The sequence below is a fragment of the Equus przewalskii genome, chromosome 32, assembly GCF_037783145.1.
Source record: "Equus przewalskii isolate Varuska chromosome 32, EquPr2, whole genome shotgun sequence".
NCBI lineage: Eukaryota > Metazoa > Chordata > Mammalia > Perissodactyla > Equidae > Equus > Equus przewalskii.
This window is the reverse complement of record NC_091862.1, coordinates 24,372,891-24,517,069: the sequence shown is the minus strand read 5'-3', so window position 1 is coordinate 24,517,069 and position 144,179 is coordinate 24,372,891.

The window sequence follows — 144,179 nt, the reverse complement described above, 5'->3', positions numbered from 1 at the left end:
CAGTGTATTTACCACATGAACAGAATGGAAGCAGAAGAACACAGGACTTTATCAATAGATGCAGAAAATTTACTTGACAGAATTCATTGACAATTCCTAACGAAAACTGTCAGCAAACTAGGAATAGAAGAGAACTCCCTGAATTTGATGAAGGGCATCTATAAAAAACTCTAATGCTAACATCATACTTAATTGTAAAGTATCGAATGATTTCCTTCAAAGATTGGGAGCAAGGCAAGGATATCCTCTCTATTTTTATTCAACAGGAAACTAGAATTTCTAGCCTGTACCACAGGGCAAGGAATAAATATTAAACACATAGAAGCTAAAAAGACAAAATAGGACCATCATTATTTGTAGATGGCATGATATTATACATAGAAAATCATAAGGAATCTTCAAAAAATTACTAGAACTAATAAATGAGTTAATCAAAGTTGCAGGATGCAAAGTAATTACACAAAAATCAGTTTTATTTCTATACGCAAACATCAAATAAATGGAAAATAAATTTTTACATAAATACTCCCATTTGCAGTGGCATTAACAAACATAATATTTAGGGTTTAATTTAATAAATAAAAGTGCAAGCCTTATACATTAAAGACTACAGTATGTTTCTAAAGGAATTAAATACTTAATCTCACGGTGAGATAGTAACAAGTGTGTTGCCCACAAACAATATTGTGAAAATGTCAATTTTCACCAAATTAATCTATGGGTTCAGTGTAATCTCAAAGTTGTAATAGGTCTGCTTGTTGAAATCAACAAGCTGAATTTGGAATTATAGAATTACGGAATCGAAAAGAATCTTGAAGACAGGTGGAAGATTTACTCTGCCTGACATTGAGGTTCACGATAGAGCTATTTTAGTCCAGACAGTGTGACACTAAGGATAGAGATGTGGAACAGAACATGGACTGATGTATACGCTGTCAACTGAGTTTTGACAAAACTGCAAAGACTATTCATGGGAAAAGGAAAGTCTTTTAAACAAATGGTGTGGGGAAAACAGGGTAAGTGTATGAGGGGGGAAAACGTTGGGCCTGCTACTTCATATCAGTAACAACTTTTAATCTGAGACAGATGATAGATTCCAACAAAAAAGCAAAAACTCCAAAGTTTCTGAAATAGAAAATCTTTATGACCTTGGGTTAGGTAACTATAAAAATATTGAAAATTTGGATTTCATCAAATTTAATAACTTCTATTTACATAAAGTTACTACTAAGAAAACAAAACAGCAAGCCACAGACAGGGAAAACATATTCACAAGCCATATTTATCACAAAGACTGCTATCAAACATATAGAAAGAACCCTCACAAATCAATAAAAAAAGGCAAACAACTCGATAGTGAATGGTCAAAAGTCTAAAATAGTCACTTCACAAAAGAATGTGTGTGTGCCTGTGTGTGTGTCCCTGTGTGTTCACCAACAAGCACATCAAAAGATGCTCACATCATTATAAGGAAAATGCACATTAAAAATGAAATACAATTTCACATCCAGAGGGATAGCTAGAATTTGAAAAACTGACATTATATTTTGGCTATGTTATAGAACTCTTATCCATTGATGTGGGGACACAAAATTTCACACCCACTTTGGAAACAGTTTGGTGATTTCCTATAAAGTTAAGCATCCACCGACCATATGGCCCAGCAACTTCACTCCTAGTATTTACCAAAAAGAAATTAAGCACATGTCCACAACAAAGATCTACCAAACCATGCCTGTAGAAGCTTTGTACATAATAGCCCTCAACCGGCAACAGCCCCTTGTTGTTCATTAACAGGAGAATAGATGAAAAATGTATCATATTTATAGCAAGGAAAAATACCTAGGGGGAAAAAAAACCCCACGAAGTACTGATTTATATAAAACATGGATGACTCTCAGAGACATTTTGCTGAGAAAAAGAAACCACACACAAAATAGTATGCAATGTATGATCCCATTAATATGACGTTAAGGAGCAGAGAAAATTCATCTGTGTGATGGACAATAAAACAGTAGTTGTTGGGGCTGGCCCGGTGGCACAACGGTTAAGTTTGTACGTTCTACTTCTCGGAGGCCCCGGGGTTCACCGGTTCCGATCCCGGGTGCGGACATGGCACCATTTGACAAGCCATGCTGTGGTAGGTGTCCCACATATAAAGTAGAGGAAGATGGGCATGGATGTTAGCTCAGGGCCAGTCTTCCTCAGCAAAAAGAGAACTGGCAGTAGTTAGCTCAGGGCTAATCTTCCTCAAAAAAAACCCATATATATATATATATATATATATATATATATACACACACATCTCTCTCTCTCTATATATATATAGATCTTTCATGTCTCTACTTGTCATCTTCCATTTTCCTCTAAATTCTTGAACGTATCAAATAGTTATGATAATTGCTTTAATGTTCTCATGTACTAATTCTATCATCTGCGCTAATTCATGGATAACTCATGGATTTACTTTTCTTCTTCTTATGCATCACATTTCCCTCCTTTGCCTTGTTGAGTGCTGGATATCTTTTGTATTTCTATAAAGATTCTTGAGCTCTGTTATACGTGCTAACTCAGTTTTATTATTTTGGGGATTGCTTTTAGTGTTTGTTATGCAATACTACAGCATTATCAAGTCTAGGGCTAATTTTCCTTGTGACTGAGGCAAAACTCTTCTGACTATTCTACCAAATGGCCTGTGAATTGTGAAGTAGTCTACTCTGGCCATGGGAATGGATCTTGCGTGGGCCTTGAGCGTTCTTTTCCACTTTGATTCTTTTGGTTGGTTCTGTCCTAGACTCAGGTAGTTTCTTCATACATGTGTACTGGCTGACTAATACACAGCTGTATACTAGCGTGGGACTGTATGAAGACCTCTGGAATGCTCTCCCTCTCCAGTTCTCTATGAACTCTAGCTGGCTTGGTCTTCCCAGAACCTCAGCTCTGTCTACTTGTCTCAGGGGGCCGCAGAGCACTGGAAATTTTATCCAGGCCATAAGCTGGGACAATTGTAGGGCTTATAACATTTGTTTTCTATCTTTCCAGGATCACTGTCTTTGGTTGTCTGATACCCGAGGTGTTGACAATGGTTGGTTCATATATTTTGCGTTATTTTAGTCCTTTCACATGTGAGGAGTAAGTCCAGTGTCTGCTATTCCCTTTTGCTCTGAAGAGCAGAAATTCAGGATGGTTCTCTAGTCTAACTCTTTTTCCATCATTAAAAATGGAACGTTCTTACAGAATTGGGGCTACATTACTCCCATTCTCAAGACAAGGGCTGTAACAACATCTATAAATAATACTATACTATTTACTATTATTCTTAATCATTAGGCAGGATTGAGATTGCCATGGGCCACATTAAATGTCTTAGAAAGTCTATATTGAAGTTTTATTTTCTGTAAACACTAATCTCTGTTCATGTATGATCAATCAGCAGAGATCATTGCTCCAGAGTATAATTATTTGTTCACAGTGTAAAATACGCTGGAGGGAACTATCATATCAGCTGGTGTCATCAAACTGATTTGACAACTTAATTGACATCCATGGTCTCCTAAGGAGCATAAATGGTTTACCAGTTTCTGAGCTTTGTTTTAGGCCAATTGAATTCAAATCTCTAGAACTATGGTCTGGAATCTTATTAGAGCAAAATCAAATTAGAAACAGAAAAAAAAGAGAGGCGATATTACCTCTCCCAGGTCGCATGGTTCTCAGTCAGCTGTGGGAAGCACTGAACGAGCCACCCTGGCCGTAATCATAGGTGTTTTGCACAGCGGACAGCAGATCCATTGACCGTGTTGTGCATTTTGACAGCATTCAAATACGGCTACTGAGGCTCTGACTCTCCCAGTTAACAGAGCTTTACTTGGCTACGTTTGCTTTTAAAATGTGTAGAATAACTTGTAAATATAGAAATGCGAGTATAGTAACAGGCAGGTAACTTCTTATACGCAGGTAACTTTTATTGCTGTTAGGGATAAATGAAACTATCAAGAATCAATTGTTTTAACATTAGCTTCAAAAATATAATATCAAAAATAATAGACTTTTCTGCCATTGACTAATGAATTTTATAAAATCTCACTGTTTAGATTTTCCTCAAATAATCTATTGCATCTGCAGCACCATATTTACATAACCATAGAATTTTGAGGAGAAGAAACAGGCCAAAGATAAAACAAAAAAAGATGAAGGCCTGAGTTTTGTAATTTGGACTACTCAGATCCAAATTACTCAATTTTGCAAGCCTAAATTTATTTTCTAATCTAAAAAATAGGAAGTAATACCTACCATGGGTTATTGTGAGAGAGCATGTGCAAAAGTGCCCAAAATAATACCTACTAGAAAGCATGTGTTCAATAAGTGTAAATTTGCATTTTCTTTCCTTTATAGCCCCAAATTATTTAAAGATAATGAAAAGTATATGTGTTTCCAAGTTAAGCGTAAAATATTTACTGTAACACTGTCTCAGAAGATGTCAAAGAAGCGGATGGTTTTATGGGTAAGTATATTCTGAAAGCGTATTTCTAAATAAAGAGGGATTAATAAAAATAAGATTAAAAAATCTCTCTTAATTGCCAACTTTTCTGAACTTACCATTATAGTACTCATTTTGATAAAAAGATATGTGTTTTGTACAGAATAGGAGAAACTATTTAACTATTTTACAGAGTAGTTGAAACGCCTAATTGTGTACACTAACGTCATCATATAGATGATGGTGGTGATAGAAATACTCTAATCTAAAACCTGTTTTATTTATAGAAGATGGTGTCACCAAACTAGTTTGGCATCTGGGTTTCCCACTATTATCCATGGAAAATTATCTTAATTTATTTACCATTTTTGAATTACAACAGATTTAAATGTTCTTGAAAGTATTTGCAAATTTACTGTGGCACCTGATATAGTACTCTTCTCACAAAAGTACTGATGAACAGAAATAAAATTTCAAGTCATGTGTAAACTAGATTTTCTCTTTCATTCAAGCCTTATTGCATTCAATGTAGTCTATACAGAAGTTGAAACATAATGATGGGCACCTGAAATTATATAATGTTATAAACCAGTGTTGCTTCAATTAAAAAATAGATGTATTAAAAGTGGCTTCGGGTCTATTTAAGCTCAGATTATAATAAATATAAGCTCTAAAATAGCAAGAACGTCTACCCTGTTATTTACTACTACACCCAAAGCATATAGAATACTTGACATGTAATAACACATATTTGAAAATTAATGTTGAATAAATGATTTTGGTTTAAAAATATTCCAGATATTGCATAACTATCACATTCAGTAGAGTTACATTTAGTCTTAGTTCTAGCTTGATGATGTTTTTAGAAAATATCTTTTTTTCTCAATAACATTTCAGAAACTTCAGAATTCACTTAGTGCAATTTTTGCTCCAGCTTCTCTCTTCCACTAAATCTATCAAAAACAGAAAGGATCAGGGCTGGCCCCATGGCTGGGTGGTTAAGTTCATGTGCTCTGCTTCGGTGGCCCAGGGTTTTGCTGGTTTGGATCCTGGGCGTGGACATGGCATCACTCATCAGGCCATGCTGAGGTGGCCTCCCAAATGGCACAGCGAAGAGGACCCACAAGTAGAATATACAGCTATGCACTGGGGCAGCTTTGGGGAGAAGAAGAAGGAAAAAAAATAAAAAAAGATTGGCAGCAGATGTTAGCTCAGATGCCAATCTTTAAAAAAAGAAAACACAGAAAAGAAAGGATCCAGGAGATGAAACATCCTTGTATATGTGGGCGTTGAGTAACGAAGACTGAGAATGGTAAGTTAAAAATTTTGGAAAAACTCTTAAAATTAGACTCTAACAAAGCTTTTAGTAATCTAGGAAATTTATCAGCAATATTTGCAATTTGCATTTGTCAGTACTAATTTAGTTGCAAGTGACAAATACAAATTGAGTAAGTTTGAGGAAAAGAATGAGAGGGATGCAGTAGAGAATCAAGTCCAAGGTGTGATATTTAAATGAGCCATACAAACTTGCTCTCCTTGCCCGTTCCTGCCTATCAGCTATGTTTGCAATTCATTGTATTAGTAAGCACTCTTTTAGTTGGAGGTGGAAGTGTCATCTGCATCAGTTTTCTTTTGATCCCTTGGCAAGAATTCTGGATAGCTCCTGAGGTTTACCATCGCAACTTCACTTAATAAACAGAGTAGCTGAATGTTTGGAGTCCCAAGTCTAACAAACCCAGGTGGGGCTCTCTTTGAACCAGGTTAAATTACATTTATCTCTCATTGTCAAACCTGACAAAAGTCTAGGGTCTGCAGAAGTGGCTGGGCTGCACCACCTTCAGTGATGGGCCTCCCATCACTCACCTGTGGACACTGGCTTGGTCTCAGTCAGAAGGCCAACAGAAGGACTGTGTTTATGGTAACAGCATGGATAGAAGTGGGCCAGCCCATACATAAATGGATATGCTGGAAAACACCACCATGGAGATCAACTATATTTTTTTGGAAAATTTCTTTCTTTCTTTACCTACAGTTACATTGAATGTTCTGAATCCATAAATACCTCTAATAATTGAGAGTTTAAAAAATAGAGTGATGGTTTTGTGAAGAGGACAGAAAATATTTTTTTCTCCAATCTTTTTCTTCCTGTCAGGGCATTTTGCTTTTCCACCTGAAAATAATCTTTATTTTTCCCTTTAACTGTGGAACATGAAGTTTTCTCACATCATAACTGGATCTCCACCCTTGCCCAACCAGAATGCTTTTACTGAAAGTTATTATATTCAGTGGTGGAGAAAGTAAAAGAAGAATACTTCTCTTTTCCTCAAGCAAAGAAAACTGTTACATTTTTGACATTCATTCTATATGTCTATGTTAAAGGGTAAAGTCCCTTATTCACTGATCACAAACAGCATCTGTTGAAACATATTATTTATGTTGGTTGGCAATGCCTATAAAAATATTTATGAATACTAATCACTTCTACCTGCTGAGATATTTTAATTCATAGAAAAAATATCATTTTATTCACATATTTGGCATAGGAAATATGTCAAGTGTTTGCAACTTCAGTTTGCAACTCATCAATCAGACACACTAGAAAACAGGTTAGCAACATTTTGGAAATGACATATATCCAGTTTTTATAAATTGCCATCCCCTTATGGACAGAGGCATAGGAAAGAAGCTGTATTCTGCATGCTTACAAAACCCACTGTAACCTTCTGAAGAAAACTTGAAACAATGTATACAAAGTAGTACAACCAGCGCACAGATGGCAAATACATCACCTGCAGAGCAGAAGGTGAGGATGGGAAAACTCTAGGGATGTGCTCATAAACCCTTTGACTCTGGAAGTGATATAAATAAATTTTAAGCCCCTAGAGGAACAGCTGTGGGCTTGGCAGATTAATAAGGAAAGCTCCTGTTTCTCAGAAACGTTCAGACCTGCCTCTTCCCTGAATCATACTTATGGCCTTCCTCGACTTCTCACTACAGAAGAGGGAATCCCGTCCTACGCACTGCAGCTGACCTCTAGCCCACTGTTTCCTGAGAATTCACCCAGCTACATGACTACAAATTTCTTGCCTACACATCTCTTCCCTTTGTACCTCCCAGGCCTTTACATAGGCTTTTAAAAGGGTGATTTCTTCCTTTATAATAATGAAGATTATTTAAATCCTACCCATGTTAGGAACTAAAGTTTTCATCTTACTTCCCTGCCAGACATCTCCCATATTCCTGCTATAAATTTAAAATGTGGTATGTTTTATTACTAAAACTAATCTTGAATACTGTGGAAATTTTCTTTCTTTTAAGTGAGCACAGAGTGGTGGGAAAATAATAAGTTTAGATATCAACAGATAATACATTTTATTGTTAAAGAATACAGATTTTCATGTCTTTACACTTTATTAAAAGGAGTTTTTTTAGTTTCAGTATAAACGTCAGATGACTTGCAAGTTTAGATGGAAGCAAACTCTCTCAAAAAGACAATTAATTACTAAAATGAACAATAATTATACAAAATCACAATAGGAAACACAAAATGAATATAATGCTACCTAATACAGGTTAAATACTGTTAAATAGTTTAATCAACTGATTGGGAAGTAGAGAGAAACATATGCTGATTACCTTAGCAGGTGGGGAAATTGTAAATTCTTGGGTGGGTAGGATTATGATACCATGCTCTCTTGAAATTGAAATTAGAGCTATCCTTTCATGCATAAAATGAAATTTTTCTAAAGGAAAGAAAAAGTGAAAAAAATGACAAGCAAATATATGATTTAAAAATAACTATTTCTTTTCTCCCATGTGCATGTCTATGCTCTTTCTAGCTATAACACATCTGAAATAAAGTATTGAATTTCATTTCATAAATACTAGTTGGGAAAAACCCTAAAATGATGAAATATTTAGGAAAATGCTTACAGGAAATATGTAAAAGGCATAATATCTTACAAAAATAAAGGCTATGAAATATAATTTTAGAACTAGATTTTCCTTAGAAAAATAAAACTTAAGTCTGTCTTCTTAATTAGAAATTAGTATTGAAAGTTTTGAAAGACTTATCAAGATTACAATAAAGAAGAAAAAGAACAAAGTTTGAAGCTAAGAGCATTACACGATTTTATCTCAGCCTGCTGCAGTTTTGCTCAAAATAAAGACTGAGGAGAGGTAACAGTAATGGAAAATCCTTCTGAGAATATACGCCTTTTGTGTCATAAAGTAGAATTTGTATTTTCATAAGATTTATAATGCTTTGTTAACTAGACCTAGAGAATCAGACTATTTAAATTGTTTTAAAAAATAAGAAAATGTCACACATGTTGTTTTGTGATGTACTTGAAACATGTTTGGAAATAAAAATATACTACAGTAGAGTAAAATACCATTATGTATTTTTTTTTCTAGAATCCTAGTTGATAGCACAAGTGGTGTGATGATAGGAAAATACCAAAACATATTAATTAGTGGTATTCTTATAAGTTTACATTTGTTTAAGAGGACACTATTTAGACACTAGAAGAACTTGATTCATTTCCTTTAATTCTTCCATATTGTGTGTCTGTCAAGAAGACATATAACTCTTGAGGGAAGTCAAAAGACTGGAGAATAGAAGGAACTGGAGGATTATCAAAATCTCATCCAGCATAAACATTCAATAGGTTCTGCTACCTAAAATCTTATGACCTTCTCAAAGCAAAAGTGTTGATATTTTAAAAATATATAACTCCTACCAAAGTGTTTAACATGTAATCATGCACACATTTATGGTATTTAACACATTGATTATCATAAGGATAAACAAGAGGAAGAATAAATGGCGGTTCACAAATTATACCACTTTTAAATTAATGTGTACTTAAATGGTTAGACAGATTGATAGATTAATCTTGGCAAGATGGAATAATACCCCAAAAACAAGACTATATGAATGAGTGTCCATCCTCTTATAGCCGTCTTCTTTGAGCTTCCTTTTATCGTGTGCTGTATATAAAGAGAGGTGTATAGTTACTGATTTCTGTTATGATAAAAACTGTTGGGATTCCTCTCCTTAGGAAAAAAGATAGAGCAAAATCGTAACAAAGATCTAGCATCATGGGTTATTCATTATGAATTTTTCTTCCTTTTATTCAACAAAACTGAAATTACTTAAAATTTGCGCAAATGTAAGTACCCACAATAAAAGAAATCTAAACTCCTGAATGTATTAAATTTTTCATGTATTAAAGTTTTGGATTTTTATCACTCAATGAACTACAAAATATGATAAAAATCACCTAAAAATATATCCAAAGGTATTTTAAAATTTCTAAATGTCATTGCCACTTGTACAATCCTGTTTGTGAGAGGAAGACCATGTTTTAATTTTATGATAGAATTCTGCATATGAAAAATGTGTACACAGATTTAGTATGCACACTAAGAAAGTATATAAAAATAAAACAAAGTAAGGGATTATTCTCTGCTAAAGTAAAACAGCAATTATATTTTTCAAATACTGAAATTTCTATTTAAAAGCAATTAGCAAACTAGAGGTTAATTAGTTTATCCACTAGTTCTCTTCAGGAGTAAGACTGCCTAGGTAGAGAGAGCTACTGGAAAGGCATCTGCACTCATCGCTGAAATTGTCAAACAAATGAATATATATATATATAATATGCTGAAACAACATAGTAAAATTCAAGGAAACAAGATGAGAATTACCCCTGACTTGGGACAATAAAAATTAGGATGTGGATCATCTCATTAAAGAAAACACTATATTCTTTAGATGATGATTTCAACAGGATTGGTGTAGGAAAGGACAGTAAGAATGGTAGCAAAATCATTAATAAACAACTAAGACGTCCTTCAGTAGGTGAGTGGATAAATAAACTGTGGTACATCTACACAATGGAATATTATTCAGCACTAAACAGAAATGTGCTATCAAGCCATGCAAACACTTAGAGGAAACTTACATGCATATTACTAAGTGAAAGAAGCCCGTTGAAAGGCGACCTACTTTCTGATTTCAACTATGCTACATTCTAGAAGAGGCAAAACTATGGAGACAGTAAGAAGATTGCTTGTTGTCAGGGGTTAGGGAGGAAAGAGGGATAAATAGGAAGAGCACAGACGATATTCGGGGCTGTGACACTATTTTGTATGATACCATAGTGGTAAATTCATGTCATTACACATTTATCAAAACCAGAGAATGTACACCACCAAGAGTGAACACTCACGGAGACTATGGGCTTTGGTTGATGATGATGTTTCAATGTAGGTTCATTGACTGTACCACTCTGGTGCAAGAGGTTGATACTGGGTGAGGATGAGGGCGTAGGGGCAGTGGGTATATGGCAGCTCTGTGTACTTTCTGCTCCATTTTTCTGTGAACGGTTTTAGGTTCAAAAAACTCTCTACGTTAAAAATAGACACGCACACATATATTTACATATCTCTGTGTGTAAATGTACATATATACATTTCACGATCATAGTGTTAGAATCTTTTTGGGTAGCAGACAGGATCGCATGTGATGAGACACTTGTTGATTTTTTCTTTTTCATTTCATTCATTTTTATTCTTTTTTCATCTGAAGTTAGTTAACTAGGAACACCTACAATAATCTTCAAATGCTTCTTACCAAAAGTAATATCTTCTTTGCTCTGAGATGCAAGACTAGTTTTTAATGGAGGACTTGAAAACTTGAGCTAAATGAAAGTGGCTTTTGGAGCAACCCAAATAATTCATCTTAATATTTTAAAATATACTTTTCTAAGATCAAACAATGTGTATTAATAGTCTAATAAATGTTGACATATGTAATATGAACAATTTATCATTTGATTTTCAAATCTTAAAATTGAGTGACCTTAGAATAATATAATTAGATATCAGTGACCAAATTGGTATGTTTTAACTCTATATTTAGTGTAATAGTCCTCAGTTGAAAGTTAGTTCAATTTCCGATCAACAACAGAATGGATAGCTAAAATGTGGAATATTATACACTAATGAGAATGGACAGTCTAAAACTACATGAAACAATGTAGATAATTTTTGCAAGCACAATTAGAGAAAGCAGACCAAAGGACTGTATATTGTATGATTCCACTTTTAAAAGGAACAAAAACACTTAATTAGATGTCAGGATATTGGTTTCCCTAGAGAATGGGGTTTTGACTTGAAAGGGGTATGAAGAAGTTTCTGAGGGTGCTGATAAGGTTCTGTTTCTTGCCCTGGGAACATGTTACAGGAGTGAGTCCAATTTGTGAAGGTGAATGAAGCTGTATAGTAATAATATATGCCCATTTCTTTAAGTGTACTATTGTGTCATATTTGCTATATGCCCAGCAATGAACTGAAACTGGCAGAGGGGACAAAAGAAGCATAATATGGTGTTTACTCTGGATCCTTCCAGCCTGGATAAAGAGAGGAGCCTAACGTGTATGGAAATATTAAAGTTTTCAACTGGGAAGTATATGATTAAAGGTCAACTGTTATAAATTTATTATCTATCTAGATCAAAGGAAGAAAGGAAGACACCACTGGGATTTCACATAGACAGATAAGGAACGTTGGAGAATGATGGACTTGAAATATTCATTAAAGTATAACTTTGGACAATTCTAGTCTCAGCCTAAAGAGGTGACAATTTAAAGATCTTCATTATAGTCCCTCTGGGGTATTAAAAGCAAGAGCATCAACAATTAGCCTGGAAGACAGTTCTCACTTGTAAGACATACTACTTACTAAGTTTTCAATTGTTATCCCGTATCTTTCCCATTCTGTAGTTCAGCTGGTTTGTGTGATATTCATGAAGCCAAGGTTTAATAGTGATGGAATCATTGACACTTTTTATGTCAAACACATGAGCTATGCTCCTGGCAGCTAAGTAGATTCTTCATTTCAGGGGCCAACAAGGGCAAACAATGACTTGGGGTGAAGTTGTGAGGTACTATCTATATGTTCCTCCGAAAATTAACTTGAGACGAGAGGAAGTAGTGTCATTTCATGCATAAATAAAAGTATTTGTAAGCACTTTTCCACATCTGTGGCTGTCTTCCATTTTACATTCTTGCAGTTTTACAATATTATCTGTACAATCAAGTCATTACTAACAAGAAACAGCTAGCAAAGGTGACATTGTCTGCATTCATTTAATATGCAAGCCCCAACCAACAGTTCAGGTCTGCTTTCGTGCTTCTCTGGCTTACCCGAACAAGAGACGATCTGGGACACTTTAACTGTCCATCTCTGGTGACTTTGGCTGGGCCATCGTATCCACCTGACCCTGTAGTCCTCCAGAGCTTTCTTTAGTCACTTTGATCATCCATCACCCTCTGCTCTTCTCCCCTCATCAACTAGAATGATATTCAGATAAACACCCCACCCAGCTCATCTCCTGATTTGCACAGTTGCACATGGTGATTTTCAAAATCAGAACAAAGCTGCTTCATACCTCCACGCAGATGAACATATTCTATGTAAATAAGCTAAAGAAAATCAGATTTGTATGTAGTGAAATTGCTTAGCTAAATAAACAAATTAAAGTAACTAAGCATCTAAGTATGTAGTTCAGAGTAAGCAATAGCAATTATAAGAAACTACTATTGAAGTGTTAATCTTGTATTTTAGAGCTATGTGCAAAAATGTGAATTAGAAAAATGGATAATAGCATCTGGAGTTCTTCCGGTAACTCAAACATGCATGAAATTATATGACCCATGTTCTTGTGAAGTCATCACCAAACTTTTTAGTCAGTAAATTGAAACTTGTGAAATGGATCCGATTGGAAAATTATTCCAAATGACATCAGAGTTGGTTATTTTTCCACAGACATATTAATGCTAATGATATGGGAAAAAAGACTGAAATAAAACCCATTTTGGAAAGGGGAGGATTGGATCTTTTAAAAGAATCCACAATTCAAGGCAAACAATGTTTCTATGAGAGAACAATATTATTCAAGATATAGTATAAGCTACATATTTATTTTTATTTTTAAAATAAAATTTTTCTCCCTTAAAGAGGTTTAAGGGTTCACTAAGTTTTGTATACATACCCAAGGCCCGGTCCTTGGCAAACTCCCGGAAGACCTCTGATGTCAGCGCACATTGTTCGCAGCACAACTTCGTGAGTCCCTGTGTCAGTTTTCTAGAGCTGCTGTAACAAAGCTGCACAAACTGGGTGGAACAGAAATTTATTTCCTCACAGTTCTGGAAGCCAGAAGTCCAAGATGGAGGTGCAGCAGGGTGGGTCCCTTCTGAGGGCTGTGATGTGAGTGAGAACCTGCCCATTAAGGTATGGAGTCTATATGTGTAAAGATGTTTATTTCCCTTAAGATATTTTTGGTGCTTTTTTTCATTAGGATCAAGTCTCCTTAGATTTCCTCAAAATTAACTGACCTTTATTGTTCAAATCATTTAGAAAGGCCTTTAAGGAATATTATTGTAAATATTTTTCTTTATCTAAACTTCAAAAGTTCATTAAGAAACGATGATTCTGGAAAGATTGGTATTATAATAAAGCACGAAGAACTTAATCTAATATTCTAACTGTTATATCTCCTCTAAGTTATGGAACCGTTATAGCATATTTATAAATATGGATATAAATATTATGTTCCACAAAGTTCTTTAGTTCTTCCATTTTTCTTACGTGGACTAATGGAATTAACTCAAAACATAAGTCTTCTCCCTTTCTAAAACAGGAGTTAAAGCAATGTTCTTTAGTAGAATAAACATATAAGCAAGACAGTGGTTATTTTAGAATTGGGCTGGAAGACATCTAGTAAGATTCATGTGAATAAAATGTGCTTTTAACAAGGAATGTCACTGGTCTGTTTCCAAAAATAGAGTAGAATATTTTATGAATAATTTTTTACTCTAAAAACATTTTGCATGTTCTCTGTCAGACAAAATAAAGAAGAAAGAAAAAGACAGTGTTTTTATTGGTATTATTTTCTTATTTAATTAGTTTGAGGAAACATGTTGCAATAAAAATACCTTTAGCATTGTAGATATTATCAACCGCTTTTCAACAGCTTCTTATTTTCTCAGAAATGAGGCTTTGATTGTCTCCCAAAAAGTTCCTCTCCTTCATGCTACTTAAGTCAATACATATCACAGGCAGTAGAACAGTAACAAATATGGCACTTTTGAATGGCATTTTCAAAATCAGCAGGTTCAGGCATGTGTTCATATGCTTTGAAAGATTTTGTTGTGGAAGCAAATGTCATTCAAGGACAAAGACAGCTGCTGCAGGTAAACCTAACACAGTGTAATCGACACCTACTGTTTCTCCACAGCTCATTAAAGTCTTATGTAACTGGAAAACGAACGCAATAAAATATTTGTGTGGGTGTTGCCACGGTCAGCAATCTCTTTCCTGTGAGTCTTGTCTTTCTAATCTTCTGATGTTAGAAACAATTCCTTTTTTATTTGACAGCTTCGCATTTGATTGACTGTTACTGTTCCTGTGTGTCAATCTTTCCACATGCTATGCTTGCTGAGTGTAGCTGAGCCACTGGTGTCAAGAGAAGCAACTCAGTGATTACAGTGTTGAAACCAACTCAGATAAGAGCTGAATGGGCTCAATATATTTTGTTTACAGAGCTAACATGGCAGCCCTTAACTATAATTATATTATAACTATACCATTATATTATTATAACTATGCCGTTATAGTTTTTATAGATTATAGATTATAACTACACCACTGCATTTTTTCTCTAGTGTCTCTAGAGTCAACTGATAGTCTCATATACCCTTCCTCTTCCAGCTGCCCCTTTACCTTTTTGAATTTGATATGACGTATTCTGGAGTTTCACCATAAATTTGTTCTCAATGGTATAGTAATGTTGAATGAGTACCAGGCTCCATGTTCCTCTCACTTGCTTTGTGATAATAATTAATGCCTTACTCCCATTAAGCCAAATTTCATCAACTGCACATTGGTAACAATCATACTAATGAAATAATATATATAAAACACTTCACATGTTAGGTGGTGCGAACTGTTACAATTTAGCGTGGAGGCTCATTTGGTTTAGATCATCACTGGCAAAAATGAGGAATATTTTGAACCTTTAAAACAATAGCTTCTGAAGTGTAAAATTGTTTTTAAAATATAATTTTGCATAGATTTATAATGCCTGTAATTTCTAGAATAATGGAACTCAAATATCTAATACTCAGTTATAAGGGAGATAAATAAGGTGGAAAAAAATAAAGTTGCTTGTCTTAAACCTTAAAGGCCTTTCTTCCTTTACTTGAAAAAAATCATTCAGCAAATTGGAAACTTATCTTTTGATATTTAATTCCAGAGGTCTGGCTCATTGAAATTAAAGCTGATTTCATTTCCCATTTTATCTTTTTCCATATGCCCTACCACTCATCACAAGCCATCATCAATATTTATGCTGGAATACAAAAGAATCTCGACTGTCCCTTATTTTCTTGTTTACGTAACAGCATCTCATTAGAACAGACTGTAGAGGCTCTGAATAGTTTTGTGGTGTTTTTTTCTTTTCCCATTGTAATGCTTTCTTCCAATGTCACTGCCACAGCAGGCAATGTCATTGCCACTGCACTTGTCCTACATAAACAGTAGGACTTGCTCTCTCTTTTTATTGTAACAAATCATACTCTATGTTTTATCACCCTACTTAGCTATAAATACAATGGTTATATAAAATTATGTAAGCGTTCATGGCAGGAAAAGAGGTCAACCAAATTTTCAGAATAGAAATACTGATTTTAAAATAGCTGTGCGTCCTTCCCTTCCCTGCCACTGGATCTTTCTAGCAGCATCCATCGAAGGGTGGTTATAAAATTTACAAAGAGTTCACCACAAATGTGTAAGTTGCCCCCAATGGGTAAAGAGGAAAACTACCTGGTAAGGGTGTTCATGATTAAATCAAATGCCTTATCTCCTCCTCTCTCCCCCAAATTCAAACAGTGTTTCCTTTTTCCCAGATATATGTACCATCTGATTTGACAAACTTGCTCATTTTTGTTTTCTTTGTCCTTTAATTTCTGTGCCTTTGGCTGTGATATTCCACTCATCTCTCTAACTAAATTATCTGTGTTTATTTTGGGCAATTATCAAACATCACTCAATAAGTAGAGGCCTCTCCAGAGTAGGTAGAGATTTCACTCACATAGCTGACTCTGATGCATCCCTAAAGAATAGATATTTACATCTATTTAGGACATAAGCAATTTCTACCACAATGATCAAGATTCTGGAAGAGTATAACGAGAATGAATCTGAGGAAAATCTAATGCTATCAATATAGCCCACTGGTCCTCGACAGAGGGTTATTAGATTTATGATGTCATGTTCAAAATCTAGAGACAGTTGCTAAAAGGTAAATGTTACCCATCCCATAAATATAATATAGACCTTGCAGGCCTTTACCATCCTTTAAAAATTATGTAGAACTTAGAGTAAGAGTGTTGGACACAACTTGTTTCTTTTTGTGTCCAGGAGAGAAGAAGAAGAGGTGGATAGACAGGGGTCTATCTTCGATATGCCTACACATATGCTTAGCCAGGTAACCTGGGTGTGCCAAGTAGTTTGATAAGGCAGAAATGCGAGACAGTCATCAGAAGGACATGGGGCACCAACGTGATGGAGAAGGTGCAGGGGCACATAGGGAGTGATAATGAAATTATTCTTCACTCATTCAAGTCCGGAATAATTTTTGCTGGAAATTACTCTACATATGCATTTACTACTGAAGATATAACTCAGACAATCTGGAATAAAAGTATTACACATGAACAATGTATTAAGAGATCTTACAGATAAGAAAGCAAAGATTAGATTTCACATCGTGAATTTAATTAGTTTACTGAGAGTGAGTAGTGCTGTCACTGATGTTAGCAAGGTTAAGAATTCATGGAAGAAAGCATTCATTCCTAGGCTGCTTTCTGAGGAGAGGATAACTCTAAATTTGAATATCAATTCTCAAAAAGCCCCAGCTCCTTCAAAGTACAGCCAGAGAGCACAAAACTTCTATTCCTGAACATACTACCCTGAATACTTGAGCGCCAAAGATAAGCCATTTTGAAATAGCACACATGATCTGTATTTTTATACCAATATTCAATCCAGAATTTCCCATTGTTAGTACTGAGCTAGAAACGGGATACACGAAGCTTTAGAAGGTTGCTGGTGATGAATTCATTTATTGGCTAAAGTCCATGCACCATCTTATACCTACTTTAAATGGGCAACAATCTTCGGGTTAGTTAGATAAGCAAAGGCTAAATCTTATCAAGAAAAGAGCCCATTAGTTAGAGGATTTTAGAGCTCATCCCTGCAACCTAGTGTTAGCCATGTTATAAATTAAATTCTCTGTACAAACACAATGTAAAACAAATCTAAAAGAGGAAGGAGCAGCTACTGATTCCCAGCAGAAGGAACACAACAACTTACCCTGTAGACTAGAGCGGTTGTTTCTCCATCGCGTTTATTAGCTCTCTCATTCTCTCTCTCACTTTTCTTTCGTCTCTTCCTCTCTCAAGGAACCCTTACGCCCTCCTCTCAGATCCTCTGAGTCCAGGTACACAGCTGTGCATATCTTCACTAAAAGTACGTCTATGTCCAGAGACAAAGTCTGCCGTCTCCTCTCGTCATCTGTATATTTCACCTCAGCTCAAGTGCCTTCTATATATGACAATTTTTGCCTAACAATTTCTACTTAACTATATGTATCACTGCTTTAATTTTGCTGCCCATCTCCTGAAATACTGAATATGTTTGTTTTTCTTGTAAATCTAATCCTTTCTCATCTCTTTTTTCCTATTTATTTTTCTTGACATTGACAAAATCACTAAAAAAAAAACTTGGAAAAATGGGAACATAAGGAGAAAAACCAAGAAGTCTAGTCAATGAAATGCTTTAAAATATTCTAGGAAAATTGCTCTGATATTTTGAAAGAATTTTTTTCTTTCTTAAAATGGAGATGAGTGAAGCTTACAGCAGAACTCTCTTCCGGTCCTATCAGGAAACTTATGGTATATTTCATGCCTGTCTCCATTGTCAGTCCTGTTCCCGTTGCTAAGCATTGTTCATCTGGAATGCTTCAACAGCCTTCAATGCCACCACTGTGCTAAGATCCTAAATAAGTTTAGTTTTAAAGACTTGTGGCATCCTTGTGATCATTTTATGTTGCAGCAACAGTGGGAAAACAACATAAGTGCACTAGACCAATGTAGGCGATATGACATGGAAAACAGTGGAAGTGTCCATAAAATGCCTTGACCGTGAGTAAAATAGTCCCTGAGCTCATTTGGGCATATGCCAAGCAACCTGCAGAACTGGACAGGGTTTATTTTCATAAAGGGAGAGATAGTTACATTATTTATCAGAAAATCAAATTCAGAAACAAAAAAATCGAATCCTTCCACATGCTAAGAAAAATAATAAAAAATTAATCAATGTTGGGATTGAGGCCCTTTAGCCTCTAATTATTAGATACCACTGATTTCTATTTAGCTAAAGTGTGTAGGATTGAAAACGGGGCATAACTATCTGGGAAATGAAGCCGTAATCTACGGGGGGCTATAATGATGAAGGCAGAAGGACTGAGCTGAAAAATTGTGTGTGAGAGGGGCGGTGGGGATGCACACAGTACAGATATGCAATTTGAAAGAGACGATCTAGCTGAATCATATTTTAATTTTGTAAAATATTCCTGACTAACAAACATCTAGATAAATCTATAGATGTAACTGATTAGAAAATATTCAGAGACATGGTCTAAGATAAGGCAATCAGACCAGTTGAATGATTATACAAAAAAGCTGTCTGAAGTAGTCACATGGCACAATTTATCTATCTCTTTCTCGAGTAGAGGGGGGAAAAAGCACAGAATGGAAAAGAATAAGAGAATTTGGCAAGCTGGCATTCCTCTTGCCTTTAATGAGAATATTTAAAAAGGTAAAAAAGGGAGCTCTTTCTATTTCTGTCATAAAAGAATAAAGTTGGCAAAATGACATTATGAAGCTTAAAGGCCTTGTTAGAATTGTATCAAAAAGAAGGAGCTTTAAGGATTTTAGAGGGCGGATTTAAAATAATTGTTTGCAATGAATTCTCTTAAGGTATGTTCCTCAGACAAGGGAAGGATAGGAAACCTTCCCAAGTTGTCTGTAGACACTGTGTCAGTAAGGAGTGGCCTGCAGCCTAGCCTGAAATGATGCTGGGTCAGATGACAGAGAAGTGACCCATGCCTTCCTTAGGCCCCCTGCAACTTACTTTTTTCTCCTTTTTTGGAGAAAATTTATTCATAATTGAAAAACAATGTGAACAAATTTAAAAAAGGACGACAGGGCAATCTATTGATTTAGGCAGCAGCTCCTAGTAGAAAGAAGAATGACATTTAGATCAAGATCCTTACATTCCATCAACTCCAGGCTGAGCTAGGAACTTCTAGTTAAATTTTTTTCTGCATTGAGGTCCTCTTCAAAATTGGAGATAATAATACTTACTCAAAGCATAGCTGAAGGATTAAATATTAAAGTGTCAGCCACAGTTAATCGACAGAGTAACTTACCTATTTATTCTTTCAATAAGCATTTAGCGAGTGCCTACTCTGAAGGAGGAATTATGCCAAGTACTGGAAAAACAAAGACTAATAAAATATAGACCCTCCCTTCAAACAGCTAATAGAAGGCGAGAGGCATGTGGAAAAATAAGTGCACTGAATGCTCACAGAGTTTAGGAGAGGATTTGGTACCCCTGAGGGGCAGAGGTCAGTTCTTGTAGGGATGAGCAGATTTCTCATTGGAAAGAATGAAGTCAGATGTCAGTGATGCAATGTCTGTAGAGCACAGAAAGAAAAAACAATTGTCAATAATTTTTCACTCAATGATAATATCTTTCAAAATGAAGGTGAAATAAAGACTAATCAGACATAAAATCCTAAGGAATTTATGACTATCAAGCCTACACTACCAAAAATATTACAGGAAGACCTTCAAGAATAAGGAAAATGATACCAGAAGATATCTGGTCTACACACAGGAAGGAAGAGCATTAGAAATGGTAACTACGTGACTAAATAGATAAGCTTTTTTGGCTTATTTTTAGATATCTTTATATCTAGATAGTCAAGATAATTGACCATTTAAACATAATTAAAGACAATACAGTATGAAGTTTATTACATATGTAGAAGTAAAATGCAAAAGGATAACAGCAGAAAGTCCAGGAAAGAAATAGAATTACTCTGTTGTGAAGTATAACATCATTGAAGGTAGACTGTGATAAAGATCAATACTGTACACACTAACGTAACCACTAATAACACGAGGAAGAGTTAGAGATAAAAAGTCAGCAGCAGAAATAAAATGTAGTCAGAATAACATTGAATCTGAAAGAAAGCTTGGATGAAAAAGAGCTAGTACAGACTGAACAAATTAAAAACAAAGACAAGACAGGAGACTTAGACCCAATCATATTCACATTAAATTCACAAAATTCACATTAAATGTAAAGGTACAAGCCCCCAAATTAAAAGGCAGAGATTGTCAGATTGTAAAACAAAGAATGCCACACCTACATGCTGCATACTAAGAATGTCAACTTCAAATATAAAAACAGACTCTGAGTACAAGGATGGAACCAGACAATGTTAGCACTACAGGAAACAAAGCAGGAGTGGCTGTATTACTGTGAGACAAACTAGTTTTCAAAGTGAAGAAATTATCAGAGATAAAGAGGTCATTTCAAAAGGATAAAGGGGCCAATTTATCTAGAGGATGTAATCCTAAACTTTACATCACCTGACACGGTTCCAAAATGTTTAAAGCCAAAAATCACAGAATAACAGGAGAAAGAAAAAAATTCACAATTTCAGTTGGAGATCTCATCATCCTGTTTTCAATAATGGATAGAAAACCAGTAGGGTTGGGCCAGCCAGGTGGCACGGTGGTTCATTTCATATGCTCCACTTGGGCAGACCGGGGTTCACTGGTTCAGATCCTGGGCACAGACTTGGCACCACTCATCAAGCCACACTATGGCAACATCCCACACACAAAATAGAGGAAGATTCACACAGATGTTAGCTCAGGGTCAATCTTCCTCAAGAAAGAAAGAAAGAAAGAAAATCAGTAAGTCTATAGATGACTTGAACAATATTTTAAAAAATCAAATTATTGATAGTATTGTTCTCAACAACAGAACACTTTACTTTCAAATGTGCATAGAACCTTTATGAGGAATAAAATTCAGCTATTAAGAGAATAAAAAAATAAACCACAGACCAAAAGAAAATATTCATTAAGTCATGTATCTGATAAAAGAATGCTATCCAAAAGATATTCTATGGCGACACAAAGCAGATCAGTGATTGTCTGAAGACTGGGGGTGCATTTTTGGGAGGAGGATGAATGGATGGGTTACAATGCAGCACGAGGAAACCTCTGTGGAGGTGGATATGTTCACTGTCTTGATTATGGTGATGATTTCACACGTGTGTACATGTCAAAGTCTGTCAAACTGTAGACTTTAAAAGTATGTGATTTATTGTATGTCACTATACCTAAAGAAAGCTGTTTATAACAACAACAAAAAAGGCTTGGAAAACTCAGGACTTAAAATCAACACACTAAGCAAGAAAATCTCTTCCAAACTCTCTTTTACCCCTTCCTTCTTAGAGGACTCCTAGCCCATCAGTGTAACAAATACCGGGACTTTAAGATAGCTCTGAGCAGTTCTATGCTCTGAACAATTTTTCCCAACCAGCTTTCCAGCTACAAAGGACCTGCTGCCCTGAAAACCTACCTTTGCTGGTCCTTTCTCCCCCTAAGGATGTCTTCATGAACAGGAAGATTAAATTTGATAGAAAGTATTATCCTGATATATCTAACAGGAAGCTTTGACTTTTAGAAGAAACACAACTTTTAATAAATGCTTTGCACTCATTAAAATTCTTTGACTATAAATCTGTGGTTAATAGTAACCTTTAGCTATGCATGAATGATTAGGTTTCATGATCATTTGCTGTCCCTTTGTCTTTATCACTGGTCCTGTTCCAGAGTACCCTTGTAGTAAGCAAGCTACCCATCTCTTGAAACCTTTGTTTATACAGCCACATTCACAGCAAATTAGCAAAGACGGAATGTCCACCAGAAAACATTGCTCATGTTCTACCAAAAAATATAAAAATAATCACATAGTGTTATAAATGACTTCCATTTTTAAGTACTTAATTTTAGATTGAATAGCAGTTTTAAATTTTCTACTTAAGATTCCAGAACTTACTAGAAATAGACTGGTTATCAATTTAAGATCACATTTAATACATTGGTTTCATTAAAAGAAAAATATCACCATTAAATTAGTTTTGACTCTATCTAAAAAATGATTATGTAATTTCATGCCTGTTGTGTAATATATACATGTATGCCTATCTGTATGTTCCTTTTACAAATATTATTTTTCTGTTATTTTTTTCCATAGTTTCACTCTCAAGTCATTTTCTAGTTTACCTGCCATTGGCAGAATGAAATAGAGCTGATTTTCTTTTCCTGCACTTTCGGAGAAATAGCCTCTGCTTCCAAAACTTCCCATGTAACAGAAAAACCCACTTATATTGTAAACAGAATTTTGAAACTATGGACAGAAGACAAGTTAAAATTAATATAGTACAGTAACTCTGATTATGATCAAATGTTTAATATATGAATTTAGACCTTGTTGAACAGGGTCACTGCCCATGAGCCTGTGGTATTTTAAGTCCTTCTTGGGCACCAAAGGGAAGATTGCCGAGGTAAGTCTCCTCTTCAATTTCCTGCCCTTCGATAATCTTTGCTAAAGATGCTTTTCTTGTGCCTGGAGATCAGAGGAGAGTTTTACATTACCTTATTTTTTAACCTTTTAATAACAATTGGACATAAAACACAATATACCTTAATCCATATCTTAGTGGATTATCACAAAACAGTCATGTAATTAGCACTGTATTTTAAAAAAACCCATTACCCCTAGAAGCCCCTACTCTGGAGCTTCCATCTTACTCTCTTAACGGTATCTTTCATCGATCAGAGTTCTTGATTTTCATGTACTCCAGTGAATCTATCTTTCCTTAGGATTGTGACTTTTGTATCCTCTAAAAGAAATATTTTCCTACTCCCCAAAAATGGATCTATTCTCCTATCTTTATAATATTTCACAGTTCAGTAAAATATTTACTACGGGTTTTTCATAGATATGTTTAATCAGATTAAAGCTGTTTCCTATCATTCCTAACATTCTAATTAGATTTTATTATGAATGCCTACTTATAATACATAATGACCAATTTGGGTTTATTTCAGGATTACAGATTGCTTTAACATTATAAAATCAACATGTAATTCATCAAATTAAAGTACGTTTCTAAAAAGTTATAATCATCTCAAATAGTATCAAAAGAGGGATAAAATTCAAAAATTTATATTTTTTATATAGTACTGGGTTTGATAAGCTAAGAGTTTAGGATTTCTGATCCTATAGATATGAGTGATATTGGCCTAATTTTCACTTCTCTTATCATCCGTCTTAGATATTGATTTCTAAGTTGTGAAAAGCTCACCAAATAACTAAACCCAGATGATTCCTATTCTGAAAATAAAAAACAATGGGTTATCATGAGAGCAGAGAAACTGAATGAAAATCACATTTCGATGGGATAGATATTACTGGAATTATGGTGTTCAAATATGGGATATTTCTCATATCTATTTATAAAAACAAACTTCAGATAATAATGGTTATAATTTATTGAAATCTTAGAATCTGTGAGGCTGTATTCTTGTCACATAAAATGCACTTTAACACATTTAATCATTACAAACACCCTATGAGGAAATGCTATTTATACCTATTTGCAGATGAAGAAAATGAGGCATAGAGACATTTAAAAGCAAGCAAAATATCTCCCAGCTGGAGATAGATGATGTTGGTTTTTGGAAACTTATTTACTAAGTATAAAAAGCTCTAGTTTTGTCTCCACCTCCCAACCACTCCCCACACATCCCAGGAATGATCTATGCTGTTAGTTTTGATGTATCAGTCAGGCGTCAATCAGGAAATGAAATTAAACCAATTGTATTACAGAGAGAAGTGAATATGAAAATGTTAACTAGGTGTAAAGTATTGTTAACTAAGTAACAGAAAAGGCAAAAAGAGCATCCTAAGTTATCACAGAGATACCCAATGAAGGGCACAGCTGGGGAAACAAATGAAAAAGATTGAAATGAATGAAACACAAACACGTGGAGGAGACACCTTCAGAACCGAACCTTAGACATCTGAGAAGAACTATTGAGCTGGTTCAGGGTCTCAAAGCTTGTAGAAATTCTCTGCTAGGTGTGTTTGGAAGGGATGCTGGTGCTGCCGAATTGATTCACCTGTTGCTACTGGAACAACTAGCTACTGATTGGGGTAAGGTAGCTAGGTTTGGGTGATGCTAGTAGGAATAGGGAGCAAGAAGGAAGCAGACAGGACATACTCTCTCTCTCCTTCCCTCCTCCAGCTGCACAGTGCCCCGTCAGACCTTCTACTGGCAGAGCTGAACAGGAAGCCAGCTGGTAAAGGACAAATGCAGTTTACAAATTCCCAGAGCCAACCTCACAGAGTAGAATATAGAGGGGTAGATTGTGTGTTGGGAGATACTAGCCTAATAACAGTTACACATACTGATATTCTTCCACATCTTTTTAAATATATGCAAAATGACACACACTTAGGGCAAGAGTTGAACCAAACCTATAGGAGCCTTTGGTACCAGACCTACACACTTAATGTCTGCACCATACATAGTCCTCCAATAGGGACTTTTATTCCAGAATGTAAAGTATATTTTCTGTGAAGTTATTCAAAAGAATTTATTTTACTCATTAATTTATGAATTGGATATGGGAGGAGAGAAGCAAAGATGATTAAAATTTTGGGCTCAGCAATGATGATGTAACAATGTGCAGGGTGCACCTTGGTAGAAGAAGATTAAGTAGTGCCCCAAAAGATCTCTATGGTTGTTTGCAGTCACTTGTTTCCAATTCCAGCCCAATCAACCACTAATCTACTTTCTTCTCTATAAATTTGGCTTTTCTGGAAGTTTTATAAGTGGAATTATACAATATATTGTCTTTTGCGTCTGGAATCTCTTACTTAACATGTTTTTGAGATTTTTCCATGTTATAGCATGTGTTAGTAGTTCACTACAGAATAGTATTTCATTGTTTACCCTTTCATCAGTTGATGGACATTTAGATTTTCACTTTTTGGCTATTCATAATGTCATGAACATTTGTGTAGAACACTCTGAGTGGACATATTTCATTTCTCTTGTGTAAATTACTGGGTTGTATGATAAGTTTAAGTTCTCAAGAAATTGCCAGATTGTACTTTTACGTTCCCACCAGCAGTCGTGGAGAAGTCCAGTTTCTCCATATCCTCTCCAACACTTGATATGGTCATTTTTACTGTAGCCTTTCTACTGGGTGTGTAGTGGAATCTCATTGTGGTTTTACTTTGCATTTCTCTAAGTACTATGACTTAAGCTTCTTTTTATGAGTGTATTATTCATTTGTATATCTTTGACAAAATAGCTATTGAGAGCTTTTCCTATATTTAACTGGTTTGTCTTCTGAGTTTCAAGAATTCTTTATATTTTCCAGATACAAGTCTTTATAACAGGATTTGCTAATATTTTTTCCCATCCTGTGGTCTTTTAATTATCAATGGTCCTTGACATAACAATGTGTTTAATTTTGATCAAGTCTAAGTTATTAACTTTTCCTTTATGGATCCTGTTTTTTGGTGTTGCAACTAAGAAATCTTTGCCTAACCTAAGGTCATGAATACTTTTTGCCTGTTTTCTTCTAAAATTTTCATAGGTTTAATTCTTATATGTAAGTCTATAATCCATATTAATTTTTCTTTATGATGTAAGTTAGGCTATAATTCCTCCTTTTGCAAGTGGATACCCAATTGTTCTAATATGGTTTCTTGAAAAGTCTATTCTTTCGCCCAATGAATTGTCTTAACACCTCTGTTGAAATTCAACTGACTATAAAACTAAGTGTTTACATCTGGACTCTCAATTCTTTTCCATTGATATATATGCCTACCGTTATGCATATACCACCTATCTTGATTACTGGAACTTTATAGTCAGTTTTCAAATTGGGAAGTAAAAGTCATCCAATTTTGTTCCTGATTTTTAGGATTGTTTTGGCTATTCAGGTTCATTTGCATCTCCAAAGCCTGCTGAAATTAGTGATTGTGCTAAATCTATAGACAAATTTGGGGGAAAAAACGGTATTTTGCTACTCAGAGTAATTGCACACATTCAGTTATGGTTCCTGGTAAGTTGTTAAGACCTGAGTTCATATATATATGGGGAGAGGGAAGGAGAGAAGAGGGGAGAGGGAGAGGGAGAGGGAGAGAGGGAGAGGGAGGGAGAGGGAGAGGGAGGGAGAGGGAGGGAGAGGGAGGGAGAGGGAGAGAGAGGGAGAGACAGGGAGAGAGAGGGAGAGACAGGGAGAGAGAGGGAGAGACAGGGAGAGAGAGGGAGAGAGAGGGAGAGAGAGGGAGAGAGAGAGATTCCTGACTGTGTGGGTCAGGCTCATTCCAGAAACTGAACTCTAACAACAGCTGCTTCTTCTAGAGAGAATATTCCTTCTTGTCCTACAGAATTCTCCAGTTTCACGGTTATCTGAATTTATTCATGGTCTTCCTGAGGGCTGGAACATCTCCTTCATACATCCAAAGGTGGATAGCTTGATACTGCTCACCATATCAACTGGTGTTTCAAGGTCCCACCAAAGTGTAAGGGTAATGTTAACCTTCATAAATCCCTGGAAACACTGCTTGAGAAATTGTTATATGGATCCAGGCATTCCAGTTTAACATCATGAAGCTGTAGTTTGTACAGATTGCTTATTTTCCTTTTTAGGCTAGGAGATAGTTGTGAATATTTCTTCTTGGATCAACATTGCAGACAAATATGGATTTTTTTTTAAATATTTTATTCCTTTGCACGTGTGTTTTTTGTTTGTTTTCTTTTGCTGGGAAAGATTTTTCCTGACCTAACATCTGTTACATCTGTTGCCAATCTTCCTTTTTTTTTCCCCCTCCCCAAAGCCCCAGTATATAGTTGTTTATTCTACTTGTACGTCCTTCTAGTTCTTCTCTTTGAGCCACCACCACTGCATGGCTATGACAGACAAGTGGTGTGGTTTCGCTCCTTGGAACCAATCCCAGGCCACCAAAGTGGACAATGCCAAACTTTAATCACTAGGCCATCAGGGACGGCTCACAAATAAGGATATTAATCAGATATATTCTCAAATTCTGTAGTCTGAAGATGATATTCCTGAACTGGAGGCTGAAGGGAAGGACGAGGCCAGGAGGCTGCTCCGTGTGCTGCATCCCACCACCATCTCACTATGGAGTGTTGGCTTCTGCCCCTGAAGGACGTTTGGTATGATGTAAGTCACAGCAGCATGTTTATAAACTGATGAAAATAAGCTATGAAGTGCCACACACGTGGATGATATAAGAGAGTGAGGAAAATTGCTGGAGATATATCACTGATTAGGCAAGAAAAAAGATTACATGCACACGTGAAATTTTTAAATGGGGGTATAATAGTACATCTATGGAAATATGATGGAAGATACACATATTTGTGGGTAAAAATGGCTCATCTACTTTTTGTAGATGCCGTTTTCAAAATTTTCATTTAATTGTTTTAATTTTCTGTGAATTAGAAACTCTCTCATTAGCTGAGGGAGAGGATTAGAAATGAGAGAAGAGAGGTCTGAGATAGTCATCTTGACTGAGAGAATGAATGGACCAGGGAAACATAGCATGATTGCCCAGACTCATTACCAACCCACTTTGGATTCCCGGTCATTAATTTAATATGAAACCAGTCAGTATGGTTGTGTAAGTATGTGTATGTGTTTGTGTTTGTGTTTGTGGGTGTGGGTGTGGGTGTGCTCCAGTCACAGCATCTGAATATGTGGAAAAGGCAGACAGTTGGATTAAACGGGGTTTTCTTTTGCAAAGGAAGTATAAAAACAGGAAAATAAGTGGGTTGGTACATACTGATAAACCTTTATCTTTGAGATTTGCTATAAGATTAAAAAGACAGAATTGTACAGTATAATCCAATTTGTGTGGATGCAAAGTGAATGCTAAAAAAACTGAAATCGCAGCTTTAGACAGCTGAGATGTTGCCAGTGTTGGCTACTGTTCTGGTAATGCTCTAAGTGGATCCCCCACCCCAACTGAGCTCCCCGTCAAATCAAATTATCACCACACCCTGAGAACAGAGATTTCTGGAGACCTGTGAGTTCAAACAAAATATTTACTGTGCTGTGGGGATGATGCTTCTGATGGAATTCTGAAAGAGGTTTGCTGTCTTCTTTGTGTGCAATGCTGTCACAGCTTCTAGCTACTGCATTACTGAACTGGAGAGGGAGGGTTAGCAGAATAGCCTCATGTCAAAACATCACAGACTCCATCGTCTTATTGACGTCCAGTGGTTTCTCCTAGATAGACAACATCTTAGTTTATTCTGTGGCTTTGGTGAATTGCCTGAGTTCTGAAATGGTCGGTTTTAGTTTTGTTCTTCACACTTTCATTGTGTTAGAGGAAGAGTGAGTTCAGCAGGTTGTCATTCTGCCATTCCAGAAGTCAATCAGGAGATGATTGGATTTTTAAGACATTATGGTCCTGTGAATATAGTAATGAACTTGGAAAGCTTTAGTCCAGAATGTGCTGCTACTTCCCTAACTGCTCTGGAGTGGGATCCTCAACCTCATCAGACCTTTGTTTCCTTGACCCATTTCCAATATTTTGATACTAAGATGTCTCTAATTCTAACATTAGACGATGACTTTTAATTATTATTTAAAGCACTAACAGATTTCTTGGAAGTTGAAAGGATTTGATTTCCCTCTCCCTTTCTTCTGTTGTCTAACTATTTAGGAATCAGATATTTAAACAACGAGTTTTTCTCCTATGACTCTGCTTCTCTAGTTTTTAATATATCTCCTTCCTCAGCAATGACTTTTTCCACAAGAAATTATCTGTTTACACATTCAGGCAGTGAAATCTTTCCCACTTCTATATCATTTGTATGTTCAAGACAGGAGAGAATGAATCAACTCAAATCATTTAAAATTAACTTTTATGGAATCAAACATCAGAATGGAAATAAAAGATTATTCATTTCATCTTCCTGTTTGTAGACTAAAACAACGTAGACAGGTAAGGATTCCACTTTTAAAGGCTTCCAGAGAAGACAATTCTATTATCTTGTTAAAAGAAGAACAGATGTTATCTTGGGAAGAAAAGAAAAGTAAAAATAGTTGTCTTGGGACACAGTGTGGATTTTTTTTGTTTTATTTCTACACTGCAAAATATTTGCTAATTTTATTTAAAAGCTGACATTTGGGTCAGGACCAAAATTTCCTTTCAAAAAAATTGGCCAGAGTCAAAAAGTTCAAAGAAAAAAAGCAAGCAAGCAATCTGCTCCAGGTCCAAAAAGGCTTTTACTGGACAGTTAAGTAGAGAAGCTCTGTTTTCTAACAATTTCATCTTGCCAACCATATGGACAGAATAATGAGGGAGATGCTATTTCAATTTCTCTACCTCCTTTGGAAGTGATTCTTGAGTGGAAAAACAATGGAAGAGTGAAGATATTTACTAACTATTGAGCTTTTTTTTCTGAGGAATGTCAGACATTACTCTGTTTCTTCAGAGTGATTTCTTATAAATTCCATTTGAGAGTTATTCAAAAACAAAATAGATTGCTGGGTGCCAGGTTCTTCTAGAAAATTCTTTGTTCCAGTTACTCTACTTGACAAGCAACTTCATGAAGTTTATTCCAATCATCAAAATTTTTAATACTGCATCCGAAAATTCCTAATTTTTCATCAAAGCAATTGCTTGATGGTAAGAAATATAATTCAGACTGTTTCCTAAAGTAATAATATAATTAACAGTAACAAGAATAACTGATAATTTTTATAATTATATATAGGAAAGTCATATTTTTATATATTGGAGGGTTGTATTTTATAGTTAGGCAAGTGCCTGATGGTATTATTTGGTTCATGTTCTGAAGTATTGATTTCTCTATGGTCAGTTGTCCAAATATTTTGGCTTTGGCACACCATGATGCACCATCTGAAAGGCCCATATTCATCATAGAACCAAATAATAATGAATCCAAGGCTTACTTAGATCCTGCATTATATCCATCACATTTCCTACTAAAAGTTGTTTTCTGAAGTATCCAACTGTGAATGACTTGAAGAATGTATATTTCAGAAAGGGATTATCTCATAAGTAATGCTTACATGTTCTTCAGTAATATTTCTAAGAATAGACCCCTCTGAATATATTGGTATGATTTGGCTATTGAGGTTTAGGCAGCCTTTTTCTCCTCTACATTTCATCTTCAAGAACACATACAACTGACTACTGTACCTGTAAAAGCCACACTTCCCTAAAAAAAAAGAGAATGCTGTCTTATCAATTTTAGGCTTCTTTTCACAATGGAGCAAAAACCTGTAAATTGCAAAATAAGGCCCTTTTTCTCTTAGGGAGAATTAGGTCCTCGGCAAAATAAATAAAATAATAAAATTCTCAAATTTAAAATATTTAAATACCCATTTGACCTTATTGGAAAATTTTCTTAATCTAAAATAAGAGACCATGTGGCCGGCCTGGTGGTGCAGCGGTTAAGTGTACACGTTCTGCTTTGGTGGCCCAGGGTTTGCTGGTTTGGATCCCGGGTGCGGACATGGCACCACTTTGCACACCATGCTGTGGTAGGCGTCCCACATATAAAGTAGAGGAAGATGGGCACGGATGCTAGTTCAGGACCAGTCTTCCTCGGCAACAAGAGGAGGATTGGCAGCAGTTAGCTCAGGGTGAAACTTCCTCAAAAAAAAAATAAATAAATAAAATAAAACAAGAGACAAGTAGGAAGAGGTGTCAAGAGAAGTTACAATCTCTGCTCTGTATCATAATGAGCAATAATGATGCATTTTTTGGACTGAGACTCTTGCCAAATTAGGTAGAATTTTAAACCAACATGAAAATGAAGTCTTGTCTTTGGACAACATATAATCTTGGCAACTAGGACTCACAGAAAGAGGATTCACAATGGGAGAACGTACCTTCCTGCTGAAGATTCGGACCAGTGTGGGGATGGCAAAGGAACCTAGAACCACATTATGATTCCAGGACTGAACTTCTGCTTCTGTGCCATCTAAACTGCTAACGTTTAGTGAACTTCAGCGATGCAAGCGTCATCATCAACCATCAGGTTGATGCTATCCGAGAGCATTGAAATTCTAGGCAAAATTACTTAGATTTGGGGAGATATACTGCTGGTAGAAGTGAGTAGGGTGAATTCAAACCCTGTACATAGAGGAGATTCTAAAAGGTGAGGGAGATGGAAAGATGAGGGGAGCAGGCGAGAAAGGAATTGCAGGGAAAGGACTCAGGTTAAGATTAGGGATATTTATAGAAAATGAATCCATTGTAAAGATCTTGACTTTCTAAAGATATTTCCTTTGGACCTAGAAAATGTGATATTTTACATTTGAATTTAAATTTCTCACTATGTTTTTGTCAATCAATGTAATAAAGGACATTGCATATGCCAGCATTGCCCTTTGTGAAAATTTAAATAATTGGGATAGTGACCTGCCCCATTTCCTTCTCTGCTGTCATCTGTGAATAGAGAGTAGCTTCCTTTTATGTGATGTATCCAGAAGTTCTAGGTAGTAGCCAGAGCAAAGCAAGTGGCGATCCACGGCAGAATGGGCAGAAAAGGTAATGAAGCAGTCTTTACCTTTTGCATCCTTTTATGTCATTTTTCAGGATGACTTTGGGCTGTGGATGGAAAGACTAAAGCAGGCACTTGGTGGCAGCTTGAAACCAAGCCTCTTACACAATCTATAAAATTCTAAAGTGTCCATCTATGGATGAATGGATAAATAAAATGTGATAGAAATATAAATACACCCACATATATACAACACAATGGAATATTATTCAGCCATTAAAAAGAAGGAAATCTTGCCATTTGCAACAACATGGATTGACCTTGATGGCATTATGCTAAGTAAAATAAGTCAGGCATAGAAAGACAAATACTGTATGATATCACTTATATGAGAAGCTTTTGGGGGCCAGGCAATAAATGGAGTCCTGTCTAAGGTCCAGATCATAGTGGGTTCACTGTATTTACAGAACCAGCGAGTGGTCCCAGAATTTATAACAAGATAGACACACTTGATAGTTAGTATGATTCTCACACTGTCTCAATAACCTGTGAAATAGAAAGCTATTAAAGTGAGTAAGGACAAGTTGAATCTCTGAAAGTGCCCCACCTCCCCCCAAAACACACACAGAACCAAGTTAGTAAATCAGAAACAATATCATATCCAACATCACATCCAGAAGTTATAGTCTTCAGAAAGCCATGAAGGCATAGATGAAATGCCAGCTTGGAGCAAATACTTTACAATGTCAGGTGCCATCCTCCAAGACACAGTGTATAGCTCTAATCCATGACATTTATCTTTTTCTTCCTCATAAGAAGAATACATAGATCTGAAAACTAAAGCTTGGAAGTAAGAGTGGCCAATTACCATCACTGCCAATGACTTCCTTATGGAATATCTTCTTTCTGTCACCACAATTCTATGTTCTGCATGGTTAGAGCTCCTGGACCCCAGTGGGGGAATACTTCCACCAGGAGATACAAAAAGGTCCCATTGCATTTTACACTTTGGCTATCTCCTGGGCACTTTGGGTTTCTCATGCTGAGGGACCAACATGCGAGTTTAGGAATAACCATCTTGGCAGTGGTAATTGACTCTGATCATCAGGAGACTATAGGGGTTCTGTTACACAATGAGGGCAGGTAGGGCTAGGTTTGGTACATAGGTAATCCAATTGGATGCCTCTTGTTAATACCTTGCCCAATTGTGATGAGAAGATTTTAGTGACTAGGACTTACTGACCACGGATGAGGATATGAGCCACAGTACCAGATAAGCCAATGAAACCAGTAGAAGTGTTAGCTAAGGAATAAGGGACTCTAGGACTGATAGTGTAGACGAGAAGTAATAAGTACTAACTGTTGTACCAAGATCAGCTGTAACAGGAAGGGCTGTAATTTGTCCCATGCAGCTTTTGCTCCCATGTTTCCCCTAGAATGAGAGGCCCACATGAACTACAGAAGGAGCTACCAACAAGGATACATGAAGATCTGAATCTGAATGGTACAAGGATGGACCATGGTAGACACAAATGCACCACGCATTCAAGTAACTACTTAGGGCCCCTTGCGTTGGGATGACTTTCAATAGACATTTTCTGAGGGCTCTGAGGGCTTCAGGGATTTCCTCAACTGTAGAAATCTACCTTGCCCAAGGTTATACCTTCCTAGGGAAAGCCCAATCCAATACCTGCTTCAGGTAAGTTTATTCAAAGGTCTTGTTATTTGGGCTCAATGTGACACCAGTCTGAAGAGCCCTTTTAACTCCAGAGTTACCCATGGTTATTGCTGAGACAGATAGGCCTGTACTGCAGCCCAACCTTATCCCTCTGTCCAGCCATGCATTCCTCCCTTCCTTTCCTCAAGTGTGATGCTATGGCCACACCTTAATAATCCTCCTAAGCATTTCGCTTTGTCTCATGGTCTGCTTCCTGGAGAATCCAACCTGTGACTGTCATTTAAAGAATGCTTTTTTCAAGTTATATCAAAAAAATCTAGTAAAAGCAGTTAGCATTCCAGAGTACGTGAATATTGTTGTTCATTGAACAGGTATTTTACATGCCTGCTACATGCAGGAACTGGTACGGAGGACACAGCAGTGAAGACAACAGACAAGGGCTTTGCTCTTGCTTAGCCCAGAGTCTAGTGGAATATATAGAAACTATACAATAATCACACAAATAATTATAATTGTGGTAAGAGGGAAAAGTATCGAACATCTATCAGTTCCCTGAGTTTAGGTTAGATTCTTGAAAGAGTAACACTATTAAAAGAATTAAAAGAATAATGCGAAGGAAAAAGTGTAACAGAGTCAACAAATATGTAACAATGACAATCTCTGTTATAAATGACAATAACAGCAACAACCATCGACAAACCTATGATATCAACAAAGGAGGAACTAATCTTTTAAAAGTTGTCTTCCATCAGTTTCTGCCATAAAGTGAAGCCTAGCTCGAGAAAAATCTGAGAGATCCCAATTCCGCTTACTCCTGAAAACCTGGTCAGGTGATGCTGATTACTCAAGCTGCAGATGGAAGCAAACATTTTTTTGGTAATATGTCTTCTCTCTCCATCTTTACCCTGTCCTTCTGACAGCATTTTTTTTTTTACACATTCTGAAGCTATTTTTTGTGGTTTTATGTTTAATCATTTATTACTCACATCAAGGCAATACCTTTTTATGCCAGTGAAAATATCAACCACAGTATTTGTGGGGCTTTGCATGGACTACATCAGGAGAATGAGAGGAAAATTTACCAGAGGGAATAAAATGCTCCAAATAAAGCTAATCCATTGAAACTAAACATTTATGTAACAAGCCTTAATTTCATTTCCAACAAAAAATATGGCCATGTATAAACAAAGAATATGAAAGAGAGAAGACAGAAACACATTTTCTCCAAACTCAGTTATTTAGCTTTCTGTAATTTAAAAAGGTTATTGATTTTTGGTAGGATTTTTCATGACCACTGATCTGAGGTTCCCTTGTGGAAAAAAAGAGGCAATTAAATCTTAAAAATAAATGGCAAAAGCAAGGCAAAACATATTCTATTTTAAATATAAAAAAGCATTTTATACAATTCTTATGTTGAAAACCTACAATATATTGTTTTAAAATTTTCAGTTTGGAGGAAAATTTAAGACACCAAAATAAAGCTTTTCAGCTCTGAGTTACACAATATCAGCTTTTCTAATAAATCAAAATTTCATTTGATTGAATGTTTCTTGAATACCATTTTAAAATACTTAGGCCAAAATATGAGTGTTTCCACTGTGAAGGAAATTCAAAAGATTCACATATTCTAGGGAAAGCTTCGAGTTTTAGATTGGCGCTCTTGACAATTTAATGACTCTTGTTTTTTTTCCATTGTCTCCGGCAACGTAATTATCTTACTCACATATTTAGTCCAACTCTCTTGTCAAAACCAGCCCAATAAAATGCCTCCTGGTAATTCTGAGTCTATTTGCTTTCTGTCCAGTCCAATTTATTTTATTTTTCCCCCAGCAATTGATTTAAATGCTCTAGCCAATTGCAATAAACTGCTCTCTTTCTTTGAAGACTGCTACAAGCTACCGTTATTTACAGCATTCGTCCTTGATAACTGCTTAAAAGCTTTTGGATCTCGCTTTTATTTTATCAGAACTCTCCATTTCTGCTTCTCATTCTTGTGTTTTTGTGTTTCGATTACTCTATGATTTAAACTAAATTACTTGTTCAATTTCAAAGACCACTTTAAATTTTTTTAAAATTCTAAGGTTAAGGGCGAAGAAAGGCTTTTATACAAAAATGATTTGGGAGAAAGGATAAAAATTATTCCTTTATGCATTTTATGATAAATATATACATTTTTCATTATGATATTAGTTTCTATAGAACTTATAGCAAGAAATTTAGAGTGGAGACGCTGGACAAGGAAATTAATTTTCTCTTTAGAAGTTATAAGAACTGAACAATTTATATAAAGAGCAAAGTAATTATCTTTTAGTAGTTATCATCACATAGTTTTTATGAGGTGAAAATTATTAGAAGATAAAAATTTATTTTTCAAAGGAACATCTGTTCATAAAGTTCAATTGTAAATATTTAATTGCTTTTCTGAAAGACCTGGAAGAATGTATATTCTCTTAAATTAGAAAATTTTTCAACATGGTGTAATGGAATCTCATTTTGAAAATAAAATCAAATGAGCTTATTCAAGACCAGTTTTGTTCAGAATGAAAATATGTGGAAAGGGCACAAACAATAGGAAATAGCCAAAGGTAATTAGAGTGTATTTCTCCAAGGCCAACATTTGATGAAATTATATTATAGAAATTATGAATTCTAATACCATTAACCTCATCAGTAATATTGTGGATGTGAGGGATATACATCAGGAAATTATGTAAAATTCAAGTAGAAATTAAATCAAAATTAAGGAAAAAATCTCCTGTAGAAATCTTTGGAAGGAACATGATTATCACTGTTGGATAATTTTCTAAAAGAATGCTCTTTTTCTCTTCCTCGAAGCAGAGCAACACTGGGGCTGGCCCGGTGGTGCAGCGGTTGGGTTTGCGCCCTCCACTTTGGTGGCCCAAGGTTCGCTGTTTTGGATCCCAGGTGTAGACCTACGCACTGTTGGTTGAGCCATGCTGTGGCAGGCGTCCCACATATGAAGTAGAGGAAGATGGGCACAGATGCTAGCTCAGGGCCAGTCTTCCTCAGCAAAAAGAGGATTGGCGGCAGATGTTAGCTCAGGGCCAATCTTCCTCAAAATAAATAAATAAATAACAAAAACAGAAGAACACTGTCAAATCTAAAGAAATGGTAGGTAAAATAGCAAAACAGATCTATGTGTCATACATCATATAACACACAAAATCACACTGCAAATGTTAGACAAGCAGGAATAGGATTTATTAGATGGCAAAAATCTCATGTGTAGATTTTAGAGTGGCCTACGATAGCTTCTGACATTTGACAGTAAAGGCAATTCACATATATGAACCATTTATATCAAATATTTACTAAATGTATACCAAAGGTGGAAATCATCACTCACTCTCTTACTCCACAACCTACAAAAATCCCTAATTTTTTATACCATTCAATCAATCTTTATTGTGTGACTTGTTCTTTAACTAGACACATAAACATATTTTATATTCTTTGCTAAATTGATGACAGAGATCATCTTGTCTACTTTATACCAGTCTCAGTTACTATCTTTGTATCCATCATACACATATATTTCCTTCACCCATTTGTCTTCCCTGTTTGGTTTACACGAGGAAGACCAGAGAATATGGGACTTTACCTTTGTGGACAACGTATATTGAAAGATTTAATATCAAGAAACTTTCCCTAACAACAAATGATTGCCAAAAGGAGAACAGAAAACAAAAGAAAAATTGAAGAGGATTCTGATTCAGAATGACTGACATAATTTTTTCTTTAAGAGCTCTGAGTTTTTGGTAAAAACAAACAAGCAAACAAACAACTAAGGCAAGCCAGCAAGCAAAACAACTTTTACAAAGTGTTAACCTTTTATGCCCGGTCTCTAACTTTTAGGTTTTCCCTTAGCTTTGTCCTGTTGCTAGCATGCCTTGTTTCTATATTTGGGAGTTTTATGGATAGCGTGGAACTTTGAAATCAAGACTAGTTTTCAATCCTTCTTTTTCCTATATAGAGTAAAAGTTATTCTTAGTAAAAAAATTAAAATAAATGGAAGAGGTCAGAAAGAGGTAATTGCTGGCGATCATAGAGTCAAAGACATTCAAGATTACTGTGTTGAGCTTATTGCTGTCTTTCTATATCTACTGTAACGGCTAATGTTAACTGAGTACTTACTTAGTACCAGGCAATTGTGACACTACTATTACATGTATCACCCCACTTACTCTCATGCTTATTTTATGAATGAGGAAAGAGTCTTACAGAAACGTTAAGCATGTTGCCCAAAGTGGAGCCAGGAAGTGACTCTACACTAACTAGATTATTGCAAACTGTCTCAAATTGTCGATTGAAATAAAAAATAATCCAATTAAATGAGCTCATACTTATCACATCAAAAGTGGGTTTTATGTTATGCACCAATAACGTAATTGGAAGAATTTTCAGATCAAGAACACGTCAAGAACTCAGCATATTGATACTCAATATCCCCATTCTCTCCTTTGAAAGTGAACATTAGGAATGTTGAGCACATGGACCAGTGGATTTCTTCTGTGCCAATGATTAGGGAGAGTAGAAAATACTGTTTCTGAATGTAGTTTTAGGAACTCATGAAGGCTAAATTAGTACTATCATTAATATAAAGATTTAAGAAAACATTTCTATGGGTAGACCAAAGACAGGATGATAATAGGCCTCGTAGCAGATTATGTCAGATCCCCATGAATCTCAATTATTACCACAAACTTAAATATAGAAAAATAAACTTTTTCATCCAACAAAAATGTTTTACCTTCAGATCAAAGCAAGAATATATCAGGTGTCTTGGGCATTATGCTTAAATTCCTACAATTGCACCTTTGTGCATTTTGCGTGTAATGATTGAGAGATTCAAATGTTGTTATTACACGTAGTACTAAAATTTACTAACTTGCTAAAAGGAAAAGAAAATGGGGAGAAGAGGAAGGAAAGATTTTTCTACCAACTGAAAACAAAATGCATTGTAATGATGATGAAATCTCATTCTTCAAGATCCCTGGCAACCACACCTATTGCTCTTCACCTCCTGTGATCCTAAGAAGAATAAAAGACTGATGTTTCTATATAATCATAAAGATGAGTGTTTCACAAAGAACTTACTCACTCATGCTTATTTGCTTTCTTTTCTAGTTAAAGTGAAAAAATACTTTTTGTCAGTTATTTTTATACATAAAAATTTCTAGCAATGTTTATCTGAGGATTATAGGTGACAATTTTCATAAATTCTGGTAGGTGCATACACTAAATTTCCCCATGACAAGCCTTTCAAAATGAAATTATGTGATTTATATCCATTTCTTTTTGGCTGAACCTTAAAGTTATAAAAAGAGACTGACATTTTTGTGCTTACTTAAACATTATAAACGTACAGATTTGTTACTGCACAGCTATGATTGGTCAGTAGTGTAAACTGAAGTCAATAATTCTTATTTGTATTGGATTATGTTGCTTAACACAGATTTATACATTACAAAATGCAATTAAAATATAGCAGAGTCAATTCCATTAAGGAATATTTATAACAGATAAAAGGACAATACTTAACTGTTACTGTTTTGAAAATTTGTCTTCAAATTGTGTATGAAAAGTGTAGTCTATGTATTCTAATTAGAATGCGCTGGCTTATATTGTAAAATATTGTAACAGGAATATCATAGCCTCCTGAAGAAGTGTTATATTTATCTACACTTTAAAAAGCATCTTTAACAAAATATTTTCCTAGAATATCTAATTATCTTATAATTTATATTTTAATGGAGGATTTAGAAATATAGAGTATTACTTACATATCCTTATTTTAAGTCATGAAAAGCCTTAATATAATGGCTAATGGTTTAAAATATATGATGACAGTGCACTTCTTTAAACATTTCCTGTTTGTTATTTCAAAAAGTTAATACATACATGTGACCAGGCAGCTTACCTAACTCAATTTGATAATTAGAAAAAATGTTCAATTAACCTTCCAGTTTTCTCGTTAAATATGTTTTAATCCTGAAATCATATAAAAATTAAATATTAAAAGATTACGATAATAAATTAAGCTGTATTTAATTGTGTTACTTATAAAAGAGTTTAATTGAAAACCAATGTATGCTTTTTTTAAAGATAAATTTCCATAGCTATGCACAATTTTATTTAGGGCATTATTTCTCTCATCATGTCCCTTCTTTTACGGTGGAAACATTAATTTCCTTCATGATGAAATATGAGCCATTCTTGTCCAAATGTAATAAATGTCCATATCTTGCCATAATGATAAGGTGGAAATATGAGGAGTGTCAAAAGCAGATCCTAAGCAAAACACTGTCAGTTAAAGAGATAAGATAAACAGTCATATAGTCAGTCAGTGAGCCACAGACAAATATGTGCTTCAATGGGAACACAGAAGAAAGAGTGTGCTATTTCAGCCTTGCCTACACCAGTAGGAGATTAAAAATTCTTGAACTAACTATTTCTCAGGTATCTCTTTTCTTTCCTGAAATCTCTACTAAGGAAATCATAGATAAAGTTATAAACCATTTGATAAATTTCAGGACATTATATTTGACAATTGGTGATGTCTATAATTGCTGTTGGAAAAATGATAAAAGAGAAGAGAAGCAAACAAACAAAAGCAAAGTAGCATAAAGGTCACAGATATTAACAGAGATACCAGAGATCAAACCCAAGCTATCACAGCAGTTAGAGCATACTGTTTTCTTCTCAGGAGGTCAGAACCTTGTTCTTGAAAGAAAAACAAATTTGCTTTCTATATAAATATACAATAATGACCTTTCTGAAAAAAATCAAAGTTCGCTTGAACGGGGGGGATAGTATTGCCAGAAAGAAAATGTCATTATAACAGTAAAATCCCATGCTTAGCACATTGACCATTACTTTGTATAGTTCTGTTTTCAGGCTTTCTAAACTCTAGGTTAATACACTAAAATCTTGAAAACATAGCAATTTACCACACAATATATTGCTTTGGGCAAACATCCATTGCCAAGGCACTGACTTTTATTTTCTTTTTGCCGTGGTAACTTCTCACTGTCTCACTCCACTCAGAATGAAGGTGAATGACCGACTATGGACTTCCAAACGTAGGAGGGGAATGGTCCAGGCAGGTTTCTTTAGGACTGCATGTTGAACTGCCTTCAGCCGAGCTTTGGATGGCTGAGAATGTTGTACGTCCTGCCACAGCGCACTGTACAACTCATCGCCGCTCCAGCTGCCAGGGCTCGTAGCTTTCTATGCCAACAAGTCTCACAACTGCCCAGTCTCTATTGGTGAGAAAAGCACGGACAGTTCGTGACAATGGGCTAAATTCCTTACATCTAGCTTTGAATTTAACCATCAGGACCCTTTGAGGAAGATGTAGTCGGCCCCATTTTACACAAGATATCAAATATCATTCTCAAGTTTACACAGTATTAGGTGACTGAGCTAGGATTTGACATTAAATCTCCCTGACACCAAAGCCAAGACCGTGTCACCACGTATACTGATTTTCCACAGGTGCTATTATTTCTCTGCTACATGATGATCTTCTAGATTGGGGCTTGGAAACTGTTTTTTTTTTTCTATAAAGAACTGGATAGTAAGAATTTTAGGCTTTCCAGACTACTTATGACTCTGTTATACATTCTTAATATTTTGTTGTTTTATAGAAGCCTGTTAGGATGGCTATTATCAAAAAGATAAAAGATAAGTGTTGGCAAAGGATGTACAGAAAAGGGAACCCATGTACACTGTTGGTTGGGAATGTAAATTAATATAGACATTACAGAAAACAGTATGTAAGGTCCTCAAAAAATTAGAACTACCATATAATCCAGTAATCTCATGTTCGTTGCCGTATTATTCACAATAGGAAAGATATGGAAACAACCCAGACAAGGAAATTGTGAGATCTACCTATCTATATATGAATGAATATTATTCAGCCTTAAAAAAGGATATCCTGCCATTTTTGACAACATGGATGAACCTAGAGAACATTATGCTAAGTAAAATAAGCCAGACACAGATAGAAGAACACTACATGATCTCATTTATATGTGGAATCTGAAAAAGACTAATAGGTAGAAACAGAGAGGAGAACAGTGGTTACCAGAGTGGGACGGCAGCAGAAACAGGCAGATGTTGGTCAACAGGTACAAAATTGTAGTTAAGTAGGATGAATAAGTCCAGAGATCTAGCATATAGCATGATGATTATAGTTCATTCTGTATTATCTGCTGGAAATTTGCTGACAGAGTAGATTTCAGGTGCTCTCACCACGAAAAGAGAAAAAAATGTAAAAAGCTGTTTTGAGACCATGCAAAAACAGGCTACAGGTTATATTTGGCCAGCAAACTATAATTTTGCAAGCCCTGATCTAGAGGGCACACACACATAATCGCTGTCCTGGATCTGGCACTCTGCCTAGTATACGCTTAACAAACATATATAGAAAATACAACGATTCCGGAAACAGTGCTTCCCATTCTCCATTTTGAGACTAGGTTTTGAAGAGTGGGAACCACTGTTTCTGGAATATATACCAAATCTCCTAGGAATCTACAACATTCCTTCAAAACAACTCCATTCTTCCAGGTCACTCTTTCCTCTTTCTTCTCTTCCATTCTTTTTGCCATGTGAATTTGTGTTCCTACCGGATAATTCTTTGAGATACAATAAGACTTTGTCAAATGTATTTATACTCTAACAGAATGCTAGGGATTTACTCCCGTGGGCTGTGTCACCGCGCACACATACAGACAAACACACACACACAGCATAGTCTCAAAATCCACCAACAGATAGTGAGTTTGTCTTTTCATTTTTCTGAAATTGCATCTTGCTCTTTGAATCTCTGGATGCATTTGGAGATTTTATTATAATCTCAAGAGCTGGTTCTATTTTGTTCTGTGGAGTTCAGAAATATCCTGTCTAATCTCATCAATTACTAGAATATAAAACTTTGCATACTATTATGCCACTTAGTTTTCATGCTATTCTTTTACATTTTTTAGTGGAAAATTTATGCTGTATATAGATAATTCATATTGGATTAAGTTTCTTAGTATGCTCTTCACTACTTCTTTTTATGCTCTTTTGTCATATTTACAAATTATTCATTACTCATTTTCTGACTATAATAGTAATATTTGATTATTATATAAAGTATTTAAAATAAGTAAAAAAAATACTGCACATAATATTATCAAACACAGATAATGACTGAAATACTTGATGTAATTTTACTGTCGCTGTTTTTTTCTATAGTTATCACATAAGTGTTTTGGGTACTGTATACATTCACACACATATAAAGAGGTAACTGAGGTTTATAATGTGCTTACACATGTATAATGCATGAGGTTTTGTTTACCAAATTGAGATTATACAGCATGTAGGATTTGTTATCTGTTTTAATTAATAAAGGTATAAAATTTCCTATTGTATTAAGATCATTTGAAAACCTCATTTGCTATATAATAGCTATATATATAATAGTCCATACTTGAGCTATGTGGCAATTATTGTTCCATTTCCATAATTATTAAATCATTTTCCTATTTGGAGACACTTACTTTAATACCAATTTTCTCTATTTTAAATGTTTCTGCAATAAGTATTTCTTACATAATTCTTTGAACATGTTTTTGTTTCTTTCAACTGAAGTTTTAAAAGGGCAATAGCTTGCTGAAAAGGAGAAACATTTTCAAACCTTTTTTTAACATTCTTGATATAATATTCAAGATGCTTGCAAGAAACGATACATTGTTTACTCTAGAGTGCTAAAACCCTCAAGTCTCCCCCCAGAAAGATGGAGAGAAAATCAACGTTTGCTCCACGTGCCATCGTGAACCACTTTTTAAAAGATCCTGCTATGTTGTTTCAGTTTTTCAAGTGTCTGTTAGATTTTTTAGCTGTTGTTGAATTTTTTATGGTGGATGATTGATTATTGAACGTGCGTGTCTCTCAATCAGAGACTCCGTACATTTGCACTGGTTGCCGTGAACGCTCTGTAATAAAGCCCCCTTTACAGGTTCCTGTACTTTTCCATTTTCCTTTATTCATTTATATATTTCTTTAAAAACAACTTTCATTCTTTTAATTCTAGTGATTTGGAAACAAACCTTTAATATTTAAATGTAACAGACTTTTAATTATAATGAATAAAAATTATTCATTGAATAACCTCTACCTTATTTGAAATAAAAGTTGTACATACTTGTATATCTTATTACCCCCATAATGCAGGGTCTTTATTGGCATTTTCTGGTGTTTAAATCTAATTTATTAATAATAGGGTCTAATTTTGTTTTAGAGACTAGATATATTTTTCAATAATTATTTTTGTATTTACTGTATTTCATAGCTTAAGGATCAATGATCTAAAATATTCTTTTTGTTAAACTGACTTTATTTCTCATCACACTTCCTTGATACTACCAATCAATCATGGTATTTGAAATTTTTCAACCTACAGAAAAGTTCTAAGGATAGTACAATCATTTGTGAATCACCGAGATTCACTAACATTTTGTTATATTTGCGCTCTCTCCTTCTTTGCCTTCTTGAACTATTTGGCCGTAAAACACTGCTCCTCCTCTGAATGTTTTGGCATATATTTTCTAAGAAAAGTGATACTATCTGGTATTACTGTAATAATATTATCAGACTCAGTAAATTTAATATTCTTGTATAGTATAATATGATAACCAATATTTAAATTTTCCTAATAATGTCTTTCATAGTTTGATGTTTCTTCTTGTTTGTTGTTGTTCAATCCAGGAAAAAATTAAGAATTATGCACTGCATTTAGTGGCTAGAAGGGTTTACCAACTCTTATTCTTTTATTTAATTATTTATTTTTGTCTTTCATGACATTGATAATTTTAAATATCTAGGCAAATTGTTTTGTAGACTACCCGACAACTTGCATTTGTCTAGTTCTAGTCTCATGATTAGATTTAGGTTGAAGAGTTTTGGAGTGACTATTATACTGTTGATCTACATGCCCATTATGTCTTATCCTGAGTTGCAATGTCAACTATGGTAAGATGTAAGTTATGGTAAATATTAAGCTTAACCACTTGGTTAAGGTAGTTTCACCAGATTTATCCATTATGACAGACCTTTTCTCTACATTATTATTAAGAACTAATTTGTGGTTTGATCATTTGAAATACTGTGAGTATCCATTCCCCAACAAATTTTCACCAATATTTTAGCATATATTGATGATTCTTGACTTAATCAGTTAATGCTAGCATGGTAACAAACGGTGAGTTTCTAATTATTTTATTTATTCTACATTTATTAGTGGCATTTTTCTGTAACCAAGTGCTTTCATCACCACCCTACCTACACATTTGATTTTTATGATTTTTATTGTCAGTTTAGAGTCATTTTTATATTTCTATAATGTATTCATTGTGTTACTCAAAGTATCCCTATATAGGCCAATAAGAAACCCTTCCACTGGATCCTAAGATCTTTGCAAAAGTACTCATATGCTCCTATGTTCTTCTTTCCTTCCTGGAATAAAAGGTATTGCAGACTCTCCTGTACTTCTCTGCCCGTGTCATGGAATCAGCCATTTCTCCAAGGAGCCTAGGTTCCTTTAAGTCATCAGAGGGCACTTGTACTCTTAATTTTAGTCCCTTTCTCAGGGCATAGCTATTGATGTATTGTTTTAAGTGATTTTATTTTGATACCTCAAATTTCAACCAAATAAGGAAAAAGTAGGAAAAGGGCATTTCATCATTAGAATCAAAGTACACAAAATCCTTGTACTTAGCAGAAAGTAAGAGTGGCAGCCAATGAGTCCTGACATGAAGAGAGATATGGAGATGGTCAATAGAATATGGTGTCCCCAGAGGCAAAGAGATCATCAGGCAGGAACGGTATCAATCTATACAACCAATACCAAACAAAGGATGAATGTTTAGGAGGTTAAAGGCATCATCTCCAACCAAACACACTACCCATTACCCAATTTCTGAACCTAAGCCAGTTTTTGATCCAGAACACTTTTTCTAAAGGTGAGATCATGACTGCAGGATCAAGAATTTTGTAGCACTATGAAAATGGTATATAATAATGATTCCCAATTTCTTCCCCAAAGGGACCTTTGACAATTTACTTGTGTAATTACTTGCTGGGGAAAGAGGAACACTCAAAAGTTTCTAGAATTATTGCTCACAGGATTTGAATTGACCTTGATATCCAAGGATCTGAGCATCCTAAAGCCTTTAATTTAAAGTGGGAAGATATGTGAACCAGATAACTAATGGACTATCAATATAGCTTATAGCATCCCACTGTGTCCAGGGGCTGTCATTCCTCACTCTGTTTGAATAAAATGAATATATTTGGTGGGTAAGACTCACACTTTCATTGATTTTGTGATCTTTAGTATAAAAATTATAATAATGGAAAAGGTCTAAGGGAGAGATCTGAATCTGCTCCCCATTTATGGCCAAGATCAAAATCTACTGTTTACATCATATTCCAGAGAAATGGTACAAATAAGTACTGCCCTTAAAGACCTTTCAGAAGTGGTGGTCCCCATTACTTGTCCATTTAATTCACAATTTTACACCTACAAGTGACAGTAACATTATGAAGAAAGAAAGTACACTATTGCATACTCCGCTGCATAACGGAAGCTGTTTGCCAGATGTGGCATTTTTGCTAGTGCAGATTAAGACATCCTGAGGTGCATGGTATGTGCTCATTAATCTGATGAGTGAATTCTTGTCTATCCCAATCAAAGAGGACAATCAGAAAGAGTTTGTATTCACTTGGAATGGACCAAAGTCTCCATTTTCAGTCTTGCCCTAGAACTATAGCACTGCCATCTAGTCACTATATACTCTGAATAAACCTGGACAACTGTACATGTCCCAGAACAGCACACTAGTCCACTACATTGATGAACTCATGCTAATAGGAGTAGTTGGGCAAGAAGTGGCTATTGCATTGAATGCCTTGGTAAGTCACATACACTTCAGAGGGCAGGAGTGAAATCCTATGAAGTTACAAATATTCACTGACATTTTTAGCTGTCCATTGGTGTAGGACATGCTGAACTATTACCATCACTTCCCTCTCCCAAAATACATGATATTTCACACACTGCACCAGGGAGAAGAAAGTGTAGTATCTATTAGATCTCTTTGGTTCTTGTAGAAAGCGTATTCCATACCTAGGTATTATTCTAGCCCTATGCTAGGTGACATGAATGGCTGACAGCTTTGATTAGAGCCCACAGTAGGAAAGAGCTCTGCAGTAGGTCCAAGATGTGGTTTCCTGTCACTTGGGCTGTGAAACCTAGCAAACTTCAGAGTGTTAAAGCTATCTGTGGTAGGAAATGATGCTGTATAGTTTATGCAAGTCTCAACAGAGGAATCACGACTTAGTCACCTACTATTCTGGAACCAGGCCATATGCAGGATCCAAATCATTGTCACTAAAATCACACATATTCTGGGTTTGTGTTTACATCTGTTGCCTGCCAGGTCTTAGCCAGTATCATCACTCAAGGATTTATAGTGTTTGACTCACTGGCATGTGATCCTACATAAAATCATACCAAGGATCCAAGAAAAGAAGGTGAGGCAGAAAGCATTTGAACATGAGATATACTAGTTGTATCACATACCACCATATCCAGAACCATTGGCCTGAGAGAGTTATAGAACAGATTTTCAAAGGCGGAACTTGAAGGCTTTACCCTGTGAGGATGAGGCATCATACTGTTAGGCATGGTAAACTCCCTAAATGAAAGTACGCTATGTTGCGCTATGTCCCATTAGTAGAACACGTGAGTGCAGGAGTCAAGGGGTAGAAGTGCACTTGTCTGCAGTTAGTATCATTCTCAATGATCCACCTGTGGAATTCTGCTTACCTTCTACCTGGACTTTGCAGATTTAGAGGTCCTCACTCTTATAGGTGTGATACTTCAGCCAGGGGACACAGAACGAAAGTTGTCTTTCACTTTAAATGAACAAGGATATATATCAGAGTCCTGCACCAGGGATATGCTAACTTTCACCTCATCTGTTATAATATAGTCCAAAGAGAACTGAATCAGTTGGACATCTTACAGAACATAACACTACTGCTGTCTATCAATAAATCCATGTGCAAAGGACTGGTTGGGCAAGAAGTGGAAGATATACTGGAGACGTTGGTAGTGCACATGTACTCTAGAGGATGGGAAATAAACCTTAAAAACTTTCAAGAGCCTATTACATCAATAAGTATTGATGCGTCCAATCATCTGGGACATACTGGGATATCTTCTCCATTATAATGGACAGATTATTTAATCTTGTACTTCCAACCATGAAGGAAAAAAGATAACACCTGATAGCATTCTTCAGTCAAGATACTTCACATCTATGAATGTTCCTCTAATCCACATACCAGGTGACATCAATGGCTGACAGTAGTAGTTGGTCACAGAGATAGAAAAGGACTTAGCAGCCAGTTCAGGCTGCATTATTAAGTAGCCCTGATACTTGGACCATACGATCTGGCAGACCCAATACTATTAGAGCTATCAGTGACAATGAAACATGCCTTGTAGAGTTCAATGAAATACTAACATGGAAGACCTCTCATGCTCCTGAGCAAGACTCTGCCATCTTTAGTGGAGAATTTTGAAAATCACATATATATGTGAAATATCCATGAGCTCATGTTCATTATGATACTATGAAAAATTATCAGTCCCCACTGGAATTTGTTGGTGATAGACTCATTATTCTGAAAATTAATAAAGGGAAAAATAAAGTATTTATCCTGCCTTTTCTAATCAAATTTGATTCCAAGAAAGCCAACTAGATGATAAGGCAGTTTTATTTTAACAGAAAATTCTGGCTAATAAATGGAGCAGGGATAATCGCAATAGAAATACACCACTCGGCAATACCTAGTAAAACAATGATAAAGGATGTAGGTAAAAACTATTAATGGATGCTGAAACCATGACATAATACTGATGGAGAAATTGATAATGATGGGATATGGTTAACAGCACCTTAATATTAAAAGTAGGACAAACAGATCTTATATACATCATGTGATTTGATAAAGAGTACAGTAGCACCTATAATACATTCTTTTCATTTTTTGACGAAGATTAGCCCTGAGCTAACAACTGCTGCCAATCCTCCTCTCTTTGCTCAGGAAGATTGGTCCTGAGCTAACATCCATGCCCATCTTTCTCTACTTTATATGTGAGATTCGTGCCAGAGCATGGCTTGATGAGCAGTGTGTAGGTCTACGCCCGGGATCCAAACCAGCAAACCCTGAGCTGCTGCAGCAGAGCGTGCAAACTTAACCACTGCACCACCAGGCCAGCCCCTAAAATATTCTTGCCAAAAAAGATTAAACAAGATCCTGATTCAAATCAACCATCCATTTTATAGGAAGCACAGGGTTAGAGGAATAAGTTAATATACCATGCCAAAGCGACCAGCCATTCCCAGACAGTGAGATATTCTACAGTAAGAATGACCTGGTTTCTCAATTAAATTATGTGTACATACATACACACATACAGTCCCCTAGAATACAAAAAGAAGCAGACTTTGAAACAATATAAAATGCAGTGTGGCAATACATGGAATTTGTATGATTTGTGTGATTTGAGCAAACCAATTACAAAATTCATCTTTGAAACAGTTGGGGAATTTTTAATATAGACTAGGTACTAGATAATAATTATTTATTATCCATTCATTTTAGTATGATAATTACTATTTATGAATAAAATTTTACCATTATTAGGGAAAAGATAAGAAGGATTATGAATGAGGTGATTTGACTTGTTTTGACATACTCCCAACAAAACAGGTGTATCTTACAGATAAAGCTGGCAAAAGGTGAAGAATTGTTGAAACTGTGGGAATGGCATATGAGACTTCTCCTACTCATGTACATGTTTATCAATGTCTCAAATACAAAGTAAAGGGGAAAAAATCCCTTGCTGATTTGAAAGACTAACATGTAAAGAAAAAGATTAATTTATTAGTATTTTAAAAGTATAAAATAGGTTCACATTCTCTAACATTTACAGCAGATTGAAAATCTACTGTTTGTTAACAGTAACAATCAATGATGTGAGTATCAAACTAGGATGAGTGGAGGAACATACAAATATATTGGCCTTAAAAATGTGAGTACATTTTCTTAAAGTGTGTCTTCTACAGGCAAAAAAAATCTACAAATGTTGCTACATGGCTAAATGGAAGATCCTCCATTGTGTACCAGTCAGAGACTTACCAGTTTTTGAAATTGCAGGAGTCTTCACATCTCCTATCTTATACATCCGTCAGTTCAATCTTTCGTTTAACTTTAAAGTTTGGGATTTTACTGAAATTAACTGGATAGTGTGCCTGCCTTGTTATCCACTCTTCTCACTCCCACCCATGGGTTTTCACATCCTCATATCTCCTTATCTACATCAGCAAATCCCATAAACAAGTGTCAGCAGAAACTGCAGGAGTGATTTCTCAACATCCCTGCTGATTAGGCAGAAATCAGCCTGATTCTTACATCGTTCTTATCAAAATGAGAAAGGTCATGCTAAACACACTCTGCTTAAAAGTCTTGAGTCAGAAACTGAAAATGTAGGTCACACTCTCAGAAATGTGTAAAGTAGTTTCCAAATGGCTCTGTAGATTTAAATTGCCTTGAATCTAATTCTGACAAACTACTTAATGGCATTTAAAAAATTCTGTTCACCTTCTGAATGGCCTTGGTCTTAGGGTTCCTGGGTGCCCTAAGGCTGGCAGGATACCTTCCAAAGGCATCAATTGTAGCCTTTGATTTGTACACACAGGAGACCAATTACCCAAGTTCCTCCTTCTGTTTCTGCTCAGCCAATGAATTTAAGGAAATCTGAGCTCAGCACCCCTTCTTAAAGATGTCTTCAGCTGTACCATGCCTGCTGGTCCTTTGCTTACTCCAATGGCATTCCCTTTCACCGAGACGCTGAATTGCAATACATAAGATGCAGCTTGGTTGCAGCCTCTGACCTGCTCCATTGTCATTTCAACGCACTTGTCACCTCAGTATTCCTCACAAGCATAGAAAAAGGCACACCCCTAGACTAATGCATAGATAGAACAGTGCTGGCCATGTTTTCCAGGGTGTGGTAATGATTCCACACATGACTGCTTTTGGTGTCTTCGGATTCACACAACTGCTTTAAATTCTAGTGGACGTGTGGTTCATTGAAGTGGACCTTCCTTTTTGTGGCTGTAGGATGCTCAATAAATAAAAAGCAAAATATCTGTAGCGGCTTGAGTTAATGAAAGGAATCTACACAATATTCATAGTAAATGAATTGGTGAGAAGCAACAACTCTGTATCTTATTCTAGTCTTTAAATTTCAATAGCCTGGGACAAGAAGGCAGCAGCAACTAGGAACATAAGCACATTGCCAGGAGGACAAAACATACTTTGGGTCTTTTAAATGCTCCTGTGTGTATCTCTCACCTGTCCAAACATTCCTATTCCTCTTTAGAATGCCAGGCTAACTCTCCTTCAGACAATCTCAACTTGAACAGTGCAATTGAATCAGAAAAGAACAATTGCCAATCAACACTGAATATTATGTGATAATACAGACAGCAAAATGCTTAAATTTATGATACTTCAAAATTTCTATGGATTAAATAGCACATAGCTAGTCGTGGGTGGTGTGTGGAACTATGTAAATATAGATGAAATTGTGATAACACAAGAACAATAACTAGAGAGAAGAGAGGAGATAAAGTGCTGAAACGCCCCAGTAATTTATTAACACACGAGAGAGAATTTGCCTGAGATTTAAGTGCCAATAACAGTAAATTCTAAGGACAGTGAATCTTCAATTAATTTTCCTCACTTTGAAGGACCTCCAGGCTTACTCAGATCATTAGAGTGCTTTATATGCCCTAAACAAGAAACCCTACTGACGTTTGTGTTTATTTTTATTTTTTTATTGCAGTAACGTTGGATTATCACATTACATAAGTTTCAGGTGTACGTCATAATATATTTCGAATTCTGTGTAGGTTATATCATGTTCAGAGCCCAAAGCCTAGTTACAATCCATCACCACACTTGTGTACCTAATTACCCCTTTCACCCTCCTCCCTTCCAATCCAATCTCTGTTTCCATGTGTTTGTCGTTGTTTTTATCTTCTATTCATGAGTGAGATCGTACAGTATTTGACTTTCTCCCTCTGAATTATATCACTTAGCATGATACCCTCGAGGTCTGTCCATGTTGTCATAAATGGCCAGATTTAATCATTTCTTATGGTTGAGTAGTATTCCATTGTGTATATACACCACATCTTCTTTATCCATTCATCCCTTGAGGGGCACCTAGGTTGCTTCCAAGTCTTGGCAATTGTGAGTAATGCTGAGATGAACATAGGGGTGCATGTATCTTTATGTGTTTGTGTTTTCATGCTCTTTGGATAAACACCCAGTAGTAGAATAGCTGGATCATATGGTAGATGTATTCTTAATTTTCTAAGGAATCTCCATACTGTTTTCCATAGTGGCTGCAGCCCCAATAGCAGTGTACCAGGGTTCCCTTCTCTCCACACCCTCTCCAACATTTGTTTCGTGTCTTGTTAATTATAGCCATTCTGACCAGAGTGAGGTGATATCTCATTGTCCTATTGATTTGCATTTGCCTGAAAGTTAATGTAGTTCAACATCTTTTCATGTGCCTGTTGACCATCTGTATATTTTCTTTGGAGAAATCTCTGCCAAATCTTTTGCCCACTTCTTAATTGGGTTGTTGGTTTTTTTGTTGTTGAGAAGTATGAATTCTTTGTATATTTTGGATATTAACCCTTCTCTGATATATGATTTGTAAATATAATTTCAAAATTGTTAGGTTGTCTTTCCATTTTGTTGATGGTTTCCTTTGCTATACAGGAGCTTTTTAAGTTTGATGTAGTCCCATTTGTTTATGTTCTATTGTTTCCCTTGCCCAGTGAGACATGGTATTTGAAAAATGCTACTAAGACCAATGTCAAAGAGCATACTGCCTATGTTTTCTTCTAGAAGTTTCATAGTTTCAGGTCTTACCTTCAAGTCTTTAACCCATTTTGAGTTGATTTTTGCACATGGTGTAAGATAATAGTCTACTTTCATTCTTTAACATGTGGCTATCTAGTTTTCCCAACACCATTTATTGAAGAGACCCTCCTTTCTCCATTGTATGCTCTTGGCTCGCTTGTTGAAAATTAGTTGTCCATAAATGTGTGGGTATATTTGTGGGCTCTCAATTCTGTTGCATTGATCTCTGTGTCTGTTTTTGTGCCAGTACCATGCTGTTTGTTTACCATAGCTTTGCAGGATATTTTGAAATCGGGGAATGCTTGGTTCTTTTTCCTCAGGATTCCTTTGGCTATTCAGGGTCTTTCATTGCTCCATATAAATTTTAGGATTCTTTGTTCTATTTCTGTGAAAAATGTTGTTGAAACTTTGATAGGGACTGTGTTGAATCTGTAGATTGCTTTAGGAAGTATGGACATTTTAACTATGTTAATTCTTCCAATCCAAGAGCACAGAATATCTTTCCATTTCTTTGTGTCATCTAATTTCTTTCAACAATGTTTCAATGTATAGCTCTTTCACCTCTTTGGTTAAGTTTATTCCTAGGTATTTTATTCTTTTTCTTGCAATTATAAATGGGATTGTATTCTTAATTTCTATTTCTGCCACTTTGTGGCTAGTGTATGGAAATGCAACTCATTTTTGTATGTTGATTTTGTATCCTGCAATTTGACTGAACTCATTTGTTATTTCTAAAAGTTTTTATATCCAATTGGCCCTTCTATTTCTTTTGATTGGAGCTTTTAGTCTATTTACATTTAAAGTAGCTATTGATAGATATGTATTTATTGCCATTTTATTTCTTTTTTCTGAGTGTTTTCGTAGTTGTTCTCTGTTCCTTGTTCTTCTCTTGCTCTCTTCCCTTGTGGTTTGATGGCTTTATTTAGTAGTATATTTGATTTCTTTCCTCTTACTTATTTGTTTATATATTAAATGTTTCTGATTTGTGATTACCACCAGGTTCATATATAGTATTCTACATATATAGCAATCTATATTGAGTTGATAGTCTCTTTAGTTGACCTCCTCCTGAAATCTCTACTCCTTTATTCCTCTGCTCCATTTTATGTTTTTGAAATCATATCTACTCTCTTATTTTGTGTGTGCCTATACATTACCCTCTTATCATTGAACTAGGTAATCTTATTACTTTTGTCTTTTAACATTCATAATATCTTCATAGGTGGTTGATCTGCTACTTTTGCTGTATTTTTGCCTTATTAGTGGTTTTATTGCTTGGGGTTTTTTTCCTTTGATAATTTTCATATCCCTATTTGTAGTCTTCTCTTTCCCCTTTAAATAAATCCCTTCAGCATTTCTTGTAGAACTAGGTTCTTCACGATAAACTCCTTTAATTTTTGATTGCCTAGGAAACTCTTTATCTCTCCTCCCATTCTGAATGATAACCTTGCTGGATAGAGTATTCTTGGCTGTAGGTTTTTTCCTTTCAGCACTTTACCTAAGTCATGCCAGTCTCTTGTAGTCTGTAGAGTTTTGGCTGAGAAGTCTCCTGATTAGCTTATGGGATTTCCTTTGTATGTCACTTGTTGCCTTTCTCTTGCAGCTTTTAGGATTCTCTCTTTATCTTTAATTTTGGACATTTTAATTATAGTATGTCTAGTTGTGGGCCTCTTTGGGTTTATCTTATTTGGTGCTCTCTGTAGTTCCTGTACTTGGATGTTTGTTTCCTTCCTTAGGTTAGGAAAGTTTTCAGCTATTATTTCTTCAAATAGATTCTCTGCCCCTTTGTCTCTCTTTTCTCCTTCTGGGACACCTATAATACAAATGTTAGTGCACTTGATATTGTCCCAGAGTTAGCTTAGACTGTTCTCATTTTTTTAACTCTTTATTCTTTTACAAGTTCAGCTTGGGTGATTTCCTCTAGTCTTTCATCCAGCTCACTGATCCATTCTTCTCTATCATCTACTCTGCTATTGAGTCCCTCCAGTGAATTTTTCATTTCCAGTATTGTATTCTTCATTTCTGATTGCTTCTTTTTTATATTTTCCAATTCTTTCCTGACATTCTCACTGTATTCATCCAGTCTTCTTCCAATATTATTGAGCATCTTTATGAGTTTTTGTTTGAACTCTTTCTCAGCTAGATTGCTTATTTCTGCTTCATTTAGTTCTTTTTCTGGGGTTTTGTCCTGTTCCCTTGCTTGGAATGTATTCCTCTGCCACCTCATATCTATGTTTTAGGTGAGTCAGCTATGTCTCCTGATCTTGGAGAAGTGACCTTATATAAGAGACACCTTTTGAGGCCCAGCAGTGTGCTTCCCTCTCGTCACCAGTCCAAATGTCCCAGGAGTGACCCCTGTGTGGGCTACTTGTGTTCTGCTGCAGCAAGGTTGCTCTTACTGCAAGTACCCAGGGAGTGTAGGCTTTCCCTCTCTGGCCAGCTTTTTGTAGACTGGGTTTGGGTTGCCCCAGTACTGTTGGCTACAAGATCTAATAACACACTCCTGTTGCAGTTTTCCTGTTAAATGAGTAGGCACCCAATGTAGTTGGTTCCTAGGCTCAGAAGCTTACAGTTGCTATAGGCCTCAGGCCTGCAAGCCTCTTGTCAGTTTTCTCAGGATTGCAGCTGAATGGGGCTGGCCCTGGGCATGTGAGCACCCAATTGTTTTAGGATTTGGAAGGTGGAGCTGATCCCCCTTTTGGCTGTTTGTGAAGCACAGGTCTTCTGCTACTGATAAACCCCACCCCCCTCAGGTCCACACACACCATCAACACAGTCTTGGCCCATGCACACATCCCTACCCCCTGGAGCAGACTCTGTCGCTCCACTACAGAGGCCTCCACCAATGCCCCAGAGAGCTCAACTGGTCCTCAAAGAGGACCTGCCCCACAGAGGTGGACACACTTGCCTGCCTGTGGAAGATACAGGCACCCAGTACATGCAGGCTGAAAAGTTGTCTGAGGTCTTGCTCTTAGGTGAGGCCAGTCCCTAGGGCAGGTTGCCTACCATAGCTGAGCTGGCCTAAGTTGGGCTCTACTGGGTGTGGCAGACTCCTGGGCTAACAGGCCATGGGAATAACTCCAATGGTGTCTGCCAGCATCTGTGTCAGCACGCCTGTACTAGGTCACAACAATTGCAGCCACAAATGTCTCAGTGTCTGGAGAAGTCTCTCCTCTCACCGAGATGCACCCAGAGCCTACCAGGTGAGTCTCTTTTGGACAAAGGACTGTGCACCTTCCTTTCTGTAGATTTTAGGATGCTTTCTGAGACAAGTGAATTTGTGCATGGGCCCTTTAAGAGCTGGCCTTATTCTGCTTACGTAAATAGCTTTTCTGGGGGTATGCTCCATTGTAGTTAGTCGCCAGCGAAGCCAGATAGTATGACGCTCGTCTCAGTTGTGCTGAGTCTGAAGGATGTTTATAGCGGTAACGTGCCCCTGCTCAGTTTCCCACTTCTCCAGGGAAGGCTGTCTGCCTCAGGGTGGCTCCTGCCCAGCTGGCTGTGAAGTTCTGCTGCTCACAAAGGTGGCTTTCTTCTCTCCAGAAGGAATTTCTGCTTATTCCACCTCAGTCAGGACTGTCCCTTGTGGTGGGGGTTCTTTTTATCCAGTTTTCAGTTCTCTCTCCGAGTTAATTTTTCCAAGAATAGTCATAACCTGGTTGTGCCCATGGGAGGAGATGGGCTCAGAGACTGCCTACACCACCTTCTTGACAAGAGCTCCAAACCCTACTGCTGTTAATCGGAAAGAAAGCTGCAGCTGGGAGCCTATAATGACTATGTTCCTATCCAGACTCAGAGGAATTTACCTTTTTCCCCTCAAATTAGTAAATATATTGAAATCTTAAACATTAAAGGAAACACTTTCCCTGATACAGACATTTTTGACTATTTCTTCACAAACAAGTCAACAAAATCCACCACTTAATCTGAAATACTATATTTTTTTGTTTGCTTTTCACTTAGCAGATATATTATTTTTCAAAAGACAAACATTTATAATTATTTAAAAGTTGGCATCCAAGATCCCACAAAATAACATTTGAGTGGATCTCCCCTCCCATTCCTTCTCTCTCTCACAGTGACTCCATACCCCTTGCTCCTTTCTCTTTTTTGACTTTTTGTGTCTGAAATAGTGTCTTTGCCAAAATTCAATGCCACTTCTGAACTCTAACTTATTCTTGGTATGCCTTCTGCTTCTTTGAAGACATTATAAATTTCATCTTATTTTAAAACCACTTCTCTATACCAAATGTCTCCATTCTTCCTAAAAATATTCTTAGTCCCATTTCCAAAAGCACTCTTTCTCTGTTTCCATAAAGCCATGGATCTATTCATCCTACTTCCATCCTTCCTCTCTCAAAAGACTGACTAAGAGATACAGAGCTGTCTCCTCTAATTCAATACTTCATTCCACTTATTCCTCAACACTTTGACATCTGGTTTCATTCACCTTCACACTATCTGTAACTGTATTTATCCCACTGAAGTATCCGTGATCATTTCCCGTGGAGTGATGTCAAGCCACCAATAAGATAAAAATGGCAAATTGTGTTGTAGTATTAACTTTATGTGATGATTTTTTTCTAGGGAAAAGTTATTTTAATTATATAGTTGAATTGGGTTGAATAGCGCCACCAAAAGTCCATGTCTAGCCAGAACCTCAGAATGTGACTTTAAGGTATGGGTCGCTGTATATATAATTAAGATGAGATCATATTAGATTAGGGCAGACCCTAAGTACAAAGACCCAATGTCCAGGAGACACAGATAACAAGGTAATACAGAGATGGAAATCGATTTGAGTAATGTGTTTAGAAGCCAAGGGATACCAAGGATTGCCAGCAACCACCAGAAGCTAGGAGAGGCATGGGATGCTTTCTCCGTTAGAGCATCCAGAAGATAACAATCCCACCAATACCCTGACTTTTAACTGCTTACCACCAGAAATGGGAAGGAATACATTCCCGTTGTGTTAAGCCACACAGTTTGTGATAATTTGTTACAGTTGCCCCAGGAAACTAATATAGTAGTTTTAAAAAAAATTCAGATAAAACAAGAGATGTATTTCTGAGTGGAAATTATTTCACATAATTATTTTTAAAAAATTAATTAAAGAGTAAGACGAAGTATATCATAATATCTCCTCTTTTTTTCCTCCTTACCCCAGGCTCAAATAGCTTTGTTTTCCTCTGCTATATGGGCATTTCAGTGGGAAAATTGAGAAATACTATTCTTTGAAAACTCACCATCAGTCCTAACTGTTACATTCAAGACCTCTTGGTTTTTGATAGCCTCAAAATTTTAGCAACATTCAAAATTATAGACCAATTTATTAAAAACATAAATAAAACTTTCCTTCGTTGTCTTCTCTGACATGGAATAACCTACCTTCACTTCCCACACCTCCCTGAGTTCATATTGGGCTCTTAATTTTCCTCTAATCATTACTAACATGACATTATTTTATAAGTTTATCTTGGTTTCCATTTATTTTCACAGCCTATCATCTATTATTTGAGTTAATCCCAAATATAAATTTCAACAAATCAGTTCTCCAGCCTGTATTTCCAACAGCCCCTCAGCTCTCTTCAGCTACATGTTATGTTGACTCCTTGTACATCATATGTCTCACTTTTGTCATCATGTCCCACAGTGAACTCTTTATCCAACCTTCTTATGTTTCTGACAAACTAGATATTGGACTTCTTATTCCTGTTATGGCAACGGAATTCTAAAGTCATCCAGGCCCAAAGCTTTGTATCATTTCTTACTATATTCCCTCTCCTCTCCTTCTCTCTCTTATATAACAAATAATAAAACAAATATAACATTTATTGATTTCCTTTTTTATAGCAGAAACTGAGCTAGATTCTATTGCATTAGTCATGTTCCCAGCAGGAAACACTTGGTATACCAGAAAAGAGGAATCAAAATGAATAGAATAGAGGGACTTCAGGAGAATTAAAAGAAATGCAAGGATGAGTGGAGCACTGTGGATATGAGTACAGTTGGGAGCTGGCTGTTATCACCCCTAGACCTGAAGGGGCAAGGGCAAATAGCTGTTTCCAGAAGCCACAGAGAGCTGACAGTGAAATGTAGCTGTAAGAGAAGGGTTATAAAACAGGAATGTGACCTTTTATAAAAGGTTCTGCAGTTGGAATCTTTAAGGGCAAATATCTCAGCTTTACTTTCCTCACATCCACTCCAACTAATGTCTTACAAGTATCTCCTATTGGCTGAACCCAACCAGGAAGCAGAATGCAAGGGGGCTTCTTAAAGCAACACAAAGAAGTCAGCTTCTTGGGTCACAGATCAGATGGAAAAGGTCAGAGGATAGTCTTTGGGATAATATATATTTTATTGTCAAACATGTCTAACTTACATTTTTAAAAATACGAGTATAATTTTTACTTGCTTGAAGTGTATGTATCCTACACTCTAATCTCTTTCTAATCTGTACCTTTTCCTTTCAATCAAAGTCCTGAACAGTTCCTGTCTAGGCTTTCTCTGCTGCCTTTTAAAAATTTTCTTGCTGTCTTACCTCTCTCTATTCCAATCCATTTTGAGATGGTGGTTAGACTAATAATCATAAATAATAGCAATAACAAAATATTTTCCCCAATCAAAAATATAGAGGGTTTCTACTCTATCTGTAAAGAACTTGGTAGTCCTCACTCATTCCTACAACAAGAAAAAGCTGAAGAAAGCGAAAAGTAATAGCCTTCTGGGATCCATCAGTGAACTAAGTTTGCAGGGCACACTACCATCATCTGGACAGACAGATGAGTCTAGATCCTCACAGGTAAGATCTGTTTACCAGCAGCAGAGGTGCCTAAAGCCATTAACTGGAAGGAACCCTTAAATGGTTATTTTAATGAATTGCTGGAGACTGAGGTAGACTAACTCAAGAATGAGAAACTCCTGAGGCCCATAGTTTTTGCATCCCCACACTTTTTTGGGTTTTACCTCTAGGAACACCAATGGTTTCTCATTTTAAGGACCCAATAAAAATCCCCTCATAGCTGTATCAAGGTGAGGAGAAGAGTAATCAATGTGAAATACTCAGAGAACATTCTTTATAACGCAGGCCCACTCTCCAGAGAAAAATTTTACCAGTGCCTTATCTCATCTGGAGGAAGGGGGATGTTCTCGCTGAAGCACCACCAAAGACTTCCTGTATCACCCAGTGATGGGGGGAAGAGCTAGAAAAACGCTTGTGAAGGTCATCGCCTAGGAACAAAGGCCCAGTGAAAGATTGATATTTAAGTATAAGATTATAGAATGCTGTTCCTCCTCCACATATTGGCACCACACCAACAGCACTCCAATACTATAACAGTGGATTACTCACCTACAATTCAAGTTATCATAAAACCTCACCTTTAAGTCCTATTTACTTCAGTTCCTATTTCCTGACACAGCATGTCTGGCTTTCAACAACAACAACAAAAATTTCAAGCCATGAGAAAAGACAAGAAAAAACACAGTTTGAACACTTGAAGGAAGCATCAGAATTGACTCAGATATGGCACAGATGCCAGAATGATCAACTGGGAAATTTAGAATAACTATGATTAATATGTGAAGAGCTCTAATGTAGAAGTAGAAGTCATGCAAGAACAGACGGGCAATGTAAGCAGAAACATGGAAAATCTAAGAAAGAAGCGTAAAGAAACACTAAACCCAAAAACACTGTAACATAAATGAAAAATGTCTTTGATGGGCTCATTAGTAGAGTTGACATACCGAACGAAAGAATCAGTGACCTTGAAAATAAGTCTAATAGACACTTCCCAAACTGAAATTCAAGGAGAAAAAAGAATTTTTAAAAATCTCACAAAATAAAGACAAAACATCCAAGAACAGTGGGACAATTTCAAAAGTTTAACATACACATAATTATTTGGAATATCAGAGGGAAAAGAAAGACAGAACAGAGTAGAAGAAATATTTGAATTAATAATAGCTGAGAATGTTGAAAATTTGAGAAGAGTATGCTTTAATCTCTTTTATTTCTTTATCAGAATTATAAAGTATTTACCTTGTTTTTACTTTCAAATAATCTGCATCATCACTAGATTTATCACTTCTTGTTTTTGTTTTATATTTCATTAATTTCTACTCTATATTTAATATTTCACTGTCTATACTTTTTCCTTTTACTAGCATATATTTTTAACTTATCAAAGCCTCCCTTCCAGTGCTATACCATTTCAATTATAATGTAAGAAATATACAATAATATACTTTTCTCTCTCCTCTACAGACAATTGTGTTATTTTTCTCATAATTATTACTTTCAATCTGTTGTAAACCTCACTCTAAATTGTTATTTAAATAATCAATTATTCTTTAAAGAGACTGAAATAATGTTTAAAAATCATATATACTTAAAAAATTTGAGGACAGACACCAAACCAGAGATATCCAGATAGATAAAAGAACATCAAGCAAGATAAATACAAAACTATAAAAAAACCAAAAACTACACTTGAGCATATTTGTTAAACTGAATAATCCCCCAAAAAGATATCCATGTCCTAACGCCTGGAACTTGTGAACGTTACTTTGCATGGCTGAGAAAGAAAGAGAGGAGAGGGGACTTTGCAGATGTGATTACATTAAGGATCTTGACATTGGGCGATTATCCTGAATTATCTGTCTTGGCCTTAAATGCAATCATATATCCTTATAAGAGAAATGCAGAGGCAGACTTGACACAGACAGAAGAGGTGAAGGCAGTGTGACCACCCAGGCAGAAACGGAAGTGCTGAGACCGCAAATCAAGGAATACTGGCACCACTAGAAGGAGCTGGAATCGGGAAGAAACAGACCCCCCTCCTCAGCCTCCAGACCCCCCTTTGGAGCCATGCTAGAACTTTGATTCGTAGACCACTGATGCTGATTTGGGGCTTCTGGCGTCCAGAACTGTGGGAGAATACATTTTGTTGTTTTAAGCCACCAAGTTTATGGTAATTTTTATAGCAGACAGAGGAAACTAATATCATATTCAAACTACAAAGAGAAAACTGCAGGCAGAATATGAGGAAAAGATGAAAATAAACAACATTAAATGTTATGAATAGAAAATACTTAAAACATGGTAACCGTTAATCCAATGATATCAATAGCTACTTAAATGTTAACAGTCTAAATACACCAATTAAAAGAGAGATTGTCAAAGTGGATAACAAAACAAGACCAAACTATACATGGGATACAAGAAAGCTACTTTAAATATAAAGACTCAGATAAGTTAGAAGTCAAAGAATGGAGAATGAGACATCATGCTCATGCTAGCCTAAAGAATGCTCACACAGTTACATTAAACTTCAGACAAAGCAGATTTCTGAGCACAGAATATTATCAGTTTTCAAGAAGCATATTTCATAGTAATAAAGGGGTCCAATATCTAAGAGGATGTAAGAATCCTAAGCATGTCTGCACCTAAAAACAGATCAAAATACATTAGGCAAAAGCTGACAGAAAAATCTCCCACCTAAAACAATCCCAAATAATTTATGTAGATTCCTTGCCCTCAGCAGGTGGGGTGTAACTCTCCACTCCTGAAATATGGCTGCCAACAGCGGCTTTCCTCCCAAAAGTGTAGCTCAGAAAGACAGAAACAAAGGTATTTTACCCTAGAGAGACGTATAAGCACTGCTTCAGCCAGTCTGTCAAGGTTTACATCAGCAGTGATAAGCATGCTGATCATATGTACTGTCACGTCGACAGTATGAGGTGATGACAACGGCCCTTTAGCTCTGCGGTTTTCCTCCCACAGCACATAACCTCAGTCTAACCATGGGCAAAACAGCAGACAAACCCCAACTGACAAACATTCTACAAAGTGCCTGACCATCACTCCTCAAAAATCTTAAGGTCCTCCAAAAAAAGGAAAACCTGAGTAATGTACCACAGCCAGGAAGAGAAAAGGACACACTATGACTAAAAGTATTATAATATTCCAGATGAGATTCTGATACAGTAAAAATTAGGCAAAATTAAAGAATTTAAATATAATGTAGGGTTCAGTTAATAATATGGTGATGTGACTTCATTAGTTTCAGCAAATATAACATATTCAAAGAAGATTTCAATAATAGAGGCATATGTGTGGAGAATACATGGGAAATCTCTATACTATGTTTATAATTTTACTTAAGAAATTATAAAATAAAATGTTTATATAAAAATATTTCCCAGGAAAACATGTATATATAATACCTCATCTTTGTTTATAGAAATCTGGATAAAATTTTTAGTCACATATTTTGGAACTTCTAAAATAAGTTTTCTCAACTCTTAAGCTTGACAATTCCTTTCCATAATAAACTCAGAATACTCAGAACAATAAGAACTGGTTTTTTGAAAAGATAAACAAAATAAACAAATCTTTAGATAGACTCACCATGAAAAAAAAGAGAAGACTCAAATAAATAAAATCAAAAATGAAAGAGGGGACATTACAACTGATATCACAGAAATACAAAGAAGTATAAGAGACTACTATGCATAATTATACTCCAAAAAACTGAAATCTAGAAGAAATGGATAAATTTCTAGAAATATAAAATCCAAGACTGGATCATGAAGAAATAAGAAATCTGGGCAGATCAATTGCTAGTAAGGAAATTGAATCTGTAATCAAAAAGCTTCCAATAAAGAAAATTCCAGGACCAGATGGCTTCATTTGTGAGTTTTACTAAACATTTACATAAGAATTGATGCCAATCCTTCTCAAAGACATCCAAAAAATAGAAGAGTAGAGATCACTTCCAAATTCATTTTCTGAGGCTGGCATTACCTTGACACTCAAGCCAGACAAGGACACTACAAGAAAATTACAGGCCAATGTCCCTGATGAACAGAGATGTAAACCTCCTCAGTAAAATATTAGCAAGCCAAATGCAACAGTACATTAAAAAGATCATACATCATTATCAAGTGGGATTTATTCAAGAGATATAAGGATGGTCAAACATCTGCAAATCAATGTGATACACCACATTAGCAAAATGAAGGATAAAAATCACATAATAGATGCACAAAAAACATTTGTCAAAATTCAACTTTCTTTCATGATAAAAACTCAACAAATTTGGTTAGAGGGAACATACCTCAACATAAAAAAGGCCATATATGATAAGCCCAAAGCTAACATCATAATAAACAGTGAAAAGCTGAAAGCTTTTCCTCTAACATCAGGAATATGACAAGGATGCCTACTCTTGCAACTTTTATTCAACAGAGTACTGGAAGCCCTAGCCAGAGCAATTATACAAGGAAAAGAAATAAAAGGCTTCCAAATCAGAGGAAGAAGTAAAACTGTCTCTATTTGCAGATGACATCATATTATATATATAAAACGCTAAAGATGCCACCAAAACCTGTCAGAACTATTGCATGCATTCAGTAAATTTGCAGGATACAAAAGCACCACATAGATCAGTTTCATTTCGATACACTAGCAACAAACTATCAGAAAGAAATTAAGAAAACAATCCTATTTGCAATAGCATCAAAAAGAATACTTAGGAATAAATTTAGCCATGGATGTAAAAAATCTATACACTGAGAACTATAAGATATTGATGAAACAAATTGAAGAGAGAAAAATAAATGGAAAGATATTCATTCCATGCTCATGGATTGGAAGAATTAATATTACTAAAATGTCCATGATACTGAAAGCAATCCACAGATTTAATGTGATCCCCATCAGAATTCGAATGGATTTTTTCCACAGAAATAAAAGAAACAACCCTAAAATTTGTATGAATAGTCAAAGCAATTTTGAGAAAGAAAACAAAGCTGGAGGCACCATACTTCCTGATTTCAAACTATATTATAAAGTCATAGTAATCAAGACAATATGCTATTGGCATATAAACAGACACATAGATAAAAGGAACAGAATAGAGAGCCCCAGATAAACTCGTCCATCAATAGTAAGTTAACTTTTGACAAAGGAGCCAAGCATACACAATAGAGAAAGAGTAGTCTCTTAATAAATGGTTTTGGCTAAACTAGATAGCTACACACAAAAGAATGAAACAAGACTCCAACTTACACAATACACACAAATCAACTCAAAATAGATTAAATACTTAAATTTAAGACCTGAAACGTTATGACTCCTAGAAGAAAACATAAGAGGTAAACTATGTAACATTGGTCTTAGCAATGATTTCTTGGATTTGACACCAAAACCAAAAGTAAACATGTGGGTCTACATCACAATATATTTCCTCTGCACAGCAACAGAAACCATCAACCAAATGACAAAGCAACCTATGGAGTGGCAAACCACATATCCAACAGGAGGTTAATATCCAAAATGTACAAGGAACTCATACAAGTCAAGAGCAAAAACAAAAACCAAATAACCCTATCGAAAACTGGGTAAAGGACCTGATGGACATTTTTCCAAAGAAGGCATGCAAATGGGCAACAAGTGCATGAAAAGGTGCTCATCATCACTAATCATCAGGGAAATATAAATCAAAACCTCAATGAAATATCTCTTCACATCTATTAATTGCTATTATCAAAAAGATAAGAGATCAAGAGTGACATAAGCATCATGGCAGAGTGAGGTCTTCCCTTGGACTCTCCCCTCTAAGATACAACCAAAAGGACATTCATACACCAATAGAGGACATATACATGTCACAAAAGACATCTGAGGGACCCATGCAGCCATCAACATCACTAATCACCAGGGAGACGCAAATCAAAACTAACTTACATACCATCTTAAACCTGTTAGAATGGCTATAATCACCAAGACAAGAAATAATAAATGTTGGAGAGATTGTGGAGAAAAGGGAACCCTCATACACTGATGGTGGGAATGCAAACTGGTGCAGCCACTATGGAAAACAGTATGGAGATTTCTCAAAAAATTAAAAATAGAAATACCATATGATCTAGCCATCCCACTACTGGATATTTATCCAAAGAACTTGAAATCAACAATTCAAAGAGATTTAGGCATCCCTATGTTCATTGCAGCATTATTCACAATAGCCAAGACATGGAAGGAACCCTAGTGCCCATCGACTGATGATTGGATAAAGAAGATGTGGTATATATATAAATGGAATACTACTCAGCCATAAAAAAAATACATAATCGTCCCAGGTGCAGCCACATGGATGGACCTTAAGGGCATCATGTTAAGCAAATAAGACAGACAAAGAAAGACAAACACCATATGATTTCAGTCATATGTAGAATATGAACAAACTTATGGACAAAGAGAACAGCTAGTGATTACCAGGGGAAAGGGGGAGAGGGTGGGCACAAGAGGTGCCAGGGCACATTTATATGGTGTTTGACAAATATTAATGTACAAGTGAGATTTCACAGTATTATAAACTATTATATCACAATAAAAAATTTAAAAAATAAAATAAAGCAAACCATCATCCAATCCAAAAAAAAAAAAGAGCAAACAAATGCTAGCAATGATGTGGAGAAAAGGGAACCCTCGTACACTGTTGGGGAGAACATAAACTGGTAGTCACTATGGAAAATAGCATGGAGGTCCTTCAAGAAATTAAAAATAAAACTACCATATAATCCCACAATTCCACTTCTGTGTATATCCAAAGGAAACAAAACCATTTTGTATCCCCACACTCATTGCAGCATTATTAACAATAGCCAAGATATGGAAGCAAATTAGGTGTCCATCAATGAATGAAAGGATAGAGAAATGTGGTTTATATATATAATGGAATATTATTTAGCCTTAGAAAAGAATAAAATTATGTCATTTGCAACAACGTGGATGAATCTGGAGGGCATTATGCTAAGTGAAATAACCCAAAGACAAAATACTGCATGGTATAATTTATATGTTGTCTTATAATATATTCAAATTCATACAAACATAGCAGAAAAGTGGTTGCCAGGGGTTAGGGTTTAAGGGGAATAAGAAGAGGTTGGTAAAGGGGTACAAACTGTCAGTTATAAGATGAATAACGTCTGAGGAGATAATGTACAACATGGTAACTATAGTTGATAACACTATCCTATATAACTGAAATATGCTAAGAGAACAGAACTTTAAATGTTCTTACCCAAAATAAAAAGTTACATATATGAGATGATGGATGTGTTAATTAATTTGATGGGAGGAATCTTTTCATAACGTATATGTATATCAAATCATCACACTATAGACTTTAAATATCTTACAATTTTGTCAATTTTACATCAATAAAACTGAAAAAAATTGCTGAAAAATAGAGGATTAAAACTTACCTGGCTACTCACAATTGAGCATGGGAATGTATGTAGTAATTCAAAATAAATGACATAAAATATAATTAAGAAGGATAAGCAATGCTTAATACCAAAAGAACAGAAAAAAAAACTTAAAACCACTCCAAGACATGTTTATATGAAATAAAATAGGACTGTAAATGTTAAGATTGTCAAATTGTTGACATAATTTGAAAGGAACAGTTCTGAGAATTGACCTGCATACCAGTGATGTAATGCACAAATATGTCAGCTTTATGAAATTTTTGCAGCATTCTTTCCTTGGTAGACTAATAACTCAGATCAATATGTGAATTTAACAACCTCACAAAAGGAATAAAGTCTTCTCAAGTACATGGTGAATTTTCAGCAAGGAGAGAATAAGATTATAACAATTTTGGCTAAATGAACGTGAGTCTAAAAGTTAAAAGAAATAAAATGCAAAGGAAATGAAGCTAACTAATTGGGATGAAAAGATGTCATGAATTGTAAATGAGACTTCCTTTGAGGAGCTGACTCACACATGCAAAGCTTTTTATGAAAGCTTGGAATAAAATAGACCATAATTTTACTTATGAAGAAAAGATTCATTTTTTTCTAATGCCATTTAGATAATCATGAAAAGGACAAAGTAATTTCTACATACTTCTTTGAATTGTGAGACTTTGATATTGGAACAAAAATTTGGTTTTGGAAACAATCATGCATTTTAATTTTTCCCTCTTTTATCATAAAGGTAAAGGCAATGGGTTAAGGAGAATATCACATAGAAAAGAAAGAGAAGATGGTTTATAATCTACAGCTATACAGAGAAGTGAGCTCTCATTTTCATCAAATAAAAATATTTCGTTCCAAGCAGTTTTATCCTTTATTGTAGAAAAGAGCATATATATCAACTTTAATAGATTCTCCAGACACAGGGAAGAATCCCTAATCACAGAAAGTGGAGACATTCTTCTTTTCACTTCACCCCATTCCAATTCCCCAATCCTACATATACACACATATTCACACCTGTGTCGGCTTGCGCATGCACAGGTAAACGCTCATGCACAGATTCGTGAAAGATTGGGTCAGAAAAAGCAACTCAGAAAACTGAAGAGACTTTTAACTTAAAATGCAGGTAAAAGGCCAACCTTGCTATTGATTAATGCTTTGACTAATGAAACCCCTGGTTGAAGGACCTGCTACCTCTTCAAATATTAATGCGTAGGTACGTAATAGTGTGCACACATTCATTTACCATCTACCCATTATTATATTTAGAAAACAGACTTTCCTAATGAAATCTCACTATTTTCCTCTTCTTGTGTGTGCCCATGTGTCGTAGGTTCACGTGTTTCCTCTGGGGTGGTATGTTGCTTTGGACTCTATTGTCGGATGTTCTTGTCTTTGCTCTGGGTGATATGTTGCTTTCTCCTCTCCTGAATTGTTGCCGTCAGGATTTATGAAGAAAGACACTATATGAAGAGAGACATTGGCATTCTTCCAAACAAGGAACAAAACGGTCCAGAAATACTGCAGTGTATCTTTTCCTGATGTTCAGAAGAGAGCCTACATTTTACAAAATAGTTTTTAAATAAACACTTTAACAAAGTTCTATCAACTTGAATCGTTGAAAGATTTCCAGTCAAATTTGCTTAAATCCTCAGAATCCTTCCTATGTCCACCTTTTCTTCATTCTCTCTCTTTGAATGCGTTAAGAGCACAGAACTTAAAACTTCCTACTAAAATCAAAGCATTTTATAAAAGGCATTAGTACTCATTCTTTGTTTTCATTTGGCTCCTCCTTATAAATTCCTTGCCAAATGGTGTTCTGGCTTCTGCTTCATTTACTTCCTATTAGTGACCTTGCAACAGCTCTCATAATTGGAAGACAAAATACCACTCTTAACAAAATCTGCCTTTTAATAATATTCATTTGTTGGTACCAGCCCTGTATTCTAGAGCCCTACAGAGTCGATGCAGCCCCTCATCTGCAAAACCAACAGACCTCATCTTTTGTGAGCAAAAATGAAATACATTAGCAACAATAAAGAAACACAACAATAAAACAAACAATAACAATAACAAAACAACAATAAAGAAATACTGGCTTTTCAGCTTCTGTTTATAAAGCAGAGGATCTCACACTCATTACAAATGTTCCCTCCCAGTCTTCTGGGAATCTTTAGGACACGCACCATATGTTTCCATGCACAAGTACCGTGCCTGGATGCCGCTGCCTGTCACGCTTGTCCTGTTCACCATGCTGTTCTCCTAGACGTTTTCATCTCCCAACTAGTCTGCCATGTCCCTCACTGTTACTTCTCTGGAAGAATGACTTCCTTCTGCATTCTGAACCAGCAAAATTACACAATAATAATAAATCTGCATTCTTTTAAATCTTCTCTGCCATTGATACAGGGATGTCATTTGGGACTATTTTGACAGGACTTCAACAATCCTTTGTAAAGTTTGTCTCTGAAAGGTGTAACTATTAAAAACACTCTTCCTAGGAACATCAAATATTTGTCCACTTCCCTAGGGCTGGCTAGGATTCACCATGTCGTCACACCTGGTTCATTACACATATTATTTCAATCCTTCTCCACAGGTAATCACCCTTCTTTCTTCCTAATCATCTGAGGCGCATGCACACCAAGTAATGCAAATTGCTGAGTATAAATCAGTAATGCTCATGTTACACCAGGTTCACCCAGGCACACCTGAATTACCATTAAGTACAACCAAGTCCAGATATATTATGGAATATTCTCTCTTTTGCTATTTAAATATGCTTTTGTTTCTTCAAGTATCCCTTAAAATTCTACTAAAACATTTCTGGACATTATGGTTTGTTTTATTATTTCATTTGTTTGGTATCACCGTTAGGATGTTATTGGTGCCTCCAAAATAAACCCAGTGAGTTCTACCCAACTGTGAACACATAAAACATAGTGTTGCATACTGGATAAAAATGGGAGCTCTAGTGTCCAACTCTCTGGAACAAATTCTAACTCAATGAATTAGAATAGCCCTAAAATTTTGGAATTTTGCACAAGAGTACAAATTTAGGCCCCTGATCCGTAATGTGCCCCACAGTTCCTCCCACACCTTGCCCTATCTCCATATCAGGAGAGGCTCAAAGGGCATCTGCATGGATGTTGCCACCCTAGCCCATACATCCAAGCTCTCTTTCCTCAGCCTCATCTCCTAAATCAGCCACTACCCAGCCCTCCGAGTTCACACACTGGAAGCCTCATCTTCCTTGCAGAAGATGGATCGACAAAAGACCCACTTAGGCTGAGGGAGCATGGTAAGGCTTATGTGGAAACGGAATTCTAGAGTCAGTAGTACCAGGACTTTGGTCTAAGAAGGGCGAAGTCTCCAGGTTAGCAGATTCCTTTGGCCACACACCCAGGTCATTGCTCCATGGTGGGGGGCTTTTAAAATGCAAGGCTCAAGGTGAAAGCCTATTGTGTAAGCTGAGTAGTGGCTGACTGCTGTCAGCCTAAAACTGCCAAGAGTACAGCATAATTTGTGGATATAATAACATCAAAAATTATTTGTTGTTCTTTTTATTTGATTATCCAAATTTCTGACCATCGCCACCACTTTAGCCTATTTTATAGTCCTCGTGAAAAGAAAATGGAATAGTAATTTTTATTACATTGTTTACCTTTATCTTCCTAATTTCCATTATTTTCACTATTTGTTTTCAGGACCAACGGAGTGCTATTCTCTCACTCTGTCACTATAATGATGAAATGAGATTTTGCACTAAAATGGGGCAATTGAAAAAATGATAAGAAAAGGAAGAGTTTAAGGGCACAGTGAAACGCTTCCTCAGACTCAACCCTTCTGTTAATTCTATCTCCATTCCCAGAATGCATCAAGGCCCTCATCTTTCCTCACTACTTAGAACATTCTTATGTTCCTGAATGCTACTAAAGAATCCCAAAAACTCTGTGTCCTGGAGCTACCGCATATTAAAGTTGGCCATTGTCAGTTGACTCCTCCTCGTTATTCAGCGGCATTTTTTATGTCTGTAGTCAGCTCCCTACTCTGTGTCTGTGGCACCACTTCCACAATTTCAATAACCTTCCTTCCCCAAAGCTGAGCCCTGACACCACGTTGCCCTCTCCAAGCCCCTTTCACAGGGGGGCTTGCCCACTGCACTGATCTTGAAATTTAGTCTCTGCACACTGCCTCCAGACCCATTCTTCACATTTCCTCCACATCTGATATGATCTGGCTTCTGTTCCTTCTCCTCAACTAAAGTGCTCTTGTTCAAGTCATCAGAGACTCTAAAATTGTTCTAATAATTCTTCCATTTCATTATTTTATTGATCTCTCTACAGCATTTCAGATGTTCAGTGTTTTCTTATATTTTCAACTCTTCCCACCCTTGAATTTTGTATCATGACTTGATCCTAGACTTCTTCTTACACTTTATCATTTCTTCAACATATATCTTCCTCTATCTGAACCTTAAGTTATGCTGATTTCAATGATTTATCCTATTTTCTCTCAAAAACTTCTTCCTGAGTCATCTTTTATACCCCCATAGCTTCCAAAATATATCTTTTTAGCTTATACCTTTGACTGAATTCAAAATTCCAACATTTCACTGTTTTTTAACTGTTAGCTGAAAAGTAACAAATGTATCTTAAACATTGCATGTCAAAAACTAAATTACTAACATTTCCACTAAACTGTGTGTCCTTTAACAGTCAATATTATGAACAGTATATCAGCCACCCAGATAGAACTCATCAGTAAATGCAGTTCAGGTTATCTGTTTCTTCTTGAGTGAGTTTTAGTAAGCAAATACTTCTTAGATAGAACATCAAAGCATGATACAGAAAATAATGAACTGAGGGGCCAGCCCAGTAGTATAGTGGGCAGGCATCCCACATACAAAATAGAGGAAGATGGGCACAGATGTTAGCTCAGGGCCAATCTTCCTTAGCAAAATAAATAAATAAATAAAAAAGAGGAGGATTGGCAGAGGGTGTTAGCTCAGGGCCAATCTTCCTCAAAAAAAATGTAAAATTGGAATTCATAAAAAATTGAGAACCTCTGTTCTAAAGATACTGTTAAGGGAGAAAAAATATTGACATACTGAATTAAAATATTTGCCAACCATATAGCTTATGAAAGACTTGCATCTGGAATATATAAAACACACTCAAAACCAAAAAGTAGGTAAACAAACCAACTCAAATAACACACGGCCAAAGAACTTGAACAGACTTCACCAAAGCAAATATCCAGATCAGTACTTGTCTTGTAGATTCTTTAGGATTTCCTTACACAATCATGCCACCTTGGAAAAAAACTACTTTACTTCTTTCCATTCCTTATGATGTTTACTTTTTTAATGCCTTATTGCAACGGCTAGAATCTTCAGTAAAATTTTAGGTAGAAGAAGTGTAATCCTAATTCCTTGCCTTATTCTTAATCTTTTGGCAGAAGAGTTTACTACCTCCACTTTTGTAGTTTATGAGGAGATACTTTGATACTACGTTTCTCATCAAATTTTAATCACTTTTAGACTCTAATGATTTTTCTAACTCTGATTTCTCCGTATTTATTAATTGCCGTTCTATTGTAGGGAAGAAATATTATTTATTTATATTATTATGAATTCATAGTTTTTGTTCTACAGTGGTAAAAACTGTGAACCAAATAATTCAAGTTAAAGTTGTCAGTATTGTGACGCAGTAGTATCATGTGCCTCCTCATAAGATGCAGCAAGAAAGGAACAACTTCAATTTTGCTGTATTGATGCAAAAGTAACTAAAAGCAATTTTGGGGAAACAACAGACAAAACCAAGTTGAGGAACATTTTACAGAATAACTTGACCACACAATATCAAGGGGAAGAATAAGAAAGAAAAGAGGAGGACATTTCCCATCACTTTAAAGGAGACTAAATCCATATGACCACAAAATGTAATGTGTCGCCGTGCACTGTATCCAGGACTGGAGAAAAACATCTGCAAAACATATTGGATAATCAAAACAATCAAAATAATCAAAACAATGTAAGACTGATTCTGGGTTTGATTGTATTGATCAAATGTATCAATTCTAAATTTCCTAATCTTATAATTGAATTATGTTTATATAAAAGTATTTTTTCTAAGGAAATACAGATGTATTTAGGCATAAAGTGTCATAAAGTCTCCAATTGACTCTCAAATTGTTATGAAATATATAATAAATAGAAATATGTATATGAGCAGAATGTGAACAATTAGTGATCCTTGGAAAAAGGATATATGGCAATTATTCTTGAATTTTTTGTTACAAAAATATACGAAAATAAAATTTAAGACAAAAAGATGATTTGAATTAATAAATTTCCATGAAGCAGCAAGGGAATTTTGTTTAACACACCAAAAAAGGAGATGCAAGTGGCATTCTTTGGTTCAAATTCTGATTTATCTATCCTTGTGTAATTTTTGAGGCTCTATCTCTCTCTCTCATTCTCTGTCTGTTTCTCTGTCTCTATTTTTTCCTCTCTACATATATAAATATATATGAATATACATACATAATATTTTATATTTATATATACATCCGTATTTTATATATAAAATCTACTTTTTGACGATAGTATGCATTCACAAAATCTAATCATTTAAAACTATCATTAGATTCACATTTTTCTGATATTTTGGTTCTGAAATATATTTTTTAAATAGATATCTGACACCATCTCATAAATTTTACACATACATTTATAATTTTCTTAAAGCACTTTTATTTGGCATACCAAAATCAACCCATGAGAATTGCCTAATAATTCTTCCAATGGGGAGTAGATTATAAGGTATTATAAATCTTAAGAACTATGAATTTTCATTCTGAAATTTCTGGCAAAATAAATTACTGGACACAAATTTTATCTTTTTACAGAACTTGACCAGATTATCTAAGCTTATCAGAATTTCAGATAGTTTTAGAAAAAATTTATGTCATTCCACATTACTGGGTCAAAAAACTGTCATTTTTCCTGTTTCATGTAGCAAAATTTTACAAGTGTACATTACTCAATCATTATTTTATCTTTTATATTCATTTATGACACTAGGAAAACTGTCGATAACAAAATTGGCACTAAGTGTTGGCTGCCACTTCCAGTTCAGAATTGTTCAGATTTTCCAACGAAATACTATAAAATGAAAATTAGTTTACAATATAAATTGAACAGAGACCTGAAAGGTACTTTTTACCCTTTGGAAATATATCATTTCAAATTAGTAAGATGAAGTTAAAAAATATATTTTACTGTGGAACTTTTTTTCCTTCTAAATGCTGAAATTCAAACAAATATGATGTCATAAATGATCAAAAGCTTTTTACTAGTCAAGAGTTACAAGACAGTTAATTGCTGAAAATGAAACTGGCTTATAATGTAGTCTCATTTGTTCATTACATTTAGTTATGTGCCTTCTACTTTATGCTATTTGTTTAGTAAGAACACTCTCTAGACCTAAATTGTGAGACACAATCATAAAAACTTTTTGAAATCTGTATCTATTCTACCATGATAATTTCTATTTATTTGCAAACATTTTTTTCGATCACAGTTAATAACTTGTTTGTGACATATTTAGGACAGTATGTTACTACTAGAAATATGTATTTAACATACAATTTCATTTCTTAAATTTCTTAAGCTCCACACCTTAAGTTGAGTTTGATTTCTCACTTTTCCTCATTGTAAGCATCCACTGATTTATGTGGTATTTATGTTTCTTTAATTTGATATTTAATAAAATGAGTACTAAAGACAGAAAATAGAACTTGCACTTTCTTTGAAAGCAGAAAATAATGTATTCCACTGAACAGCTGGGTAACTTTCATGCTTTATGCAAATTAGTTCAAAAGTAACAAAAGTAGAGAAAATGTGAGTAAATGACTATTTTAAAGTGCAAATGAATGCAAATTTTCTACACATTGGAAAATGTGTGCCTACACTTATTTTTAAAAATCCATTATACAATCTTTAACAGAAAACAGGATTTTTATATTTTTGCTGCATAACTATAGGAAATCCAACTATGATATATAATATGTTCACCTAGAAATAGAATAAAAACAACACGAACTAGATCATTTTGAATATACAAAATAAAGAATATGGGACCATACAGAAACAAAAAACACAGACTTAAGAATCCCACAGTGTTTTGATCTTGCCGAAAACTAACATTTTATTTTCCATTTTAGTATCTGATCCTTTCTCTAGCAACCATCACTCCCCGAAGCAAATAGCCTTGAGAGTTCCATTAATCACTATAACTTTACTTTGTGAAATAAATATTAAATCCCTTATGTCCTTCATTATGTCTTACACATCATCTTTCTCCCTTATTCTATACATACGAAAACAACGCCATGATGATACATTTCAAATGACTTAAACTGAGATCTCTGATACTCAACACTGATATTCTAAGTTACCCACATTTTTAAATTATGAAATGCATATGTATTATAACTAGACAAATTGCATACTCTAGATATATATTATTGTAATTTTAATATGCCTTTTATTGATTTTTATCTTAAATTTTCATATATTGAGTTTTCTTGGAGTAGTCATTTATAAAAAGCTAGAATATTGCATTGTAAACGTGTCAAAAATTATAATTTTGCTTCAATATATAGCATTTCCTCCATCACATATTGAAATTCATGGTAAATGTTAATGTGGAATCAGATAAGTGAAGCAGAGACTAGATAAAAATCAATTTTGTATACATTCCATGCCTCAACAGTAGACCCTACCATCCCATATGCTAACTTTTAAATTTAATTTAATTTGAAATAATCATTGTGCTTTTAAAAGAGACCAATAGTCACGAAACAGTACCTTTGCTTTTTCTGAACATTTTTTGTAGTTGCAAAATAATGTAAATTTCATTTTTTTAAAAAGATTGGCACCTGAGTTAACATCTGCTGCCAATCCTTTTTTTCTTTTCTTTTTTTTTCCTCTTCTTCTCCCTAAGGACCCTCAGTACATAGTTGTATATTCTAGTTGCAAGTCCTTCTAATTCTGCTATGTAGAACACTGCCTCAGTATGGCTTGATGAGCAGTGCTAGTACCACACCCAGGATCGGAACCAGCGAAACCTTGGGCTGCCGAATCAGAGCATGCAAACTTAACCACTCGGCCACGGGGCCAGCTTTATAAGTTTAATTTTTTGTTATCAAATATGCCCTCCTTGAGTCTAGTAGTTATGTTTTCATTCCCCAGTTATTTCAACCATGCTTAAAACAACTTTAGGAAGTAGGATATCTAAACCCTATACCAACAAAATAGTAAAAAGAAAACGATTAAGTGCACACCAAAACATCAAATCACGTCACCATGAAATATTCATATTTTCATGTTCCTGATCCGTGACAACTTGATACAAGATTTCTATTTGATTCACATACAAGTAAAACGGTAGTTTACCACCTAACTACACATGTCCAGGGAAAATGTGATTTTGCCCATTATGCTTTCCCTAGTCTGAGTTTGCTGGTTTAATTTGTTGGATATGTGATTTTCAAATATTTTCTCTCAGCTGAAGGGTAGCCTATTCATTTTGTCCATGGTTTCTTTTGAAGAAGTTTTTTAGCCTTCCTCAGCAAAAAGAGGAAGATTGGCAGAAAATGTTAGCTCAGGGCTGATCTTCCTCAAAAAAAAGAAAAGAAAAGCTTGTGAACTGTTGTTCAAGCCTTTTATAACTTTTCTGGTGCTTTATCTCCCAGACTGGTCAATAACTGAGAAAGATGTGGTTTTTCTTCTTCTTGTAGTTCTATGAATTTTTCTTTACATATTTTGAGTCTATTTTATTTGGTACTTACTTGTTTAAAAGTTTTATATCCTGTTTTTGAAGTTGATTTTTATCACCATGAATGACTATTCCTAACGACTTTTTTAAAGTATTATTTTGTCTGATTTTAGTGTAACTACAGAAGTTTTCAGCCTGTGATATTTTCTCATACTCACTTTCATCATTTCCAGTTGTTCATGCTTTAGGCGAGTCTTTTGCAAATAACATTTAGTTGTTTTTCAAAATTTGTCTAATTCTAATCCACTTAAGCAATCTTTCTAAGTTTAGTCCAGTTACATTTAGTATCTTAATGGAGTTAATGTAAGAAATAACAATAGATCTGTTGAGTTTAAACTGTCCTTAATTCCTGGAATATATTCCACATTGTGATGATATTATAATATACTGATTTTTATATTATTATAATTGTTAATATAATATAGTGGTTTGATTTCCTAAGGTAATTTTGGATTTTGCACCTGTATATGGAAGATATCATTGGGGCTGGACCAGTGGCACAGCGGTTAAGTTTTCACGTTCTGCTTTGATGGCCTGGGGTCCACTGGTTTGGATCCTGGGTGTGGACCTATGCACTGCTTGTCAAGCCATGCTGTGGCTGGTGTCCCACATATAAAGTAGAGGAATATGGACACAGATGTTAGCTCAGGGCTAACTTCCTCAGAAGAATAAAAATAAATTTAAAAAAAAGATATTCTATTTTTTTCTTTTTTTATGGGCTAAATTCTGTCCCTCCAAAATTTATATGTTGATGTCTTAATCCCCAGTATCTTAGAATATGACTATATTTACAGATAGATCTTTAAAAGAATTGATCAAGTTAAAATGAGGTCATCAGGTTGGACACTAATCCAATTTGACAATTTTCCTTATAAAGATATTGTTGTTAACTTCATACTGAAACTTCCAGATCTGTTTTCTAAAGTGCTTTATAATATGCTTTATCCTTTCTTCCTACATTCTAGGAGAATATACTTTCAATAAAATCACGTGGCCCATTTAGCCACCTTATTGTTACTTTTGTGAGGTGATGTCTTTTTTAAATATTTGTAAAGTTTTTATAATATAAGGAGTTTTATACTCACATAAATCAAAACTCATAAGTTAGAAAAAGAGTAAAGAGTGAAAACCCTCCCAGATCTGATCTCTGCGCACCTAGGTTCCCAACCCTGAGGTAACGAACGTTATCAGTGGCGTTTCTATTTCTCAGTAATATTTTACACATGCACACACAATCATATTTTCCCTAACTCTAACCCTATGGTAAAACCCCACTATTACAGTCTATGGTAATATATTTTTTTATTTAAAATATCTTGGAGATTTTCTATCTTTAAGATATTTTTTCCTCCTGTTTTATGGAGACATATCATTCCATCATGTAAATAATTTGTCAAGTCTTGTCTTGATGAACTTTTGGGATATTTCTAATAATTTGTCATTGCATACAAAGCTGCAATAAATAAGCGGGGACATACACCATTTTTAACATTGATGAGTAAATCTGTGATCCCTTTTGAGAAGTGCAATCACTGTCAAAGGATATGTTCATTTTAATTATGCGACGTCTGGCTAAGAATCTAGGTAACTTAGGTTCTTCTGCAATTAAATCATAGCACTGAAATGTTAAAAGTTATTAAAGTAACACTTAATCCAACGCGATGTAAACTCCTCCAGGTAACTACTTAACCGAAAGTTTTTAATGAATAAATACATGGTACATTGTACATTTGTTGGTTTTGCCACTTTGTATTCATTTTCCTTTCTCTCATTGACAAACAATACCATCCTGATTTTGCCATGAGGAAATCATCCATTCTTTGATCTCAGTCTACGGACTTAGGGTTTTTTCCAAACCCCGTTCTCAGGGTAACTTATGTGGCTGAAATATAAACAATGAAAACTTGTCATTACATTGGGCCCAGTGATTAATTCAATATTAGGTACTCGACCCAATCACATAAGCCAGAGATGGTGATACTTCTTCTTGGGCTGCAGGGAGAGCAGCACATTTTCTTTTAATAGGATTTCAACATGGGGTGACGTGAGGCTAAAGTTGCTAAGTCGCTTTGGCACTACAAGGAGAGGACCTCTGTGAGAATGAAAGATACAGGAGATGTGTGTAGCTGAGAGGATGAGAAACAGCAGGAACCAACCACATATTAATCACATGAACCAAAAATGCCTGAAATCAACCCAACTCCAGTACTTTTCAGTTATGAGTGTCAACAGATACTTAAGCCAGTTTGGGTTGAATTTTCTGTCATTTCCAATCAAAACCACTTTAATTGATTCATGTATTCTTTAATGTAATGTTTATCTCTTTGATCTTAGTTAAATCCTCCTATACACCACTAATATATTTTCTTTTATCTCTTTCTTTGTTGATAATGCAAGCTTTATCAGGGTATTAGCCTTTTCAAAGCACTTTTATGTCTATTAATTATTTCCATTTGCTTTCCTTATAATTTAATTATTGTATTTTTAGTTTCTTCATACGAATATTTAGTTCATTTACTTTTTTATCTTTTGAATAGATTAATTTGAAATTTGGATGCTTTCCTAAGAAACATTTTGAAATCTATTCCATTAGTTTTGATACAAAATTATGCAATGGCCATTCTTTCCTAAATAATCCTTAACATTTGGATTTTTTTGAGTCATTACTGATTATTTAAGACACAGTCTTTTAAAATATTATTTGCATATATTTTATTGCACAGAGTTCAATGTATGTATGTCAGTGTTAAAGTTTTCTTTTTATCACCGGATGTAATAAAGTTTACTATTGTTTTATCACCATTTAAATAAGACAATATTTACTTATGTCATAACCTTTATGTCTTTATGTTTTCAAACTGATTAAGTAAAATTTTTTTTACATTAATGTCAGAGAAACCCAACATTGTGTTTAGTATTCTACATACTTTTAGAGTGGCAAATATAAAATTGTTAGAAAATAGTTTTTATTATATCAATGGTGAATAAAGTTTCCCTCCAATTTAAATCTCTCAATTATAAATTCTCCTTAAATATTGGTTTTCATAAACCTTACTATTTTTCATAAACCTTACATCAGTGCTTTATAATAAAATATAAGTCAAATAAAATTTCATAAAGTAACGGCTTCCAGAAAAAAATGTGGAACATATCATTGGTCTCTTATGTGAAGTTTCATGTGTAAACAAAGTTTTAAAGAATAGATTTCTTTCTAATTGAAAATTTTCAAAATATTTCCCACTTCAATTTTGTTCAGTTGATATATAGACGTTATCATTTAAAACCTATAAAGTAGGATTATTATTTATCTGTGCATAAGTGATACTTTCCAAGACATTTTTCCACTGCAGAAATTACTTGTAACTTTTTACACATATAGAAATTTATATGTATCAAACATGCTAATTCCACAAGTGTTTAAAAGCCATTAACTTTGAGGACTCTCTTATTCCTTGTGGCTTATGTAGCCTAAACTTCATCTTAGTGAATATCATAGTTTATTGAGAAACCAACAATGATAAAGGAAAAGAAAATGGGGCAAATACAATGGCTTAAATGAATGCACAGAGATAGTATTGATAAAGAAAAATGAGTAGATTTTTCCAACAATTACAGTAGACAACATGACAGTCATAACTGAATGAACACAACACTGTAAATGAAAAGCAGCTATGGATTATTTCGGTTTGATTCTAGGAAGAATGAGTAATAATGGTCCCAGGAGTTAATAGGGCATTCACTGACTCATGAAAATTAGCAAGTAGAAATGAACCACTCATTTAGTATCCAAACCACTCTGAAGTGGTACTTGTGGATAAATGAAGCCATCCATCCATGAGACCCAAATAAGATTTAATATTGACTTTAGTACACACTATCAAAAACCATCCCAGTGAATCACAGCCTATTACTTCTCCTACAAAGAAAAACTTCAGAAATCTTAACAGAAGGAGCTGGCAAAACCACTGAGTTGTATCTTACGTATCTTCAAATTTTGAAAATTTTCAAATATGTAAAAACAGGATAAATTATTTAAAAAGTGTAACTACGTATCTGTACTATTTGTCCAGGAATTGAGCCTATTCAAGCTCAGCCCATCTTCTCTATTTTTGTGAAACAGATGTTTGTGTTAAGTCATTCTATCTTCTTGCTTCCACCATGCATTTCTAAAAAATATAACTTTTATATGGTTATAAAATGTTTATAAGGAATAATTTATAATAAGGAGAAAATGAGAGAAGTTTTAAAAACACTTGGAATTCCTTCTAGAGGTAACCCTCATAAAGCTTGGCTTCCTTTTGTTGACATACACACCCTCATTTTATGATCATGCTCTTTATATATATTTTTTAAATCAGGAATCCAACCCACTGCATTAATCTTCTGATGTGCTTTGCCTAAGGCAAATTTATCACATATTGTGAAATCATAATTTTCAGAGACAAGGGCCTTTTTCACCGAGTGATAAAGAATTAGTTTTACATGGCTAAGAACTATACAAATTGAGCCTAAATTATTAAATTCACTTTCCTACATCTTCGGTAATTCTGCTTACCAAGTGTTTCAGCTTTAAAAATACAAATAATCCAGAAGAGATTTTTATTTTGCCATAAACGAGAATAGTCCCTTGTGTATACACACATGTGTATATGTGTGTGGATTTACACCTCAGCATAAGAGTTCTTTTCAGTACTATTTCCCCCACTCAGAAAGATGATCAGAGTCCAGAGTTAATTTCTCCCCGCAGCTGAATTGGTATGGCTCGTTCTGAAAGGAGGCCACTCACTCTGCTTGTACTGCTTTCAGGTTCACTGCACAATTTCAGCCCTCAATCTGCATAAGAATGCTACTTTGGCTGCAGGCCTGAAATATCAGTGGCATAAAGCTCTGACATCAGCTACTCTCCCTACTCAGAGTGAATTGTGGATAAGAAAAACTGCTTCCTGCTGGGGGCTGGCTCCTCACAGTCCACATACGGGGCTTCACCAGCCAAGGATGGTCTTTGAATGTCTTTGCTGGACACAGCTCTACCAAAACCCACAAATTCCAGGATTCCATTTATCAAAATGCTCTGTCCTGGCTAGAATTTGCTTGCCTTTCTTCCTGTGTTTCTCTGTAATTCAACTGTCACCCAAGCCGGAAACCTGAGAAACATTGTCCATAGGTCCTGCCTTTACTCAGCCATATCCAACAATTCTATTTCCAACATGCCTCTCTAAATTCAATCTTTCGTCTCCTTCACTTCTTTAAGCAAACAAATAGTAGATAAGGAGCATCTCATATATGCTTAGCTCCTATGTACAAAGTATCACCAACAAGTTGCCCCAAGGAACTCAAGGGTGGGGTGGGTTTGGAAGCATTTCACTGTTTTTCCAAACTGTTTTATTGCCTTTTGTTATGTTAAGGAGATGCAATCACCAATCACCCTTAACCAGACCAAGCCTCACCACAAGAGCTCTGCCTATGAACTTTGCCTCATTTTTAATGCTAAGATCTCTCCAGGAGGAGTTTAGGCCTTATTCCATCACCTGCAGTGAACGCGGAAGCATGTTTTCCCGCTGAGCCTGCTCCAGACAATACCCACCTCTCCTTTTTGAATATTCATTTCCCATCTGTAGTAAAAGGTCCCTGCTTCCCATTGTTCAGAGACACTATGACTTTGGAAATAATTCCTCCTGGTCTCCTATTTGCTGCAAATATACCTCCCTTTGTGAGACAACAACTTCAGGTGGGGAGTCTGATATAACCTGCCAGGAAGTGAACCTACTTTGGTTTCAGTAACTTTGACAGACTATTCACACAATAAACTTTGTTTTATTTAAATTATACAACCTCAGTGAGGTTTTTTTTCCCTGTGTTATACAGTTGATCTGAACCGACATCTGTGATAATTACTGAGGGAGTTGAGGAAAAATAAATTTAAATAAACTTGCAATATATATGGAAAGATGAAATGGGGAAAAAAAAAAAGCAAGCAACACAATACCATATCACAGCTGCATATGGTTAGGATCCTGGCTGCCGCAGAGGAGGCGTGGATAAACACAGGCTGGAGAAGTCAGAAAACACTTGAGGATATGGTAGGACTTTTCTGAGCTGTGAAAGGCGAGTGAAGTCGGGCCTCTGGTAGATCATAAAAACATCAGGTGAAGACGGCCATACGAATATATATATTCACATGAAGAGAGAAGGCCACGGGGAAAGGACTTCAAAACAAGGTCCTTACAGTATAAAATAGGGACTGATGAGTTTTTTGACAAAGGCGTGATCTTAGTAAGCAGAACTTCAGGACTATAGCAGTGAGCACCTGGACTCCAGGAGATCAAGCATCAGATATGTTGTGCATGGGCCTCTGTTGAAATGATCCCTGTTTAAAAATGATGTAAGTCTGGATGAAACAATGAGATGAAGGAACTGAAGTTAACTTTCTGGTTGGCAATACTGCCTCCAGGATAACATGGTATTATTAAAAAACAAAACACTTGGATTAGGCTAGTTTTTGAGGAGAGGTACTAGGGGAGAATACAGTTATTTGCTTAGATAAGTTTTCTATTTTTAGGCCACAAATGGGAAAAATAATACAGAACTGCACAACTAATCCATAGAATGTAGACTCCGGTATGAAGCAGAAGCACTCATCCAAGATTTGTCTTGGGGCCATTTCAATAAAATTCTCATTTAGCAACAGCTTCTAAAATTTATTGAGTGCTGACTGTGTGCCAGGTACTCTGATAGGCATATTCAATTCGATTTATCACGGCAAGCCAATGAAGTAGGACCATAGTTTACCACGTAACAAATGAGAAAATGGAAATAAAGAGAGGTTCAAAAACTTTTTTAAAGGCCCTAGAATTTGGGAGAGGCAGAGCTAGAATTTAATCCCGAGCGGTCTCGAGAGTCCAAGTTTGCAACAATAATGCTGCCTCTTTTTCCCAGGGATGAGGCCCTATCTAAAAACCCTATATTCAAAAAGCCAATGAATGTGGACTCTCAGGATCCACTTTTAAAGACTGAAAAAATATCATTTAATTTTTGAGTCAAGATGGACAAAAGGAGAGTTCACATGTATTTTTATATTCTGCTTTAAATTAAATCCCTCTGGCTTAAATTTGAAGATAATCATAACGTAAGTGAGCCTCAGACAACAGATAATGTTACTTATTATTCGGCCCAAAACATAGGATGACTTACAAACTTTCATCTATATTTTCGGCAATTTCATTGATTTTCCGGAGCAGAAATCCATTTTAACATAATAATGTGGCATAGTTTTTCTTCTACAATGACCAACAAAATTTGTTTGACTTCTATTAAACTAGATTTACAAGTGAGAATATTCAAACTTAGAAATTTGGCAAACAGACTGGGTACGTGGAATATTTATAATATGTACAAATATAAATGACAACATAGCTTAGCAAAGCATTTGCTATCATTATATTGCAAATTGATCCAGGCCAGAAGAAAGATGAGTCATAATTTTACTGTAGGATTTTTAGTTAGCCAAGTGTTTGAAAGAGGGAGAGAGAAATTCTCAGCTTAAGACAAAAAGATTTCTTTATGTATGTAGTTAAAATTTTCTCTTTGCTACTTTCTTTCCCTTTCCTTACTAGGTGATGATCGTACACAAAATCATGTTCTTTTAAATATTCTCCTTTACTGAAGTTTCTTCCTCACATCCCCAAACATAAACGTTTCTCACTTCTTCCTTTGGCCTTCCTCTTCCTTCTCTTCATCTTACCTTGAAAATATCACTGATACTCAATCCTTTAAGCCTCAAATTTATTTTTTTCTCTACAGAACCCATATTTATATTTGCAGCTTTATTCATCAACATCTCTTCAAAATCTGTGTCCTAACCATCCTCTCTGCCTCTCTTCCCCTCCCTCCCTGCTTTTCAATAATTTCACCATCCTCATAATTTCCCTGCTATTATCAGTGGACCAATAGCACACACCCATATCGAGTTATACAAATTCAGGCTCTGCAAGTTTTATTGTATTCCTCCCCTCCACTGCATTCCTAAATGCACTATCCCTGTTTATCTGTTCATCACCTTGCTCCCAGAATACTAAAGTGACCCCCAACTGATTTTCCAGCCTCTTCTTTCAAATTGATTCAAAATTCAGAAACTGAACCATACATAGCTCTAATCTTTCTTTATCCAACCTACTCCCACTAAAAAAAATTAATAGTTCCAAATTACCTCCAAAATGAAACTCACTGAATCACTGAATTGAGAATTCAATCTCTCATGTAACCTGATTTCTACATACCCTTCCAATCTTAGTCTGCATTAAATCTTTCATATGCATTATATTTATCCAAACTAGAATACTATTTCTTGCAAATATGTCTGTTTCTTCATATGATTTTCTCATGCTATTCTCAATGTCAGGAATGTTTTTTCCTATGAGTGGAAATTTCTAGATACTATGAATCCTTAACTTGAGATCCAGGTCATATTATAGCTTCTGTAGAAAGCTAGGTTTCTTTTCTCCACCTTCTCAAACAGAAATTACTTGACTCCAACACATTTTCATTTATACTCTCTACTAATATTAAGTATGGTGAGCATTATATTGTTATTTTTATTAACTATCTAACGCTGAAAAACAAATCATTCCAAAACCCAGTGGCTTAAAACAATAATAAAATTGTCTCATAGTTCCTGCGGCACAGGAATTCAAGTGTTTAGTTGGCTTGTTCTGGCTCAGGATTTGTCCCGAGGTCATAATCAAGATGCCATCTGAGGGCTTGACTGGGGCTAGAAGACTCACTTCCCAGACTATGCACTTGCAGGACTGTTGCCAGGAGGCCTCAGTTCCTTGCCACGAGATTCCACACAAGGATGCTCAAGTTTCTTCGTGACATGTCCTCATGACTGCATCCTTGGCATAAGAGAGATGGACAGGCCAGGAGTAATCCACAAGGTCTTCCCTATTCTGTTTCACACACTGTCACTTCTGCCTTATTTGTTAGAAGTGACTCACTAAGTCCCACTCCTACTTAAGGGAAGAAGAATTAGGCTCCATATTTTGAATGGAATGACAAAGAATTCATCGAGATATTTTTAAATCACTACATTAATTTTTTTATGTGCCTTTTTCTCCACTATTTACCTCAAAGCAAGCACACTGCTTGCTTTCTTTGTAGCCCCTAGGATGGCTTGGTGCTGTGTATGCTCTTTTTAAGCTATTTGTGCTCATGCACATGACTTATATTTACATATTTTTGTATTCAGTACTCTAAAAAAGGCCAAGTATGTAGTTTCAGCACAAAGAAAATATTTTAATTTTTTTTATTAATTTATCTTCTTAGAATATTCAAAGTTTTAATACAAGTCTAACAAATGCAAGAGATGTGTAATCAGAAGTATATTATCTAAGAGAGTTATATCTTTTACATAGACAAAAAGACATATTGTATCACTTCTGTCTCAGGATTAAGGAGACAATGTGTAGAAAAACTGGCAGTGAAGATGTATCACTTCTAGCAGTGTATGAGGGTTCCCTTTCCTCCACATTCACTCCTTATTTTTTGTCTTGGTAATTATAGCCCTTCTGTCAGGTGTAAGGTGAAATCTCATTGTAGTTTTGGTTTGCATTTCCCTAATGATTAGTGATGATGAACATCTTTAACGTGCCTGTTGGCCATCTGTATATCTTCTTTGGAAAAATGTTCAGATCATCTGGCCATTTTTTGATCAGGTTGTTTGCTTTTTTGTTGTTGAATTGTATGAGTTCTTTATATATTTTGGTAATTAACCCCTAGTCTGATATATGATTTGCAAATATTTTCTCCCCATTGGTGGGTTGTCCTTTTGTTTTGTTCATAGTTTCCTTCACCTTGCAGAAGCTTTTTAGTCTGATGTAGTCCCATTTGTTTATTTTTTGTTTTGTTTCCCATGCACAAATGGACATAATATTCAAGAAGATGCTGCTAAAACTGATGTCAAAGAGTATACTGTCAATGGGAATGCAACTGATGCAGCCACTATGGAAAACAAAATGGAGATTTCTCAAAAAATTAAAAATAGAAATACCATATGATCCAGCTATCCCACTAGTGGGTATTTATCCAAAGAGCATGACATCGACAATTCAAAGAAATGTGTGCACTCCTATGTTCATTGCAGCATTATTTACAATAGCCAAGACATGGCAGCAACCCAAGTGCCCATCAACGAATGAACGAATGAATGGATAAAGATGTGGTATATGTATACATACACATACACACACACACACACACACACACACACACACACACAATGGAATACTATACAGCCATGAAAAAGACAAAATGGTCCCATTTGCAACAAAATAGATAGATCTTGAGGATATTATATTAAGTGAAATAAGCCAGACAGAGAAGGACAAATACTGTACGACTTCACTCATATGTGGAAGGTAAACAAACACATAGACAAAGAGAACAGATTCGTGGTTACCAGAGGGAGAGGGGGTGGGGAGTGGGCGAAAGGGGTAAAGGGGCAAATATGTATTGTAATGGATAAAAACTAGATGATTGGTGGTGAGCACAATGCAGTCCATACAGAAACTGATATATAGTAATGTACCCCTGAATTTATACAATGTTATAAACCAATATAACCTCAATAAAATAATTTTCTTTTAAAAAGATGTATCACTTCTAGACTATTTTCATTTTCAATGACAACCTCGCTTATTTCTGGTGCTTATTTTTCTCTTGGTGTTTTTTAAAAGAGTGTTTTTGTTAAATTTTTTAAAATGTTTCTTTTGAAGGACAAACTTACGCGTTGCAAGATATTTAAAAACACGATTCTGCAAGCCACGTCTTTTAAACAGTTTTCAATTGACAAATCACTGAGATGAAAATAATATACTTCTAAAAGACTATTCTTGGACTTCCTAAAGAGTTGGTTTTGGACATGTTATTTTAAATATAACACATCTGTATGAGAAAAGTAATACATTTATGAATAAAAATATCACAAATTATGGATATTTTGAGTAACTAAATGATATTTAAACATTATTTGAATATAAAGTTTTCTTTTACATATTATCATTTTAAGAATCATCTGTAAGTCCCTGAGTTGAAAGCACCTAATCTTAAATAGCTACAAAAACTGTATTGTTCTTTCAGATAATTTTGAATTCTTCTAACCACGAGAACTATTTAAGAGAAAATTCTATTTACCAAAACAAAGGCTTTCACCTCCTAAATATAAAGTTTGGGTATTAGGTAATTATGTGTAATTTCTAAATTCCATTTTAGACATTGGTAAAGCTACAATCAGAAAATAACATTCAAAATATATTTTCCCAACACCTTATATTGTAAGTTGACCATATTATACATTCTAGGTTAGGTGGTCATCTGAAAATGATAGACAATCAAAATGTAAACAGAGTTTTATGATTAGATAGAAAGAGTCTGGTTCAAACATTCCTACATATCTCCCCTCAGTTTGGAGCCTTGAACACAGCAAAATTCATAGCAAATTGAACCAAAATATACAGTAGACATTTTCCTCCATTCTTGAAGGGGGTACAAGGAAGAGCAGTCAGACAAAACCACAGTAACCAGAGAAAATGAAACATCCAGAAGTAAGCCCACCAACGAGCAGATGTTTCTCTGGCAGAGGAATAAACCTGGAAGAAATAGCATGATGGGGTCGTTGGAGAAATAAATCCAGGAACCTGAATCCTGCCTGAGAAAATATGTAGGTCATAGAAGACAGATAAATGTAGCATAAATCAGGGGCACTGGTGTGTTAGGAGTCCAAAACTTTGCCTCATTAAGGAAAATGGTGAAAAGGAAAGTTCAGCATGAAAAATTTGTCTCCCTGGAGTTGAAGAACAGCTTCCTTTATGTTGGTCTTTGCTTCTCATTTGTTTAATAACTTTTATCAAAGAAGAGATATTAAGTTTCTAATCTAAGTTTTCACATTGATAAAGCTGAACCACAATATTTTTTCCTATTTTCTCTCAAATCTCACTCTATTTTAAAATCTATTTTCTATCTAGCATTAAAAAAACTGATTTCTAAAACTGGAAAAAATAGCAAAAATACCTCATGTTTCTCTCTTTTACAAAAAGTTTCCAGCCTTGAGATTTTGACATCTAACATATATAATTTTAAAGTAATAACGTGATGATTTGATATATGTATAATCGCAAAATTACCACCTCATTTATTTTTATGTTTATGTTAGAATCTATAAGGTAAGAAATTTGCTTTTGTTTCTTTGTTTTTGAAGGATTTATTTGGGACTTTTTTCATACATTGCTAATCTAGGAATTCTTCATAGAATTATGCTTAGGGGCATGCTCCATTAAAATGGCTAATTTCCAACCTTTATTCCACCTTCATTTAAAGGAAAAATCTGTCTCCCTGGAGTTTAAGAATAATTGCCCTTTTATGCCAAGAAACGTGTGTGTATGAAATGCTGGTTGGATCTCCCAAAGCTAATTCTCCCGAAGGAAGAGAAAAACTGACTCAGCCTATTCATGTCTAAACACTGCTGCCATGCAGGCATGCAAAAGGCTGTCTGAGGCAGGCCCAGAGAGTCTGGCTGTGCAACTCGTCATGAGAAATTCCTCCGGCTCTTCACTATGTCTCACACCTCTAACTCCATTCACATCCAAGGAGCTCTGTGTAGAATTATTTGAGAAAATACAAGGGCGTCTCAATTCTGAAGCTCAAGGTGAGCTCCACGGGTGACCCTGTGCGCAAAAGGGGAAAGCAGACCTGTGTGTTCTCATTCAGCGAGTAACCAGCCCTGACTCAGCCCCTTCGGTTACCTGCAGAGCAGCACCAAAATTTAGCACACTCTTTTTCTAGTTTTGAAAGTCTTCATGAATACGAATATTATTTTTCTAAAATGAACCTTCACTCACAAATCCATTTGATGAAATACATTGAATGCATAGACGTCAACAATTTAATAGTTATTTCTCTACAGATTAAGGACTCACTGTCAACCTGCCCACGTTGATTGTGTCTATATTTTGACAATGAAGTCATTTCTATCGCAAACAGCAATGATGCCACATTTAGAAGATTAAGAATACAGTGGACGAAAAAGTAATGTTTGAAATAAACTAAGGAATAAAGATATTATTTTCTTTCAAAAAATCTAAGTACTATAATAAAAACGTGCCTGAAAAATGCAGAATAAGCTGTTTACGTAAATACAAGATTATATCCTGTGGAGAAAATATTTTTAGAGTAAATATTCTATTACTTTTCTAACAAGTATATTTATAAGATAAGAAGATGAATCAATATGTTTTTTCTAGAACTACTTTCCTAGTTATTTCGTTTTTTTCTCTTTAGTTACTCGTGATCTTTAAATTTCAAGGCTACGAAGAATTCTTTTTTCCTACAGATAAATGTATCAAACAATTTGTACTTTATATCTTTGAAATAGCAAGTTTATTGCCAATAAAAATAAAGGCAACAACAACCCATACAAAATAGAAAGCAGTATGAAAAGACAGGAAGTCTGATAAGGCTAATCTGGGAAGTTCCACTCCCCATTAGAATAGTGCTCCAAATACTCCACGTCAGAAACGCATGTCTTCAAGTGAAAACAAAATGAAATTCTCATTCTTGATACTGTTTTGTGAAGGACAACAATTTGGTTAAACATGTTGCTTTTTCACTGCATCTAAGTGGTAGGGTTCATTTTAAATAGCTATTTTTACCACTCTTTTATCGTGAATTTTGCAATTCAAACTGTTTTCCAGGCCAACAAAAGCAAAACATTCTCATAAGGAATATCATTCCTCCTGTTCCTTCCTTTTATTTTCCTGTCTTGTTGGAATTTAAGATTGACAATGAAGTTTGTAGCATTTGGATCAATTTCTTCTATTTGTTTCCCTGTTATGTCTCTAGATTTTTCCTAATGCCAAATATAAAGTTTAATTGGTCTCTATTGCATAAATAATGACATTAAGAAGCAATTCATTGGAAAGCATCTTAAATCTCATGTACCTGCATGATAACTTCCTTTTACGTGGTTACATTTTACTCACCTACTTCTAGTTTCAGACCATCTTTTGAATGCAGCTAATTTCACGAGTAAGTTTTTCCTTATGTTGGTTCAAAATTTGATGTTTTATAACTTCATCCATTTAAAAATAATTATTCCTTTCCTTGCTTCTTTGAGGCTTCCCTCATTTCTCCAGTTTTAGGAAATGCCAGGAAGTTTTGCTTCTAATAGGGACATTTCATTTCTATTCCTTCCCTTTCTCCTCTCTAGTAATACACATTCTCCCTTACACAGTGAGAGAGAGAAGGGAAAAAAAGCCATGAAAACCTGAGGCTTTGGGCCACACTTTCCCTTTTTATAAGGGTAAGGCACAATGAATTAGGGATTCATCCTTCTCCAGTATGACCTCATCTTAATTTAACTAATTACATCTGCAAGGACCTTATTTCTAAATAAGCCCAGTTTCTGAGGTGATGGGGTGAGGACTTCAACCCATAGCACTTCCTGTTGTCTCATTCTTTTTTCTCAAAATATGCAGTTGTTAATAACTTTTCCCCAGGATTACCTATTAAACATCTACTTTTCCTATAGTTTCTGAATCAAAGATTTATCATTCCAAATCCTCATTTAAAAATGGCCTAGGGCTGTCCTCCACCTTCTCATCCTTTTGCTGCTGTGCCTTTATTTCTTTATTTTACTGGATTTGTTTTTCACATTGGTCCTGAGCTAACGTCTGTTGCCAGTCTTCCTCTTTTTTTTTCCTTCTCTCCAGTACATAGTTGTATATTATAATTGTGGGTCCTTCTAGGCCTGCTATGTGGGACACCGCTTCAGCATGACGTGATGAGCGGTGCTAGGTCCAAGCCCAGGATCTGAACCAGTGAACCTGGGGCCACCAGAGGAGAGCGCGTGAACTTAACCAGTCTGCCACAGGGCGACCCTGAACTGAAATCACTAATTGCTTGCTAAACAACTAGTTACTTTAGATTTTCAAGAGATTTTGAATCATGTATTTGTTGGCTTGTTCTGTTAAGTGAACACTGTGTTTTTGATAACCAATTTTTTTTATGTTAAGAAAATGTCCAGAAATAGATATTTTATCTTTGAAATATTTGATCAATATTGGAGAAACTAGTTAAAATATTATACTGTTCCCTGAATAGAATTTACTTTCTATGAAAATGGAGGGAGATTTTATCTCATTTTCTTTTGCTTTTCCTATTTCATAACTGAAAGCAGACAATTCTTACCTTGAATTTAATTCTTTCCTTTAAAGACTTTTTTCTAACAGCCTGGAAATAATTACATATCTATGTTTTCAGTTATCCAACATATGATGATTTCAAGATACGAGTTCAATGAGAGAGCGTGAGTATAAGTGTGTGTGTTTTGGGAGGGGGGGCACTGGCATGTCCAAGTCTGCTCTTATGACACAGACCAAGGATAAAAAGCTTGTGGTGAGCTCAAATATGTGAAAAGGCACTGAATATTATCATACACTTTATGAGTGTAATGTAGTATACTTATTATCATTGTTCAGCATTATTTGATTAGGAGTTTCTCATCTATGAACATTGTCAGTTCATTTAAATATACAATATTCATAATAATTTTAAAAACTTTGATGGTTTGTATGTGTGTGCACGTACGTGCAAATGCCCTTCTGAGAAATTTCAGAGCGGTCTCTGTAGCCTGCCCTCATCAATTTACTTTAATATCCCTGTAGAAGCTTCTGTCAAATCCTCAGTCAGGTGTGTTTTTCAGAAACCCATGGTGGCATTATTTAGTCCCTAAGACACACACCAGTTGACTCGAGTAATTTCAGGCTTCATCCCGGGATTGCAGTCACATTTTCTTGCTCAAGGTCACTGCTTCGCCTCTATTCACCTCTCCCAATAATCAGCTAACACAGAGCAAAACTTCAACAATTTCCTGTTGGCTTCCGTCTTGTGCTCTATAGCAGTTGGCCTTCAAAATGTTTTAATCAATATTCAAGTTTCTTTGAAATGTTAGCCATGAGTTGTTATTACTGAGAAGATTAATCAGAGCCCCTCCATTAGCACCCTTGATCTGAAGGTGTGTGAAGGAAGGGGGGGACGGAGGGCCACTGAAGGAGATCCAGCTCATTGAAATTAAATACCATTAGGACTGGCATGAAGTCAAAAGAAGGGGATTTACTTAGATTATGTAACCAAAACACTTTCTGTTGAATATTAAACATCTTATAATGGGTTTTATACCAATGTAAATATGTAGGAACTTTAAACATTATATTTAAAAAAAATTCCAGTATTTATAAATAATGCTACAATACTTTGTTAAATAATTAATCTAAAATAGTATCATATGCTTTTGATATGCATTTGCTTTTTTCTCTTCATCTCCTCACTTTTGTCCTTTTTTGTTCAAAGAGGACATTTTCCATTATCAGATAAATAGTTACAATCATAATATGTCATGAAATTTAGATACTGAAAGAAATAGTAGGATAACACAGTACTCACGTGGACCAAGGGAGATAGAGTCTAAAAAACAGTTACAGTGGTAGCAGTTAACAGGGTAACTGAGAGCAAGTCTCCCAGTGGGAGCAGTTAGAAAAGCTAGGCAAAACATTAAATTAATTCTGCGTAAACACATCAAAGAGATACCAAGGCAGTTAAGTTAGGGTTAAGGAGTGCCTGTTTGTCAAAAACAAAACAAAACAAAACAAAGCATCAAAAAGAGTGAAAAATATCTCAAAAAGTTGAAGATAATCACAACTCATGTATCTCAAAATAAACCTGCATTCAGAATATATAAAGTCCTACTAATCAATTAAGAGAATATAGTCAAAATAAAAACGGACAGCAGACAGACACTTCAAAAATGTCAAAGGTTGCTCAACCTCCTTAGTTTCAAAGTAATACAAACTAACACCACAGCTAGACACCACTAGAGTCAACAAAAATGGCTGAAATTCAAGACTTCTAACACGCAGTGTAGGTAACATAGATGACCTGATACTTTCATAGACAGTTATAGAGTATGAATTGATATTGCCACTTTGGAAAGCTGCTTGGTGTTTTCTGCTAAATTTGAATAAATGCATACTTTATGACCCAGCAATTTCATAAATATATTATGCATGCACGTGGGCACCAAGAGATATGCACAAGAACGTTCTTAGAAAAATATACATAGCAACACATATAAAACAAGGTAGATATCTATCAATATTGGAACGATTACAAAGGAATAAAAAAAATTCAGTATATTCACAATACAGAATACTCTGAAAACTAAAATAATGATCTATAGCTATTTGTAAAAAGATAAAACCCCTTAATAACAACGCTGGGGTAAATATGCTAGACAAAAGAATATATACTATATGATAGCACATACATAAAGATTAAAACCTGCTTAATTTAACCTGTGGTCTTGGAAATCAGAATTACCTTCAGGGAATAGTAGGTAGCAATGATTTTGTGGGTCATATGAAAGGTTTCTGGTGCGCCTGTAAAACTTTTCCTCTATTCAGATAGTGAGTAAATGGTTTGGGTTCACACTGTGACAATTCTTTTTGCCATATATTTATGTACCTTTCTATAACTATGTTACTTCAATTTTAAAAATTTACATTTTTTTCACAATGTTGTCTCAGGTAATTTTTAATTTAATAAGTTGATATAACTGGCCACAAGTCAACTAAAAAAATTCAGTTAAATTTCATTTCATAAATACATTCAAAGAAATATTTATAATTTTTAAGCAAATGGGTTAAAATATAAAAATAAACACCACTTTGGATAATTGGAAAAATTTTTCTTTGATACAATTTTTATTCTCACAACAGCACTTCATTACATCATTGAGAAACAAAGATGACACATTATGACAAAGCCATGAAATGACATATGCTTGGTGTTACAGATCTTGATGAATTTTCAGTAGAAAGTTAGCATCAAGAGCAAATAAGTTAACTAGGCAACTGTTTTAATGTATATATTTTAGTAAAACTGCCTACCAACTAAATGTAGGTACACAATATCTTGCATACAAACATTCATAAAGAATTCCAGTAGTACATCAGCTCATGCAGGCTTTTCCTAATTTATTGGTTAGTTGAAATTAAAGTATTAATTCTCAAAACAAAAATTAAAAAAACAACTCTGACCATAGGAGTAACCTGTGATCATTTAGACAACTTGGGGAATGCAGAGAGCACCTATAGTTGCCCTCCACATCTAAATTTGATCATCGATAGGTTCTTTTCTGCTATTTTCCTTTCCATATGTTTGCTATTCAGATGTGCGTGTGTTCACCGTAGTCAGGATGGATATCTTTAGTTTGCTTTCCTCTACTCCTAATTGTCTAGTAAGACTTTTGCCATGTCACTAAAAACGCGTTGTGAAAATAAACTTTGATGGCTGCCTATGTCACTGTCTAAACAGAACACTTAGAACCATTCTTCTGCTGGGCGTTTAAGATTTTTGTTAGTTTTCAAAAGTATTTTTTAAGTGTTGTTATGAAAAAATACCTGAATGTAATATTATCTGCTAATTTCAAGTGGCTATATTGGGATAAAATATATAAATAACAGGTTATGATAGATACATTTTGTCAAACTATTTGATTTCTAGAGAAAGTATTTTGAAAGTTCCTATAACAGTCCATCCTGATAAGAATTTAAGTTTTGAGTTTACTAATGTTTGCTGCTTTAGATTCTAAAAATGGGATATGCCTGTGGCTATTATTTGCCATTGCTTGATATTTACCTTTAAAATATTTACACTACATTTTAATGAAAAATTAAACATTTCAGATAGTACTTAAGGGACTACTATAAACTAATCTCCCTTCCACTCCAAACCCTCCACTGACCACGGCCAGTTGAATAATGAAGTCATTGGTGTCTCAGTTTTTGATAGAGCTACTCTATAAACATTTAGGCCAGTGCTTTTTAAGTTAACTTTAACAAAATTTTCCATTTCTTCCAAGGTAATTTATCTGTTTAGAAGTTCCCTTGTTTTTAGTGATCATTTTTGGTAATTTATATTTTCCTAGAAAATTCATGTTTTAAATGTTACTTTTCATAAAGTTGAATAGATGACTATCTTAAATTTATTTTGCTATCATATACCTGTATTATTTCACCACTTAAATTTTGGGGATACTATTGTTTCTGCTCTTTTTCCTTGATATAGTGATGTACATTGAATAAATTCCTTTTGCTTTATTTTTGGAGGACCAGTTCTAATTGTAATTTTTTGCCTAATATAAATATTTTGGTTTTCATCTAATTTTATTGCTTTGAATTTTTATTATCTTCCTTATTAATCTACTTTTGCCATCTCAATATTTTGAAAAACTATCAGTTAAAATATGTTTCACTGTTTTGCTGAAAATCACTGCAGGAAAATGTACATTTATTGATTTGTCAGTATTTTGAATCACGGCAAGGAAATTGCTTGATAGCTGAACTAGGAAATAGATACTTGTAATATGAATAATTTACCATCTACTCTCTACATATTTATTTAATACTGATTCCACATGAGGCTCATAGATTTAATAATGGGACTAATGATTGGGAATGAGCAAGAAATTTTAAGCCAAAATAAACCTATTTGTGAAACTCATTCCCAGCAATAAAGATTTTTTCGTTTGTTTGCATTTTGTTCCTATACTTGAAGAAAAAGCCTGCAGGATCCAACACATCAGAAATCACCTAGAAAAACTTTCCAAATAAAAATGTGACTTGTTAAAGTCATTGATTGTAATTATGTCTAAAATGATTTTAAAATGTTTAAATATAATTAGTGTAAATAGAGAAAAAAGATGAAGGCTTTCTGATAACAAATGCATGAGTAAATGTTTGCTTGATTTACATATTAAAATATTCTGGGTAAGAAAACAAATTTTGAAAAAAATGAAATATAAAATGATATCTACAGTTTTCCCTTCTCCTGACATACTCTTTTCATTTACCCAAGTATCAACACAAAGATTCTCTCATTGTTTTGACACTTTTAGTACAGAAATAAATGAAAGTTTTATGGTTATCGTTTGTTACCTATAAGTTTCAGAAACAGAGTATTTTAAAAGACCAGGCTTAAGAGAAAAAGTAGGAGTTTCAGCCAGGTGGAAACTATCCTGCAACACAGGATTTACTCCATATTTGGCAGGATTTCAATGTTCTTTTCTAAATGAGTTGACTTTTATAAAATACTAATTTGGATCCATGCCATATGCTCCTAGGTATTTTTTTATCAAATATTTAAAAATCACATTCTTTAATATAATTCTATTTTTCAAAGATGAGAAAGTATTTTTTGGCAGCATGGGCAAGCTCTAGGAATGAATTTCTAGAAGGGCTGCCAAGGATTTGATCTGTGAGAGATGCATCCAAGTAGGACAGTCAAGACAGCTAGTGTTTTTATGATTAGGGAGGGGAAAAGAATTTGTTCATTTTCATATTATTTCTTAGGCATTAAACATTAATAACAATAATGAATATTTTTGTTAAATTAAGTATCCCACTAATGGGAAATTTCCAAGTTATGTCTCCAGTAGAAATTTTATTTGGCAAAGTTATATAATTCAGGGATTGAATGTAATTCAGTTGATATGAAATAGTAATATTTGAATATGAATATTTAATAATAAAATACCAGTAAGATATCTCTCTGGTGTGTAACTCAGGAAATGTTAACATTATCTGTAGAAACTTGATTTGGCTTCTTAGGTTCTTAAATTCAATTTTTATTTTACTACATAACTACATAATCTGCTATGTGCTTTCACTGCCTCACATATTAGATTAGAAAAATGCAATAAAGTGTATCTGATCCAAAATATTTAAACAGAATTATCTGTAAAATGAAATACTGTAATTCTTAGAGGAACTTCATGTTATAACAATATATTAGTTATGAATTTAGCCAAATATACCTTTAATATTACTAATTATAAAGAGGTATTTACTAATGACCATATACCTTGACATCACTGCACAAAGTACAATAGGAATAAAAGTAAGAAGGAATCACTACCTTTGACATGTTTATAAATTTAAAATTGGGTTGGATTATAAAGAAGTGTAAGCACACAACAACTTGTCAGAGTTCAAATGTGGTGTATACATAAAGCAACTGGAACAGTAAGTGTTATGGATTCAAAAATAACACACATCACCATGAACTATAAAGAGAAAAGGAACTCATGGATTGACTACATTTTCCTTGGGATTACGAATCAAAATTGAAGAAGAGGAAAATGATGTAGCAATGGGGGGAAATGCATTATGGGAAGCCTCTATGGAAGAATTATGAGCAGAGTCTTGGAGTTTAAAAAGGATTTGAGTAGGTGGCACCCACGTGAAAGGAAGTAGAAAAGTTTACAGTGGGCTCAAGAAATAAATTCGCCTTAAGCGTAATGGTTTACTTAAAGGAGGTGTGGGAGGTAATGTGTGTAAAACTTCTGGAATGTTATCTTCTAGGCCTTTTGAGGGAGAGAATAGAGCATAATGGTGGTCTCATGGGCTCTGGTATCAGGCTCCTGGGTTCCATATCTCAGTTCTGCCATTTATGCCAGTCACTAACATCCCCAAATACAATAAGAACTACCATTTACTGAAAACTTACTGCATACCAGGCACAATTAAAACACATTGGATATACTAATTTACTTAGTTCTCACAAAAATCTTAGTAGGCATAATTATTATCTGCTGTATTACAAAGAAACTGGGACACAAGACAATCAAGGCACCAAAATCTACACCATTAAACAGTATGTACACTGTCTGTCTAGGCTTCTATTTCCTTCAACACAAAAAGTAGATATTAATGGTATATATTTCCCTGGATTTCTGTGATAAATATGGCTAGTACATAATAATCACTTACAAATGTTAACTGTTATATTAAATAATTAATAACTCCTCAAAAGTAGTCTGGGTTTTTTGGCTATCCCCAGTCAATGGGGATACATTGCAGATTTTTTAAACACATATTTGGAGTTTCAGAAGCCTCCCATATCTGTGGTATATCAAGCGAAAGGAAGAGATCAGAAGCTATCGAAACAGTTAGACGGAGTTACTGTCCCTTCCCAGTAAATGCTAACAGGAAAAATAGAGTTGATGCAAAGTGTGGGTCTACCTGGCACGAAGGATGAGAAGGTGTGGGGGAAAGAAGAGAAGGGAATGCTCTTGACCCAGGTCATCATATAAACAAAGATTAGGACACACAAATCAAGCAGCAGGAAAACTATTGTTTTTGGATGGAGACTAGAGTCTAGTTTTACTTTTAAATAGGTTGAGTTTAAAATGGAAAGACATTATTTGCTAAGAAATAAAGTAAATAATCTGAACCAAGTATCGACGGAGGAAGTTATTACAAGGGATGATGGATAATGTAGAAACGAAGAAGGTAGTTATTCATAAGGGTTGTGAAGCATAAATAATAAACTTTAATAACATATTCACATGTACTTATTAAGTGTCAAGCACTATCCAAATGACTTTGCATGAATTATGCTGTTAAATCCTCACAACTCTATAAAGTAGGATTTTTAGGCCTATTTTATCGATGAACAATTCAGGCACAAAGTTTAAGAAACTTGCATAAGATATCAAGTGCTTAGTATAGTGACTAGGTGGTAAGACATATAATAAATGAAACTATAATGTTCTATGATATTTATATTGAAAAAATTATCAGTAATAAATATTTTATAATCAGAGAAAACAGAAAGCAAATCTGCTGAAAGCTAGAAAGATGTAATTCTCTATAAAATTCACTACACAAAGCCAAGAGAATAATTACCAGCCAACAATCACTTATAAGTTTCCTTTGAGTTTGAGAAAACCCTAAATGTCATAAGACAGGAAGAGGGAGAAATTGTCGGCAAAATGATTTTTTGAGATTAGATCTAGTTTAAATGTTTTAAACAGATTCCCAAGCCATGCTGTACATATGAATGCTTTTCAATTATGACAAAACAGTATCTAATATTATGGTCCTAACAAGGGTAAACTAGGCACCGGTTATAGGTTTGTTGTAGTTATTTTGAAGTAATAAGGAGCATGGTGGAAACTATCAAAGAAAAAAGTGGAGTGTGGACTTTCATTGGCCATGGCAGAAAAAATGAATTCAGATTTGCCTGCCACTATAACAACTACCAGGTGGAACAACATATATGAGGCAACTATTTCCAGGCATTGAATAGCAGTCGGCACAGGCCTACGGTACATCGGAGAAAAGAAACACACAGGTGAACCCTGCTCTCTCCCAGGTGTTTGCTCAGTGACATGCTTCTGCTGTGCTATAAGGAGTAGTTGGCACCCACGTGAAAGGAGGTAGAAAAGTTTACTGTTGGCTCAAGAAATACATCTGCCTTGAGTTGAACAGTCTACTTAAGGGAGGTGTGAGAGGTAATGTGTCTAAAACTCTAAATTTATCTCTGAGGGAAGGAGGTAGTTATTGAAGTTCCAGCCTGCAGAAATGGCTGGAATTTGTGGGGCAGTGTCCTGGAAAAGGGAGAACAGCACAGAGAGGGGGCTTCAAAAGTCTGTGAGCAATTACCTTGGTCCTTGGCTAAAGGCAGGGTCAATCTCAGGAGACTGTCTCTGTGGGGTTGTAGCTGAACAGATTCTAGAGGACACGCCGTTCTTGGAGACATCAGAATTCTGCAACAGCCAGACGGACCGGTCTCTTTGAGGAGCACAGACAAACAGGTGAGATCTCAGAAAAGCTCAGCTTATGAGTATGGGTCATGCCCAGGCCCACAGTAAAAGCCACAGCTAAAAACTAAGGGCAAAACTGAAACAGACCTGCTAACAAGGAATAAACGCAACCCCAACAGGATGAAGAGCGTCTGTCAGTATTTTAACAGTCAATTAGAATAAGATTCAACCCTTAAAAAAAAGGTGATCTAATCCAGCATCTCTAAAATATATCATCCAAAAATAAGAGTTTACTAAACATGCAGTGAAGCAGGGAAATGTGACTTTAAAAGTCATTTTTCAACAGCAAGTAGAAATATTTTCAATATTTATTGAATTAATTGGTTTAAGACTTTCCCATCTATTCTAAGCATTAAATGCTACAAATTTCCCCATAAAAATGTTTAATTGCATCTTATAAATATTGACATATTGTCTTTTCGTTTTCATTCAATTCAAAATTTTTTTCTACTTTATTTGTAATTTCTTCTTTGATCCATGAGTAATTTAGAAGTGCACGGTTTAATTTTCCAATATTTGGGGATTATATATATTTCTGCCATTGATTTGTAACTGAATTCTGTTGTGGCAAACAAACATGCCTTGACTGATTTCAGTCCTGTTAAATTTATTAATACATGTTTTATGACCCAAATGTGGTATGTTTTGGTGAATATTACATATGTATTTGAAATGTCGTGTACCCTGTTTTTGTTAGGTAGCGTGTCCCATAAATATTGATTAGATCAGCTTTCTTGATAGAGGCTTCCAAGTCTTCTATATCTTCACTGATATTCTGGATTAACTAACATTAGTGACTAGAGACAAAGGGTGCATAATCTCAAGGAAAATATAAATGATCCAGTCTAAAGAAAAGAAATAAAAATATGCTAAAGATATGAACAGAGCCTCAGGGTATTGTAAAAAAAAAAAAAAGAATCAAGTGATAAAATACTAGACCATACATATAATTAAGGTTCTGAAGTGAAAGGAGAGAGAAAATGGACTTAAAAATTATTTGAAAAGATAGTGCTTGAAAATTCCTGATTAGGTGAAAATACATCAATGTACAGATGCAAAAATCTCAGTAAAACCCAAACGAGACAAATATAAGGAGAACCACATATATAAATATTATAACATATAGCTGATGAGGAAAAAGTAAAAATGTTTAAATAGCCAGAGGAAAAAAAGACATTATATAGAAAAGATCAATGACATAAATGATGGCTGAGCTCCTATCAGAAACCTGGGAAACCAAACGAATTTTAAATATCTTAAAATGCAGAAAGAAAAAAACTTCTCGAATTCTATAATCATCACAAATATCCTACAAAAATTAAGACAAAGATATATTTTAGATAAACAAAAGTTGAAAGCAGTCCTCCTCAGCAAACATGTAGCACTAGAATTTTCAAATAATTGAGGCTAAAGGAAATAACACAAAGTGGAAACTAAAATCATGTGGATCAATTTAAAAATATTTTATAATAGATTTTATTACATATGAATGTGCAAAATTTTGGTCATCAATAGCAAAAGAACAGTGTGAGTTCAATGGGCTTTTACTGTTGTAGGTTTCTTACATTTTAAAAGAATTGTCACATTGTTACCCCTAATTTCTTTGGAATAAGTTAATTTTCAAGAACAAGTAGGAAAAATGGATGAAAATATGTAGCTAAAAAGGCAAATGAGGTGTTAAGGTGGAATATTGGAAAATATTTAACTAATCCAAAATAATCAGGAAAACAGGAAAAAAGAGAAAAACTAGATTACAAATAGAAAAATTATGGAATTAAACACAGCCATATTAATAATTGTTATATATAAATAGACTAAACACTCCAATTAAAAAGGTAGAGTTTATAAGGTAGAATAATAAAGTAATACACAGCTGTATGCTGCCTACAAGAAATATAGCTTAAATGCTAAGCACGAAATGTTGAAAGCAAGACAGAAAAAGATATAGTATGCAAACATTCAGCACAAGGAAGTTACTGTGGCTATGCAATTTTCTGACAAAATAGACTTCGAGATTATTACCAGAGAGAAATGAGGACATTTTATGCTGATGAAAGGGTCAATTCATCAGTAAGACACAACAATAATTTCACCCTTAATGACAGAATGTCAAAATACATGAAGCAAAAACTGACAGAAATAAAAGGAAACATAGACAAATCCACATATACAGATGGATATTTTAACAACCCTCACTTTGTAAATGATAGAGCAACTAGACAAAATTTATTAAAGATATAGAAGATTCAAATAACTGCAAGATACAAATCCACTTCAGGTTCACATGGAAAACGATCAAGATAGATCACACTCTGAAAATATGTGAAATATATTTCAATATGTTAAATAAAATATGTGAAACTAGGGCCAGCCTTGGTGGCCTAGTGGTTAGGTTCAGTGTACTCTGCTTAGGTGGCCCAGGTTTGGTTCCTGGGTGTGGACCTACACTGCTCTGTTAGTGGCCGTGTTGTGCTGGCAGCCTACATACTAAAAAATAGAGGAAGATTGGCATGGATCTTATCTCAGGGCGAATCTTCCTCAGGAAAATAATAATAATAATAATATGTGAAAATATATTCAAGAGATTATAATATTACACATAATGTTCTCTGATCAAAGGAGAATTTAATTAAAATAGAGATATTTGGAAAGTCAATAAGAGATTACTAAATAACTAATAGGTCAAAGAGATATCACAAGAGAAATTAGAAAATAATTTGAAGGGGATAATGAAAATAAAACGTATCACAATTTGTGGATTGTTGCCAAAGTGGCACATGTATAGAAATGTATAGCTTAAATGCTCTTATTAGAAAACAAAAAAGGCTTACTAAATCCATGAATAATGTTGCCACCTTAAGACTAGAAAAAGTGAGAAAATTAAACCCAAAGTAAACAGTGGAAGGAAATAACAGAGCCAAAACCAATTAAAAGAAAAAAGGATAAACACGGATAAAGTTAGAGTTAAAAGTTGTTTTGTTGAAGGGATTATTTAAGTTGAGAAATCCTTAGAAGACTCTTGCAGAGAAAAAAAAGAGAAAGTCCAAAATACAATATTAGAAACGGAGGAAATATTAAGGCAAAATCTCATAGACCTGCAAAGGATAAAAAGGACTGTTAAGAACAACTTTAGGCCAACAAATTTAATGGATTAAATGGAAAGATTCTTTGGAAAACACAACTTGTCAAAACTGACTGAAGAAATGGTAGAAAATCCAAATATCTCTATCTATGAAAGTAAATTCTTAATTATGAACTTTTCCACAAAGAGAACTGCAAAAGGACGTTGTTACACTGCTGAATTCTATAAAATATTTAAGGAAGAGATGACACCAACATTGTAGGCTTTCAGAAAACAGAGGATGTAAAATGCACAACCCATCTTATGACTTCACCTTGACCTTCATGTCAAAACCTGACAAGACTTGTCAAGAAAAGAAAGTTACCGATAACTCCTTAAAGGATATTGACAGAAAATTCATTAACAAGATATTAGCAAATCAAATATATCAATATCTAAAAAAGATAATATCTCATGACCAAGGGGGTTCTACTCTAGAAATGCAAGGTGGTTTCTATGTTCGAAAGTCATTGTATTTTACCAATTAACAGAATAAAGGAAAAAAAATTATCTCACTCCATTCAGGAAATGCATTTGACAAAAACTGATACATCAAAAAAATTCTCTGCAAGGTAAAATTAAAGAACTTCCTTAAGTTGATATAAAGAAGGTACTAACAACTTCAGCTAATAATATACTTAATAGCATAAAAGGATGCAGAAAAAGCAAGGATACCTTCCCTCTTCACTTCTATTCAACACTGTATTAAAAGGTCTAGCTGTGCCGGGAGTAAGACAGGAAAAACAGATGAAGACACAGATACAAAAAGCTAAGAAGTAAAACTGTATTCCCTGTCAACTTGAATGTTTTTGTGGAAAGCCCCGAGAAATCTTCAAAACAACTTACTAGAACTAAAATTAATTTAGCGAGTTCACAGGATAGAAAGTCAATTTTAAAAAAATCAATTAGCCTTCCACATATTTGCATGCAAAAAAATGTAATTGTAATTACAAAAATAATTATAGTTACAACAGGATTACAAATATATAATATTTTGGAATAAATTTTTTAAAAATCTGTGCAACCCTTCTACACTATAAACTAAGACTACAGTTGAGAGAAATAATGACCTAAATAAATGGAATGACATATCATCTTAATGGATTGGATGAGCCGGTATTGATAAGGAATCAACTATCCGTTAATTGATTAATAAATTGAGAAGCATGGCAATTAAATCCCTGTACAACGTATGTATTTAGATGCCAAAATTTGTGAAAATTCAATGGCTTACAATAGTTCATACAATCCTGGAAAAAGAATACTGTTGGAAACTCAGCTTATCAGACTTTTACCCTAAAGGGACATTAATAACGACAGTGTGGCCTGGTGTAAGAGTAGATAAAATCAATCAATGGAAAAGAGATTACAGAATAAATACAAACACAGTCAATCCATACTCAACAGCAGTGCCAAGGTAATTCTACAAGAAAAGAAAAGTCTTTTTAACAGTTTTGGAAGAACTGAATTAACATATAGAAAACCATACCCCGTAACTTGTACCATATAAAAAAATTAATTCAAAATAGATACAGGCCTAAATACAAAAGCTAAAATACTAAAGATCCCATAAAAAAAAAAAAAAAAAAAACGCTGGAGAATATCTTTCTAATCTTGGGATAGGTAAAAGCACCAATGCTAAGAGGAAAATGATCAATTATACTTTTAGAATTAAAACCTCATCTAATAACACTATTTTAAAAAGACAAGCCACAGAGAGGAAGAAAATACATGAAATACATATATCTGACAAGAGCTTTGTATATGAAATATAGAGAGAACTTCAAATCTATTAAAAGGCAAACTAATAAAATGTGGCAAAAATGTGTACACTTCACAAAAGAAAATATGAATAAGGATTAAATACATAGAAAAGTGTTCACCATCATTATTGATTGGGGATGTAAACTAATACTACAATTAGATACCATTTCAAACACCCTAGAATGGTTAAAATGAGAGACAGACAGATCAAAAACGAATGTTGGCAACGATGAGGATCACCTTGAACTCATAAATTGCTGGTGAGAATATAAAATTTTGCAACTACTTTGGAAAACAGATTGGCATGTTAAATTTTTTTTTTTGTGATGTTAAATATTCACTTACTCCATTAGTTAATTCTACTTGTAGGTATTTAACCAAGAGAACTAAAACATACGCCTAAAGAAAGACATTTATAATAATGAGAGAAAGGCTTTGTCTATGATAGTCAAAGAAAAACAAGAACTAATGTCTATCAACAGTAAAATGAGTAAAGATATTACTGTATTCCTACTACATAGTAAGCAATAAAAAGGAATAAACTGCTGATACAGGCAACAACATGTATGTAAATTAAAAAGAAAACATGTTGAGCGACAGAAGCCCAAATCAAATGTGTATGTAAGATATTATTACATTTATATGCAGTTAACAGACAGAACTAATCCATCACAAAGATAGTCAGAATAGTGGTTGCCAATTGTGTGTTGGGAACAATAGCAAGGTGAGGAATAAGCAATATTCTGCATATTCTATAACCTGATTGGGGTGTGGGGTTACATGAGGCTACACACATATCAACAGGCATCGAACTCTGCACTCAAGATCTGTACATTTCACTGTGCATAACATGGGAGGAAGGAGGGAGCGACCAAGCTTAATTCTCTAACACAGTAACACAATGGTTTCCGACTCAGTCTTATGGACAGACGTTTTAAAGACGGTCGGACTAAAACAGGTTGCCAACTTTTTGTGCTGCCAATAATAGACATTTTAAAATATACTCACTTGAACACAACTTCTGAGAAATCTTTGCTCTCTCTAGGAAAGTTTTTGAAAGGTTATTTTCTTCAAGATTTAAAAATGTATAATGGAAATAGCTCTGACATATTTTAGAGAGTAACGTCATTCTTTAAATGTCTGCAAATACTATATTTCTTAATGTTCTGCTGCTATTTTATGTAACAGTTTTTTCTCTCTACATTGTCTATAAATGAGACATTTCATAACAAAAATACACGCAATTGCCAATAATTTCAACATGTCAAATTTAAATCTACATGGATGAGACATTACTTGCTTCTTCCTCGATCCTCATTTTTCTGAGAGAACAGATTATAGTACAGATTAGAAAAAAATTAGATAGCTATGATTAAATAGAACCCTGAAGAGATGTTCAGGTCAGGCACTAAGTCCTGATACTCCTCCCTTATCAGCAAGGGTGGAATGAGGTTATCTTTCTTGGCTTACCTCTCTTTCGAAAGCACAGTGGAATGTGAACAATGTGTCCTTCCAAGGTTTGAATGAAATAACAAGACCGATTTTATTGAGAGAAATTAATCTCAAACTGGGCTCCATGCTTCCTTTTTTCAGGGATTTTTCTCAGTTCTGGTAGCTTATATGCATGTTTCCCGCAAGCGCAGGGACCATATGGAGGAGTAACAGTAATGACGTCAACTGAGAATGTGGCTAAGGGCATTGTCTATTGAAGTCGACATATGGCAAGACATCCATTGTCTCATCCAGCCTTTGGGCAAGAACACAGGACACACAGGCCACTGCTGACCCTGTCACCGTCCACTTGCTCTCTATGCTGTATTTGCCACATCTCTCGCTATCCTCCCCTCCCTGATATCCCTCTTCCCACTACACCAAACCCTGCATAAGGCGATTCTTTCTAGTCCAAACACTCGAAATACCTTCTTTGCCTTCGCATGCATTCTCCCTGTTTTTAAATTTTACTTTCACTTTGAAATTCAAAGGCCAAGGAGTTGACTTTTTTAATTCTGAGTTTTGTATGTCACTCTTTCTTTGAGGCAGTGGGCATGAAACATCCTATCTTACAGGCCTAAGAACCACGTGTACAATAAATTAATGTGGCTGCAGCATCATAAACAAAATCCCAAAACAAATCTCAATTTGTGAAACATTTTTGTATCACAACATACATCCTATATATCCTTCAAATACAGTCTGAACTGATTGGAGCAGATAAGTGCCTGCATGGTGGGATTCCTTCATACCCCTCCAATCACATCGACGACTCAGATATTCAAGTCCAGCCTTCCTGATCTTTTTCAGACCTCAGATACTCCAAGAGATTTTCGGTTTTCAGAGCCTTTAGACATTATTCCCCTGCCAGGAATGCTCTCCCCTTCTCAGTCATACTAGCAAATCTCACATCCTTCTTGATATTGACAGGAAAAGAAATATTAGTGAACTAAACCACATCACTTTTGACCATTAATCCCTTTACCTTTTCCTTCAACCATGGAAATATCCATGATGAAATTTCATTTAAACAAAAAGAAACAAGTGAATTGGAAAGAATTTGAGTTCATGATAGCAATTTATTTTTGGTCAGGGAAGGTTTCTCATTTAAAATAAAAAAGAAGCTTGGGCGTCTGTATCTCTTTGGTTACTGGGCACTTAGAAGTCTTCAGAAGGACTTCAGAGAAGTAAGTTCCCTCTCTCTCAACTGACTACAAAAAAAAAAAAGTCTGCTGAAATGTCCAAGGAAGCAATCAATCCTCCAGACCTGCCTACCCTGGTTCTTTTATTTTGGAAGTCTTCCGACACTGCCCACCACAGACCCAAGATGTCTGTGCTTGGCTTCTTGCCAAGATCTGCCTTCTCCTCTTGGTGAAGGAGAAGCCTCGCCTGAGATCTAACCAGAGATTCATCTCTTGGGACTGGGGCTGAACTTTCTCTCAAGTCATTTCTAAAATGCTCTTCACACAAAATTTGTTTTCATCAAAATTTACTCTTATTATGGTTTCTATATATCCTTGAAAAAAATGGACACGTTTTCAAAACATTAAAACATTGGGTATGATTTAATATCAGCACTTGATTTCAAGGGAAATCATATGTCCATAACATTGTATCAGAAAGCATTGCTATCAGGTTAATTTTTCAATTACAAACATGGTAATGAGTATAAATTTGTAAAGCACAAACAATAGGTGCAATTAATTGTCCACAATAAACTATGCATTAAAGAGCATAAATATATTTCATTGGAATGAGTTTTCTGATGAAAGTATTCTGGTTTTCAGTTAAGAATGTGGAGCATGTTTCAGATCTTTTCTGTGATCAAGAGTTTAATAATCTTTGAAAGAAAATGCTGAGAAACAATTTTTGATTTATAGTGAAATAAACAGAGGAATAACAGACATTTCTCAGGCTTAGAAATTCTCTACTCAACAACATGGCTCCATAAAGACAGAGCCTCATAAATTAGTGGGATAATTTCATTCAGAGTTCAGGTTTATTACACTGAGGCCAACATACTGGATATAATCCTTAGGAAAACAATAGCAATCTGGCCTGTCTTATGAATAGATGGGAAAGCGGGTCAGGAGCAATTTACTAATTCACTCAGCAGTAAAGATAATTACTGTTTTTAATGATAATGTACTACAGGCCAATCTAATTGGTTCATGCCTCATGTTTAAACTGTTCTAGCTTAATAAGTGCAATAACATTATATTTACTTTGCTGGGTCTAAAAGTACATGATACTGAAAATTGACCTTTAAATGATCCCCTGTGCAGTTCTGTACTATTTGTTTTGGATTATTGGAAATCTTGAATATTTTTAGCAAAAATGTGTACTTGTATTATATATTTTCAGAGATCCTAATTTCCTCTCTATTGTGCCCATTAGGACACAGAATACATTAACAAAAGCACGGTCTCAAAAAGCACCCACCAGAAAATTAAGAGGAGAGGACTGTTTAAATTACGTGAATTAGAGAAATCGGGTCAGAAAGAACTTTAAGCTTCTTCAGTTAGATCTTTTTCTGCAGAACAAATGAATCCCATTTATTTTTTCTCAGTCACTTCAAATGAGTACTATGTGGCACAAAACTGTTGTATTTATGGCATCAAAAATGTCATGCTGGGAACATATTTATTCTCAATTAAAACTAGGCAATCTTTTGTGTTTCTTCAGCGGCCCTGCTACAGAAATGATTTGTTCTTTTCAGGCCATAATTTTGCGCTGATACCTCACTCATGCTAGAGTGACAGAGGGTGCTGCGAGCAACACTAAGATCTTCCCTCACTCCCACCACCACCCTAGCTGCCAGACTGAAACACGCTTCCCCAGCTTTGGGCATATTGTCAGTAACGCCTTACATCTCAGCCCCCTTCATGAAGACTGTCCTCAGCTGAAGAAAGTTGCTTCGCCCAAGGTCATGTCACCTTCCTGATGCAGCTGTGCATCCAATGACTGATCAATAAGCGTGGTACCGAACGAGCAGCCTACTTGCTTCAATTCAGGCCAGCTGTGCAGGGCCAACCTAGCTCCAGGACGCCTTGTGTGATACTCAGAGTTTCTTTCATTTTAATGACCCACGTTACAGGTCCTTATGGTGGCCCACATTCTCCTTCTCGCCACCCCTGCTGCTCTCACTTCCAGACCATTATTGGCAGCTAGAACACTCCAGACTAACTTCCTGCATGTGTGTTTCCTCCATGGAAGTGTCTCTGAAGCTGCTCCCTGGATAACCTCACCTGTGAAGGTGCTCCATTTTCCACCTCTGTTTGTAGATCAGTTTTGTAGTTCTGTTTCTGTTTGGTTTTCTGTTTTTATTTTTATTTGGTTGGTCGGTTGTTCTTAACCAAATTATTGTTTTCAATACATATTTCTTATTCAACATTTATAGCAGTCATGTGGACAAAGATTACGAACAAATCACTATCTCCCTTTAGCTCAACAGTTGATATAAACATTTTAGTAAAGTCTGACTTTCATAGATTTGAATTTGTGTGAATCTTTTCTTTCATTTGCCTCAGTCGCATCACCTAAGGATATTTTGGAAAATATCAACTTTAATTTATATTCCCAAGTAACTATGATCTATTATTTATTTGTACCCAGAACTTGAATTTAGATATTTTTACTAGAACAAACATTCAAGCTCCAAATGAAGAAATTAATTATGAAGAGTAAAGGAGAGAATGAAGCTCATACTAAAATTTGAGCTTTATATATATATCTTAGTCTTCTAATGGTAAAAAGTATATCATTACTATAGGATATTTGCATTAACTGACAAATGGAAAGGTATTTGTTTCCCTAAGTTTAATAGTCTTTCTTACTGTAATTTACCCCCCCCCCCCAAAGAATCTTAATTAAGACTTTTCCTGGTTTCAGCCTGTAAATTTTACTTGGAGGAGAAATACTCCTCCCTCCTTAAGCTGATGTAATTCAGGTAGAATTGTCTCCACCTGCTCCAGAGGCAGAGCCGGTGGCTGTTGCTCCCTCTAGCTCATTAGAGCAAGCCATTCCTCAATCTCCAGGAGAGTGTAGAATGGACGTGTGATCCAAGCCAACCAAAACTAATCTGAATATTGCTTCAGTGAGCGGGAAGAGATATTCTTTCCCTCCTATTAACCTCGGGGCATGCAAGACTGATTGGCTCCCAGCCACCTTGCCCCCATAAGTGAAAAGTATTCTGAGAATGGAGCCAACTCATAAAACAAAGCCCATGCCTGAACCAAGATGTGGAGAAAATCAACTCTGATATCATTACCTAAAGCCCTGTTTCCATCAAAGCCTAAAATGAGAGGAATCCCTGGACTAGAGTTTTTCTCCTTGAAATAGTATAGGTTTCTTTATTTATCTTGTCAGGATGATAATATAACATCATAAAGATTTCTGAAAAATTATCTGAAATATTGCATACAATTATCAGTTGAACATTTTATCATCTCTGTAATATGTATAATAAATATAGATTTTTCAGGACTGTTGTGCTTAAATATATATAGCAGCCACTCAGGGAATAATACATGTTATATAAACCTTCACCCCTTGAATACAAGCTGGTGATATCTTTGAGTCTTTGTTTCTGCTTTTGTTTGAGTTTGGAACATAGGGGCAGGGGACAGGGTCGGGGTATTAAGAATGGACCAGCCCTTAAGGTGTAGAGAAAATGGAAAGGGAGAACAAAGAGAGAAAACTCAAACGTTAATACTATGTTATGTTCTTTTTCCCAATTTACCTACCTAATTAAGCAGAGTGTGGCTTACAAGCCTTGCTATAACATGGCTCATGACTACATTTTCCAAACTTCACGAATTTTATAATTTTCTGAAATGCTATTTGAACTTCTATTGCTGATCAAGAGTAAAAAATACTGACTGGCTTCTGGTTCTGCATGTAAGACGCTTAGAAATCACCACTCCATCCTGGTAAAAAGCTGAACAGACTGAAAAAAAAAAAACTCTCTCAGGATCCTTAAGAAAGGTTAGGATGCAGAGCAAATGGAAGCTCCCAAGATTGGAGAGACCAACAGGTAAACACAGAGAGTAACACCTCACCTGAGCAGAGACTCAGGCGCTGAAACCGCCACACGGGAATCAGTATCTGGGCCCGAAAACAAGGGTAATTGTTGAACTGCTGGGGGCTCAGCACAGACAAGTATGAGAGTTAAACACTCTAGAGGGCCCAGTCATAGGGGTACCGCACAATTTCGTGAGGCTTACCTCCAGAAGCTCCAGCAGGTCCTCACAGTGAATTTCGGAGAAGAATCCCCTCCTGCTTCCTGCACGAGGGGAAGAGGAACCATTTTGAAATACCCCAGCGCACTGATCTTAATAAGGCCAGCCCTCAGGGGAAACCAGTTAAGCAGAGTCTAAGCTGGGGTATTTTCAGAGCTCAACTAGCCTGGGGGAAGGGAAATACCCAATTCCAATCAGCGCTAGTCTTCCATCTGGCAGAAGGGAATACTAAACTGTAACCTACCCTAGCCACCGTCTCCCATGGAATGGGAGTTCTGGAATTCCTGACGGGTGCTTGAGACTACTGCCAGGCACAGCGTGACCTCTATGCAGACAAGCAAACCATTGAAGTTCATTAGAAAACCACCAAGGAGCCCTCAGTTGAGTGGTTAACCTGGATACAGAAGTGCTGAATTGAAGTCCACAGAGCATTTGATAAGAGCCCCGACCTGGATGGGGTAGACCTCAGTGTGCTTCCTTTCCATTGCTCCTGCTCTCCTCCAGCTCTCTGAGATCACTCTTCTTGACAATATTCAAAAAAACATAATTGAAATCCTTATTCTTGGGACTGCAAGAAACCCTATGCCTTTCCAGTACATGTATGAATCTTCAAAATTATTTATATTTTCCTAGTTGTTTCATGTCGCTTATTGATCTTAATTATCACTAAGTGCTTTTTCTTTGATAATCCATAACCAACTTATGGTGGTTATTCATTTCTATTGGTGATTTCTCTGGTCATTTTATCCCAAAACCTAGATATAAGCTTCTACAGTTATTCCCCAAGGAAATAGTGACAGGAGTTCTGAAGTGTTTGACAAAATTTACCCAGTGAATTTACACAGACTGCAAAGTAATAGAATTCCGTGCATAAAAGAAAATGTAAAATTGGCTATATCAGGTGTCAGTCTGCAGTGGCAGTGACAATGTAAAAGAGGAGATATATGACCATTATTTACGAGATTTAAGATCCTCAAGTCCAAAGTCTGTATCTTCTTGACGTGGATCCCTACCTAGATTCAGTAATTCATACACAGTAGATGCATGTGGCTAATGAACAAATAAACATCATTGCTGTTAAATCCAATAAATTATGTCCTTTCAATTGGACTTACTCTCTGGTCATCTTCCACCTTGGTACCTGTGTCTCCTCTCTTCCATCTGTCCACAAGTCCCCAGGCCCCAGTCACCATTTTGTTGTTCTTCATTCCTTCTGATTTCCATGTTTTCTTCTGCCTTCTTTCCACGTAATTTTCCTGCTGCCTGAAGACCTCATTTGTCCTTAGTTTGGTGATGGTCCTACTAGACATGAATTCTCTTGTATTTGTTGATATGGAAATGTATTTATTTTGCCTTTCCTTGTAAAAAATATTTTTGATGGGTAGAAAATTCTAGGTTGTTTGGTAGAGAATTCTAAATTGGTAAATTTTTGCTAGGTAGAGAATTATAGTGCTTTTCTTTAGCACTTGAAAGATATAATTCCACTGTCTTCTATTTTTTCATGTTTCCTGTTGAAAAGTTAGTTGTCAGTTGAAAAGTTAGCTCCTTTGAAAGTATTGTCTTTTTTTCCTCTGCCTACTTTTAGGATTTTCTTTCTTCTCCTTCTTTTCTTTTCCTTTAGTTTACAGAAGCTTAAGTTTGATGTTCTTAGTTATGGTTTACCTGTTATTTATCCTGTTTGAGGTGTGTAGTGTCTCTAAAACCTATGGTCAGTAGTCTTGTCAGTTTTGGAGATTTCTCTAATATCATATTATCTCTTCAAATATTGCTTTTCCCCATTCTGTCTCTCCTCCCAATCTGGAACTCCAGTGACAAGTTTTTAGCCTTCTTTCATCCATCCCATGGCTATTATATTCTTTCATTTTTTTTGCCTCTTTGCTCCCCATAATTCAGTCTGTATATTTTCTAATGACCTCACTTTCAGTTTACTAATCCTGTGTTTGGCTGTGTCCTATCTATTATTAAACTCGTTTATCACCTTTGTCATTTTAGTTATTATTTTTTAATTGTGAGACCCTAGCTCCTGAAATCTGGTAAGCCCTCAATAAATATAAGCTCTCGCTTGTAGCAGCAGCAGTAAATTTCATAGTGATAGTAGTATATTCATGTACATTGTGTGAAGATTTCTCATTCCAGGAACTTACCAGAACTCTATTTAAATTATAATTTGATGATTGAATTCTCCATAAGCAACATCAATAGGGGTCTCTTCTTCCCTATTCGTGCTACCCTTATCCTATCCCAGGATAGCTGCAGATTTCTGGTAGTGATTGTGAAATTTCCAGCTCTGCCCCTGCAGGTCAGCGTGCACTGAATCTGTGGAATTATTGGGCTCTTCCTTTGCCTCTGACCTTGCCTTCTATTTGAGTTCTTGCTTCCTGCTGCTCTGTAGCTCCCTGAGCTTTGCTTCACAACTTCAGACTATTTCTCTTATGTTTTTCCTGACATTCCATCATGTCCTCATCGACTTCAAGATTACTTATATAAAACTCATGCAAGTTTCTGAGTCTTTTGCACAAAGATGGCTAAGTTCATGAAACAAATGTTCACACTCAGTTTGCCAAGCTGACTTTCCAGCTGCTTAAATATTCTCTATGATGTTTTTTCTACAAAGCATTCCAGGCTAATGCAAGAAAAGCACAGTGCGTTTTCTTCCGTGAGCCCTGATAATGAATTCAGCATCACTGTCTACCAGTTACCAATAGGACACTTGATTGATTGACACATCTTATTCCTCAATGAGTTGAGGAACATCTTATTGTAGTACAGCATATTTGTTACAAATTATGAACCAATATTGATACATTATTGTCAACTAGCACCCACATTTTATTGAGAGTTCCTTAATTTTTTACCTAATGGCCTTTCTTTCTGTCCCCGTTTCCAACACAGGACATCACATGACATTCAGTCACTCTGTCTCCTTTGGCTCCTCTTGACTGAAATACTTTCCCAGGCTTTCCTAGTTTTTGATGACCTTGACAGATTTGATTTGTCCTGGACAGGTACAATATTGTACAATATCCCTCATTTGGTATTTGCCTGTTTCTTTCTCATGATTACACTGGAGTTTTGGAAGAGTTCTTGCATTTCTCGTTTCAAAAATCTCTCTATTTTATTTAGCAGATTCTAGCTCTCCAGTGCAGCTCTCCCTCTCGTAGTCTACTTACTTGGCCCTCTTAATAAAATACGCCCTAACGTCTCTGGATGATGTTGTCATCTGAAGAGAGTTCACCCCTCCTCTGGAAGATGCCTAGACTGGGGGTGGACCACCTTTATCCCGTCAGACACTGGGCTGACCTGACGCTGGACTGCAGCCTTTGTAAGGCCCCGTCTACCTTTGGTTCACTGTGCATTTAGGTGTAGTCCTTTAAAGATCCCACCTGAAATCTTGGGGTAATATTAAAGGCCTCCCCTTCTTGTCAAGTCCTAAACTGCAGATGTTTCTTTTGTGCACCGGGAGCCTGTGGAACGCTCTGCTCTGCCCTCCGGCGGCTTTGTGTCTAGCTTCTTACTGTCTTTCCTTTGCAGTTCAAATATTCAGCATATGTCTAAGGGGAAATCGGCAGAGTTTTGGATCCATTCCCTGTACTTCCATTCTCAGCAGGATCTTGACTCCCTTCCACTCCTGGCTGTTTGGGCCTCCCTAAACTCCATTTCTGTCTCTCCAGCCCTGTGAGATTGCCAAAATCTGTGCTGGCTTCCTTCCTAGGAGCAGAGGCCATCATTCTGGGAACTTGGCTAGGTTTGTGCCAAAAATTGGTGATTGCCCTAGGATAGAATCTTCTACAGATTCCCCTTTTCTGCGGATCTTGGCCCCGAGACTCTTGTTTACTTCAGCAGTCTTCTAATATCTCAAAAAATATATTTTTGGCATGTAATCGGTTATTTTTTCTAGTTGTTATAGAAAGGAGCATGGCTCTGCTGCAAGATATGTCAGAAGTTCAGGATTCTCATCTTCTTAACTGTATTTTACATAAATAAAACACACGGTTTAATTTTTTTTGTAATGCATGTGAATTTAGTAAAAGAAAAATAAAAACAAATACTTTCAGTTTCTTTAAAAAGAAGAAAAATCCTATATAATCTTGAGTTCTTTCCCCTGAAATATGTCACACCAAAAAAACAAAGTAACACAAATAAGTTAAAAAAAATGAGAACAAAGGCATAACAGAAAATGAATTATAGGAAATATTATTTTCAGAAGGAGTAGAATTCAAGACAAAATTTTATTTGGGAAAATAGAAGGATGTTTTATGTCATTGAATTTATTCTTCAACATTGACCTAGAGGTCCTACACAATGAAAACAAAGAAAATTTAAAAATAAATCTTAAAAGTTAAGTAGAGAAGAGTTTAAACCATTAATATTTGCATTGTATGGTTCTTTATTGTAGTAAATTAAAGACATTTTCCTAGAACATTGTTTTCATTTAGTGAGCTAATTTAGAAAATGGTCCACACAAACGATCAGCATATGAATTCAACAAAGTTTCCAGAATAAAACCAGCAAAAATTAGATAGTAAAAGGAAAGAGAGTAAAACCAAAAATGAATAAAGCCAAAAGTACAGTGCAACAAAAATTTTTAAAAGGCATGCAAAAAGAAGTCTTGAACAAGTAGAATGAAGCACCTGTTCCTGGATAAGAAAATGTGTTATTGTAAAACGTCCATTTTCTCTGCTTAAACTTCACATTCAAAGTAAGTCCTTTGAAAATTTCCCCTCCCCAAAGTGTTCTAAATGGGACTGCAACCAGAAAAGGAAAAATAAGTAATGATGTGAGCATTTTCTGAAAAGATGAACAGGGGTGAGACATGTCCTAGATATCAAAAGATATTATAAAGCTAAAATAATTAAAACAGTGTGGCAACTGTACGGAAAAAAGGGGAAAAAAGAACAACGGAGAAGAAGAATGTCCAGTGATTTTAACTTGTCAACCGCATTCAGTGGAGAAAGCATAAACTGTCTAATAAACAGTGTTGGAAGAATTCACCATAATTTGACCATAAGAATTGACTATTCATTTGGAAAAAGAAATTAATTACATGACTAAAAGTAAAATCAAAACAATAAGTATATTAGATGAAAATATAAACTTCTATTTTTTTAAATATTGGTATGTGGAAATCGATAAAGGAAAACATATACAACTATAAAGGAAAAGACTTTATGAACCTTAATCCTTTGGTTCAAAAGAAGAAAGTAAATATTAATAAAGATTTGGGGGAAAAATTATGTGTATTTAAAAAGAAAAGTAATTAAAGAAAAGACTAGTTGTCCATTAAGTGGGGGTAATATATAATACACAGTAAAATATTATCAAGTGTTTACTAAAAATTTGTCTGGTTCATAATTTGCTAGCGTAAGTATTGACCATTTCATCTCATTAGGATGGAAATTCCAAATCAGGGAAGCACCCAGGCTTGAACTGCTTATCTCCAAGCCCCCAGCTTTTAGAATAGTGTTATTTTGGAACTTAGTAGGTTTTCACTTAAAAAAAATATATATTCAACACCTAAATAAATGGCATAGAAAATACAAGTAAAATAATAATAATATATCCTATTTTTAAAAGATGAATATGTTCCCTGTGAGGCCTGTAGGGAATGCTGCCCTCTCCAACAATTTTAGCTGCGGTGTGAACTTGTGGCTCCTTTCTGAAGGGCCATGAACTTTCGACTCCATTGAACTGAGCAAATAAGAGCAGGTCAATTCTGTGATACTCTCTACTTTGTAAGAGAAGAAACAGGACTATATTTAGTGTGAGAAAATGAAAACATGCTCAATAATAGAGAAATATTTTAATAAATTATGGTCCATTCATATCATGACATTCTATGGAGGTTAAAAAGAATATTGTAGATATCATGATATGGCAAGATCACCAAAATGTATTGTTAGGGTGAAAAATCAAATAAAATAGAATAGACAAAATGGCTATATGGTATAACCCCATTCACGTAAAACAAAGCCCATTCCTATATGCATTTGGTCTATCTAAACATGTCATTCTCTGTTTCTCCTATTTGTTTATCTATGTATCTATGTATATAAGTATGTGTATAGCTCTATATTTATCTATCTAGTGAAACATATTTATGATGTGTAGGAAAATGTGGAATTAGAAACATTGATTATATGTGGGTGAGAAAAACATAGAGATAGATGCAAGGAAATTTCACTTTTTACTCTATTTATATGTTATTTTTTTGTGACCGAAACAGATTTGTGTAATAGTTGTTGTTAAAACTTTAAAAGTCATAGTTTTGATTTACTTTTTACTTCTTTGTGCAGGAAGGTGTACATTTTTCAAGCCTGTTAGCAAATGACATTTTCTTGCTACTTATTTCTTATTTTTAAGCTCTTTATAGTTCTTATTTTAAATTATTATTATTATTTTGCTGAGGAAGATTTGCCCTGAGCTAACATCTGTTGCCAATCTTCCTCTTTTTTTCATGTGAGCCGCTGCCACAGCATGGCCACTAACACCTGAGTGGTGTGATTCCACACCTGGGAACTGAACCCAGGCTGCTGAAGCAGAGAGCGCTGAACTTTAACCTCTAGGCCATCAGGGCTGGCCCTTAAATTATTTTTATTGATTTTTTTTTTTAATTTACTTATTCTCTGGATTTGCTGGTTTCCCTTAGTAGAAGAACAGATTACACTTTAAGCAAGCTTGTTAGCCAAGGTTGCACTTGCTCATTTTTAACTAATGCAATTTTGAAACAATATCTTTGGAATTAGTCCTGGATTTGAAGCTTATTTCTGTTACTTAATAATAAGAGGCAAAAAGCAATCTACTTAATTTCACTCAATCAGTTTCTTGATAGTAATAGTTAGGCAAAATGTCATGTGAGGATCAGTTAAATGGCATATCTAGAGCGCCCAGGCTGGTTTCTGGCACACAGGAACACAATAAAATTAGTTTTCATACTCAATTCTCCTTGCTAATAATGTTTATAGGTCTCAATGCACTTCATAAATAGAGTATAAAAATATTTCATCTATCAATCTAATATAACTATGAATATGTTGAGACCAGATACTATCTTTCATTCATTATTTTGTCCCCTGAAGCAGTTAGCACAGACTCTTTGAAGTGGAAGGTATTTAACATGAGTTTGCTGAGTTTAACTGAAAGTCTGAAATAACTCAAATGAGTGGATCGGCACTGTTGTGAAGAAATACATCAAATCAATTAAGAGTAGATAAATTAATTTATTTTATTGTACTCATTGATGACTTTTTAGAGTTGTACTGCTTATGAGTTTATAGAGAGAGCTACCACTCGAAATAATTATTTGAAAATACTCCTTTTAGAGCTGAATTAACTAGTGTTCAGTTATGAATATTACCACTTTGGCCTACAAAGGGAAATTTTAAAACTTCAAGAATAACATACGTGTAAGAAAAATGACAAAATTAGTTTTTTGGCAGACATCCTCAGATAGGGAGAATTGTGAGTTTCTTTTACTATTTGTGGAAGTCAGAAAATGAGTCAACTGCTGTAAATTGCTCTACATATATTTGAAATTTCTGAAAATAAGTTTGAACTTCAGAAATTATATCCCAAAACTGCTGAGGAGAGTTTAGCTTATCAGTAATTATTAATAACTAATGAACTATGTGAGTTTACTTAAAGAGTAGATAAATGATAGATAGATAGAGATGTCAAAATTCCCATTTTCCCCAAATCGTTGCTAAATTTTAAGTGTTTTACTTTTGCAAATGTTAGTAACTCCACAGGACCTCACAGCATATATTATTAATTATAATTTAAAAAGTGAATATGCTGTAATTTGTCTAATCTATGCGTCACTTTCTGGCAGGTAAGCAAAGTGATAGAACTTTGAGTTTCTAATTAGTTATTTTAAACCTTAATTTAATGTCGTGACAGAAGTGAAGAAAAATTTAGCTGGAACTAAGAAATCGTTTATTTTGTTTGTCAGTTGGTATGCAGGGCATTGACTGACAAATGTAACTCTTTGATGTTCTCCCAACTTGATTCAGTGCCATTTGCAGCTCTTTATTTCTAGTTCTGGAACACAGCGTTGTCTCTTCCTCCATGTGATTGATCTTCAGTATTATAAAGGTTCCAGCTTTAGTCTACCTAAAACGTACCCTGCAATTCTCTCTGATGAGTGAAACCGATTCTATTCTGCCAAGACTATCAGTAATAAATCGTGGTAGAAGGTGGATGTCCTACTGAGAGAAGAAAAAACGAAATAAAACAAAACAGGCAAGGAGGAAGGGAGCGAGGAAGGCAGGGAAAGAGAGGGAAGGAAAGGAAAAGGAAGGAAAGGAAAGGGAAGGAAAGAAAAAGCTAATGAGTTTAGAATTGGTTCCATTAGCAGTGGCCGTGATTGTTTGTACAAGGGGGAAAAGATTGTTATAAAATGGTCTATTAAAATGCCAGGAAATTTCTCAGTAGTTTAAATACTCTTAAATTTTTAAATGCTGTACTAGCTAGCAGAGCTGTGGTAGATTGAATTAAGCTTCATTATTGATTCCCCAAGACTTTGTTGGTGTGTTGCCCATTTAAACACATTATCAGATACTTAAAGAGTAATTTATAATGCTTTGAAGAACATTTACTTCATTTAAAATAGCTGATAATGTTATTCAAATGAGAGAAGGTGTCAAGACTTAATAAATGAAAATGCTGGATGCAGACACAGTGTCCATTAGAACAGAAGCTGAACAGATTTTTATAACGTCTTGTATAAAATATTTCAAATTTAAACGTCTTTTAATAATTGAACTACATTCTAAACTACAATTATGAAGAATCAAATAATTATGGTTAAGAACATCCATGACATTATGGAGATATATTAGAAAATAGTCTTGGAACTGTACAGTTTCATCTCATCTGTAACTCTAAAATGGCTTTCTGTCTGAATAGACATTTTAATTTGTTTATTGAAATTTTTATATTTGAATACTAATACTGTATGCAAATGTCCAGCTTTCTGTAAAAAGTTCTCACCAGCAATCTTTTCTGTTTGATATTTTACAGTCAGAATTCTAATCAGAATATCAATGCAAGTTTTTAAAGAGGAGAAATATTTATTCAAGTTAATATGCATATTAATGTGACTATTACTTGCTCTAATATGAGTATTAATGTGAGGCTTTAGCAAAACTTTCTTCTTAATCCTCTTAGTAATAGGTTAAGTTTGTATTATGCAAAAATAAATAAAGACTGGGGTAAAATTTATTTAGAAAGTCTTAGTGTGTACTCCTATTTCATTGGCCAAGTAGTCTGACTTGATCATTAAGATGTCTCCCTCATTCGATCTAAGCACATTACTTCTAGCTTCATCAGAGTCTAGTGTTTAAAGGGAGGAGTGAATTCTACATGTTAAACATCACCTTAGTGTTTTACAACTTATTTCCTGAACTACATGTTTTTAAGATACGAAGCAACTACAACTCAGTTACAATAAATAATTTGTTCGGAGTCAAAGCCAACTGTTTTATATTCCATTGTATAGAATTTTCTCATAATGAAAAATTAGTAACTTAGGTTAACATTCAAAAATACAAAACCGATTTCTATTAAGTTGCATAGTAGACCGATAAAACTTTTCTATTTGTGTTCAGCTGACACTCAAACTAACTTTCCAATCTGTCAGCATTTTAACATTAAGGTTATTAGAATGAAAAACATATATATAGTAGCCTTCTAAATGGTAATTAATTTATTTACCCAATTATATTTAGATCTATAAAATATTCTAAATATTTTGAGTAGAACATGCTACATGATGGTCCACATGCAGAGAGCTCCATTTGTACAAATATCTGTTGAAAGACAAATTCTGTTTTCCTGCGATGGTGCAAATGAGAACACTGTAAGAACCCTCCTACTCCCCAGGCATATTATATGGTCCTTGTTATAATTCACTGTGGCCAACATGACTAACTGAAGCTTTGTTCTACTTATTCAGCCGTAGCTGTACCTCAGCCTGCCATCCGGAACACACCTGAGGGTGCTGATAGATGGCTGAGTGTCCTTATAAGATTTATATTTACTATGTATACATAAAATTTTAGATTTATGTACATATATGTATAATAGTGTACACTTATTAAGTACACAATGTTACTCATTTGCTGCTATAAACTGAGAAAATAATGAAATTAGACAGATTTTCCCAAAGCGGTCCCTAGAAAGTTCCCTTTGTGGGAGGTTATTACGTGCTAAATGAAAGACAGATGTCCTTGGTTTGGAAAAAGTTTGGCGAATACTGGGTTAATTATACATTAAAAGATCTATTCAGAATTTATTTAATAAACTGAAGTGCTCTGCCACCTAGACGATGGAAACAGTGAAAACAGTGTTGAACAAACCAAACTAGTAGTTTTGTTTATTGCATAAATATCTAATGTATCTTTAGCTGTGTCCTAGAAATTAGAGATGTAGAATTTTCCTTATCTCTCAGTTCTCAGTAAGTTTTAATTTCCATTTTGACTCTTTTTACTTGCTTTGTGACCTGAATATAATCAACTTTTGTAAAAGTTTCCTGTGTATACTAAAAAAGGGATATTCTCTAGTTATTGTCCACCAGGCTCTATTAGTAGATGTAGATCAAGGTTTTAAATATATTGCTGAAGTCTTCTATTTTCTTGCATTGCTTGCTATCTACTGGAGTTATTTGCTGAGAGCTGTAACATATTTCCTTTAAATATTTTGAAGTCTTTTCTGTCTTTCCTTTTTTTTTTGGCTGAGGAAGATTGGCCCTGAGCTAACATCTGTTGCAAATCTTCCTCTTTTTCGCTTGAGGAAGATTCACCCTAAGCTAACATTCATGCCAATCTTCCTCTATTTTGTATGTGAGGCACTGCCACATCATGGCCACCAATGAGTGGTATAGGTGCGTACCAGGAATGGAACGAAGTGGAGCACACCAAACTTAAACCCTAGGCCACGGGGCCAGCCTTGAAGTCTTCTTATCATATACATTGATATATATTGTGGAACAGTAACATATTTCCAGTGAATCATTACTTTAATCATTAGGTATTAACATTCTTTACCTAAAATATATTTTTGTATCTATATTTTCTGATGTTAAATTTCTATCTAATTTCTTATTTTTAATAAACTTTTTTACTTTGGATTTATTTTAGATCTACAGAAAAGTTGCAAAGATAGTAGAAAAATGTTCCATTATCTCTCACCCAGTTTCCCCAAATTTTAGCATCTTATATCACCATGGTACGCTTGTCAAAAGTGAAAACAGCAACATTGGTACATTGCTATTAACTGAACTCCCAGTATTATGTTATTTTGATTTTGCTGGTTTCTCACTGTTGTCCTTTTTCTGTTCCAGGATCCACACCAGGTCACCACACTGCATTCAGTCATCATGTCATCATGTCTCCCTCATCTCCTCCAGTCTGTGAAGGTAGTTCAGGCTTTTTTTTGTTTTTCATGCTGATGAGAGCGCGGAAGGGTATTGTTCAGATATGTAGAACATCCCTCAACCTGTGTTTGTCTAATGTTCTCTCACGACTACACTTGGGTTAGGTGTCATTCTCACCATATCCCATCAGTAGCACGTGATATCGGCATCATTCGCCAATGGCGATATAACCTTGGTCTCTTGGTTAATGTAGTGTTTTCCAGTTTTCTGCAAAGGTAAAGGTACTGCTTTTTCCACTTTCTATATTCTCTTCTTTGAAGGAAGTGGTTAATTCTAGCCCACACTCAAGGGCAAGAGATTAAGCTCCAACTCTTAGATGGAAGAGTATCTATATATATTATTTGGAATTCTTCTATAAGGAAGATTTGTCTCTTCTTCCTCATTTATTTATTTACTCAGTAACTTAATTATATCACTATAGACTTAAGTATATTTATTCTATATTTTATATTGTAAGTTATATTCTGTAATTGTTATTTGTCTGATATTGCTTTGCCTTTGTGTCTTTTGTAAAAACATAGTTAACATTTGAAAAATTATTCTCACAATTTGTCTTATAAATTGGGAGATAGCCTATTTAAAATAATTGAGACATCGACATATTGGAATTTAGTTTATTTCAACATACTTTTCCCTTCCTTTCATCATTCTGTAGTATTAGCTTAACTAAAAAATAAGTTAAACATTCTTTTTATCTGTTTAGTGCCTACATTATAAAAATAATAACACATGTACTCTATGTATCCAAAATTAGTCATTATTATATTGCTTTATTAGTAATTAATTGTTTACATTTACCCACAATTTGTAAGATAATTCCACTGGATGTAGCTTACAGGACAACTTTTTTTTCCTTCTTTTTTCTGTACTTTTATGATGTCACTCTAGTTTCTTCTGGCTTGCACGGTATTTGATGGGGAGCTAGCTGTCATTCAGACCCTTTGCCTGGTTGTCTGGCTTCAGGATTTGTTGCTGTCTTTAGTTTTCAGCAGTTTATAATATTCCCGGATGTGTTTTTATTCGTATACGTCCTTTTGGAGGTTCTCTGATTTCTCTACTAATCTCTTCTTAGATGGATAGTTTGTTTTATCAATTTTGGAAATTTCTTAGGCATTGTTTCTTCAAATATTTTTTCTACCCCTTTCTCTTTCTTTTTTACTTCCCGGATTTAAACCACACGTGTGCTGGATCATTCGACACCTTTCAACCACTATCGGATGTTCTGCTTGTTGTCCTTATTGTCGTTTATTTTTTGTTTTCTTTCTCTTTCTTTTTCTTTGCATTTCAGTTTGGATAATTTCTAGTGTCCCATTTTCAATGATTCTTTTCCCTGCCATATCAAGTCTGCTACTCTGTCAAAAGAATTCTTCATCTTTAATAATGTGCTTTTATTTCTACTATTTACATTTTAATCTTTTAAAATGTATTTTCTGTTTTTCTGATGAAATCCCTAAGTTTATACATGCCGTCCATCTTTCCACTACAGCCTTTCACATATTACCAGAGTCATTTCCTAGTCCCTTCAGATATTTCCAATATCTAGATAATCTCTGTGCCTGTTTTGTTGTCTGTTTTATCTATTGTTAACGAATGTTTTCCCCACTTAGTTTTTGTGTACCTCATCATTTTTATGCAATGATGGACACTGTGTGTAAGAAACAGTTGAGACTGAGGTAAATAGTATTTATGCCCAGAATGGGCCCACCTCATCTTCGGTCTTGCTGTTACTGTGGGGGATTGAACTTGTCTAGTAACGAGTTGAGTTGGTTTGAATTTGGATGTTGCCCTGATTATCTCCAGCACACACTCCAAAATTTTCCACCCCCTTACAGCTCCTACCAGTGGTTAGCGTGGAACCTCGAGTGCTAAGGACTCTCCACAGAGTTTTTCTCCACCTCTACCACACTGTTCTTGACTGTTACTCAGTGTGATTCTTGCAGGGAAGGCAAGGAAGATGCATTAGTCCTAGAACTGCCATAACAAAGAACCACAAACTGAGTGGCTTAAAACAAAAGACATGTTCTTTCACAGTCCTGGAGGCTAGAAGTCTGCAATCAAAGTGTTAGCAAGCCATACTTTCTCTGTCTCTCTGGAAGAATCTGTTCCATGCTTTTCTCTTAGCTTCCGGTGTTGCCAGCAATCTTTGGCATTCCTCAGCTTGTAGACACATCATTCAAAGCCTACCTCCATTATCACATGGCATTCTCCCTGTGTGTCTCTATCGCTGTCTCCTCTTCTCTTATAAAGACACCAGTAATGCTGGATTATGCCCCACCCTGATGACCTCCCCTTAACTTGATTACATCTGCAAAGACCCTATTTCTAAATAAGGTCACATTCCCACAAATAAGGTACTGGAGGGGAGGTTTAGGCCTTCAACACATCTTTTGGGGGGCCACAATTCAACCTATGACAGAGTTTCCCAATTCTTATCTACCAGCCTACTTTATGCAAGTACTGTGTGCCTGGTTTTTGAGGTCAATCTTAGTCATCATTATTGCCCACCCTGCATAGTGTCTGACGTGTATTTTGGGGCATATTGAGCAAGAGGGAATTTTCTGTCCCACCCCAGCAGCACCAGACATCTTCTTAGCGTCTTTGCAAGATCCTGGCCCCTATCAGATTGTCTTGCTCCTCTGCCATAGGTTGAAAGTTTTTCTTGTACCCATCCCTCAATCGCTCAAATGCAGACCCTGGGCCTCGGGGCAGGAGAGGTTTTTACTCCTCACTCAGCAGCTTCCAGGCCTTGATTAACAAGTAAAAAGGATCTGAGAGGTGTGTGGGGTTTCTTGGGATTGTGCCACTGAGCGGAGTCTCTTACCTTTTCTGCCCTGACCTCATTCTTTCTCGTGAGCACCTGGTGGGGCTCAAGGAAATTAGCTAGTGAGTGAGTATGGACTGTTTGGGGTTCATGGAGGTTCTACACGTGTACAGTAGCCCACATTCAGCCTTTAGGAATTGGTTCAAATTTTAGCTGTGTCATTCCTACCAGCTTTTGATGGCCACTCATCTCTTCCTCTAATACTCTCCCAATGGTGGAACTATGTGCCCCATCTTTAGAATTTAGTTCTCTTAGTTGACAGCTCTCTAATAGACTCAAGAAAATTTAGAATTCTGTAGATTGTCCAGCCTTTTCTCATTGTTAGAGTGAGAACAGTGTTGCCTGTGGCTTTCTGTATCTAAGCCGAGGCAGAATTCTATTACCCAAAGTTTAACATCAGTTTTGTTCACATATTCCTGTTTGAATTTCATTTATTATTTCTAGCCAATTTTCTATTTCCTGAAATTTATCATTTGGAAGTTATTTTACTGAAAACATATTCATAGTAAACATTTTTCTTACTGCAGAAGCTGGTGTCAGTCGAATTGTTTCTTTGTGAACAATTTATTTCTCAGCTGAAGATAAATTTAGCTCTTACATCTATCACTGATATTCTAAATTGTATTAAGAAATGTCTGTCCTAGTCACTAAGGCTGCTATAACAAAAATATCATAGACTGGTTAGTTTATAAATAGACAGAAATTTATTTATCACAGTTCTGGGGGCTGGGAAGTCCAAGGTTGCAGACTCAGTGTCTGGTGAGGGCTCCCTTCCCGCTTCCTGGAGAGCTGTCTTTCCACTCTGTCTTCACATGATGGGAGCAGGTGAGGGAGCCGTAGAGAGTCCCTTTTATCAAGATCCTCGTGCCACAAACATTCAGTTTACAGCAATGTCTATGTTTGAAATATTTTTCATTTTTCTGTCTAAGAACCGCTATGATGCCTGTACCTGAGAACTCATGACTTACTTTAATTTTGGAGATTTCTCAGCCTTGTTGTTTTGAATGTTGCCTCTCCTTCGTTGACTTTCATTGCTAGTTCTGGACACTTAGGTGGGCGAATTTTGTACATTCTAATTCTACCCTTCATTGTTTAACTTCTTTTATATATTTTAATTTCTTAACTTTTGATGTCAATTTTTATTTCCAGAATACATTTATTTAGTGCTTTTTAAATTATTTTGTTACATTTTTTATCTTTTGATGCATTTTTGATGACTATTGATCATTTTAAGCTTATTTATTTATGGTTTCTACTTACTATGATCTTATTAACTCAGATTATTTGGTGTCTTGTTCTAACGTTTACTGCCGAGCTTTGCTTGTGATGGATCATTTCTTTATGTGTTTTGTAATTTTGAAGTGTGATTCCATATTTCTTAGGGCTTTGACCATGGGAATTCTGTCTGGATGACAGATGTATGTATGTGTGTCCTTCCAGATGGATGTTTGCTTATTACCAGGCACCCTAGGGGCATAAGGAACTGGAGATTAGTTTTATATTGTATTTTCCCTTCAGATATCCTAGATCAGGTAGATAACACAATTTGAGAAACAAGCCTATAGCTCATTTAATGATATATTTTACGATGGTTGATTTTTTAAAAATAGTAATGAGATATTTTCCTTAGGAAAAGAATATCATAGACATATTCATCCAATAAATTTGTGTGAAGCAATGGCTAACATCCAAATCATTATACTCCAAATATGGATAATAAAATATATTATAGCATTTTCCCACAAGCAATTTACCTTTCAGTAGTAAAAAGTAAAACAAGGCCCTAGTAATTGTAATGCAGAAAAATTTAAGGCCATGAGTAAGATATCATTGCAATGAGCGGTTTTGAGGAGGAACGATTTTCATTTCTCAACTTTCTTTGTTTTTTCTGATATTCCAGACCTCAGAGTTCCTACGTGCCTAATGTATTTTCTCTATCATATTTTTCTACTCTTTAACCTTTAGCCCTGCCTTCTAACAGGATTTCACAGCTGACGATATACATACATGATCGTACTTAGACATAAAAATTTGGAGCAAATAAATTGCATGAAATCAAAAGAGCTAAAAGCAGACCAAGCACATTAATCATTATTGAGTCATAGTAACCTCTGATTTTGGATACACTGTATTCTTTCTTTAACAAAAAGCCCCTAATATAGTGTAAAACTCTTCTAAACAAAACTGTTTATATTTTATACCGGTTTTCATGTAAATAACAGGTATACACAACATATTAGTTGTTGGGGGTCAAGATTTATTTTGGCTTCATTCACTTGACTCTTTAAGAAATGGTTATATGTACTTAATATATAAGACCATAATATATCATTATATACTATAATGCTTCTATGGTATATAAGAAGCAAATATTAGCTGACTCTGAATGGGCAATTAATTATGTATTCCGTGAATAAGTTAAGTCACCCTGGCAGGGATATACTTAGAAACTATTGAGACACGAATTTGTGAATCTGCATTTCGTATGTTGCTCATGTTGGAGGGTTGCTGGGAGCTTATTGAGACCTCAGTGCCCAAGGAATTTTTCTTATGCTGGCAGTTTAAGTCAGTAGTTTCCGAATACAAGTCTCAGATAAAAATCTGCTAGACTGAGTTGTCCAAAAAATAATGAGTTTGCCCAGTAAAACCTGAGGTTTCTGGTTGCTTGAATCTGACAGCATGAACCATTTCTAGGACAGAGAGGTGTCTACCAAGGGCATTAACAGAATAAGATTCAACAGTGCTGTATAGGTATTCTTTAATTCTCTTTAACCATAACGATGTTAAAATTGCAAACACCAAGTCCTGGCATTTCCTATCCCCCTTTGCTGCTTTTTTTTTTCTTTTTGAGTGGGGAAGATTGTCCCTGATCTAACATTTGTGCCAATCTTCCTCTTTTTGCTTGATGAAGATTGTTGCTGAGCTAACATCTGTGCCAGTTGTCCTCTATTTTATATGTGGGATACCACCACAGCATGGTTTGATGAGCAGTGTGTAGGTTCACTCCTGGGATCCAAACCCACAAACCCCAGGCCACTGAAGCAGAGTGTGAGAACCTAAGTACTGTGCCACCAGGCTGGCCCCTGCTTATTTTTCTCCATGATGATTTTCACCATAGACATGCTTTAGGTTTACTGATTTATTGTTCATTGCCTACCATTGGAATAGAAGAAGATAAAAGATGGTCTGTTTTGTTCTCTGTTTGTGCACATGTGTGCTGTCGAGTGGATTCCAATTCTTAGCGACCCTGTGGGCAGAAGAGCAGAACCTGCCTGGTCTTTTTGCACCATCCTCTCCTCTTCTAGGGCTGTATCAGACAATGCTCTACTGCTATTCACTGGTTTTCGTGGCCAATTTTTCAGAAGTGTGTGGCCAGGTCTTTCTTCCTAGTCTGTCTTAGTCTGGAAGCTCCACTAAAACCCGTCCACCATGGATGACCCTGCTGGTATTTGAAATCTCAGTGGCATAGCTTTCAGCATGACAGCAGCACGCAGGTGCCACAGTATGACAACTGATGTAGGGGTGGTTCCCTGACCAGGAAATGAACCCTGGCCATGGCAGCGAGAGCACCGAATCTTAACCACTAGCCCACCAGGGCTGGCTTTGTACACATAGGAGACTCCAAAGGCCATTATTTGATTAATTCAGCTTTTATCTCAATTTACTTTCACCAAGAAGGTGAGCAAGTCTCATTATTCCACCTGGAATCAAACAGTCACACCTGTGGCATTAGGGGAAGGCTTGTATGGAATACAAGCGTACTTCAGAGATATCCTGGTTCAGTTCCAGACCACCACAATAAAGCGAATATCTCAATAACGTGAATCACATGATTCTTTTGGTTTTCCAGTGCATATGAAAGTTATGTTACACTATACTGTAGTCTATTAAGTGTGCAATAGCAATATACCTAAAAGAAAAGGTACACACATTAATTTAAAAATAACTTATTGCTAAAAAATGCTGGTCTTGGGTGACCAGGTGCATTGTCAATGAGCAGTAATACTTTGAAAGGAATTTTTTTTCTGAGCAGCAGGTCTCAACAGTGGGTTTAAATATTCAGTAAACCATGTCATAAACAGATGTGCTGTCATCCAAACTTTGTTGTTCCATTTGTGGAGCACAGGAAGAGTAGACTTAGCATAATTCTCAAGGGCCCCAGGGTTTTTGGAATGGTAGATGAGCACTGGCTTCACCTTAGTCACCAGCTGCATTAGCCCCTGACAAGAGTCAGCCTGTTCTTTGACACTGTGAAGCCAGGCATTGACTTCTGCTCCCTAGCTAGGAAGGTCCTGCATGGCATCTACTTCCAATGGAAGGCTGTTTCATCTACAGTGAAAATCTGTTCAGTGTAGCCGCCTTCAGTAATGATCGTAGCTGGATCTTCTGGATACCGTGCTGCAGCTTCTCCGTCAGCGCCTGCTGCTTCACCTTGCACATTTGTGTTATGAAGCTGACTTCTTTCCTTAAACCTCATGAACCAACCTCTGCTGGCTTCAAACTTGTCTTCTGCAGCTTCCTCACCTCTCTCAGCCTTCAGAGAATTGAAGGCAGTCAGGGCCTTGCTCTAGATTAGGCTTTGGCTTAAGGGAATGTTGTGGCTGGTTTGATCTTCTATCCAGACCACAAGAACTTTCTCCATATCAGCAACAAGGCTGTTTTGCTTTTTGATTATTCATGTGTTCACAGGGGTAGCACTTGATGTCCTTCAAGAACTTTTCCTTTGCATTCAGACTTGGCTAACTGGCACAAGAGGCCTGGCTTCAGCCTGTCTTGGCTTTCGACACGCCTCCCTCACTCAGCTTGATCGTTTCTAGCTTTTGATTTAAAGTGACAGATGTGCAACCCTTCCTTTCACTTGAACACTATGAGTCCATTGTAGGGTTGCTAACTGCCCTAATTTCAATATTGTTTTGTCTCAGGGAATAGGTAGGCATGAGGAGAGGGAGAGAAATTGGGGAAGGGCCAGTGGGTGCAGCAGTCGGAACACACACAACATTTATCAAGTTCGCCATCTTATGGGCACAGTCCATGGCGCATCTAAACAATTACAATAGAAACATCAAAGATCATTGATGACTGGTCCCCATAACAAATATAATACTAATGAAAAGGTTATAGTTTTGAGAATTACCAAAATGTGACACAGAGACACATAGTGAGCAAATGCTGCTGGGAATATGGCGCTGATAGACTTGCTCAGTACAAAGTTGCCAAAAACCTTCAATCTGTAAAAATGTAGTGACTGTGAGGTGCAATAAAGTGAAGCACAACAAAATGAGGTATTCCTGTACAAGATCCTAAAAGAACTGGAAAGAACAGAAGAAAATGGAGAGTGTCTACTATAGTGCTACTCTGGGAAGTAACTTCTCATGATCTTCAAGTTATCAAAAAAGAAAGAGATGATCAAAGAGATTCACAAACTTGTTCAAGGGCCAGGCCCAGTGGCATAGTGATTAGGTTTGCATGCTCTGCTTCAGCGGCCTGGGGTTCCCAGATTTAGATCCCAGGTGTGGACCCAGCACTGCTTGTCAAGCCATGCTGTGGTGGCATCCCACATAAAATAAAGGAAGATGGGCACAGATGTTAGCTCAGTGACAATCTTCCTCACCAAAAAAAAGAAAAGAAGCTTGTTCAAGGACATCAAACAATAATCTGACAGAAAATGAACATGACTCCAGTTTCTCAGATTCAGTGTTTTTTTTTTTTCGAGGAAAATTAGCCCTGAGCTAACATCTGCTGCCAGTCCTCCTCTTTTTGCTGAGGAATACTGACCCTGAGCTAACATCCGTGCCCATCTTCCTCCACTTTATACGTGGCATGCCCACCACAGCATGGCTTTTGCCAAGTGATGCCATGTCCACACCTGGGATCCGAACGGGTGAACCCTGGGCCGCCAAGAAGCAGAATGTGCACACTTAACTGCTGCGCCACCGGGCCAGCCCTAGTCAGATTCAGTATTTTTTAAGAACTGAAACAAAAGACTAGACAAAACTTCCCAAATGAATATTTCCCTACAATTGAGATCAGGCAGGCTGCCATACTTGGGGCCAGGAATAACTGTCACTATTCACTGAGGCTAGGCCCAAGAGAAACAGCTTGAATTTTCACCATAAATTCCAGATTACGAGGAGATACCAGTTCATCCTTGTGGGACAATTACAAAGATCCAGTTTATAAAGAAAGGAGCAGAATGTGATTAGATTGAAATAAATTCACTGGATGTTCTGTCTCCAAGAGCTGTTTTTCAAATGTTTTATTTTTATAAATCCAGATAAATTTTTATTAAAATTGTACCAAAATCAGTAAACTGATTATTTGGTATCATAAATCCCTTTTAATCTGCAATACAGTAAAGTTTGGGGTAGATGGTGGCCAGAGTTATAAGGCTTCCTGATTTAGAGAAAAATAAAGTTTTCAATATTTCAAATACATTTCAGACTTAACTATTTAATATTTTGAATTCTCACAAATTTGAGTTGAAGTAGACTAACTATATCACATCAGTGACATGTCACAGGTAAGGCGTTGCTCTTGCATTGTCCTAGTCAGCCTGTAGGACATCATTTTCAACCCTACACTGTTTTGGCCACGTGCTTTACAATCTTGTCAGAGGCTGTGAATAATCACTCATCGTTGATGAGATGCGAGAAATGGAGATAAAGAAGAGGTGCATTTAGTTGGATTAGGAAAAAAAAGACACTTTCAAAAAATTTATAATGATTAGCCAATTGTTTTTGCTTACTGTTATAATTCTATATCCTCTCCATTTGAGGTAATATTCTAGCTGATGACTGAGGTATTTAAATAATGACTGTATTATTATGACTGTGTTATTTAAATAATGGGTATCTGAACCATTTAACTCATTGGGAGAACCTGCAGGCTTCCAGCATCCTTGGTCCTTAGGACCACTCACCTACATCGTGGCAAAAAGTGGATACGTTCTGAGAATTGGAATCTAACATTTTGAATATATAAAAGGAAGACTGCTCGTTTGACCTTCAATTTGGACATCTCATGCTTCTATACTGATTTTTATGTAATTCAGTGCTTCTAGGGTTTCACTGTAAAGTGATATTGGGGTATTGCTTCATTAGTAAGAAGATTCAAGGATATCAAGTACAAAAAGACATTCGATAATGGATATAGCTAAATATGTGCTTATTTACACAAACCCACCCCCTCTTCACATGGGGTTGCATGAAGTCAGTAAGCTCTCTTCCATATCTGTTTAGGTGCATTATGCTTTATATGTAGATGATTGCTCCATACATTCAGTTATTTATAAGAAAGTCGTAAGCATCAGCATGTTCCCTAAAAATAGCATTAGATGAACAATATTGAAAAATATGTTTCCTAGTTTATTTTTGAGAATTAAACACTCAACATTAATTAAAGGTAAAGAATAACAAACTTTTTAAAGAATAAGTAAAGTTAAAAATACAATAATAACAAACTGTTTTGAGAATAACAAACTCCTGTGTATCTTTGAACATATACCTGAAATGGTCACTTGAAACTGACAAAAGCTAAGATTGAGACAATGTTAGCTTTACTTAGTGTTTAGATTCCCATCTTACCTATTTGTTCTATCTAGAATTGAAGAATTCTTCTTGCATGGTAACTTTTGAACTAAATAACTTAGGGGCAACCTAAAATGTACCCTCCGTGTCTGAGGCAGCAGTCAAGTTCCAGCTTCCTGATTTTGCCTGTAGCCAAATGAAGATAGAACAGGATTGTTTTGTTCCAAATATAAACACAGCAGTTATCCTTGTCAGCAGTTGCTATTCACGTACATGCATGGTTTCCCCTTAAAATTCAAAGCAGTTTTTCTTGCTATCTTTAATCATTTTTATGCATTTTATCATTTGGAATATCAACAATGTTAAGCTATATTGTTAATCAACAATGTTAATCAACATTAATGTTAATGTTGTGATCTATTCATTTTGTGAATGTTGAAATTATCCTCCAGAATAATCTGTCCCTTAAGGTTTTGGACTAGTGGCTCCCTTGGGGGCTGGGCAGTGCATGGAGAGGTCCAAGGGGTTTGTGTGGACAGGTGCTCATCCACGTCTTGATCTTGGTCTGGGAACACAGATATGTTTGGATTGAGAACGTGCACCAGTCTGTACAATTACGTTCTGTTGACTTTTCTGTATGTATATTTCACTTCAATAATACGTTTGCCCAAAAAATAGTCATATTCTTTTTCAACTATTTTCTAAAACAAAAGTTCAAATAGTACAGAAAATCAGATTTCTTATTCATGTTAGATCATTCTGGGATATTTTAATAATATAAAAGCAATAAGACTGACGAAAGATAAAGCGATATGGACAATACAATATTAAATGTCAACTGAACTGCTGCATTATCCTCTTTTTAATTTTTAAAAAGGCTCAGGCTGGCATGAAAATAAACAGTGCTTGCAAATAACTTTATAATTTATGACCTTGTGCAACATTATTGTCTGGTAAATCAAATACTTGCAACTCTTTTAAGGAAGATCTATGAGTCAATAATGAAAATTATTCTATAGTCATATACACATTATTGGAAATAATTAGATATACAATATAATTTTATAATATAATTATAATTAGATATTGTAGGGGAGGAAGAGCTATTCCTCTACCATCTAGGTCCTTCGGGCTGATATAAGAATTAAATTGACACGAGACTGAATAACACGAGAAAATCAAGCAGTTTAATAACACGTATACGTGGGAGAAACCCAGGAAAACTGAGTAACTCACCAAAATGGCTGAATCCCTCACCTTGAATATCATCTTCTGCCAAAGACAGAGGAGGATGTTGGCAGTGGTGGTTTGGGATTTCAAAGGGGAGGAAGGCAATTTACACGGAGGGGGAAAAGCAAATGTTTGATAAACAAATGTTTGCCAGGCCATCTATAGACAATGAGACGAGGGAGAGACAGAGAGAGACAGAGAGTGAGTGAGTGTTAGGGTGAGAACTTTGATAAGAACCAGCTTAGCAAGGACCCTCACAGTCTACAGAGATCCAGAGTTATCTATGGTGATGGCCTATCCTGGGGACAGGCCTTCTATCTTAAATTCTTTTAGGTGGTTAGGGGGAATATCAAAGTTTCCTTCAGAATCTTTTCAAGCCAGAGACACACATTTTTGGGTGGCAAATTCTGATTCCTCACAATATATAATATAATTATATAAATTATTGCCACTTGTTAGAATAATCTGTCACTAATATTACTTGTCAACAGCTACATTTTGAAGATTCCATTTGCTTCAATATTGATAGAATATCTCTTCAGTTAATTTAAATTTAATATGATTTATTTACTATCTTTAAAGTCTATTTATGTAACTACATTAAGCCCCCATATACAAAATACTTAAACATATTAAGTCAATGATTTTAAAGATACCAAATTTACTTGGTGATGAACATATTTCTCTTTATGTTTATGATGCGAGAAAATAAAAATGGATAAAAGTTAGGCAGTTTCTTTGAGGTCACTGTGATAAAGGAAAAATCCAAGAGCCTCCCACTCGACCCTGATTTCTGCTTGTTCTTGAACGATGTTAACATTTTGAAAGTAGAACCGACTCTGTTTGGAGGAATTTCAAGACAGAAATATCAGGAGGTTCTACATGCTGGAAAAAGAAATGCATATGCTCTTTGTTCCTGCATTTATTTATTGCTTACATAAAATATACGTTTAACAATTTTTTCCCAACTGAAGTCTTACAATTGCCTATCTACCCCAAAAATTCTCTCTGAGGTAGGCCCTTATGCGGCAACTCAGTCAGTAGATGAGCATCAGAACACATGTTGCTTATCAGCATGTTAACAAATCCTCACAGATGAGCAAATGGAAAGATATAATAATTCAAGTGAAGTGGGATTTTGAGCAAATGTCTAAATTGCTCAGTCACAGATCTGGGCTCAGTGGAATTATCAGCCACTGAAAACCTGGTGCCTGATTTCTTTGCCGTGTCATTCCCTGCACCTGTGGCAGCTTGAAGCTTCCCCTCCCTGGCAGACAAGTGGGTTTCACAGCAGCAGCGGGGGCAGTGCATGCCCGAAGAGCCTCTCCAGGGTTCAGCTGCCAGAAAGCAGGACCCGGAGGGAATTAGAAACTTGAATTTTCTGTCCAGAGAAGTAAACAGTACATAGCCCAGATGCGTTTTCCTCTTCATTTAAAAATACAGATGAAATTTAGCTGCTGGAGCATTGCTCAATGCCCCACCATCTCAACGAGTTCATACTGTGTAAATATTGTGATCTTAATAAATAAATACTGAAGCACAGCTGGCGCCGGCAAGATAGCGCTGTTAGGTTGCTGTGGCCCTGTTATCACCGGTGGGTGTTGCTAATTATTCTCAGAGCTGAGGCGCTGGCATAGGAGGAGAAAGGAATGCAGAGGAAAGTCAACAGAGGTTGAAACAAAAATAAAACATTGTTTGTTTCAGTCGCGGCAAGGGCATTCCACCCTTGTGAAAACTAGAGATACGTATAGTGTAGGTATGGGAGTTGCTTTTCTCCATAAAAATGATTTAACAACACTGTTTATTTCAGCCCTTGATTGTATTCCAGCTGATTAAAATTCACACCACTTGTTAGTAAGGGCAAGCAGAGGTAATTGAGGTGTTCAAAGGACAGCACTGTGGACCTGAGTGCCTTAAATGAATGAGTTTACCAAGAGAAAGGATTTTTTTTTCTTCTTCCCTCCTATTCTGGCAGGTGTGTTAATGACCTAGTTTTGCACATTGCACACGAAAGAGGTTCACTGCGTGTAACTATCTCGACTCAAGAAAGCAGATGTTCTTTAGACATATTGTCAAGCAGAAGAGGAGCTGCATATGAATTGCTACATTCTTTTCTGAAAATGCCAAAGTTAATTTTTAATTGCTGGCAGCAGTGTAGACCTGATGACCACAGCATTCTGCTCAGGTGGAGCTTGTGCTGGCTCCTCAAATTATTGCTGCCTCTCAAGTAATGTTTTTTGACTTTGAGCCCAATGGATAAGCAGAGAGTACTGTTAAAGGGCTGCTGGCATTGCGTTGTGCTGTTATGTTAAAGAATCTACTCTCATTTACTGCTCTCAGCTTCTCATTACACGACAGGGAGGTGTGACTTCAGGGAATGCAAATTACCCTAACTACTAGTCAGATTCTTTCTCCTAGCTCTCCTCACATCTCATCTTCTCCCCTAGTCTTACTCTTGGCATCCCTCTTACCCCATCCCTTAACACCCTCCTTCGCTCCCACATTGTTAAAAGGACCTAGATTCTAAGACACGATTTGGAGCCAGCTGTTCTTGTGACTCTCACAGGGGCATCTGTTTCCCCTAAAAATCTATTACAGGGTCTGAGACTCTTGACAATCCTCTGCTGCCTTATTCAAGAATGTCTCAACAGGAGGCAGGACATTATGGGGTTTTTCTAGCCTAGGGAAGAAAAATGTTCAATACTTACTGAAGCTGTAGGGTCATGTCTGTCGGGCAAATAAGTTTAGAAGAAACTTGCTTCCTTATTCTTGCCTGGATTATTCAACCAAAACCATTCTCCATGTTATTCTGTGTACCAATAAATTTATAAACCAGATGATAAAGTTATTAAAGCCAGAAACAGATGGCATTTGTTTTGACCGATCCCAACTGAATGTTGTTTCTGTAGTTGCTTGCTTGAGTCGCTTTATTAGTAAAGTGATATTCACTTCAATTAAAAAGAGAACACAATTAGTGTCTTGCATAGTTCTCAAGCATAACAGTCATTGATGCCAGGAGCACAATTCAAAAAGGCAATTATTTACTAGTGGGATGTGTGCATGAATTGGGCACCATACAACTTCTCAAACTTTAGATAGCACCTCTCTCATTTCCTGCAGTATTTGCTTTCAATAACAGTAATTATCTAAATCCTGTCTTTGTAAAGGTGTGACATCACCAAAATGATAATATTCTAATATTCTAGTAGCTTGTGTGATACATCTGTGTTTCCCTTGAACATATAAAATATCGTGTGGCATCCCGCTGAGTCTCTTTGCACAATTTAGGAACCATGGGCTTAGAGGTTATTTTGCGTTTAATGCATTGGCCTTGATCGATATCAATGGTGCCTATGATATGCTCCAGAGTTTTTTAATATGAAAACAAGAAGTACGCTCTGTCGGTTGACATTTTTCGTGGATCTTGATTTGCCACCAAACCTAGTGGATCTTTTCCCATGTTTTCCTTAGATTGTCATGTATATTAAAACCATATATAAATCATTGCCTCATATTTTGTTACTTGTTGGTCATTGGCCACAGCATTATATGTAGTGATTTGAGGCATGTTATTATTCATGAGATATGAAACTGATTTCTCATTATTATCCAAATCAAAGATAAAACACAATCCTTTACTAAATTGAAGGCTGGCGCACCATACTCTCCACTAATTTTAATGAATTGGGACTCAAGGTCCTGTGGCTTTATTTCTGTCCCCTGTTTGCTTCTCTGAAGTTAGAAGCCATAATGCCCCGTGTATCTCCTAAATGTCTCGTGGGGATTCCTTGCATTCTTGTTAGGAGGCAGGACCACAGGCTGGATCACTTTACAGCTGTCATGAGTAAAGTGTGTTAGTGATCAAATACTATGCTTCTGAGATATGGAGAAGGCTCCCTTGGGCCGCTGATATGTTTGGAGTAGTTCATTAGTAAACACTCTTCTCACGTCAATTCACATAGAAGCTTCCTTCTCCCCAACTCACTCATCCCTGTGGACGATTCCCTAGCCACATAGCTATTCCCTGGCCCTGTAAGAGGCAGGACTATGAAGGCCTTTTGCCAATTTTGTAGAAGATGATTCTTTGTCTCCATGTGGCCCTGTCAGCAAGGTTCCAGTCTAGCTGGAGAGTTTCCCAACTAACTTATCACACGAGGCTCAAGATTACTGTGTAGTATCAGAGTTTTGTTTCTGTTCTTTTTTTTTTTAATCAGAATATTAAAAAGTCATCTCAAGTAAAGAGAACAGCTATGGCAAAGTAAAATATTCTGTCTTGTGAAAAATGATAAAAGAATAGGACAAACACATTATTAACATAAACTGTGAATACATTTGCCCTGAATGATATAAAACTCCTTTGTGCTTTTACATGCTAGATTATTTTTCAGTGTAGTTTCTCATACACATTATAAAGACTTCAAAGGATGTTTTATTTGTTATTATAGACCTATTGCTTAGATTTTATTCTTAAATTTGTACCTCAGGACAATTCTAATAGTTAACTTTCTAAATCATGGTCATAATCATCATCAGAGATTTTGAATAATCTTACAATGCAGTACTTTGAAAATTATATTTAGTATAATGTTCTCATTGGGTGTGAAGTAACTGTCCTATAATATTAAGAATATGACTATTCCATTTATCTAGATCAAATTCATTACAGGGCAGTCCATGTACAATAGATCCGACCCTGTAAGAGACACGTTACTTAAATCTTTGCACATCTCTCTCACATTGTAGCTTCCTTCCTCCCTTGAAAAACAAAAAACCAAACCAAACAAAAAGACCCAACACTCTAAAACTCTATCTATATGTGTCCTTTATCACAAGGGTAAATTTTTATATTTACAAAGACCTAATATATATTTTTGAATAACCACAGTTTATATTTGGCACCCTTTCTTGTGTCCCCTCAGAATTTCATTACTCTCTACTCTCGCAAATTTGCATAATAATCAGTCAAATTCCTTCCCAGATAGTACCCTGGTCTATATAATAGACAAGCAGACACAAGAAAAAGACAACAAAAATAGAGCACAGTAAAACAAAAATATTACACAATGATATATTACATGTATCATGAGGCAAAAACATTCAGAACAAGGGAGATACATTTTCAATTGAACCGTGTCAAGAAAGTTTCCTTGGAAGAATATTGGAAACACATTAAAAGGCAGAGAATAATAGAGAGGTGAGTGAAGGAGAATGATTGGGAAGAGGGGCAATTTTGGTACGGGTGAGATCTAGGTTCAACTGTGTGAGTGTGAATGTGTGTGTGTGTGTGTGTGTATGTTCAGGGGGAGTGAGTGAGGATGAGTGGGTTCCTGCTGGACAAAAGCTGAAGAGGTCAGAGTGGGGGTGAGTTCACTGAGGACTTCTAATCAAGTCAGGAACCTGACTATATTTGGGATTAGTTAATTACTCCAGTAAGCTTGTTCAGGATGAGAAGTGCTGGGAACCTTGGCAAAGAGATCAGATAGGCGATTAGAGGAGAGACCATGAAAACCATAGGTTCCGCAATCAGATATATTCCAACTATTTAACAGCAGCATGGTGTGGGACAGGTTACCTAACCTTTTTAAGCCTCCTAATGAGGATAGCAGAACAACTTAGAGGTGGTAGACAGTTTAAATAACATAATCCATAGACATTGATTAACTCAATGAATGTTACATAATAAATGCCTAGGAAAGGAGAGATGATGGATTATACCTGTTTAGATGTAGATTATCTAAAATATGATGATTGGTTAGATATAGGCAGGAAAACACGAAAGAGAGTCTAGAACAGAGTTCAGGAGATTACACTGTGTGTGCCAAATATGGATATCTATGCATATTTTGTAAATAAAATTTTATGGGAACAGGGTCATTTATTTACACATTATCTTCAGCTACTTTCTCATTACGATGGCAGAGTTGAGAAGTCATGATGGAGACCTCATGACCCTCAAAGCCTAAACTATTTACTCTCTGGCCTTTATAGAAAAAATTTTGTGAATCCCGGTCAAGAATTGCCATTTATCATATTGGCAAATGTTTTAAAATCAGAAACTCAGTGCTTTCAATGATGAGCTCTAGGATCAGCACTCATGCTTCCTATAATGCCAACTTGCCCCTTAGCCATCCTTAGCAAGTCTCCTTAATCACTTCTAGTCTCAAAAGTATCTTTATTTGTTGCTCTTCAGGCTGATTTTACAAAGAAAGAAGTGTGATTTGAGGGTTTCTGAGAAGGTGCCATACCAAACAAACACTTCCTCTTGCCAGTCTTGATATCTTAATTCTATCCCTGAAGGGTCACAAATATGTTAAGTTTTCACATTTCTACTCAAAATAAAACAAACTTGAAAATGCAAGCATAAGTAGACATACTGTGTAGACTACTGACTGACAATATTTATGACTTAGAGATGGTGAAGGAGGAGAAAGAGAAAGAAAGAAGTAATAAGGAGGAGGCAGGAAGGAATTATGGAGAATGAGAGAGAAGGATGTGGAAGTGAGAGAAAGAAACTTTGGGAACATAATTAGAGGTCTGGAAGGAGATTATATAGAAAGGAAAATACGTGGGAGGTAGAAAGGGACCTGGGATAGAAAGTTTGCCTACTGCAGTTTTTTCTTACCCTGGTTTGTAACCCTCTCTGTTAAAATGCTTTCCACAGTTGTTGGGGAAAAGGGAGATGACATTTATTCTCATTCACCTGAAAATAACCACTATTTGCCTTTTCAAAGAGATTTCTAATGATCTAATTTATGTAATGCTCAATTATTAAATTTTAGACCCCATATGGAGAAAATCGGAGTCATCCTATCTCTTAGAATGTCACATCCCCAGGGCAACATTCAAGCTTGACTAAGGCATTACAGCAGCTTCTGCTAATGAAGAGTGACAGTAATGAAAAGAAAGTGTGGCACGATGGACTTTGGACTCAGAGAAAGTTGAGTTTTTGTGTAAATCCGTCATTTGTTAGTTTGTTACTTTAAGCAAGTTACTCCAATTCTCCAAGCTTCCACATTTTCATATATAAGATGAGGGTAAAAATACCTCGCATGGTGGTTGTGAGATTAAAAATCAGATATTACAGATAGAAAGCAGAGTCGAGTGTCTGGCATGTAGAATATGTTGAATAAGTCGCAGGTGTTACTATCACTGTTGTGATTATAGTCATTAACAATAATGGCTGAATGTCTAACAGAAAAAAAGGCTAGCAGTACATTGCCAGGAGACTTTTGTATATGCTTTGAGTTTAGGAAAAAAAAAAATCGGAGTGCAGCCTTTTGGAACTGAAGGGACTTGCATTGTCAATGTTCCCTTAGAATCAACACTGCTCCCTCCACCCACAGTCACCTAACTCCAAGAGCTTGCACTTTTCTAAACCGGGCTGATCTAAGAAATTATCAATTTTCTTATAAAAAGCTAATGGAGCAGTAGTCTATTTAGGATCTGTAGTAAGGACCCTAATGAGATGTAATCTTGACAGGTATATTACACTGATACGAAATAAGAGATTCTGGAGTGTGGGAAGGATAGGAGTCTAAGATGACCTGGAGAGTAGAATTTTCTTTGCTCTGTAGGTTTTCCCATTTAAGCAGTCCATGTGACATCCTGGAAATTTACACCTCTGTGGAGATACAGCAAATGGAAAAGTGTTAGTTTCCAAATCTGTCCGCCTCTGAGGGACTCTCCTGCTGGGCTTAAGCTGACGGTGCATTTTAGGCCTCATTTACTGTTTAGTCTTCAGAGGTGTTTTCAATAGGAACAACGGCAAAGTTGCTTTAATTTTACCTGTTCTTAACCTAGTCCTGAATAAATAAAATTTTTGAAAGCTGCAAGGATCCAGAAACAGACTAAACATACTTTCAAAGATTGGGTTCAGGTTTCAAAAGAGAATTCACATGCTTAGACATTTGGTTCAGTAGAATGATAAACCTATTTCCAAATATCCCCATGTGATATTTTATCATTGCAAAGTATTAAAATCCATTAGTTCCATCTCACCAAATCCTTCCTACATTATTAACCTGACTTTACTTAAGGCAGAATTTGATGTACCTGAAATTTGTGATTATCTCAGAATTTTGGCAAGTCAGTCAGAGAAAGGAAATTAAAAATCGGAGGCTTGATTCCCAGGTGGTTGATTAGCTCCTAAGGCAGCATTAGCTCTGCTAGAATCGCTGTTCAAACTGAGAAACTTACCGTTTAAAGAGCATAGAAAAATCATATAAATAACCTTAACAGGGTGAAACTGAATAGGTTTTCGAAGGATAAAGCATTTCGGGTCTACAGACGTACTGAGGTGGAGGCGGGGCTAACTGAGTCACTGTTTCCCAGAATGATACATGTAGGATTAAATCTAAGAATATAAGAAAATAATATAAGAAAAGTCATTCTAGCTGGTTTAAAACAATTTAACTCATTTGGAATAAGAAGTAGAAATGAAGGCAGAGTCCACTTGTTTAAAAGTGGGTTCAGTAGGTGCAAGATGACACTAAGTGGTCAGAGACCAAGAGGTGGTCCACTGAACTCTTTGTGGAAGTCATTAACACCACGGAGCCTTGGCTTGCTTTACAAAAATAATAGTTGCAAAAAAAGGACAGAATATTTCGAATTTGGAGGGATTTTAGCCATGACCACCTTGACAGTTACTGGACTGAGGTCTCTTAGGGGT